This window comes from Hemibagrus wyckioides, linkage group LG13 (genome assembly GCF_019097595.1).
Source record: "Hemibagrus wyckioides isolate EC202008001 linkage group LG13, SWU_Hwy_1.0, whole genome shotgun sequence".
Lineage (NCBI taxonomy): Eukaryota > Metazoa > Chordata > Actinopteri > Siluriformes > Bagridae > Hemibagrus > Hemibagrus wyckioides.
The window spans coordinates 16,291,241-16,422,153 of record NC_080722.1 but is presented as its reverse complement, the minus strand read 5'-3'; the positions used below and the strand labels follow the sequence as shown (position 1 = coordinate 16,422,153).

General features: G+C 40.9%; 7 protein-coding genes across 11 annotated transcripts in view; 2 read left to right on the top strand and 5 right to left on the bottom strand.

Moving 5' to 3' along the window:
• Positions 1-14,099: 14,099 nt before the first annotated feature.
• Positions 14,100-18,463, bottom strand: foxj1b (forkhead box J1b). Its single transcript, XM_058406638.1, has 3 exons — positions 17,459-18,463; positions 16,699-17,283; positions 14,100-15,630 (listed from the first exon to the last, which is right to left on the bottom strand). The coding sequence occupies exons 2-3, from the start codon at positions 17,233-17,235 to the stop codon at positions 14,821-14,823; spliced, it is 1,347 nt and encodes a 448-aa protein (XP_058262621.1). The 5' UTR covers positions 17,236-17,283; positions 17,459-18,463; the 3' UTR covers positions 14,100-14,820.
• A 390-nt stretch (positions 18,464-18,853) lies between these two features.
• Positions 18,854-29,909, bottom strand: mgrn1a (mahogunin, ring finger 1a). 2 transcript variants are annotated; one of them, XM_058406636.1, is made up of 17 exons: positions 29,479-29,909; positions 28,300-28,418; positions 28,128-28,216; positions 27,899-28,045; positions 27,359-27,476; positions 26,024-26,090; positions 25,895-25,938; positions 25,404-25,451; positions 24,722-24,790; positions 24,404-24,563; positions 23,638-23,750; positions 23,203-23,429; positions 22,263-22,377; positions 21,010-21,055; positions 20,782-20,898; positions 19,920-19,962; positions 18,854-19,750 (listed from the first exon to the last, which is right to left on the bottom strand). In XM_058406636.1, the coding sequence occupies exons 1-16, from the start codon at positions 29,564-29,566 to the stop codon at positions 19,922-19,924; spliced, it is 1,608 nt and encodes a 535-aa protein (XP_058262619.1). In that variant the 5' UTR covers positions 29,567-29,909; the 3' UTR covers positions 18,854-19,750; positions 19,920-19,921. The 2 variants fall into 2 exon arrangements, with proteins under 2 accessions (XP_058262619.1, XP_058262618.1); XM_058406635.1 differs by lacking the exon at positions 19,920-19,962 and having other exon boundaries at positions 29,479-29,908.
• Positions 29,910-31,020: 1,111 nt separating this feature from the next.
• ubald1a (UBA-like domain containing 1a) lies at positions 31,021-40,923 on the top strand. The gene is made up of 3 exons (XM_058405431.1): positions 31,021-31,456; positions 32,101-32,160; positions 39,044-40,923. Exons 1-3 carry the CDS (start codon positions 31,349-31,351, stop codon positions 39,350-39,352), a joined length of 477 nt encoding a protein of 158 aa, XP_058261414.1. The 5' UTR covers positions 31,021-31,348; the 3' UTR covers positions 39,353-40,923.
• Positions 40,924-59,201: 18,278 nt separating this feature from the next.
• Positions 59,202-91,081, bottom strand: mrtfba (myocardin related transcription factor Ba). 4 transcript variants are annotated; one of them, XR_009206284.1, is made up of 18 exons: positions 90,732-91,081; positions 78,009-78,250; positions 75,668-75,733; positions 75,127-75,182; positions 74,833-74,908; positions 74,584-74,741; positions 73,542-73,718; positions 73,320-73,457; positions 72,990-73,240; positions 72,254-72,422; positions 71,133-71,915; positions 70,858-70,977; positions 69,760-69,927; positions 69,545-69,679; positions 69,377-69,437; positions 67,310-67,830; positions 62,770-62,938; positions 59,202-60,178 (listed from the first exon to the last, which is right to left on the bottom strand). XR_009206284.1 is itself a non-coding variant. In XM_058405427.1 (17 exons), the coding sequence occupies exons 2-16, from the start codon at positions 78,142-78,144 to the stop codon at positions 67,337-67,339; spliced, it is 2,988 nt and encodes a 995-aa protein (XP_058261410.1). In that variant the 5' UTR covers positions 78,145-78,250; positions 90,732-91,081; the 3' UTR covers positions 59,202-60,178; positions 67,310-67,336. The 4 variants fall into 4 exon arrangements, 3 of the variants coding, with proteins under 3 accessions (XP_058261410.1, XP_058261412.1, XP_058261411.1); XM_058405427.1 differs by lacking the exon at positions 62,770-62,938; XM_058405428.1 differs by lacking the exons at positions 59,202-60,178; positions 62,770-62,938 and having other exon boundaries at positions 63,578-67,830; positions 73,542-73,705; positions 74,580-74,741; positions 90,732-91,078.
• Positions 60,053-62,922, top strand: LOC131363154 (uncharacterized). Its single transcript, XM_058405430.1, has 5 exons — positions 60,053-60,203; positions 60,983-61,144; positions 62,363-62,410; positions 62,491-62,629; positions 62,791-62,922. Exons 1-5 carry the CDS (start codon positions 60,053-60,055, stop codon positions 62,897-62,899), a joined length of 609 nt encoding a protein of 202 aa, XP_058261413.1. The 3' UTR covers positions 62,900-62,922.
• Positions 91,082-91,307: 226 nt separating the features above from the next.
• ercc4 (excision repair cross-complementation group 4) lies at positions 91,308-100,359 on the bottom strand. The gene is made up of 11 exons (XM_058407229.1): positions 99,245-100,359; positions 98,967-99,147; positions 96,562-96,757; positions 96,230-96,437; positions 95,784-95,964; positions 95,566-95,688; positions 94,363-94,470; positions 93,709-94,276; positions 93,528-93,620; positions 93,324-93,436; positions 91,308-92,376 (listed from the first exon to the last, which is right to left on the bottom strand). Exons 1-11 carry the CDS (start codon positions 99,419-99,421, stop codon positions 91,637-91,639), a joined length of 2,688 nt encoding a protein of 895 aa, XP_058263212.1. The 5' UTR covers positions 99,422-100,359; the 3' UTR covers positions 91,308-91,636.
• Positions 100,360-115,230: 14,871 nt separating this feature from the next.
• The window catches only part of cpped1 (calcineurin-like phosphoesterase domain containing 1), a 26,573-nt gene continuing 10,890 nt past the window's right edge, over positions 115,231-130,913 (bottom strand). The window contains exons 3-4 of the mRNA XM_058407147.1: positions 126,870-127,292; positions 115,231-116,688 (exon numbers count right to left, since the gene is read on the bottom strand). Coding sequence (XP_058263130.1) covers positions 116,465-116,688; positions 126,870-127,292 — 647 coding nt within the window. The 3' untranslated portion in view covers positions 115,231-116,464. The remainder of the gene's footprint in view (positions 116,689-126,869; positions 127,293-130,913) is intronic.

The following is a 130,913-nucleotide window of genomic DNA, read 5'->3' as shown; positions in this document are numbered from 1 at the left end:
AGTGCTCTTCTGCTGATGATTACAGGTCTGCAAACAATGCCTCTGTGATGGTGAAGGCTCAGATCCCTCCTCAGGAACAAGTTACCACATTTTCCATCATTTCTTGTCTCGCACCGCTTTTACTCTCTGTCCCCCTCTCCCTTCTTTCCCGCTACTGCTCCATCGTCTCCTTCCCTCTCTCCCAGTTAAGGACAATGGAACAGCTGAGAGAGGCAGCCCGTGCAATCACAGCTTTTTAGCAGCTCTATACATCAAACCCACCCCAGCACTACAGAGGAAATTAGCCTGTCTTTTCCCCAGCCCCCATGCTCTCCATGTTCTGCCCTATAGAGATGGTAATTTTAGGGTAAGAGGTCCATATCGCAAATCATTGATCAGCATCAAATCAGTGTGTGGCGAGAGCTTCTCAAATCCCCACCACTTCAGGACGACACAACAGCCATTCGTTGATTAGCGACAGCACTTTGCCGAGGTAGAGATCGCTCGAGGCACGGGGCTGGCCTGTGTCTTTTTTGACACTGCCCTCCTCACTGACTCCCATTCTTCTTCTTCTTCTTCTTTATCCTCATTTTTGGATTTTTTTTTTCCTTAATACATTGTGTCACTAATGAGATGTGTTACAGCGAGAATAGCTCTTATTGAGCCTCTTGATAAAATGCAGTTAATGAATATCAGAGAATGACCAAAAGAACCTAAACAATTTTCTGTTAGTTAACAAATAATAGCTGTAAAGGGTTGGATTATCATGAACTGGTTATGAGTTTAACAGTTCACCTGCTTGGTCGCACACAGGGCATTTTTGTCTTCCAAGCAATCATAGATTAACCAGAATTCCCCTCTCTAGGTCACTGGATTGAAACATCCAGCATTCTTTGCTGAACACCAAATCTCTGGTGTTACTGCCCTCTTTTGGGGAAAACTAGACATTAAATATCAACCTCGTTGAAATATAGTATATAGCAACTATTCATAGGTGTGCTCAAAAGTTAAAACAGCCTCATATGGAGCTTTTAGATATAGGATGCTTCAAGTAGATCTAACATGTCAAAGAAGCTCACCTGGTTCTCAGCCTAGGCACCAGTTCATAGCTGAAGATTACAAACATGGAAGTGTATGTTCTGGACACTGAGGGCTAAGGGACAAATGGGGGAAGGCAGATGAAAGCTGACCCTGAAACTGGACCCAGGCAGCTGCACAGCAGGTGGTTAGTGGCGGGCTGTCTCCCCTCATTGTCCCTTAGAGTAGTACGTAGGACATAGCAAGCTACCCCAGAGCAGCACCAGGCCTGGGGCTTGCAGGTAAACCAATGGGGGTGTACATGGTCTGTGTTTGTGTGTGTGTGTATGTGTGACAGGGGGGCTGTCAACTGTGCACCTGATCTAGCCAGCACAGTCATGCCCCAGTGGAGAGAGAGAGGAGCCTCAGTCCTAACAAGTGACCTACTGTATCTGCCACCTGTGCACTGGCTGCCTGTCATATTGAGGGGCAAAGCACATCAGATAGATCATTAGACATTAGTCAAAGCACACTGCATGTCATTCCATGATGGCAACATCAACACTTTAGGTAGGCTATTAGTGGTGTTCATCTGTCTTACTTCACACAGGTTAATGAGGGATGCATTTGTTTTTTTCTCGTTGACAGTATTGTGATAAATTACTGAAACTCATCAGGAATGGCTGTGGGATGGTGCACATAAAAATGGCTTGATAATCAAGACCTCCACCAACCAGTTCTAACCCTACAATTTTAAACCATTGTTTTTTAAAAGTAGGGCACGCTGTCATAACTTTCCTGTGGGTGTTTGGAGAGCTAACGGCCACATTCTGGCCCACGGCTCTTTCATTGCACTACTCAGCTGTCAGCTCCAGGCCTCGGGCTGCTGGAAACTGTCTTCCCCAGCAGTAGTGATCCTCAGCCCTCTCGTTGTCTCCCTGAGCTCCCTACTCTTGCTCCTTCATGGCCAGTAGTCTGCTAATTACATCCCCGAACATGTTTGCTCATTACACATGAGCTTAACAAGATCCTTCACAATGCCCACACAATGCCCACACTCCTCTCAGAGATGAGAGTGACCCTAATGCAGTGGAGGAGTCTGCCATACTAAAGCATTAGTATTGAAATGGGGGATGATAATTGTGCTGCCCATTAATGTCTTAATATATTCTTTTGATTTGCTTTGGTTGATATATTTGGCTAATGTTCAGCTAATGTGACTGCAGCAGAGAATGGTAGCAATATTTTTTTTAGCAGATGTTCCTGAATGACAGAAGGTTGCTTGAAATAAGAATATGGTGAGTACTTGTGATAATCTAAGACCTTGCCAGCCATGTAACAAATGCAAGAAGTAGCTTTCACTGTCTGTGTAGCCTGGACTAATGTATTAACCACAAAGTCTGAAATTGTTGCTAATGCCACAGTAGAGATAACGGTAGTTAGAATAGAATGGACAATATCTATATGGGCAAGTGAGAGGAGCCAGTTCCTTCTTGTCATAGGCTTGAACAAGATCCCCAAAGAAAGGTTTAAATGTTAACTTCACTGTGCTGGATTGGCTATCATCATTTCTGCAGTTTTAATTGTGGTCATTTTCAGCTCTGCTTTTGTCCCCATGAAAAAAACTGTTATGTTTTTATGGTTCCTTTTAGTTACATTAAGGCATTCTGTTATTTGTCAGCTACCTTTAAATACAATCCTAGTTAATGCTCTTCTTCATTGCTATGATCAGTGAATTTTATATATAAGGTTCATATGTCTGTTGTATTTAAAAGTGATTAAATAATCAGTTAAAGCGTTCAGCTTACAAAACTACCCTGATGCTATATTATAACTGTGAATAGTTCACAAAGAGCCAATTAAAGTAAAGAAATTTATAATTAAAATGAAAAATTTATGTACAATATCCTGAACAGTCAAAATAAATAAATAAATAAATAAATAAATAAATAAAAATACCACAACCATAATCAATTGACAGTTTGGGTGCCTTGAAAAATATAGTATAAAAGATTATACTATAATCTTTTATATATAAAAATATATATATATATTAAATATATTCAATATATAAAAAAATTCATACTTGATTCTTAAAGGAAACGTTGGTCCATAAACCTGAAGGCTTCAGGAACTGACACTTGAACAAAAAAAATACCAGTTTTACTGCTTTTCAGCTTTAGACACACAATAGCACTATAATGATAGACATGAAAAATAATCCACTTCTGGTGCAATGCTTTTCAACAACCGGAAAAGTCAAGTACCCATTAAAGTGTGGACCTCCCCAACTCTGTCGTACAGCATACATAGCATTGTTTTAGAGATGGACCATTGTTCCTGCACACAAATTACATGTCTAATCAGTAAACAGGGCGAGTGTAGACTTGCCCTGGGTTTGAGGTATGGTCTCAGGTTAGCCAATGTTTCCTCAAGATTATGAAATAGCACACTGCTACACAATTTTTTTTAGAGAAATTAGAATCACTATGCTTCAGGGGGTCGATTTGGATGAAAGCCGCAAACTTTTACTTTCATTAACGTTGAATTTTTCTACAGCACTTAATTTTAGAGAACAGCTTGTATAACAATGTCCTTTTTAAAAGATGGCACAATATACAGTGATGTCCATCTGATTTACATTTAGATTAAGAATACTCATTAAGGAACATCCTGAAGAGCTTCATTAAAGCTAATCAACCATGATAAAAAAGGAGATTAGAAGGAAGTACCTGAGGATTAATATTACGATTAACAATTGCATGAACATGCCAGCTACATGCCTACTCTAAATGTCTCCAAGGTGTAGATGAGGGTGCGAATGTGTGTATGCTAAGTGCCCTTCAGTGTATTGACGTATATATTCCCACCTTGAGCTGTTGTGACCCTGGCTAGGATAACATGCTCACTGTAGATATTACGTTTATACCCTTTATATTACTCTTATACTCTCTGTTATGTGAGATCTAATATGTTCAGGGTTGGTGCATTTGAAGATTTAAGAATCTGGGTGAACTATGGGTGTCTTTAACTGCTGTAATGTCAGTAATGGGTTATGTCCAGTTGTTGTGATTTGGAAGAAAAAGATCCTATTGAGGCTGCAGGTCTGTTGTAGTCTCAAACTGTGATACAGACCTTATTCAGAATTTAAATATCTAAATGTTTGAAATAAGGTGCCAGATGTTTAGATATTAGATCATTTTATGAATGATCTAATATCTAAACATCTGGCACATTATTGCAAACACTTAGATTGCTAAATGTATATACACTTTACTTCCTAAAGTAACAAATGCAAGAAATTAAGCAAATAATTTTACAATATATCTCCTATTGGCATGGTTGGCTCTGTTTGTTTCAACCTTGGCATCAGGCATCAAGTTTAAACTTAAGAAATCACTGGTTTGTAGTCATTCATTCCAGATCCAGTGTTAGGTAAATGCCAGAATCAATAAGCTGTTTGTCCATATATCCACTTAACTGTAATGGCCCTCTACTGCGTTCATGACAACAGATTATCTTAGTACGATTGTGTTGTCGGTAACCTTTGAATTGGAGGCTCTTTCAGTGTAGAGATAAGATGGAAAATGCTCTTCCTTCAGCCCTGGGTAAGATGGTATTTATGAGAACTGTAGTGCGTAAATCAAATTCTCTTCCACAGTCATTGTTATGTACATAGTGTTTTGTGCCTTGGTTGTACACTGACCATCCAGTGAGATCTGTTCTCTGGTTAGACGCCTGGCGCTGGCATGAACTCACAAAGGCAAGCTCAGACATGCCCGTGGCGCACCCCTAGGACCTGGGCCGAGAGCACGTCTCTCTTTGAGAAGCTCTTACCCAATCATGACCAAGCACTTTCAATGCCCTGCCAGTGAAATTACAGCTTTGCTGATTTTCATTAGAGTGCCACTCTAAACAGGGCAATCATGTGTTTGTCAGCAAGGGTGCTCTATCAGCATGTAACCAAGTTCAAATACCTGTTCAACTGACCTCCAGAGATTTTCACATTCCTGCCAGAAGCCTTTGAAAAACTTGTCAGTAACGTTACCAAGAAATGATCACACACTTAATGTCTGTCACAGAGCTAAGAAGCATGTCACAGGTCAAGTTGTGGGGAAATAAATTTTTGTTCACCTCAAAGTTGTAGGACGTTAAGATACCACATTGTTGCATACACAAGGGCATGTTCTAGAACCTTCTTCTTAATGGTATTTCACCAACAAGTAACAAGTGTCCTGTGCTTTTACAAAGCCAACACAAGTCTGGATTGTCACATAAAATTAACGGGTGTGCTATCTGCCGCACCACTATATGGTAAAGTAGGCATGCATTGTCTCCACTTTAAAATTAGGCTTTTCCAGCCTGCCTAGACTCTTAACAACAGCTTTACAATGCAGCGGGAGCTGCGCCAGTAAATGAGGCTACCGGTGGACCAAACTCGGTCTTGGGAGGTAACACAGCAGGCCTTCTTTGTCATGCTAAGAGAAGCTAAAGGAGGTCTGAGGAGCCAGGATACACATAAAAAGATCTAGGGATAGTGGACAGGCTGGGAGGCCCAAAAGTACAAGGCCAGGGACAGACAGCACCTCCTGTGTCATCATGGTATTCATTATCTGGAGACAGGCAAAGATTGGAGGAATTTGTAACATCAATTTTTGGGCCATAAGAAAAGAACTGTAGAACACTGCCCCAAGATATGAATGAGTGTGTGCATGGTGCCCAATGAGGGGCTGGCATCTCATCCATGCCGGATTCTCAACTTATGTACAGTGATCCTGGTATAAGCTCTAAATCCACCACAACCCTGGTCAAAGCAGTTAGTGAAAATTAATGAACGAACGAACAAATGAACTGATTTTTACTAATCGCTATGTATTTAAACAAAGTGCTGGGACTTCCGTATAAATTACACAACCAGTTCAAAGCAAATTTATTTCAAGCCTGATGACAATAACTTAACTGTTGCCTATTACAAGAACAAATGAACTATCCTAACCAACATAGCATTGATCTGTCTGGCTTTTTGTTTCTCCCTTTTGGTCAGTCAGTTGGAAAAAAGAGTGCAGTCTGGCCATATGCAGCACAGACCTGTCACAATTCCCAATGGGGCACAATTCCACAAACAACAGACAGAGTTAAAATTCCCCAGACATCTACTCCACTGTATACACCATGCCAAATGGACAAAGACAATGATGTGAGTACATGCAGACAAGAGACAAGGCATTCACTGCAGAAACACAGGAGTCTGCTCATCCATCAACTTCAGCAAATTAAATAAGTGGTTCCTCTAATTCCTGTCCAAATACAGGTTAAACTTCATAAAGGCTTACCATTTAGATTTTCTTTGACAACCTTTCAGTCCTTTTACAAACTATTGTTTATTGTGTCATCCATCACACATCACATTGACCTGTGGCTAAACTACTATGTGATATATTTGGCATGTGAACTATACATTGTATCATTTGTTCTTTGCAAAAGCCCAGTCCTATTGAGGTTCTGCATAATTGGCACTACAAGGAGAGAGTGCAGATCTGGACTGAGTGTAATCTGGCATAGGATCAGCGCGGCTCATTAAGAAGAACAGAACTTTCTCCTTAGCCAGACCCAACTGGCTTGTGTGTGAATTCAAACAGGAGTTGCAAAAGGCTTGGGATGATCAGAAAGTGAAATAGGATTTTTTTTTTTTTTTTTCCATCCTTTGCTTTTAGTGAAACAAGTGGGACAGTGGGACAAACCCTCATGACAGAGCAACAAAAGAACATCTCAGCCATCGGCCTTTCAGCACATCTTGCTTTTTGTATCAGATATTCAAATACATCCAAATGTCCCAAACATTTTGAGGCACCTTTTCACATTTTTATAATGTAGAAAACAGCTACTCTCATGCTGTTTTTCTAAAGACAGCTTTCGTTTGGTCTCTAATCAAAATCTTAAAAGCAACTGTTCACTTTTTTTTCACTGTCTTTCACTGACACTGTGAGTATAGCTTTATGGATATATCTGTTGTGACAAACTAAGCACTGTATTACTAAGTGGACAACATTAGATGAATAAGAAGAGCAGCAAACAGGAGCAAAAATGGCTATGTTTTAATAACTCTTTCTATCAACCCCTACAGTTTCATTGTCTCCTAACCTTTGCCCATCACCCCCTGTCCCTGATCCTATCATTAAGCACCTGTCCAAAGGACCACAGCCTCCAGAGGGACACTGTAGCATCTCAGGACAAACATAAAATAGGCACAGGTAAGGTCTGTGCCAGAGCCCTGGAGATGTAGCAGATCATACCTTTACCCCACCACTGGCTTCCACGGGGGTAATTAAGAGACCATTTAGGTGAATATATTTTTTAATTAAATACCAGAATGGTCTTACTCTCTATTAACAGACATGACAAAGAAGATTTTTTTATTCAGATATGAACATATAAACTAAATGACCTATTTTGTATGCCAGCTGCAGATTCTGCAGTCTGACTGTCACGGTGTTTTCCTACCATACGAAGTGCAGATGAGACACTACAGATTAAGGCATGGCCTTACATTATATATCCTTGAGTACACTTGTGATGTGTTGTGTTGTCAAACACTATCGATTTAATTATAAACAGTAAAATGTTTAACACATGGCTACACACAAAGACATTCTTTTTAAACAGCACTTCCCAACTCTGTGCTGTTGTTCTCAGTAGAGAGCTATTACTCGCTTCAGGCCTCATGTGTCCAATTAGCAGGCTTCAGCTCGTCAGTGGTTTGCCCTACTGCTCTGCCATGCAACTATACTGACTGTACTATGCATTAGGTCTCTCTCTCTCTCTCTCTCTCTCTCTCTCTCTGTCTCTCTCTCTCTCTCTCTCTCTTTCTGTGTATGTATGTGTGTGTGTGTGCACATGATTCAATGTTCTCACAGGAGCATTTCTAGAATCTAGAACACTGGAATTGCAAATGTACACATTTAGTATGTCTTCAGAGACAACATTGCACCCTACCAATGACAGATTCTAGTGAAAGTTTTAGATGAAATGTTCTCTCTATGCATGGTAATGTCAGGCATGAATCTGTGGTCAGGAAGCAGGAAGCAGACTCATCAAGGGAAATATTGAAATGTTCCACACAGTAAAGCCTCCAGAGAGACGTGCTTGTTCGTAGAGTCCATTGCAGTCATGTAGTCCTGATCTGTATTTGTAGGACATTAACCTTGCTTCTCTTGATGATTGAGGCACTGCGCATGTGTGCATGACTGATTCCCAACCTGCCAGGAACAGGTGTGATCCCTGTGGGCCCAATCAGTTTTAATGAAGCCCTGGTGGTGGTGTTTGCTCTCCCCCTTCTCTCAGGTATCAGCAGGTATACCTCCACCTCCGATCTACAGTCTCTCTGATTCAGCCTTCACACTGACGATAATGGCAAGTGCGTAGTCTAATATGACGATCGGCTTACTTTGGGAATGTTTCAATGAGAAAATTTAAATGTCTGTGGTTAAAATATGCATATAGTTTTAGAATAAAAAAATGACTGTTGTGTCTCGTTAGATCTGACATTTCCCTGCTGATTCTTTTAGCTTAATGTGATCTTTTAGATATTGATAGAGTCTCTGACTTTTCTCTCAAACTGAAGCTTCCCAGATCCCCTGTGGACTCTGTGCCATGGGGCTTGACCAGGCTCATGAAAATGGGAGCCCTCCAGAGAGAGCCTCATGTACTACTGATGAAAGGGATGACATCTTTCCATTCAACAAGCAAAACAACAAATCCTTCTCCCCGGAGTGAAATGGGAACAAGGAAGCAACAGACCTCCAGGAAGAACATGCGCTGCACATTTTCATCAAAGTGTCCAAACAAGTATCCTGCCGCAGCACAGACACACAAGACAACCAAAGGCAGGTTATTTAGTCCTTCATTACACACTGCTTCGTAATCATTGCTTGAGGATGTCATAGACAGAAATTTGATCAGACTAAAAACACAATGTTGTATATAAGGTGTTAAGTCAGGTCTCTGTGTGTCTAGCCTCATAATGGCTTTGTCACCACCTTGTCCATGGACGTAGTACTCAGGTGAGTGATGAATAATGAAGGACAGAAGGGAGCCACTCGAATGGAAGCCATGTCTCACGTTTCCCCTGAGCAGAGTCATGTTTATGCAACCATGTGGTAATTCTGCTGCCAGTTAGGGTGAGCGCTAAAGCTAATGAGCTTTCCCTCAGCCTGTGTAGGCGGTGGACAGACTGGAAGGCAGGTGACAGAGTCTGAGCAGGATCTGATTCAAGAGAGCCAAGCTAACACGCCACTGCCTTTAACGAGGAGAGATGGAGCTCCGGCTTACAGAGAGGGTGTTGAATTGCCCTTCACAAGCACTAAATGCGAGGCAGCACACAAAGCCAAAGCATGGCTAATCAAATAAGAGGCAAGAGAAAAGCAAAGGAGTGGAGGGGGAATGAGTTAAAGGGCTGTGGATGTGCACACAGCAGGATAAAGGTGTTCACACATAAATGTGTAGTCTACAAAATGCAGATTTTTCCACTCGCCTGAAATGGCAGTCTGAAAAGATTTCCAAATGTTGTTCTTTTAGTTTTTAAAAGCTATTAAAAAAAGAACAGGAAATAAGCATAAATCTGCCTATTATCAAATGGAATAAACTGACAGTGTATGATATACATATATTTAGCAAATTATTTAAATGTGTACATTTATGCCAGAGAGGTTTCCTGAATTTCCCAGCCATAGAACCATTTTGAACCATCACAAAGTGTTAGTAGGTTATGGTTTCTGTCATGGTAATAAATAACTAACTAGTTTCTTACTTGTTGGCTACATTATCTTTGTACTGCCTTTGATATAGTGTGAATTGAAATTTTCCACCCTTTAAAATAGCTCTTGTCCTTCAATGATTCATAATGCTTAAATGGCAGAAAATAGGAGGTTTCTGTGGCATGAAAGCAATTGTTACAAATACTTTGGATGGTAAAAGAAACAGAAAGGAGTTGAAATAGTTTTTTTCCCCCTCATCTGCGTGGCATGGGGCACAGTGTGTGGCCAAGCTCCAGGATGGTGCCTCTTGTCCTGCACACCCCAACATGCTGGCCTCTGGCTTCTGTCTCTCTCTCTCTCTCTCTCTCTCTCTCTCTCTCTTTCTCCTCCTCCTCTCATACTCACTCCCCACCCACCCCCCCTTCAGCCCCAGAGACCTGAGAGACCCCGGAGGAATGCTTTTGAGTAGCCAGCTTGCCAGCCAGCACCCTAGTCTGCAGCCCACTTTATGGCACGCAGAGGAGATGAAAGAGGCGGGAAGGAGTGACATTTAGAAGAACTCTGAGCTCATTCTAAATTCCAATCACTGCTCAATCTTTTTCTACACAGCAAAATACTCAGTGTTGATCTGACACTTTCAGTATTCATTTAACCATCCCATAGACACCGCTGAAGACTGAGAGTTAATTTAACAATACATGTGCTAAATCAACATTTAGTGGAAATGAAGCATATAGCATGGTTCTCTAAAGCTAATATTCTCTTTTCTGCATGAAAGTAATCTAAACTTTTACGTTTTATAGTACTGCATCATCAAAGCATGAAGTACAATATATATACAAGTATGCATTAGTATAATAATAATAATAATAATGATAGAGCTGCAAAATTACAGTTGATTGCTAAACAGTGCTAAACAATCTTTATTCATAGAAAAAACATACTGCCCACATGCAGCATATTTTAAATACTCCTTTAGCTAAGGAGAGATGGGTAAGCAGAGGCTGTTGTCTGTGCTGGAGGAAGCATTTCAAAAGGTTCTGCATGTCTATGCGCTCAGGCCCTGCTATAGAGACTTTGTCACAGAGGCGTAAACAGCTGCCCAAATTTACGAGCTTGTATATGTATTTGTATTTGGACAGTTTCAGCACAATAGATATAATTAGCATATTAAAAACGCATAAAACACAGACTCTGCATTTTAAATGTTGTGCCAACAAAGGGTGGTTTTGTGAAAGGGAATGTCTTGTGTGAGCACAACCTTTTTACGGCAGTACAGACAAAATGACAAGCTTTCTGCTCGGATCAAGGTCCTGAATTATTTCTCCCAAAAAATCTGTATCTGAATTATTTAGAAAAGAATTAATACAGCGGTTGAATTAAACAAAAGATGTGTTGGTTTGAATGTTGACAACAGTTTTGGAAAAGTATCTTAAATTTGAAACTCAGGTCAATTCTTCTTTAGAGAATGATTTCTATAGTCTCTGATTCAAGGACAATTAATAAAAGACACTCAAACAGTATTTAATTTTATTTGCATAATTGCTATATATATTAAAAAAAAAAACTAGAAAATCGTTATATGAAATTAAATCTTCTTTCCAATTTTGTCTATGTGATTCAACTGTTTTAGATTATAATAAAACACTTTTTAATAGACTGTAAAGTTTTGGTAATAATTTCATTTCATTATCAGTGACAAATTAAGCAGAAGTGTTTAGAGTATCTTTTTGGCTTTTAGAACATCTGCTAATCCTGCATCAAAATCAGTTTTTTGAAATTATGGAATAAATCTTTACGACTCTGAAGCCTCATTTTGATAAGCCCCAAAACCATTTTGCTGGTTATATTTAATATTGGTTGTTTAAAATACAATAATTTGATAATGATAAATGATTCAACTTTAGTTTCTTCCAAAATCACAGCATTCATGGTGTATAAGGCAAGACAAGATCTACTGGAGTAACATTAACAGCCTTATATATTGCGAGAGATTTGTCAAAGGGATACTTGCACTAAGTGCAGCGGTCTAACCCAATAAATATGAACAAATGGTGCAGGAGACATAAACGTTTTATCTCGCATGCACTAAATGTCATCATCCCATCACAGCTCTCTAAAGAAGTGTTTCCAAAATTACCTTTGCCCTTTAACCTAGTCCTGTGGGTGCCATCCCCCCCCAATCCAGACCAGAATAAAAGGGTTTGTGTGGTTTAGTCAAGCTCTCTAAATGAGATAAGGACAGTGTCTTAAAATGAAAACTCTTCACAGTCTGACAAACTTCATATTATTTCCTTTGTATGAAAAAAAAACAGGAAAATGTGTTTTGCTTTGTATGAGAATAACAGAAATAAATTGCCTTTAAATGTATAAATCTACATACACCATTTTTGCATCATTGTTGACATGTAAGAGTGTAAGAAAAGAAAATAACCTTTTTTAAAATTTATTTTCATCCAGTTCCTTATCTTAACCGAAAATAGATCCTGTTTTACACATTTTACCCAAGATATCAATGAAAAGTGACTTTACATTCCTAATCATAAAGCTGATGCTGAGTGCAGTGGATTTTGCAATCTGTACAGCAAAGCCACCTTGTCTCTCTGTGTGAAATCTGGCTGGCATCCCTACATAACACCTGTAATCAGAGGCTGCCAGCCGCGCCCAGGGGGAAATAAAGCAGTGCTGGGCAGCCCTGCCGTGACAGCAGCCCTTGTTCCTGCTGACAGGTCCGCTTGCTGGGCCTGAGTAGAGACTGTGGCCCATATAAATACAGCGCTGAGGCTGTGCCACTAGGGAGATAATGTTATCTGTACTGCCAAGGAGCTCTTCCAGCCCACCTCCACATAAAAATGTCTCCCGTGGGACGTGCTCATCACCTCCTCCGCTTTCTTAGCCTCTCCACCCACACCATCATGAAGGCTCTAACTCATTTGTGCTACGTCACCTCCACCAAGTCAGAGGGATACACATCAGGTTAGTGTGCTTTATCCTCAAACTGCTCACGGCTCTGCAGAGAGCCACATGGTGATCCACGGTGAATGCAAACATGAGTACTGAGGAAATGCTTCACATGTTGACCATTGCTTTGTTTAGCTTAACCATAGGGAGCTGGAATTAGCATCCCTGCTTCTCCCTGAAGTTCTAGGAATGTGAATTATCCCACAGACCCGGAGGGGTCCCTATAGTGACCTCAAGCAGAAGGAGGCAGTGCCAACGTGATTGTATAATCCTTTCCTTTTTATCCCTTTTCATTAAAAAGAGATTTTAAAATGTGAAAGTATTACTTTTTGCCCTAAATGCACTGGAATTTCACTGCTAATGTTTTCCAGTGTAGGATCTGGAAACTAAAACAAAAGCATACACAAAAATAAGTAAATAAAATACTTGCTTCTATTTATATTCCTCCTGTTGAGTTATATATTTTAAAGTTCACTATCAGATCCTAAACCAGAGCCCAATGTAGATGTTCATGAAGACGTTCTGTTTTTTTCCTGGACTTTGAAATTGTTCATGAATGTAATTTGTGAAAAGGTTATCAGTGTCTGAGCTCGCCCAGCCATACTCTCACTTTATGTACCATAATGGATGAAGTTCAGCACAGTAGAAGTCTGAGAGTGGCACAATGTGCATTACAGTTATTTACTCAGTGCAACTAAGAGTCTTTTAAAGGAGATGGGCCAGTCCAGACATGTCTGAAACATATTTGCACTGTCCATGTTGATAAGTAAATTGGTCTGTCAGTAAAACACAAGAACAGCTACAGAGCAGGGAAACTGGTATAGAGTGATGACCTGTGTGTGGCATCATGTTCAGCTGGAGCGACTTACTCAGGTTCTGTGATCAATATCCAAACAATTAAAATATAATGAGCTGGTTTTGTGAACAATGGAAATTCACAAATTATAATAATGTAATGTTTAAAATTCACTTCAGAGGTCAGAGGACATACCCCAGAAAGCTGAAACACAACCATAAAAGCATAAAAAGAAGACACCGGTATCACCCACACACAAAGCTGATACTTTATTTATTTAAATGTCCCCTAAAAGATGCTGGGGTGGAAGAAACATGAGGAGGCCACTGGTAATTGAACCTACAACCTTCTAGTAAAGTAGTAACTGGTGGACGTCCCAGCTTTACAACAAGGGGTTTGGGCTGACTTGTATTATAAGACTCCTATATTATAATATTATATTGATGGAGACTTATAATAATCCCAGGGACTTACCTTTTAACCAGCTGTGGTCAGTTTTGCAGTATATAAATTTTTATAATGAGCAACAAGGTTGAACGGCACTAGGATGGAGAGGTCTGATATAATTACACAACAACTTGAAGAGATGGTTGATCCTTTTATTCAAGTACAGGATATAATTAGATTCAAGTTGCATGTTAGGTAACTTGATACAAATACAAATCTAAAACAGTCCTTGCCTTAACATGATATTGCTCCTAAGAATTAATAAAAAAAATCAGGACAATGGCATTTAAAACAGCTTATGTAAAAAAAGAGGAAGGAATTATAAAAAAAGAAGGAAAAAACAAACAAAGAAACTGCATTTTCTCACATTTTATCAAATAAATTACAAGGGTGATAATATAGGAATGAAACTAAACACTGCCTCAAAGTGCTTGTGCTGTTTTTCTGAAAATCTCTGAAAATATTTCTGCAAAGCACTTTGGCTTGTTGCATCCCCTTCCCATCCAATATCTGATTTTTTTTTTTTTAAAGATGTAAAAATATCACATTCATATTATGACCATATCTAAAATATCGAGTGAACTAAAAATTAATATAGACTTAAGTTGATTTTATCTACACAAAATTTGCCTCTACTTTGATATGCTCCATAGTAGTCATTAGCGTGTTACTGAATCCAACCATGATTTAAAAAATATTCAAAAAAGAATAAGGATAATGATCAATGTTTTAGCATAGATTCTCAGGGAAAAAAATCCAAAGCAAGTAAAAAGAATAATTACACAGGTCTCTTGAAACATTCAGTATGCTAATGTAGCAAAACAAAAGTCAGCAGGCCAGATGAACCAGCAATGACAGTGCATGTGTTCAAAGAAACACCTCTCCCTTCTCCCACATAGGCATCTCAGAGAAAAATCCTTCGCACAGACCGTAGCCCTGATCCAGAGACAGAGGAATGGCCTGTGCCTCCTCTTTAATCTCCCAGGTTTGCTGCTGCTGAGGCAGATCTGAAAACAGTGCCAATCCCTCATAATATTGCTGATGGGTCTGTATCTGCAGTTGCTGCGGCTGCTGCTGGCGCTGAAAGTCTTCCATGCTACATCCCATCATGCTGTTCATTTCTAAATAAGCACAAGCCTGCTCATCCTCACTGCTGTACCATTTGGACACTGTGGACCCATGCTGGTTCTGAGAGGACACCTCCATCTCACAGCCGAGGGAACTCAGAGCAGTGTTGATGTCCAGGTCCTCAAACGTACTGCCATTTCCACTGAGGACATCATCAAACACTGAGGCCAGGTCGAAATCTCCCCGGAGCACATCTGATGTTTTGATCTCACTCGCTAACAGCGGGGACTGGGACATTCTCCCCAGCTTGCCCCCTCGTTTGGGACAGGCCTGTTTGCGCTTGCTTCCTGCTACAGGCTCTTGGTAGTGACCCAATCCAGTTTGTGGGTTGCGCTGAGGGCTGTAAGGGGAGCAAGAGGACAGAATTCTGTTTTGTCTCTGGGTGCTGAAATTTGTGGCAGGCATTCGCCTACGTTTGAAGACCCCATTCACAAACATGTCTGCATATTGAGGATCGATTTGCCAGAAGCCTCCCTTTCCTGGCTCGTCCTTCTGCCTGGGGACCTTCATAAAGCACTTGTTCAGAGACAGATTGTGGCGAATTGAGTTCTGGAAGAGATTGGGATGATTGTGATTAGTTAATTAATGAGACATGTACCTTTGTTCTTGTGTGACCCATTTCTTAGAAACCATTTAAACACAAGTGGCTATACACAAACGCTCAGGCGCTACCAGAACGTACCGTATTTCCTTCATAATTACAATGTGCAGTACAATTTTGAAAAATATGTTTATTTATAATAGTGTCGTGCTTCCTACATAATGACCCCTGTAAGGTCTCATTGTACAGCAGGTTGTGGTGTCCTGTTTCCCTGGCCCACTGTGCGCAGTGGGTGGTGCTGGTGGAGATGAACACTGGGGGAGGGGAATGTTGTGTGTACAGGAGAGCAAATGCTCCTAATGAGGCTCTCTTGTAATGCAGCACTGCATGTTTCTTATGATCAGCTGTGCCACACTGCCAGCATCTTGCCCCAAGGGGTCAATCATTAAAGAGACAGGCCCCAGGATACACTATGGCTCTTGGGTTTAGTGAGTTCAGTTTCCAGGTATAGCCCCCAGCTAAGGCTTTACTCTACCTGAGCATCTTAACACATATCACACTAACCACTGCACAGTCTGAAAGGATGGACTTGGACTGGTGGTCTGAGTTTGTCATTGTTCATGTAAATGTTTCATGTAGGTTTTATTTTATTATTCCATATATAGGCTGTATAGTGATAAGAAATTCATAGTTGGCATAGTTTGTGTACTACACAAAAACTGAAAATAAATAATGGCTTATATTTCAATTCATTTTTAGATCATTACTTAAAGATTAAAGCACTATCCTAATAAGACACATAGCCCTGAGATAAATTAGAATAGAAAGCAATTACACTGTCTGAATGTATACAATCTTTATACTTTATACTAAGAAGTAATGGAATATAAATAATATTAGTATCAAACCGGAAATGTACAAGAAAACATCTGTATATTTGTCAACTTCTGACTAATATTTTGGATAGTGCATTAAAAGTAACTACAGGTGTTCATCTGTCAATCCCTTGAACGATGAACCACTTTGTAAAGAGCTTTTCAACTTTTTAAAAGCAGCACAGTATATAAGGTCTGTACCTGCCAGCTGGGCTCGGCATGTCTGTAATAGCAGAAGTTTTCGGTGATCCAGCTGTAGATGGCGGACAGGGTGATTTTGGTCTTCTTGCTGGCTTGCATGGCCATGCAGATGAGCGTGGCGTACGAGTATGGCGGTTTCACATGCGGGTTGGTTTTATAATCGACCTCCTCATGCGGCTGAGCTCCGCTGTGCCCGTACATCGGCGTGTAGGCGCTCGCTCCGGCCAGTTTGCTGCAGGAGGCACCGGGATTTCCGGGAGTGTGTGCAGTGCCCGAGGCGGCTGTGTCACCGGCAGTAGGGCTGGAGGGAGACTCAGTGCCACCCGCCGTGTGCAGAAGCTGCTGCGGTCTCCAGCCGAAACCGGGCGCTCTGTCCGGAGCCGCGCTCACTATGGAGAAGTTCTGTAGCCAGTGCAGGCTCGTTAGACTGTCATCAAAGCTCACAGCTCCGCCCGCGTCCTCCTGATCCTCCGGATGCAGCAGCATCCATTTCTCCTTGAACTTCTTGGCGATCTCTGGACTCGTCAACACGGGCATCGTGATCGGGACACGATCGCCTTTTCTTTAAACACGTACTCGGATTTCCTAGAGGGAAAAAAAACTATACACATTATACCTTGGCTTTCAAAATGAACTTTGCATTTTTATTAATGGACTATTAATTTATTTGCTTTGAAATGTCTCTTGACGACACGTTTATTTGTGTGGCAATAAAAAAAAAATACTAAAAGCCATTAAAACAGCCATTAGGCTTATTTACCTCGGCAATGTGAACCTGTTGCGAAGCCCCTGCTCTGGATGGATGAGTGCTAGTCCGTTAGATGGAGGCGGAGGAAGCGCAACAAGTGCATTCACTCTGAAGGAGAGGAGCAGCAAAGCCGGAGTCGTGATGCTTGAAATTCAGTCACTCCATTCTTCTTCGAAAGAAATTAGATCCACCTCAAAACTAGCAGGTCCAAAGCGTCATGATCCACAATGCAGGAAACTGAGTCAGACTTTAAAACGGTCGCGTGTGCTCTTAACTGCCCTTTAAAGCGCTCGCGCTCTGATTGGCTCACCGAGCCGCGAGTGTCGCGTATCGCCGTGTTGAGAAAATACACCGAGGGGAGTGTCTTTACCAGAATACATGCACAAAAACACAAAAGAGTCCGGGATATTTGTGTCAGAATACATTAGTCTGGCGATCAATAGGTTTTAATCATTACAGAATTGCAGGTGAATTTAAGCGCATGGAGGAGAGGATGAAGCTGTGTGATGACGAAGCACATGTGGCAGCGGTTCTGATCTTTTAACATGATGTACCACATTGACGCACTTTAATTCAGTGCTATAGGCATATTAAGACATACATGGCATTAAGAGCGATACCCAGTTGGAGACAAAATAACCACTTTTACAGTTAAAGACTATAACCTGTGTTAATTCAGCACTGCAAATTTTACTGTTTGTTTACAATCTACAGTTTGGTGTGTTTAATTGTTAACTGTCAGACGGCGTATTTCCATACAGTAGACCTGCTGGGGATTAGTCTTCATGTGGATGTGAATAGCTGTTAACTGACACACATACAGACTTCTCACTTTGCGGTCCATAAGATGGAGCCGTTGGTGAAGTCACGCGCCAAGCCTGAAGGAAAGGCGCTAAAAGAGCGCGCGCGCACACAGGCCGCCCGCCACACAGCCCGCCCGAGGGAGCCTTCTACTTATCACATTACACACTGCACACTCTAGCACCACCCTATTACAGTTACTCTGATTTTTCATTTCTTGATAAATGACAAAACCAATAATGAACACAAAAAGTTAATACTTGTACTTATTTAATAAACAAACGTGTTTATTTCGTGCGCGTGGAGCGTGTTACTCAAGGTGGAGTCACAGCGCCACCTTGTTGCAGTATATCGTTACTGAGCTTTTCATATTATTACTATTTCCTTATATATTTTTTCCAGGAACGATCTTTGCTTAATAACGTTAGACTTAATTTCTTATTTCTGAATAAAAGGACCGTTTTCAAGGATTTTCATTACCTGAATTTCCAAAAGGTCAATATCAGCATGCTTATTTCTAGTACCTTGTGTAATTTCTCTAAAGTTGTATAATATTGGATCAGATGTTGGGACCAGACTGCTTGAATGAGAGGACAGCAGGAAGCATTCGTGTACAGCACTTTATGATAAAATGATTTAACTACATACAAATATACAATATTCATTCTACAGGGTGTAAAAGCGGTGAATCACCATAAAGCCATGGTTCTGACAAATTACACTGGCTTTCAGTCAGAGATTAAATTTAGCCCAAGATCAAAACAATTTAGTCTAGGCTTAATATATATTCTGAACCTTTATGGAAATAAAAAGACCATTAATGTTAAGTCAATGAATAAAGCTCAATGATGTGCTTTACCGTTTCCAAATTTGAACACTTTGACCGAAGACTAACAGATATAGACTATTTTGATGGTTATTTTGCAGTCAGAGACCTGACTTAACACTCACTTAGCAATACACACAAAAAAAATGAAATAAATGGATCTACATGAAATTGATTAGACCATATATGATTGCACTATTACCATAAAAAATGTCCTAGAAATAAAAATCATCAGAACAATTAAAGATCAGAGCAGTGAGATATTTGTTCATTAGTTGGGGAACACCAGTGATATTTGCCAGCCCCCTTAGGGACTATGAGTCAAGTATCTCTGCATTCATGATTGTTTGGAAGACACTAAAACACACAAGATTCAACTGAAAATAATAATGTCAGTTAGGTGATCTGTAGTTCATAGCAGAGGGACATTAGTCTGAGCCTTTCAAATGAGCAATGGTGTTTCTTAATAGCTTTAAGAGACATTAGTGATTGTGCTATTCTTAGAAGGAGACTCTTGACTGAAGCAGAAAGGCTAATGCAGAGGCACACAGGAGTGTAGTGCTGCTAGGGGCTGAGGAGCTCGTCCTCGATGCACAGGCTGCTGGGGAGGCAGAGCAAAGGTTGGATGGAGCTGCTGGTGCTCTGACTCTTCAGACTCTCAGTAGACCCTGATGACCCTGAAAAGAGGAATGTTGCTACATGAATAAATAAAGGTAGTTATTATAATCATAACATAGTTTAATGTTTAAAAGCAGAACAATAAAAACAAAAGCCATAGGCTGTTAATGCAACAAGACTAAAGTAAAAGCAGCTGAAGTGATGGCTCAGGGTACTACTCCTACATACCATTACGAACATTCCTCAACAGCAGTAGACCAGGACTCAGATGCTGAGTAAGTTGAGAGTAAGTTCAGGTCAGATTAACAGAGAGAAGGTTAGGAGACAGAACAGCACAGAAGCACACAAGCATCAGACTGTAAAAGCAAGTCAAAGCCAAACTTAGTCAAACATCAAGGATATTATAAGCAATCCAGCAAGGACATAAAAATAGAGCTGTCAAACAACTGAACTAATGTATCGTGACTAATAGCATTATTGTTCTGAAAATTAATTTTTAAAAAACTATTTGGTTAACTTTGACTCTACGCAGCTCTGCAGTGTTTGGTGGACGGTGCTTTTAAATGCACAACGTGTGTGGTGTGAGTTTAGTGCTCTGTAAAATGCACTGGCCTGTAAAGATGATATAATGATGATAAGATGATATATATCCTTACAATATCTGATCTTTTCTTTTCAACATTTCATACTCTGATTGTTTGGATCATGTTCCAGCATGGTGTCAGCTTTTCTCATTATAATGCAAAGTAACACCAAGTAACATTATTTACCGTTACTGTTTTTTTCTCAATCATTCAGCAATAAACTGTATTTCAGAAATTCTACAAGAATATAACCATAAAAATAGAGGTGGTGTTAACTTCAACAGCTTTACTTAAAAGCTAAAAACTAATGATATGTCAGAAAACAAGAGTAAAACAGTGTCTAAAAATACTGACACGGGAAGGGAATAATGACACAAGGAGAAAATGTAAGACCAGTTTGTAGCTTGAACAGAAGCAGTGCGCTGGAGTGTTGGAAGGATGTTTAGGGGTTGGTGGTGGCCGTGTGTAAGTAGTATGAAGGTAATAATGAAGGAGAGCTCACTCACCAGGCAGTGCCAGGTCTGCCGAGGGATCACTCTCGGTGCGGCTCAGGCTGCTACGCACACTGTGGCAGTCCTGCAGGATCTCACTTACAGACACCTCAACAGACCTGCCCTCTGAACCTACACACACACGCGGCTGTTACACATCACATTTTAATCCTAACACACGTTAATTTCAATGCCAATCTACCCCTAATAAAATGATCCACTTCCTCTCCTATGCAGATTCACCTGTGTTAGGGGATCCTGGATCCGATTCTACCCCATCTACTGTCGCCTAGAGTTGGTGGGGGAAGGACAAAACAGCTTTAGAGCACTGAACAGCTGAAACAATAATGTACACAGTTACAACAATGCCTTTTGTTACCAGAGTGTTTCCTCATTTCACTGAATGAGCCAGTTATAAAAAGAACCTTCAGCCTCTTTCATTCCTTTGTTCTTATTTATATCAATGATGTCGTAGGTTTGCTTTAATTTTCTATTGTTCTGTTGTTGTTTTTTTTAATTACTACAGACGGGTGACAAAGTAAAAGAAAAACAGCGGCTCGGTCATGCTGTAGGCATTTTTTGTATGTTTTAACTCCACTTGTTCCCACGAGAGTGAAGGATCTCTAGAAACCAATAGAAATTTATTCTGACTAATCGCCAACATCTGATAATGAAACATTTCTTCATGCAGTTGAAATGTCTGGTGGGAATCTTTTACGGTCATGCTTGCCAAGAATCATTTATTTATTTTTTTTGGCTATGTACAGCTAGGTCAGGGATGTCAAACAGAAATTCTGCCAGGGCCACAGCGGCACAATTGTAAGACCCAGTCCGCAGGGCTGTGTTATCAGGCAATTAATTTTTTAACTTTTGTAACATATTCAACTGATTAACACCAATAACCTTGGCTCGGAAATGAGAATATGATGTTTTCCAGATAAAAAAGAAGAGCAAACAGAAACCATTTAATTATATGCACAGGGTTTGCGGTCTCACTGAAAGGTTTTATGAGTGTGAAATTTATGTAAATCATATACTACGGCTTTCACAGTCACCACAGCTTAACTTAATTAAACACCAAACTGTCTGATATCACCACGACACCATTTGACGGGAGAATCTTCCAGAAGATTTCATAAGCTCCTCAGACATGTAGAATTAGAAACCATGCTAATATACTCATCACTGTTTTTTTCTTTAACCTTGTCACCCATGTTTATTTAAATACTATGAAAAGTACTGTGAGGTGTATTACTTGCATGAGAATTTCTTGTGAGTCTGTTATCATTTATTCCATAGTAAAACTTTGTGAACTCCTTCTAGTGAAAGAAGTATGGGGATAAAGTCCTTACAGACAGCCAACTTTAAACAGCCTCCTTTCATGATCTAATCAATAAAGTAGTACAACAGTGTTGGTAGGTTAAAACTATGAGGTTATTAATAACACATGTGAGAGAGCAGGGATACTGAATGTGGGCGAGATGGTGCGAGCAGACCTCAGTAGGAGCTGGACTGTAGGGCCGCACAGGTCGAGGCTGAGCATCAGACAGATCAGACAGATGCTCCTCATCCTCCTCCTCCTGGATTGGAGATGTGGGGGAGCGTGTAGACCTGCAGAAAATAACAACATGTATAATGCACTCATAAAAAAGGCTGGAGGCTTCCTTGCGTCTCTGTGCAACTCTCCGAGACACTAAAAGGGCAAATGTTATTTATTTTTAGACTGTGTGTCAGTATTGCAAATTATATGTGAACAGATCTGATTAGACTGTTTAAACTTAGTATCACAAATACTCACTGGTCAGTGTTATTAGAGTAATAACAATATGCATGGCCGTTTGTTGAGTGTTTATAAGTGTGTGTGTGTGTGGGTTACATATGGAGCATAAAGCTTTACATATGGGCAATGGACAATCAGGGCACTGAAAAAAAAAAAAAAACAGCACAAACAACAACCTAAAAAAAGAACAAAAACATAGACCCAGGCCCAGTTAGTGTCCTGCCCTGGTATTTTCACACTTAGCATTACTCTTGCACATTTCCAGTGTTCCACAAACTGAACGATCAACACACAGGAAATCTGATTTCACTAGACTTCAGAAATCAGACACACTTCCAGCCTGAATCTGATTGTGGAAAAGATGACTTCCGGTGTTTTTGTCAATGAAACAGCAGAAAACATTTCTTATTTTAATATGCCAAAAAACATGCAACATACCATAGTTATTTAGAACCCATTATTAGCTGTTGACTTTTTAATATTTTTGGTTTAAGCTTTATTTATTTGTTTTGCTTATTTTTATTGTAGTTTTTTTTTTAAAAGTTGATCATTCTTGCTGTTGTGCAGTGATTTACAGCAAGACATATAATAATAAAGAAATCAGTAAAAATGACAGTAAACATGATATATTTAACAGTTGCATGATATGTAATTACCCATCTGGTGACTTGCTGAGTTTGGATTTCAGAGCTAGTGGATCTGCACTGAGCTCCACAGTGCTCTGCTGCTTCATGTTCAGGGTCAGTGGGTCACCTATTTCTCCTGAGTACTGGACCTCTTCATACAGAGGGGCTGAGGGCAGAGCAGGAGACACAGGCTGCACGCCGTTCAGGGCCTCCAGCAGGGACACGGGCTCGTAGCCGGGAGGGATGTTTTCAGAGTTCTGAAGTCCGGTGTAAGAAGTTAAAATGTAAGCAAAACACTCTCAGATTATGTTTTAATCAAAGTGTAAATACAATTCCACAAAGGTCAGTTTATTTTATTTTCTAAACACAACAGGAAAAGGAGTAGATATCTTAAAGCCATTATATACAGGATACAGGGATAATCAATTAGATAATAATAAAAAAAAACTCTCCAAAGTTGTATACCGAATTCTCTGTGTTGTCTGAGCTCTGAGACAGCACCGGACTGAAAGGGACAGATGAGAGCACTCCAGCAGCTTTCTTCCTCACCGCACGGATTTGTAGCAATGCTCTAAAGGCTAGTGAAGAAGAGAAAAAGGCCATGTAAGGACAAGAGACCAGGAACTGATGCACTACAAATAAGCAAACACAGCTGTTACATCCTCTTTACAAGGAGCCCAAATGTTACCAAATTCATTTTAGCAACAAAAGAGGTAAACATTTACAAATGTTTAATGAAAGGGCTTTGTTTCTCATCTGCTTGACTGGATTCATCACAGGGGCTTTCTATTGCTTTTTCACTTTCACTCTGAACAACTACAAACACTTAGTAACTTCTGGAATCTACAATTGTTTAAATTTTACACACATAACACTGTGAACACCTGAATAACTCGTCAAATCCAGCGTAAACATTTTCTGGCCCTATAATAATGAGTGCTGTATGTTTCTGATGGAATAAATAAGAATTCCTTTTCAAATGGTACACCCAACAATATAACTATTACTGTCCAGCAGGTGTCAGTGTGTTTCAAAACAAGTTGTACTGCACACATCAACAGCCATTTACAACCGCATCCAATTAATATAAATACAGACAATACGGAGAAAGACCCATTCAGCACTCTGCCTGACTTGACTTCTGTCTGAAATGCCTCATCACGCAAGAAAACATTACTGGGCCCGTTCCAAATATTAGCCAAGTGTATGCATTGATTAATGAGATGCTCACGCAGTCGGCAGATAGGGCAGTTGTTGGCTTGGTAACGTAGTGTGTCAGCACACGCATTGCAGAGACAAAGGTGCCTGCAGGGGAGAATGAGTGTGTCGCGCAGGTCTGACAGGCACACCACACACTCACTGCTGTTGTCACTGTTCTCATCCTCTACAGACTGATGGGAAAATAAAAATGCAGTCATATAACACAGAGATTAAGGACACACACATCACTATAATAACAGCTTGCTGTAAATTATTAGTAAAGGCTCATGGGTTATTGCTTGCTTGACATTCCTATATATCACTGGTTTGGTACAGTGGCTTGATTTACCTTTGTCTCTTGGTTGTTCTTATTCTCGATGCCATAAATCTCTTGGAGTAGGTAGCTGACGCGATCAACCTGCGTGATGGCATCAGAACAAAGAGAGCTTATGTACTGAGACAGGAGGTGCACAGTAAGTTTGTGTTTGGCCTGAAGTGTTTTGGCTGACAACAACCATACATGCAGACACAAATTTATAATATCAAATGCCTCCATGTCCTCTACTCACATGTCCCTCTAGCTCTGACTGAGCCTCCTAAATGTAGCAGTAGTTATTAATGGTCAGCACAAGCTTTATCTTTATTTACATTGTGGTAAAAGATTAAGAAGTAAACGCTACAATTCTAGTGGTGGTTCAAGTGGTTAAGGCTCTGGGTTGTTTATCAGAAGATCGGGGTTAAAGCCCCAGCACTGACAAGCTGCCACTATTGGGCAATTGAGCAAGGCCCTTAACCCTATCTGCTCTAGAGGCACTGCATCATAGCTGCCCCTGTGCTTTGACCCTAACCACCCTCAGCTGGGATATGCAAAGTCTGTGCTGTAATGTATGTGTGGCAATGATCATAATAAAGGCTAAAGAACTTAAAAAGTGAGCAAGTAAATAAGTATATTTCCAGAAACACATAAGGAATACAAATTTATAGTGACTACCATTTGTATAAAGTAAAGACAACTCTTACACCACACTTACGATTTGCTTCTGCTTCAAAGGTTTCACTGAAAAACTGCCATCGACATGCTGCACGAAAAGAAACAAAATCAAATGTGAACGAAAATCTGAAAACAAAATAGGCTTGTTTATTATCATGTTAATATTTTGAATATTTATGTAAAAATATTTTTAAATAAAATGCCTCTCGCCCCCAGAGCAAACTACAAATGGCTGCTCACATCCAGGTTTGATGCCACATTCATCTTTTGACATGCCAAACACATCCCAGTGGATAAAACCAGTAACAACAACCAAATTCCAGCTATATGCTATTTTTCATCTGAATACTTGTTTACACTTGGAAATACGTTGTATCTCTGAACATAGACAAAAATCTTTTTCTTTTCCATGTATTTAAGACATATGAAAGATCAAAGGTATCAAAGGATGAAGTATGAAGGACCAAAACGGACAGTTCTTCAATAACGCCATTTAATATTCATACATGACCACCAAAATTCATTACATACCCTTTCAAATGCTGCTAAAAGCACATGAGCGTGTCCAACGACATCTGTAACAGCAAAGAATATCAATCAAACCCGACCTGTTACAAAGAATCATGACATAAATTTTTCTGTTACCATTGTGAAACCTACCATCTCCATCATCCACAACTGCGTGAACCACCAGAGGGAAAACACCTCTGTCCAGGTCAAAGTTCAACTAAGAAAAGGAACTTTAAATATCAATATCTTTATATTATCACAAAATCTTTCAATTTCCAAAAACCGTGAGAAAAATATCTACAGAAAATCCACAGTACTAATGACAGTGGATTCTATTACTCTGGTCAGCTCTGCTGTCACAAGGGGACGACCTGGGAAGCTGCACTGGGCCTGGGTCAGGTGCCCAGGAGAGTTTAGTAGTCCAAGTTGTCTAATATCAGTGAAACTAATCAAAGTATAATGGTCAAAAATGTCAGCTAATGCATCATCTGCAACTCATTAACTTTCCACAATTTTGTAAAATGGTTTGTTCTGCTGTATTTTCGCAGAAAGAGCTTCCACTTCCAACCCCTTGTGGCTCATTAGACATTTTCTCATACGTAAACAATCTCTAGCTATTTTTACTTTCATTTGTGTTTACTAAGATGTTGCAGAAGTCAAGTGGAGAAAAAAAAAGAAAAGGCAAACAGATTGACTATATAAACTATGTGGCCAAAAGTATCTGGACACCTGACCATCAGCCCTACATGTGAGCCTTCTCTAAACTTTTACCACAAAGATCAGAAGCCTACAGTTGTCTGGAATGTCTCTGTGTGCTGTAGAAATACAAGTTTCCCTTCATCTGAGCAAAGGGTCCAAAGCGAGTCCCATAAAGACATGGTTTGCCAAGGCTGATGTTGAAGTACTTGACTGGCCTGTAGAGAGAACTGACCTCAACCCCGCTCAACAAGTTGGGGATAAACTGGAATATGGACTGTGCACCAAGCCTTCTCACCCAACATCAGTGCCTGACTTCACTAATGCTCTTGTAGCTGAATGCAAATAAACACAAATTCACACATCCAGACTTCAAAATTTAGCAGAAAGAGTAAAGGTTATATTATAACTGCAAAGAAGGACCAGTTCCATAGTAATGGTTTTGGAATGGGATGTTCAACACATGCGATGGCCTGGTGTTCACATACTTTTGACCATGTAGTGAATTTTAGCAAATCTGTACACAAAGTGTGTGTATGTGTGTGTGTGTGTGCTTCTTGGGGCCCTTTTTAAATGGCTTGTCCAAGGCTCAGGGAATTTACATGATAAACCTATGGTTTAACTGATAAAAAAAATACAGTTATTGCATTAAAATATCTAATAAGGCTGTTTTTTTTTAAAAACATTACAAGAAACAATGCATAACTTATGAGGGTAATTTGTGAAAATTAGTTTTAGAAATACAGAGCTATTAGCAAAGCTGACATATTCAATATTTATGATCCTCACCTCCTCTGGTTTCCATTTAGTGAAATCAATCTTGAAAGACGGCAGAGAAAACTGCTGGTTTATCCCTCTCTTATAGCAGACTGTCTCAGATGCCATGGCTGGTGTTTTTGGAGTATAGCTTACAAACAAACATGATCATTATTAAAAATGTTACAGTTACCCAGGCCTGATGTTACAGCAAGGCGATATTCTACAGTTAAATGTACATAGGGTGCATTTAACATATAATATATTATATCTAAATCTGATGGGTTTTATGACTGTTAAGAGTTATGTATGAGCTCAGAAGTATTTGTTTGTGCTACAGTTTTCATGGCATTGCTGAAGCCGACTAAAGTAGGGTTGTATTTCTCTGGGATCAGGTAACAAAGGCAGGACTTTGAGATTACTGTATGTTGTGCATAATCACATGACCTACATGCTTCCTTTGACCTGTAGCAATCCTATGATCACCTTCACCTGCAGCATCTGGACATTATCTCGAATGCATTTACGGTGTAGAAAACACTATTTGTATGGTTTACTCTAAAGTGTACTTACACTGCAACTCCATTAGAAAACTCCTCAAAAGCCTGGCAGTATAGTGTGATGGCCACCCTGGCATCAGTGTCAAAGTAAAACTCCACTCCATACAAAACTCCTGCATTTCCAGCTTCTTCTGCAGTGCTTTCAGTTTCAGCTTTGTACCTGGGTACAAGGTACAAAGATAACATCTAAAGCTTTATTTTTTTAGAGTCGATAAATGGTCTCAAGATGCCAATGAGACTACCTAACAAGCCGTAAAGAGTCTTTCCTGATGTTTACTAGACTCCTCAGAGTCTTGACAGGCTCGTGAGGTGCAGGGGTCACATAGGGAAACTGGGACAATGAGAAAGGAAATATTTTAGTTTCAGGATATTTACAAGTCTCAAGGAGCATCTGAAATCATTCGGTTGTCTTACCTGGACAGGTCTGTTGCCTAAAAAATTCAAATCCATGTTTTCTCCAAACAGATATCCCTCTGGATGAGGGGTGTCAAATTTCTGGCCTCCCATAAAAAAGTGACTGGTGAAATAATTTCCTGCAACAAGAAATTGAAATGTTGAGCATGAATTTGGGCTTAATGACATGACACAAAATTCACTGTCAGGTTTAAGCAGGTAAATCACAGAACTGTGCTGCACTCCAGCTGCCACTGGTGAAACCAGAATGAATGGTAGGCAATGCATAAATCAGTGGATTTCACAGTGGGGTCAAGTCATCCAGAGTTTAATGATGTACAGCCAGGGATCTGTGATCACATTATCACTGTGATTGCGATAGAGTTTACTATTAACACTACTATTGTCATGGTTTAACAATTAGTACTTTGCTATGATTAATAATGACCTAAATATAATTAGAAACCTAATTACCAGCTCAATTATCTACTAGTCACACAGGCAAGTGGTACCTCTGTGGTTAAGGTGTCGGACTATTGATCGGAGGGTTGTGAGTTCGAATCTCAGGACCAACAAGCTGCTGCTGTGCCCCTGAGCAAAGCCCATAATCACATTAATTGATGAGATAACTGTAAGTTGCTGTGGATAAGGGCAAATGCCAGACATGTAATGTAAGGCAACAGGCACTAAGTCTGAAGGATATGGAAGCTTAGTGTTTAAGGTGTTGCACTACTGATGGGAAGGGTGTGAGTTTGAACCCCAGGTCCACCAAGCTGCCACTGCTAGGCCCCTGAGCAAGGCCAGGGGCCCTTTATACTCAAATGTATAAAATGAGTTGATAAAGGTGCCTGATAAATGTACTCACAGAAATATTTTCTATCTTTACTTAAAAAATTTAATGAATCTACATTTTAAAACAAGATCATTACTTTTTGGTTATATGCTTCACTAATTAAAAAAACAACTAATAAAGAAAGAAACATACTCCATTTAAAAGTCTTTGAATTTGTATTACTGAAAGAGATTACTGACATACAGTATGTGAGGAATCTGATGCCTAAAATCATGTCCTTCGTATATGTAAAGATCCACACATCTTAATCCATAATCAGTGCTAATCTGTTAGTCAGGTCGGAGTGTTTAGACACACTTTGCATGTCATTTACATGGCGTTAGATGTAATGTACAATAAAGTCTTACCGGATTTGGGAGGATATCTGTAAGCGGAGTTGGCCTGAATATCGATGTCTTCAACTCCAGCAATTCTTCGACTAAGTATTGACCCCATGTTTCACCAGTAATGTCCAGCTGGAAAGCCTGGAACTATAAGGAAGCAGGAAGGAGACGGGTTTTTGGCAGGCAGCTTCACGCTTATTTGGTTTATGTTTCTTTCCACCGTTAGAGATGCATTCCCATCTTTCCTGGGAAATATGTTGCGTTCATCGCTGATCCCACAACACTGCTATCCTACATGGGGTAAAAATTAAATATGTTGAACACCCACTCCAACCGACAGACAAATAAAATATAAATTACAAAAAAATGATATATATATATGTCCAATATAAACAACACTCCAACATTGATCCAGACCCGACACTGGAAACAACACGAGCAACCCCGCGAGACGTGAGTTCATGGCGCTGAGCATTGTGGGATATGTAGTCAATAACGAGACCGAGCTGTGCAGCTCCAACACATTCTGATAAATTATATTGAAGCAGCGTTTAAATGCATAGGCATTTTTAATAACGTGATGTATTATGTGGATTGTTTAACAGTAACAGCCTGACTAGACGTGTTTATTCCACAGTAATCCTTCAAGTATTCATTTTAAATGTATTAATGTAAACAGTTAATAGTTTAAATAGTTAATAGTTAAATTTAACATGATCAAACCATCCACCAGATAATATCCTGTTTACATTTCTGTTAAAACAGTCACTCTTTGACCAGACCCTATGTTTTCTCATTCTTTGAGTTAATAAGAAAAAAATGCAGCTTGTCTTGTTACTAAGAAACCGGAAAACCAAAGTCCTCTGCCCTGAAGTCTTTCGGTAAATTTACTGAGTATTACCATGTGCGGTTACCTGACAATCCTCCCTTAAATATTACAGAAATATACGTGAGGAGACGTCTCTTAGAGAAAACATGGCCATTAATGAGCGCAGGGTTTTCTTTGTTGATCTGTTTCTTTGTCGTTTAATCTGTTTATTATTAGATTGTTGATATATATAATGTGTGTGTGCATATGATGCTGTGATACCATGCTGTTATAGATGATAATTCTATAGATCAGTATTTTATTTTCCCCATTTTTTTAGAAACTAAACAACGATTGTTGCAATAAGTCACTTCCCGACTGCGGAGCCGGCGTGATTAAATATCTGTATATGTTTGGTGTGATGTAGTAATATAACGTAAATATTGACCGGACTGCGCAAATGTGGTGGAAGACAGTCACCGCTAAAACACTTTCCGTGGTGCCTTTGTACTTTTTATGTCACTCCACGCAATTCAATTGGTCTTGGAAGATTTGTTTACCATATTTGGCAAGGTAGTGGCAGAACTCGGATGGGAATTGGACGGGAGCAGCCGTCATTCACAAATTTCAGCCTTACAGGATTTTACAAACAAAGCGTGGCCTCATGGGAAATGAAGTCCGCAAGACAACAATGTGGACACGAAACTTGCCCGTGTATGCCTGCTGGAAATCGAAAATGGCTAACGTAAACAATGATCTTGTTGTTTCGGAGTAATATATTAAACTACGCGTCTGTGTTTAATGTGTTGGTTTAGCGTAACTCCGTTTCGACGACGGCGAAACGAAAAAAATGGGATTACGTTAGCCTACAATTCCCACCTTCTTAACTGAACTCCGATTGGCTGCGTGGCGCTGTCAGTCAGGGGGCAGGCTCTTACCCCAGCGCTCCTACAGTAAATATTTGTGTTTGCTCAGCCGGCTGTAATGGTGGACGACTGAGAAAGGAAAGGGGAGAAACATAATCGGAAAAATTGAATCCCAGACCAAACACTACCGTCCGCGGCTCGGAAATACACTCCGGCGAACATGGATGAACTAAAACATCAAGTGATGATAAACCAGTTCGTCCTGACAGCTGGATGCGCCGCAGATCAGGCCAAACAGCTTCTGCAAGCGGCACACTGGCAGTTTGAGGTAAGAGGGTAACTACGCTAACGACATTGTTTATTATGTGTGCTTATGTGGCGACGGCTTCCGCGCTCGCGCTTCACGCTGCCCGTGTCGCATGATCACCATACACACACACACACACACACACTTTCACAGCCTCCGGTGTGTAAGCACAGCCAGCTTAATAAATTGACGCTTTGTAAATACACATTTGTTTTTGTTTGGTTTGTTTGGTTTTTCTCATCACACGGGTTTTTTATAAGGGTATATGTATATGATTATGTATATATCACAAAAACAATGGGGGAATATACTATAGTGGCTACTATCCCTTTATCTTTTACTCCAGATTAAACACAATAATCTCCTCGTGGCTCTCTGTTCCTGCTCGCTGTGGCATTATGCAATGGAGATGAGCAGTGCTCTGGACTCATTACTGATTACATGCATGCCAACAAACAGCCTTTTAAAACCCTACATTTACAACCTCTGTTTTTTTTTAATTGTTATTATTATTATATATGTATATAGTCTTCTTTGTACACCATCAACGAAGAGCATGGGTCTGAAATCGAAAACATTGATGTATAGAATGAAGCAAAACCGCGATGAAATTGTTATTATAATGTCCTACAAAACGTGTTCATTCGTGTCCTCTCTCTTTACAGACAGCCCTCAGTGCCTTTTTTCAAGAGACTAATATCCCATACGGTCATCATCATCAGATGGTAAGGACTAAATGCGGCTTATTCGTGTTACACGATTATATTTATTAAGTAGACCTAGTTTTTTTTGGTGAAAGTGTTGAAAATAGTGCGTGTTATCGTATCAAGGTGTCCATGTGTTGGGTCTACAGAGGAGAAAGAGGCATAGCGAGCTAACAATAACAATGTAGGCTGTGTGTGTGTGTGTGTGTGTGTGTGTGTGTGTGTGTGTGTCGGCCATGTTGCGGAGACACGGAGCTTCCAGAAATAAACACACTCAGCCACGCTCGGCTTTGCGCTGACGGAGAGGAGCTGAACACAGCCGCCTTTATATCTCTATACACCAACATTCAACAAACAATAACGAGGCAGGAGTTACAGCTATATGTGTTGCCAAATCAGTTAATGTTAATAGCCAAGCTGTTGAATGTGCTTGAGTAATCGGCAGTTTCGGTTTACATTTTAATAAGCATGAAAATCGCACCCTGTGCACTGTTTACGTTTACTGTAGAGGGTCATGTTTCCGGCCGTACATTCGTTTCCCGCATGTTGGTCGCTCTCTCTCTTACTCACACTCTCTCACACTCTCTCACACACTCTCACACACACACACACACACACACACAGACTAACACAGCTATTGTTTAGAGTCACTGTATCAGTCATCAGTATTCATCCCCTCTCTCTCTCACACACTCACACACACACACACACACACACACACACACACAAGGACCTGTTTTACATGCTAGTGCCTTTTGTAAGTGGCCGTTGCAGCGAACTGCTTCCGGTATTGCGTTTAACAGGAACTGGCCCTTTTCCCCTCTTTACTTAATTGCGAACAATGAAATTGTTGTTGAAGCTCTACACTTATTTTTCTAAATTGTATCACAACTGGTGTATCACAACAAACAAAACAAAGCTAGTAAAATATGTCTGTACAGAAAGCAGAACAAATTCTTGTGATTATGGTTTCCTGTGGTCACCAGGACAGTTTTCAGATACGCCGTGTACTTTAGTTCATTTTTAAGAGATAGCACTGTGTTATACAGTGTACGTGTTTACTAAACATCTCCACATGTGTAAAAGGATGGAGTGATTTTGATTAGTGGCAATAAGCGGATTTGTTAAGTCATTTTGTTGCACCAAAAAAAAAAAGAAGGAAAATTTGTATACCTCTCATGCTGATTGTCTTTGTGCTTAAGGAAGTGTAAGATGTCACGCACAACCCAGTCGAGCATGTGTTATGTTTGTGTTAGACCATTCCCCTCCAGCTTATGACCACTGGTTTAGCGATATTTCCCTAATCCACCTTGCTCCAGAATTTCCCCAGCCTGACACACTTATTCTGATCGACAGAACTGAGGCTTTCTGATGTCCCTTTGGCCTTAAGGACAAAAGACAGAATATGCAATACAGTAAATATTTGCTGTGTTCTTTGCCATGCATACTTTTGCACTGTATTTGTAAAAAAAAAAAAAAAAAGGTTGTTACTGTTGTGTGTTAAACAGAATGTAATAAATTCTTACTTTTATGCACCACTATGCATATCTTCTAGCATACTTTAAGCACTGGCGCATTGGAAATAACATATTTGCGGTGTTATGTATAAAATGTTGATTGTGTAACTAGATTCCCTTAACATGTTCTCGATTATCATACTGTCACCTCTAGGCCTGTTGAATAGTCAATCACATACAAATTGTTAGACAAAATGGCTGCTGGTGTTCATCTTAAAACACAGTTTTTCATGATCAGATAATGAGATCATTCATGTGTGCAAAGAAAAAACACACACAAACAGAGACCTACCCAAGCTTAATACCTCAGTCACTGCTTTTATTGTTATCCATGGGATAATCAGTCAACTATGCATTGTAGATTTATATTAATCGTGAACCAAAATGAAAATTTATGGCTGAAAGCAGAAATGAAATTTATTGTGCCCTGGACCAAAAACCAAAACTAAAAATCAGCGCTGTTCCTATTCCACAAACCAGAATTATTATTATTATTATTATTGTTGTTGTTGTTGAAATATGTTCAGTAATATTGAATTGAACCAATTGAAATACAATTAAACCTTAAATGATTGATATTTTGGAATTACAGTTGCATAGCAAAGGATGATCAGTACATACTGCAGACACAAACATGACATGCTCACTGTGGTCAAGTCACAACACACTCCCCCTCTCCCTCACACATACACTGCCTCAAACAGGAAGTAAGCCTGTGACCATAAAAAAAAAGCTTCCTTCGAGTTGAGCTTTAAATGATACGTTTTTTTAAGAAGTGGTCTGGAGACGTGTACTGAAAAAGCTTTCTTGATAAATGTAATGACTTCCTGACTGCTTAGTTCCATTATTAATAGTCCTTTAAAATGTGTACTTATGAGTGCACGAATTTGTTTTTGCTTTATTTTGCTCGTGTTTTAATGTAAGTTAACATTACACGTGTATTTCCTCTAGTAGTAATGTATCAGTTACATGTTATAGTAGTAAATAGTAATGATGTACAAATGTTAAATACATAGAAGCTTTTTTTTTTTTTTAAGAAATATGACCTTGCAGGCAGAAAAATAAAATAATGTTATCATTTTTAACTCGGAATGATGTTTCCAATAAAGTTTACCCCACGTCAGATTGCAGTAAAGCTAACAAAGATAATTGAGTTAATTAAAAAACAACCTGAAACCACAAACACTTGGGGTTAACAAACTCTGTTCCAAGCAAGCTGAGTCATAACATTGGGAGTGTCAAAAAAGGGTGTGATGGTTCTGGTAACTTTAACCATGCGGTTCATTTCTGGGTGTGACTAAGGAAGAGCTGTAGCTTTTAGGAGCAGCAGCCACAAACAGACAGGATAAGGTATGTCCAGCTGGAATACACAAAGCCCAAAGAATGACCTGGAGACAGGATCTGAAGTGGCAACGTAACCACAGATATGCTCATTTATTAATGAATGGGAGAGAGAGTAGACTCGACTCGTGGTCTTCTACAGGCTGGGAATTGGGGAAGTGGAACAGCTAGAGTGTAAGATGCATTAGTGTAAGATGATGTCATTATTACAGCTAGTAGTGGTGGGTGATATTGACAAGTATATTAGATCATAAAACTTTTCAGACATTTCAAAGTATTGTATATAATATAATGAGAGGACTGCTAAACTGCCAGCAAAGAGGGAGTGTTGCATAAAATAAAAAAAATAAATAAAAAATTAAATTATTCACAAAAACAAAAAGGGGAAATTATGAATGAATTAAAAAATTATGAATAAATTCTGTACAAAATGTTATTATATTTTAGTAGTAGTTTTTTCACAAGGTGTCTCAGGTTTTTATATATATATATATATATATATATATATATATATATATATATATATATACATATATTATATATATACATATATATTATATATATATACATACATATATACATACACACACGTATACATACATATATAAAATCAGAGACACATATCAAACTTCAGAATGGATCTTCAACTGTATCCAGAGCCTGTGCTCACTGGAGCCTTGATGAAACCTTGGCTCTTCTTGGCTGAGGAGTGAAACCTGCTGTAGTCTTCTGCAGTTTTAGCACGTCCACTTTGAGATGATGATATTTTTTTTTTTTTAATTCTGTGTAAACTATAGAGAGTAGAGTGGTTGGTGTGTGTATGTGTGTGTGTCTCCATATGTGCAAATCTCAGGAGATCAGCAGTTTGTGAAATAAAGACACCAGTCCATCTGGTACCATGATCAAAGTCTCTGATATCACACACCCCCATTCTGATGTTTGATGTGGAGAGTACCTGAAACCCTGGCCCTGTATCTGCAGGATTTCATGCATTGTGCAGGTGTTCCTAATATAGTGGATGGTGGAAGTTTCGTTCAAACAGAAAGTTTTGAATTTTTTGACAAATTGCATGATTGAAAGCTAAATCCATGTCCTTTGAAATGTATATGGTCTTATTATAGCCCATGCAGCATGTTGCAGGATTGTGTGCACGTTTCTAGTAACGCGGCTTCCTGGAACACGGGAGTTTGGTGGATGGTTCAGCTGGCTGAGTGTGTGAAGAGCAGATGTGTGAACACGTCCATACACACACATGCACACCCCACACGTCTGCCGCATGCTTGCGTGACCTCAAGCAGAGATTTCTTTTTATAGGCTGCTCACAATGGCATGTGTGTATTATTCTGTTAGACATAAAATCAGCCATTCCATCTCATTTCAGTCTGCTGTGCATGTGGCCCTTGCTCATGTCTGTTCTTTGCTTTAACCTTGGGGATTTTCCAACCTTCTTTTCCTGATCATTGCACAATGATGGCTTCTCATGGCTTGCTAATGCCCCAGTTAGCGTTTCCTAATAACATCATGTTCCTCCTTCAGACGTGAGCAGTGAATGATTATTCTTCCAGCCATGTATTTAGAAAAATAAACCAGTACACCGAGACAATAACTGCCTATTGTTTTGTTCTGAAATCCCTCTGTGGTGTGTCAACAGCCAGGTTAATAATCAAACGCTGCACCAAGAAATCATTTATCCACATGTATGCAAGCACATACACGCACACAAACCGATGTGGAACGGTTCCTTCCAGATTTTCTTTTTAAAGTACTGCTTTTCATGTGAGCAAGTGATCATTTTGCAGGCAGGAATAATGAATTAGCAGATCTGAGACATCCACTCGTCACTTCACTGCGCTATTCTGGTCTCTCTGCACTGTGTTCTTGTCGGCTTCTCACTGACTGACATACACACACACACACACACACACACACCGTTCCCTCTAACAGAACTGCGGCTCAGTGGCCTTCGATTGTGCTTTTGGACTTGAGTCTGTTGTCTTGTGATGGAATGCTGCAGTGCACCATCAATTATTCTATTACAAACCTCATCATTATATTAACTGCAAGGCTCCTGTGGTATTCACACTCTATACTCTACCTATCCCTCAGGCATTGAGAGAGAGAGAGAGAGAAACAGAGAAAAAGAGCAGCACCAACAGTGAACATAATCAGTGATTCAGCCGGCCATGCTTACACGGTGTCAATAACCCGAGCCCTCCTCTGAGTGGTGAAGGAATCTGAAAGCAGTCGGCTTGTTCTTTTGTTGTTATTAAGAGCGAACAATAACAGAGAGGGAGAGGAACATTTTCAAAAACATGTGTAAAAGCTATAAATCCTAGTAACCCTCCTTTATGGAGTCAAGTACTCATGTAGCGCTCGCTAGTGGAATTGTAAAGAGAAACGGGGATGAGTGTGCCGCTCGCTCTCAGACGCCTGTGGGATTCTCATCTCTGTGCAAGTGTGAACATGAGAGATTTCAGCGAAGGGAAGGTGAAAGCTCTGATCCCACACAGCTGCCTTTACTTGCCCGTGCTGAAATAGTTGAGAATTTTCTGCTTTTGGTTTGGAAGCGGTGTATCGCCTCCAGCTGTAAAACCCCATCCTCACTGACGTAATAATAATACAGCATTTGTTTACACATTCACCGTCCACTCAGACCCTTGTCCAGAAGAGCTCGTAGTCTAATGTTAAAACCACTCAGGGGTGTGTTTGGGTATGGATACCACGGTCTTCCACTGAGGTGGAGACGAGAGGAGATGGATTTTCGAAAAAGTTGGATTCATGTTTCCAAATGTGATTAATAAAGCAGAATGGGTTGTCTTAATTCAACCTCGTTTCTTGGCAAGGCATCTGTGCTCGCAACCAAAATATTTCCATAGCAACACAGCTGTGGGTTGCTGCATGTTTGTTATGTACACTGCACTTGTGAACACCAGTTTGTCGTGCTATTAGAATAATGGAGGTTCCACAGATGCTTGTGTTTTGCTTTAGAGGCTGTTTATATGTAGCTGTTGACCTTCACCTCTGTGCTGCAGCAGTAACTAAATACAGTATGTTACCATTTCAGCACTTCTCAAATGATGCCATCTTGTCCCGTGGGTAGTGTTTATAGCTTGACTCAGAATTTCATGATTTTTTTTTTTCCCCCAAATTTCATGAATTCCTGCCTCCCCAGCAAATTGACAGCGGTGATAGAGAGCGCAGATCATTCGAGACTTTTGACCGTTGATAAAGGGGCAGTTGTGGCCATTTCACGGCGATACTCTTTCAGATGGGTCGATAAGCAGCACGGACAAAGGGAATCGAGTTTGCTGACAGAACAGAGCAGAGTATCCTGGCTGTGAGCTCGGCAAACGTGGCCTCAGCAGTAAGATAATCTGGAGACGTTTCACATACCTATCCATGGCCTGCGGAAGGGGACACCAGGAAGTGTATGATGCACTGTCACAAACACCCTTAGCAGCGCAGGCACACGCAGAACCTTGAGCACAAAAGTGCTGCATCACACAACGTGTCTCTTTGGTTCCTTGTTCTGTTTTTGTCTGGAGAGAACATGAGGAGAGCAAATGGATTGTTTGTCTGCACATTGACACTGATAAACAGCGCAGCAGACGTTCACAGTGACCGGATGATAACGATGTTTTGAAGATAGTGATGTTCTGCAGCGTAACACACTCCCATGAGGGCTGTTGTGTACCTCTGTATGGGAGGGATCTGTGCTGAAAAAAGCGGTCTAGTACAAAGAGGACAATGGAGACATTGCGTGAGGTCACAGCAGGGCAGAAAAGTGTGTGTGTGTGTGTGTGTAGGGTGCAGAGTGTGCAGTGCCAGCACGGAGATCAGAAACAGGAAGTAGTACCGTTAACAAACAGAGGGAACTGTCGGAATGTCGGAATGCTCTTCAGGGACAGTGTAGCTTGGTGTTGCTGTGTACTCTCAGCTTATTAAATGCCACTTGTTCTTTGCCCCATAAGATGGAAATTTTTGTCCTGCTTGTGTAATATTAATTGGCCTCTAGTGTCTAATTCCTTGTGTGTTTGACCCTCCAGATGTGTACACCAGCAAACACGCCGGCGACTCCACCGAACTTCCCGGACGCTCTCACCATGTTCTCCCGCCTCAAGGCATCGGAAAGCTTCAGCAGCAGCAGCAGCCCCAGTATGGCGTCCATGGCCACCTCTCCCCCTCCACCCCCGGTCAGCTGGGGCATGACTCCACCCGTGGCCAGCCAGCAGGGATTATGGACTCAGGGCCCTCCTGGCACACAGGCCCACCCTCCCCCGGGCTGGCCGTCCACCGTCAACCAGCAAGCAGCCGCTGAACAGAAGGCCAGCGTGGCCATGGAGGCTGAGAGATGAGGAGCAGGACTGCACAGCCCCTCTCCCCACTCTCACTGGGGTGGTAGAAAAGGGGAGGAGTAAAGCGAAAGGTGGGGGTACGATTATAGAGAGGAGGGAGGGTGGGACAAGGGGCACTCGCTTTGTCCTCTCACCTTAAGAAGAGGTGAGAAGGAGAAAGTGATACAAGCAAGAATCCACCAAGCAACATGGACAATTAAGGGGAGGGGTGAAGTAGAGAACAGCCAATGCAAAGATAATAAGAAAAAAAAAATAGAGACGCACATTGTATTACTGAGAAGCAACTGAATTTTCCTAGGTTTTTTTTTTTCTTCTTCTTCTTCATTAAAAATAGATGAGTATGAATGGGACTATGATCGCCATGCCCAAGGATTATTTCTGGTATTTTCTGAAAGATGGACATATATGTACTCTAAGGCAGCAACTTTTGTCACGTTTTCTTTTCAAGCTTTCATCTGGTGTCCTTTTCTGTACTCGAAACATTACACAAGTTGACATTGCATGAGGAGTGGAGCTGTTATTGCATTTTTTTATTGAATAGTATTCATCACACGCGTTCATGTGTTCAGTGTGTGTGGTGCTCACACACAAGCAGCAGCAAGTCGATAGGACAGTTTCCTTTCTACCGTCAATACTGGGACTCTGGACTTTGCTTACCTCACTGGTCACCTGACTTTCCTCAGCCAATCAGGGAATCACACTAGTTGAATGAAAACGTTTTTTTAAAAAGCCGGATTTTACATAGGGTATCAGCCCTGCTTCTCTTCCTAATGCAGTAACGCAGTGATGTTCTCAAAAGGTGTTAGGCTTGCTAAAAAACATCTGGACTCTTTTTTGTCCCCTGCAATGACCAACAGCTCTTTTGAAATCATGGTTGAATATTTTATTGAAAGCTTTTTCAGGTGTTTGGAGTGGATCAGACTGTTTCTTAGCTGGGAAGGGGCTCAAACTTAAACTGATTAAAACTACATACAACCAGACTACTATGACATGTTTGTAAGCCGACTTGCCACTTTGCATGATGTCTTCATATATAAATATATATCATATTTTGTAGTTTCTTGCTTTTTTGGGGGAATTCTACATGATCTCCTTGTTTTTGCAAAATGATTTATTTTTTTGAGACTCTTCTCTCATTCCCTCCTCTGTTTTCATCAGAGAGGGGAGGGTGTAAAGAAGGGCATTGGACAAACGTCTCAGTTCAAGTTCAGGGTAGGACTCATCCACGTTTCTACAGTCTGTTTATTTAAAAAAGACAAAATGAGAATGCATTTTTTTAAAAATGTTGATTTGATTGTTTCTCTTAGAAGAAAAAAATGAAATAACCATCATGAACTTACTGTCAATAACCCATTTTAAAATTTGTGCTTGGGTTTATTTTCCGTTTCTTTTGTTTGTTTTTTCCACCAGTTTTCTAATCAGAATTGTCTTTTGGGATCACATGTTCCTAAGCGGATTTTCATGTACGTTTTCCCCTTTATGACTGTATTGATACCATTCCCACAATATTTGTGGACTACCTGATAATTAACTTATCATTGTTTGTGTTCCTAAATAAATATTGTATGTCACATGGTAGTGGGCTGTTATTTTCTCTTGAAAAATGTTTTGTGGAGCTCTTTGTGTTAATCTTTAGGCACATTCGAGTAACCTTTTGACTCTTGGCTCAAAGTATACACTATATTGCCAAAAGTATTCGCTCACCCATCCAAATAATCAGAATCAGGTGTTCCAATCACTTCCATGGCCACAGGTGTATAAAAACAAGCACCTAGGCATGCAGACTGTTTTTACAAACATTTGTGAAAGAATGGGTCGCTCTCAGGAGCTCAGTGAATTCCAGCGTGGAACTGTGATAGGATGCCACCTGTGCAACAAATCCAGTCGTGAAATTTCCTCGCTCCTAAATATTCCACAGTCAACTGTCAGCTGTATTATAAGAACGTGGAAGTGTTTGGGAACGACAGCAACTCAGCCACGAAGTGGTAGGCCACGTAAACTGACGGAGCGGGGTCAGCGGATGCTGAGGCACATAGTGCGAAGAGGTCGCCAACTTTCTGCAGAGTCAATCGCTACAGACCTCCAAACTTCATGTGGCCTTCAGATTAGCTCAAGAACAGTGCGCAGAGAGCTTCATGGAATGGGTTTCCATGGCCGAGCAGCTGCATCCGAGCCATACATCACCAAGTGCAATGCAAAGCGTCGGATGCAGTGGTGTAAAGCACGCCGCCACTGGACTCTAGAGCAGTGGAGACGCGTTCTCTGGAGTGACGAATCGCGCTTCTCCATCTGGCAATCTGATGGACGAGTCTGGGTTTGGCGGTTGCCAGGAGAACGGTACTTGTCTGACTGCATTGTGCCAAGTGTAAAGTTTGGTGGAGGGGGGATTATGGTGTGGGGTTGTTTTTCAGGAGCTGGGCTTGGCCCCTTAGTTCCAGTGAAAGGAACTCTGAATGCTTCAGCATACCAAGACATTTTGGACAATTCCATGCTCCCAACTTTGTGGGAACAGTTTGGAGCTGGCCCCTTCCTCTTCCAACATGACTGTGCACCAGTGCACAAAGCAAGGTCCATAAAGACATGGATGACAGAGTCTGGTGTGGAGGAAATTGACTGGCCTGCACAGAGTCCTGACCTCAACCCGATAGAACACCATTGGGATGAATTAGAGTGGAGACTGAGAGCCAGGCCTTCTCGTCCAACATCAGTGTGTGACCTCACAAATGCGCTTCTGGAAGAATGGTCAAAAATTCCCATAAATACACTCCTAAACCTTGTGGACAGCCTTCCCAGAAGAGTTGAAGCTGTTACAGCTGCAAAGGGTGGACCGACATCATATTGAACCCTATGGATTAGGAATGGGATGTCACTTAAGTTCAAATGCGAGTCAAGGCAGGTGAGCGAATACTTTTAGCAATATAGTGTAGTTACAGGGTAGAGAACTGCAAGATTATGAATGTTCAATCGAGTCATGCAAAAAGGGTCAAAAACCTTTCAGTTCTATGTACTGAGCACCACTGCTTTCTGAATGCATACATGTCTTGTCATATACGTTCTGCTCAAATCTGCCTGCACCTTAATGCTTTAGGTCAACAAGAGGAGCCGTTATACCCCGGTGCTTATAAGTGAAGTTTTCACAGCCCTGCATCCCTTCAAATGAGAGTTAAATATGAGCAAACATAAAATACAGATGTTTCCACAGAAAGCAACACACAGACGCCTCACACTGGGCGATCTGAGCTGGTCAGTGCAGGGGTCAGTGAGTTCTCACCCTGGGTGTCCTTACTTCACTTTTTCACCACACACCAACAGAGAGAGAGAGAGAGAGAGAGTCTTTGATTTACTGAGCCGCTGCATGCCTCTGTCCACACCTCTACAGTCTGAGCTGAGTGTACTGTGTGTTGCTGTGTTTGTTTTCTTAGGGCATGACTTGGAACCCGGGATGGTGCCAAGTTGATAAGTGTGGCTCCACCAGGCTGCATGAACAGGCATGTCTATGCCAGCTGAACCCTGGCCTGGGCATTCACCGGAAACACGTTTCTGCAAGACACACATTCATACACGTCAGAACTTCCCTGTAACATACACTATATGACCAAAAGTATGTGGACATCTGACCATGATCATCTTAGACATCCTGCTCAAAACTATGGGCATTAATATGGAGTCGATCCCTTCCTTTGCAGCTAGAACAGGCTCCACTCAGGACAAAAGGCTTTTGGAGTGTGTCTATGGAAATTTGTGCTCATTCAGTCAAAAGACCATACATTAAGTCAAGCGCTGGTGTTGGATGAAAAGACCTGGCTCAAGGATAAGGTTTAGGTCAGGACTCTGTTCAGGCCATTGGAGTTCCAGCACACCGAACTTTCCAAATCATTTCTTTGTGGATTAATCATTTCTTTAAGGAGCACAGTTATGCTGGAATTAGACTTACCCAAACTGGTGCCACAGTGTTGGAAGCATACGATTGTGTAAAATGAAATGTTTTTGTATGCTGTAGCATTAACCTTCACTGAAACTAAATGGTCAAGTCCAAACCCTGGAAAAACAGCCCCAGATCATTATCCCTTCTTCACAAATCTTCAGTGTTGGCACAGTGTTTTTCTGTAGTTCTCCTGGCATCCAGCTTCATCCATCAGACTGCCAGATTCATGATTGTCAGTGATTCATCACTCTAAAGAACACGTTTCCACTGCTCCACAATCCAGTGGCAGCGGTCTTTACACCACACCAGCCAACGCCTACCATTGAACATATTGATCCTAGGCTTGTGTGCAGCTGCTCAGGCATGGAAAGCCATTTTATAAAGCTCCCAGTGCACAGGTCTTGTGCTGATCTTGCTTCCAGAGGCAGTTTGTGACACAACAGAGAGTAGTTGATGTTTGATGTTTTCAGCTCTGCTCTGTGAGTGTGTGAGGTCTACCCCTTAGCGGTGTGGCTGAGCTGTTGTTGCTCCATAATAACACTTACAGTTTCCTGGGGCAGATGTAGCAAGGCAGAAATTTTACAAACTGACTTGTGGCAAAGGAGAAATTGGGAGAAAATTAGATAAAAGCATGCAAAATCAAATCAAGATGAATACAGAATTCATTCATAATTCATTCATTCATTTTCAGTAAACGCTTTATTCTAGTCAGGGTGGAGAAGCCTATCACAGGAAACACTGGAACTGTTACAGTGCAACATTTCTCCTGCCAGTGTTTGTCTATGATGATGGCTACGTGCTTGCATCTGTTACCCGAAGATTTCACTGAAAGTCTTTCATCTGAACTCAGTATCATTTATGATAGCAAAATAAAATCATAAGGCTTTTATCATGACTTTTAGGAAGGGTAAATGAAAACAAACCTTAACATCACTGATATTTATCTCAACTTTACATTTCTTAGGCATCAACCCCACCCTCTTCCACTGGAGAAGTCCAAATCCCCACATCCCAAAACACTGACACCCAATTCGCAAAAATCCTTACATAAAGCTTAAATAATCTTCTAACAGAAAACATTCCCAACTCAACTGTCATACATTTTTCTTTGTTAAATATCATTTATTATTAGTGTTACATTATTTGGAGTTCCTCCTCTAGCTGTATAACCTGTGAATGAGCCGTTTGCTATAGAAACAATAAAGTATTAGAACCAGCACATTAATATAAACCTGTGATTTGAATAAAAAAAAAAACACTAGTGTCAGAGCTCCTGTGCTGACCAATACTGTAACAGTCACGATTTCAACAACTCTGTTAGAAATAAATCTAATCTCTATTCATATCAATGAACAAAGGGCTCTGAATCTTCTGTTTATCACTTTTAGGACATACTTTATTATTTTCTTTACTTATTTATTTAATTTGAAAAATATAGATAATTTAAAATGTGCCTATAAAAGGCATGCAGGTTTTAACACGCTTTTGCTACATGCAGTAATCCTATCATTAAACCTGTTTTTTGAACATTATGCAAATAAAAGCCGAACCCCCGGATCTTAAAGATTTCCCTTTCATGCTTTTGAATGCAAAAATAATTCTAACCATGACGTTTTCTGGCATCAGATTATCTAGAATCATGTGTTAGCTTAAATCTTTCATGGTTGGTAGCAGTTAGGAAAAATTACTAAATGACCTACATAGACATGAAGTGAATTTGAAACTCCACAAAGGGGTCAGGATTGAACCAGGGACCAGGTAGCAACACTACCTGCGCACCACCAGGCTGCCCTCGATTCATAATCACATTGAGACTAGAAATTGCATTGAATCGTGAGGTCCATAGAGATTCCCACCCCCTAGTGTTTTAATGCAGGGTGTTGTTATGTAAGCAGCCAGCCACACAGCCACTCATCCTTTCACTTCCTGTTTGGCTGTGGGATGAATCTACAGCATGGGCACAGCACTCTACGTTGCCAGGGGGACAAGGCCAAGTGCGAGTCTCTGTTCACTGTTCCTGTGTCAGCATGAGGCTAGTGTGTGTGTAAAAGAAAAATAACACTGTGCTGCGTATCATAATGAATGGAGCAAGGAGAGGGGAAGTAAGTCTAGGATGAATCAGAAACATTGTGTGTCGATACCTGATGTCAAAACCGTACTGAGTGAAGCAGCAACTGAATGAATGGCTGTGAGTCAGCAGGAAGTGAAGGAAGTGTGCTATGATCACTCTGCTCTGTCATATGAGAGGCAGAGGGAGAGAGTGTAGATTATAAATGAGCTAGTTTAAGCCCTGGACTCTAACACTAGGGAAATTCTAGCCTTTATCCTAACACAATCCTATCTCCCATTGCACTCCAGTCCTACAGGTAAACAGATACTTTTGGCTCAAAAGCTGGAGTCGATGTGGGATCAACTCAGGATCAGCAGAAAGAAACACAGGCCCAGTTTCTCATCATGTTCATGGTGGCATTGTGCAGGTGCAGCCTGTAGATCTCCCTGTGCTACTGTAAATACATACTGTCAATACACTCATGGTGCACTTTACCTTATACTACAAATGGGTAGGGTTTCCCTTTGCTCTCAAAACAGCCTCAATTCATTGTAGCATGGATTCCATGGCAGATTCTTCTGCATGTTGTTGTGACTGCATCACGTAATTCCTGCAGGTTTTTCAGGTGCACATTCATGCTGTCAATCTCCTGTTCTACCACATCCCAAAGGTCTTCTACTGGAGTCAGATCTGGTGACTGAAGACCAATAAAGATCACTGAACTCATTGCCATTCTTATGAAACCAGTTTGAGACGACTTTGTGAGGCTGTGGCTCAACAGCCCTAAATGTGCCATAAAAACATTCCCCACAACATTACACCACTTCCATCAGCCTGGACTGTAGTGACAAGTCAGGGTGAGTATGTGGATTTGTACTGTTGCCAAATTCTGAAATCATTTTAAACCTCTCTTTTTTCTCTCTCTTGAAGTGAACATGTTGCCAGTTCATCTGACTGCACGTTTTGGGGAGCTGGAAGGAAACTGAAGAAATCAGAAGAAAACATGAGGAGAAGCTTCACAAACAGTGACCTGCGATCAGGATACAGCAGTTACTGAAAATGACTGAAATGAATGAATGACCCTAACCTTAACCCTAGACTCCTTTCATATGTGTTAAACATTCTCCTTATAGTTCTACCTTACAGGTCTACCTATTTCATCACATTATTACATCACTTCATTAAAAATGTTTATGGTGAGGCTTAAATGATGGGAGTTTGCCTTTAATTAAATTTATGCTTTAATTTAACTGTCCTTATAGAAAAAATAATCAGAAAGAGTACATTCATAAAACACCTTCTGACCAATCCCAATCAAGAGTTCAATAGCTCTGGGGTATAGATTTATGTAAGCCTTTAACAAACAAAATTAAGGTATTAAATTAATGTCAATGCTGCACATAAGTTTCAAATAAAAGTCCATCAAGCTGTGTGTAATAATGTTTCTGTTAAGCGGTTTTAATCGAAATCCATATTTTGGCGTGATTTATACACATGGGTTTGTCCATTATGAATTTTGGAGGCTTTATTATGTCCATTTTATGATAAAACAGGCAAAGACTTTAAAATTCATCTGTCATTTTATATAAACAAATATCAACTGATATAAACTGATATCTACTGGTTTTCAGTTAGCTAGGTTTAGCAGGCTCAGCAGTATCACTTTCAATTATGATCAGTCAATTAAATAAAAAATTCATTAGGCAACAGAGCCAGCATCCAAGCACACCTCCTTTAATGCATCAGTTGCATTTCTGGGTTTAAAATGTGAGTTAAAGCAGGAAAATCACCAAACTGAGTTTGTACCTACGGATTAGTTTATAATCAGGGTCCATCTGCTGTGTGACAGACATGTCATGTTTTAAATGTGGGGTTGGTTGTCTGTATTGAACCAGGGCAAGAAGACACACAGTAAGGAGTGTGTGTGTGAGAGAGTGTGTATGCATGAGAGAGTGACGCAGAGAGCAGTATGTCATCCTTTGCTTATACTGTATCTGCATGTAGACGTACAGTGGGGTCTGATTGGTCCTTTCCTTCCCTCCCCACGCACAGTCCCTGCTCCTCCCTTCAGCAGCTACAGACAACCAGATCACAATCCTACTACATCACAGACAAACCAGCACACACACTCACATACACACACACACATTTTTAGTTATAAGGAGATTATCACTACCTTGTTTGTGGGACTGCTGAGTGAGAATCATTCCAAGAACATTTACTTTTGTACCCTTACAGTCTAACACTATAAGGGGAATAAAACATTTCAGGTTGTGCCATCATACCACCATGTCTATTTTCCTATGAAGTCTTTTATTCTCACATTCTTACATCTTACATTCTCTGATGTCTGACAGCTGGGTCTAAGTTCAGCATAGCTTGGAGTTGCTTCATTCTCTTCATTCGTAGTAAGTCATTTTGCATAAAAGCAACAGCAAATCCACTAGTGAATGCTGCTAGAAAAATGACCGTGATCCGAAACACACCAGCAAGTCCACCTCTGAATGGCTAAAAAAAAATAATGTTTTGGAGTTAGCTACCTAGTCAAAGTCCAGACTTAAATCCGATTGAGATTCTGTGGCATCACTTTAAACAGACCGTTCATGCTAGAAACCCTCCAATGTGGCTGAATTAAAACAATTTAAAACAATTCTGCAAAGAAGAGTGAAGCAAATTTCCGAAGGGGCCACAAACAGGTTATTAGGTTTTGGGGGCAATTACTTTTTCACATAGGGCCAGGCAGGTTTGGACAGTTTTTTACCCTTAATAAATGATATCATAATTTAAAAACTGCATTTTGTATTTACTCGCATAATTATCTTTGTATAATAAAATTGATGATCTGAACCATTTAAGTGAAAAAAAACTTCTATTTTCTAAAAAAACTTTAATTTTTACATATATTTTTACATATTTTATATATATATATATATAATATATAGTGCTGTGAAAAAGTATTTGCTGATTTTATATAGAATAATATTGAATAAGAAATAAAGCTCAGGTATTTAGAGATAGACGGCCATGTATTTTTTTTTAGAGGGGGGGGGATCACTGCGCATGGGCACTGCGCAGCGTCACAGAACACTTTACGTAATGTTTGTGTTTAAACTGTGTTTCCTTTTAAACATTAAGGTGTTGTGGTTGTGAAGCAAGACTTGGATTATCCTTTGTGATTTTTCTACACTCCTGATTTCTTCTTACTCCGCGACTGGACCTGACTCTTACACCGACTCTACAGCAGTGATGATGAACTTCGGAGGAGGAGCCGCGCTTCAGCAGCACCAGGATGTGGAGCCCGAGCCCGGATGGAGCGGACTGGACGACCCCTGGAACGGTCAGTTACTGACTTTTCTCTTTTTGTCTTAAGTATAAAGTCTTTTAAACACCGCGGTATTACAAAAAAAAACGCAATCGGGAATATCGTTTTATTTGGTTAGATGATTTGGAGAAAATCTGTTCGGCTAATCGATATTTTGCTAATCGCTTTACGGACACGATCATTATGCTAAAGCTAGCGGACAAAGCGGCAGACTCCAGTGAAACGAGCAGGGAAGAAATCAACAGTGTTAATGTTTTCAGATATGTTCAAATCAGCTTTTTATAAAAGTCGGAATGTTAATTTAATGCTTATTAAAGTTTACTAAGACAAGCCGAGGAGTATTAGCAAAGATTAGCTAGACGGCTAGTTAGCATGTAGCTAAGCAATTGTTTTTCAGTGTTCCTAGTTTTTTTAAAGAGTGAATAAAACAAGTTAAAATGTTTACAATAACATGATCTATTTTATTATTTGAACGATTTTTCATTGTCCGTGTTTGTGGAGTTGTTAAAGCGGAGAGAGGAAGGGGCTGTGATGAAGGGCAGCTAGCTGAACAAAACCAATCGCTAGAAATAAATGGAGCTAGTGTGGCAATGTAGAGTGCAGCTTAGGGAAAAATATCAAGCTGTTTGTTTCACTTCTGTTCAGCAAGGATTTGTTCATAGCTGTAATGAATAAAATAGTTATGAGTAGTGTCATTTACGATAAAGGGCAAATTTTTGACAAGAGACACAAATGGACTCAAAGGGGATGTAAAGCATTGGAGTAAGGAACTGATAAAGAAACACACTGTCATAGAAATGTAGTTTAATCTGCATTGTTCTTGGGAAGATACTTTTGAGCATCGAGAAGTGACCAGTGTGAGTAACAGTGAAGCCGTGATAGCGTAAGTAACTCCTGTAAATGCAGAATATAAATACTGAGTTTTTCTGCACTGTTATAGGAAGATTACAGTAATATAACTTGTGTAAATATGTCTTGTTTTGATAGGGAGGTTTTCCTGCTTTACAAAATATACACAGTGCTATTAAAAAGGGGTTTCTGCTTCTTTTTATGAGATGTTTTTCAATGTGCCGCATTGTCTGTTTTTCTTCTTTGACACAGGGACACAGAGGGAGACGTTTGTGTTTCCACAGGATGAGGACGATGACAACTGGCCTGTGCTATGCCTCTCTCCTGTTTGGATGCCAACACCTGTGAGGAGCCCATCCCCACCTATGAGAGGCCTCTCTCCTTTATGTACCCCACCACCTGTGAGGAGCCCATCCCCACCTATGAGAGGTCTCTCTCCTTTATGTACCCCACCACCTGTGAGGAGCCCATCCCCACCTATGAGAGGTCTCTCTCCTTTATGTACCCCACCACCTGTGGGGAGCCCATCCCCACCTATGAGAGGCCTCTCTCCTTTATGTACCCCACCACCTGTGAGGAGCCCATCCCCACCTATGAGAGGCCTCTCTCCTTTATGTACCCCACCACCTGTGAGGAGCCCATCCCCACCTAGGAGAGGCCTCTCTCCTTTATTGACCCCACCACCTGTGAGGATCCCATCCCCACCTATGAGAGGTCTCTCCCCTTTATGGACCCCACCACCTGTGAGGATCCCATCCCCACCTATGAGAGGTCTCTCCCCTTTATTGACCCCACCACCTGTGAGGAGCCCATCCCCACCTATGAGAGGCCTCTTTCCTGTATTGATCCCACCACCTGTGGAGAGCCTCTTTCCTGTATTGATCCCACCACCTGTGGAGAGGTGGTGATCATGGATAAGAGGTGATCCATATAGGCCTCTCTCCTATATGGATTACCTCTTATCCATGATGTAGGGTAAGTATCTGTGGTAAGTATCTGTGGTAAGTATTTCATCCCTAGATTTCAGCATTAGTCTTTTTTAATAATTATGTATTTCAGCCTTTTAAACACTTGGGGTGGTGAGAATCCGCTTGATACCTTCTCGTCTGTTGTGTTGGAAAAAAAAAAAAAAAACATTTTGGAGCTAACTATGTAACCTGTTCCCAAAATTTTCAGTAGACCCAAGAGCCCAGTGTTCATGCTCAGGCCTCTTCTGTAGTTTTTTTAAGAACAGCTCTTACGAGCTCATAGCCCATAGTTCATAGCTATATCATTCGGTCACTTTATGAATCTCGGTGTAATTGCGCAGGCATCCAGAGGATTCTTACCACCGTCTCTAGCATAATCTCTAAATGTAAATCATTTTAATGATAGAATTGTGGTAAGATTAAAGTAGTTATGGCATTTAGTTAAAAATGTGATTCTGTTGTTTCTTGTGTATTTTGCATTTGCATTTAGTTTGTCTCATTCGGGTACTCAAACCCCTCCACCACAATAAGGTGGCCCCTGGTAGGGTCTCCCAAGGCAAACAGGTCCTAGGTGACGGGTCAGACTAAGAGCGGTTCAAATCCCCCTTATGAAGAAAAAGAAAGCAAGGACCATTACGTCGCCCGGATTGGCGTTACCGGGGCCCCAACCTGGAGCCAGGCCTGGGGCTGGGGCATGCAGGCGACCGCAGGAAGGAGCATAAGGGGCTGGTGCAATGTGTTTTGGGTAGCAGTCAGGGGCAGGGGCCTAGACGACCCAAACCCTGGTTAAAGAATCTGGCTCTTGGGACATGGAATGTCACTTCACTGGGGGGGAAGGAGCCTGAGCTGGTGGGGGAGGCTGAGCGGTACCGGCTAGAGATAGTCGGGCTCGCCTCCATGCACAGCCTGGGCTCTGGAACCCAACTCCTGGAGAGAGGTTGGACCCTCTACTATTCTGGAGTACCTCATGGTGAGAGGCGGTGGGCTGGGATGGGCTTGCTTATAGCCCCCGAGCTCAGCTGCCATGTGTTGGAGTTTTCCCCAGTAAATGAGAGGGTGGTTTCCCTGCGCCTTCGGGTGGGGGATAGGGGCCTCACTGTTGTTTCGGCTTACGGGCCGAACAGCAGTGTGGAGTACCCAACCTTCTTGGAGACCCTACGAGGGGTGCTGGAAGGTGCCCCGACTGGGGACTCCATAGTTATACTGGGGGACTTCAACGCCCATGTGGGTAACGACAGTGTTACCTGGAGGGGCGTGATTGGGAGGAACGGCCCCCCTGATCTGAACTCAAGTGGTGTTCCGTTATTGGACTTCTGTGCTAGTCACAGTCTGTCCATAACGAACACCATGTTCAAGCATAAGGGTGCCCATCAGTACACATGGTACCAGGACACCTTAGGCCGGAGGTCAATGATCGACTTTGTGGTCGTGTCATCTGACCTTCGGCCATATGTCTTAGACACTAGGGTGAAGAGAGGGGCTGAGCTGTCAACTGATCACCACCTGGTGGTGAGTTGGATCCGCTTGCAGAGGAGGATGCCGGACAGACTTGGCAGACCCAAACGTATTGTGGGGTTCTGTTGGGAACGTCTGGCTGAACCCTCTGTTAGGGAGGTCTTCAACTCCCACCTCCGGGAGAGTTTCGACAAGATTCCGAGGGAGGATGGGGACATTGAGTCTGAGTGGACCATGTTCTCCTCCTCCATTGTTGACGCAGCTACCAGGAGCTATGGCCGTAAGGTCTCTGGTGCCTGTTGTGGCGGCAATCCCCGAACCCAGTGGTGGACACTGGAAGTAAGGGATGCTGTCAAGCTGGAGAAAGAGACTTCGGACTCCGGAGGCAGCTGATGAGTACCGGCAGGCCAAGCGAGCTGCAGCCCGGGTGGTTGTGGAAGCAAAAACTCGGGTCTGGGAGGAGTTCGGGGAGGCCATGGAGAAGGACTATCGGTCGGCCTCGGGGAAATTCTGGCAGACCGTCCGGCACCTCAGAAGGGGTAAGCAGCTCTCTGCCAGCACTGTGTATGGTGCTGGTGGAGAGTTGTTGACCTTGACTGGGGATATTGTCGGAAGGTTGAAGGAATACTTCGAGGATCTCCTCAATCCTACTGACACACCTTCCGTAGAGGAAGCAGAGGCTGAGGACTCAGAGGTAGATTCATCCATTACCCAAGCTGATGTCACTGAGGTAGTCCAGCAGCTCCTTGGTGGCAAGGCGCCGGGAGTGGATGAGATTCGCCCCGAGTACCTTAAGTCTCTGGATGTTGTGGGGCTGTCTTGGCTGACACGTCTCTGCAACATAGCGTGGCAGTCAGGGACAGTGCCTCTGGACTGGGCGACTGGGGTGGTGGTCCCTCTTTTTAAGAAGGGGGATCGGAGGGTGTGTTCCAACTATAGGGGGATCACACTCCTCAGCCTCCCAGGGAAAGTCTATTCCAGGGTACTGGAGAGTCCATCCTTTAGTCGAACCACGGATTCAGGAGGAACAATGCGGGTTTCGTCCTAGTCGTGGGACACTGGACCAGCTCTATATCCTTCACAGGGTGCTTGAGAGTTCATGGGAGTTTGCCCAATCAGTCCACATGTGTTTTGTGGACTTGGAGAAGGCATTTGACCGAGTCCCTTGTGGCATCCTGTGGGAGGTGCTCTGGGAGTATGGGGTCCGTGGCCCTCTGTTAAGGGCTGTTCGGTCTCTGTATGACCGGAGCAGGAGCTCGGTTCGCATTGCCGGCTGTAATTCAGATCTGTTCCCAGTGCATGTTGGACTCTGGCAGGGTTGTCCTTTGTCACCGGTTCTGTTCATTATTTTTATGGACAGAATTTCTAGGTGCAGCCAGGTGGTGGAGGGAGTCCGGTTTGGGGATCATAGGATTTCGTCTCTGCTTTTTGCAGATGACGTTGTCCTGTTGGCTCCTTCGAGCCAGGACTTACAGCATGCGCTGGGGCAGTTCGCAGCCGAGTGCGAAGCGGCTGGGATGAGGATCAGCACCTCCAAATCCGTGGCCATGATTCTCGACTGGAAAAAGGTGGTTTGTCCCCTCCAGGTTGGAGGGGTGTTCCTTCCTCAAGTGGAGGAGTTTAAGTATCTCGGGGTTTTGTTTACAAGTGAGGGAAGGATGGAGCGTGAGATTGACAGATGGATTGGTGCAGCGGCAGCAGCAATGCGGTCTATGTACTGGTCTGTTGTGGTGAAGAAGGAGCTGAGCCGAAAGGCGAAACTCTCAATTTACCAGTCAATCTACGTTCCTACTCTTACTTATGGTCATGACCGAAAGGACAAGATCCCGGACACAGGCGGCCGAAATGAGTTTTCTTCGTAAGGTGGCCGGGCGTTCCCTTAGAGATAGGGTAAGGAGCTCTGTCACCCAGGAGGAGCTCGGAGTAGAGCCGCTGCTCCTCTACATTGAAAAGGGCCAGTTGAGGTGGCTTGGGCATCTGTTTCAGATGCCTCCTGGACGTCTCCCAGGGGAGGTGTTCCGGGCATGCCCAACCGGGAAGAGACCCTGGGGAAGACCCAGGACATGCTGGAGGGACTATGTCTCTCGGCTGACCTGGGAACGCCTTGGAATTCCCCCGGAAGAGCTGGAGGAAGTGGCTAGGGAGAAGGAAGTCTGGGCATCCCTGCTTAGACTGCTGCCCCCGCGACCCGGCTACGGATAAGCGGGAGACAATGAATGAATGAATGAATTTAGTTTGTGTTAAATGTATAGGATTTTTATAATATTAATGTTATTTATGTGTATTAGCTTAATTTATATTAATAAATAAATATAATTTGTATTGTTGTAGAATCATGCATTGTTGTAAATATGTAAATATTACATTTTTAAGATTTAGATTTTAATATTAAGTTTTACAAATGTAGTGTTATGTTATAAAATGTTAAAATATTACATAAAATATTAATATCTGTAATAAGTGTACAGTTTGTCATTGCTTGTAAATAGTTAATACGTTATTTTTTGGTTTAATACACACATGTCTCAAGTGTCTTTTTTTATAACAAACATTTCTCATTTGTTTCTCATATAATTACACAGTAAAAAGAGTACAGTATTGCTGTATTACATATCAGTATTTTTCTAAAACAACAGCCATGTTACTGTGTAAAATGTTGTCAGAGAGAGAGAGAGAGAGAGAGCGCGAGAGAGAGCGAGAGTGTGTGTGTGTGTGTGTGTGTGTGTGTGTACTGAGATGAAATCACTGAAAGCTAAATAAAATCAGAAGGTTGTGAGTTCCAATCCCAGATCCACCAAGCTGCCACTGCTGGGCCCTCAACCCTCAATTACTCAGTTGTATAAAATAAGATAAAAAGTATCTCTGGATAAGAGCATCTGCTAAATGCCAGAAAAATAAATGGAAATGTCTGATATCTGCCTCTTGTCTCCTCAGTTCTGGTCAAACCTATGAGAGTGTCACACTTATTCAAAACACATGTCACTAAGACCTGTTATAAACATATTCTGTCTAATTTAACTCTGAATGAAATAAAACCTCATAAACCTTCTGATATTAATTATACTATTTTCCTTCCACCCTCATCGTCCTGACTCCTGACCCTGAGGCTGACCAGTGTGCCTGCACACCAGGGGATAGTAGATAGTAAAACTGCTTTATCTTCTTCATATCTGTCTGTTGGTTTTTAATAAATTTTGGACTTGTTTCATTTTGGACTGCAGTTGTTGTGTCTGTTATCCAGTGTGACAGTGCTGTTAAAGATTCATATAATTTGGTACAACTTACAAATCGACTTAAAACAGTTTTTACTTGTACTAAAGATTTTAGGAGCACTTCTACTTTTACCCTCCTTAGAGAATTATTGGAAAGTAACAGTTCTTTTACATTCCTTTTTGTATTTTTCTTAAAGAAAAAAAAGCTAATATCAGCTTCATTGTGAGAGAAGTTCACACTCTGTAGCCACTGCAGAATATGGTTCCTGTATTTATGTCTGATGTAAATGGAGTACACAGATATATATACCAGATATACCAGTAGTGTCTCAGGTGTCTGATGCGACTGATTTATTATTCAGTGATTCATCAGAAACTTGTTGCCAAATCATTTCACTGTCAGTCCACTTTGTGTTTGGAAGTCAGGGAATTCAAGTGGACTTTCCTTTCCTTTTAATGACCTTTCACAGAAAAAAAAAACTTTTGACAATCAAACAGGCTCAGTCTGGCATCTGATTATTGACTTATTATTATTAGTTTATAGCATCCAATGAGGTTCATTATAGTATTAAAAAAATCATGTTGATCTAACATCAGCTGTGATATTGTCAGGATACACAACAGTTAGCATTCTAGCTATGGGTGTGTGTCTGAATATGGACTGCAGTGTGGATCTTGAGGATGAACATCCCTGGTCCTGTAATGTGTAATGTGTAGTATAATGTTTCTATACACTGGAGTACACAGAAAATGAGACTCCTTTGCCAGCCTAGAAGACATGAACTCTATCTAATTTGAAAAGGCATGTTCGAGACAAGTTCACTAACATTAACTAGCTACATTTAAACTAATTAGCATGCTAATGCAACTTGCAGTAGCTAACAGATTTGGCTACTGGATAACTTTGTGGATTGGTGCACTAGGAATTACCTGCTCCTAAATGTGATGAAGACCAAGGAGATGGTGGTGGACTTTAGGAGGACTAAAACTTTGAATGAGCCCATAACCATCATGGGCAAGGAGGTTGGAATTGTTTACAACTACAAGTATCTGGGTGTACACTTAAACAGCAGACTGGACTGGAGGAGCCACATTGACCCTGTATATAAGAAGAGGATAAGCAGACTCTATTTCCTGAGGAAGTCTTTAACAAGATGCTGGAGCTCTTTTACCAGTCTGTGATGGTGAGTGCTATTTACTGTGTTGTGGACTGCTGTAGCATTAGCACCAGGGTTGCAAGCAGGATCAACAAGTCTACAACAAATCTATCTATCTACCTGTCTGTCTGTCTGTCTGTCTGTCTATCTATCTATCTATCCGTCCGTCCGTCCGTCCGTCCATCTATCTATCTACATTTTTAAAGTTTACTTTAAATGATAGTTTTTCTTTCTGACCACGTCCTACATATTCTTCAGACTGTACCACTGTATCCACTGATGCTGACTGGACACTTCAAGGCTCCCAGGCTGAGACCCTCCCATTGTGACATCACCAAGGGTCACGTTTGGCAAATGTGTCTACTGTTGAGAAAAGAGTTGTGTGTGTGTGTGTAGACACAAGCTGAGAGACAAAAGAGGGGGAGGGTTTAAAAAAAAGAGAGACACTAAAAACAGCACAAGGGTATTTCCACAGCTTTTTTGGTTACTCTGTTTTAACCTTGATACTTACTACTGACTTTCTTTAAGTGTTCTTCTATTGATTTGAACTGTCTCCTTTTCTTCATGTTTTATGATAAAACAAAGTGCTGCTGATCAGGACAGCAGTAGTAGTTAGAAACAGAGTCAGGAGTGAAGGGGCTGAGGAGAGGAGAGGGAGAGGGAGACATTTCTGGCTTGTGTGCGTCAGGCTTTTCGTTCCCCTCCCATTACTCATAGTGAACAACCAGCTGCTTCAACAGGAAGTGACTCTCAATGTTTTCATTCATTCTCTCTCTCTCTCTCTCTCTCTCTCTCTCACACACACACACACACACACACACACACACAGTATATACATTCCTGCCTAAGTCTGACCAAATACAGCTGGACTGCGATCATCTTTACCAGCTGGTAATTACTGCTGCTAATGGTGCACTGTACATTTCAACATGGTAATTAATATATTCTCCATCATGAACTGGTCAGTTTTTCAGCTTTATCAATACCTTACCAGCTACATAGTGTCCACCAGTGTGTGTAGCGATGTAACCAGTCAGACCAAGCTGGATTTTTCAGCAGGGATATTTTATTTCAATCACTAAAATATCTCTTGCAGTTCCACAAACCGCACACTTACATGAGCCTTTTAAAAGGCTGGCTCTGTGTGTGTGTGTGTGTGTGTAGCTGGTGCTGGTTAATATTTCAGTGTTCTGGAAGCGCAGTGTATTCCAGCACAGCCTGGCCACGTGCTGCTCTCCGCATCCTCACACTCACTCACCTCCATGAACAACACTGACCTCTAGAGCCCAGGGCTAGGAAAGACTCGAAGACTGTGTGTTTTCGTCCCCTTTCTTTTTTTTCTTTCCTTACCTTCATTCCTTCCTTTCTTTCTTTTTTTCTTTCATTTTTTCCTTCCTGCCTCCCTTTCTTCCCCACTTTTTTCTTTTTCTTTCTTTCTTTCTTTCTTTCTTTCTTTCTTTCTTTCTTTCTTTCTTTCTTTCTTTTTCTTCCCTCCCCCCCTTCCTTTCTCCCCCCCTTCTTTCTTTCTTTCTTTCTTTCTTTCTCAGCCCCCCTCCCTTCTTTCCTTCCTTCATTCCTTCGACTTGGTCTTAATCCAACATATCGAGCTTGCATATACATGACAGCCAGACTTTGACCTGAAAATAATAAAAAAAAAAGCAAAAACATTTGACTGAATTTTGCATGCTCTGACATGTAAATAGAACAAGGAAATAAATGGTTTCTTTACCATGAGCTATTGAAAGGTTACCTCAGGTCACAGATAAAATAAATAATCTGCTGTGGGAAAGTGGCTCCTCATGAGCACGATTCTTCCTGAACTTAGCTTAAACAAGAGAGTGCAGTAACCTGAAACTCAAGGAATAAGAAACACATATATCTGAATTTCTGACCATTGGAATTGTGGAAAAAGTCATCAGAATGATCAGTTCAAGAAATAAACTACATTACATGCTGTCTAAAGAAACATTTATGATGTAAATAGTGATCTATACAATACAATGACAATAGTGAATTAATTTGACCTTCTCTACACTTTTGAATGCACATGTCCAACTGTTCAGTGTTTCAGTACTTTTTGCATAACTTGCTGTTCTCTAACAAGGTGCTTAACGGCAAAATTCACAACTGGTGTTTGATCCATGAATCGACCAATAAATTTTCTGGTTCGATTAGAATTGGTATTTAAACAGTCCTCTTCATCATGCTGTTCACATTTTGACATCATGAGACCAAGATGACACCTAACAATTGATCAGCAGTACCTCGCAATTGTGAGGCTTCAAACAGGATGTTCTCAGAGAGAAGAGGCCACTGAGCTTAGAGTGTCAGAGTGTCATCAGCAGGTTGCAACAGAGATACAGAGAGACTGGAAGAGTCACAGAAAGGCATAGAAGTGGACGTCCTTTGGCCACATCCCACGTTGATGACCGCTTCATTGTGAACAGTGCCCTGTGGAACCGGGTGATGAATGCCACTCAACTCCAGGCACATTTAAGGGAGGTGAGAGGCACCGAAGTGTCAGGTCAGACCATTCGAAACTGTTTACATCAGCGTGGTCTGCGTGCTAGACGACCTGCAAGGGTACAATGAGATTCTGGCCCTTCAAGAAGAGTGGAATGCCATGCCTCAGCAGACAATAAGTCGACTCGTGAACGTCGTTGTCAAGCTGTAATTGATGGTCAAGGGCACATGACAAATTATTGAGACATTGACATTCTTTGTTGTGGTATACCCACCATTGTTGTTGGCTTTTGTTTCAATAAATTGTTTGAGATAAGGAAATCTCCATTGCAAATCACCTACTTTCATAATATCACTGTAGCGTGAACTTTTTACATTTTCCATAAATTTCACCCAAAAGCCAAATAACCTTAACTTTTTGTGAGTAGTGTATATATAAGCTTTCTTAAGACACTTTTTGAGCAAAATTCTTATCTAGAGAAAGTTAAGAATAACAGTCCCCTCCTCTTTCGGGTAGCTCTGCTCATCTTTCCCATTTCATGTACACAATTTGACTATGGAAACACATTCAAATGAATAAGGTACATGTACTCCACCTCACACTGGCACCATTACACATCACAACAAACGCAAACAAATGCCAACACTCAAACTAGACCACTGGGTGTCACATTTCTTGTCATTTGTGTGACCTGGCACAGTGTTTTGTACCTGTTAACCACAGGAATATTACCAATATCAGGAAGTCAATTCAGGAAAATGGAAATAACTGACTTCATCCAGTAAACAGGTTAGATCAGATATTACCTCAGGCCATCAGTGTGAAATAATGAAAAACAAAATTTGTTTATTAAAATGCTGAGAAGTAAGGGGAGTCATGTGGATACGGTATATAGAAATATGTACCTCTATACAGACCAGCTTAATCTGGAGTGACTCGCCGTGGCCATCTTACCATCATCTGGTAAAGCTTCTGTTTGTTATTTACTTTGGCTAATGTTTTCACACATTAACAAGAAAGCAATCCTGTGGGTAATATATTTAAAGCAGGCTGGGTCAGTGTAATAAATGTAAAGTTAGCGAGGTAGATTGATCTATATTCATTTGCATGCTTGATCTCGGATACAAGTTACACAGAAACCATCTGAATAAGCCATCATTAGGACGGTTTTAAAACAGCCCTCAGGTTACCTTCTGTCCAGATGATCAAGACTCAGCAAGGTTTGGTGATCAATGTCACAGATAGGTGATCTATAGGATAATCGTTTCAGGATTTGGTCTGGCAGCGCAGCGAGAGGAATGACGACACTTGGGGTACATGAGGAGGATCAAATGGAGATGGACTCCACAGAGATGTGGTACATCATGACTAGAAAGCAGCAGCTCTACGGTCGGCGCACCCTCCTCCTGGGGCTGCAGGAGTTCCTGAAAAGAAACAACTTTTGTGAAGGTAACCTGTCTCTGCATGAGCTAAACATGTATGAATTACATCCATGTAAACGTATCTGAATACTTTAACCTACTTATGAGGGTGAATAAGCGTTTATTTGTGAACCCTCCATTTTATTTTTATTTATTGATCCAGTGCATATGAGTGTCTGGATTCCTCTATAAAAAAATTGATTGAGTTCTAATTGATGCTGTACTTTTAATGTTTTCATTTGACTCAGCCATGTTTAACAAGCTTTACTGATAGCTTGTGTCATTAATATATTTAACGCAGTTAAATGGTACTGTAGCTAGCAGGCGGGACAGTAAGTAGCATTTCCACCTAAAATGAGGTCCCTTATTTCATCTGGAGCTCAGTTTACTGTGTTACATTTAATATCTTCTATCCATGTTTGTGTGGCTTTCCTCTGGGCTTGTGGGGATTTTTCTTCTCCAACCTCTGCATCCCAGTAGTTGGAGATTGATGATACTAAATTGCCCTTAGCTTTGAATAAGCGTGTGAACGTGGAGCTCTGCGTCAGACCGGCAGATCATCAGGGCGTATTCCTGCCTCACTCCTAGTCTTCCTAGGACACTCTGAATCCAAATGTGACCCTAAACAGTTAGGAATGAATAAAATGGTGCTGTATATGTTCCAGGTGAAATAAAACAGCAGGTTTGTGTTTAATAAATAAAAATATTACAACGAACAAGGCTACAGTAATCTGGTTATGCTGCACATCTGCGACAATCAGCTCTGGTGCTGTGTTTTATTTCCACATGAATGCTGCTTACTTTTAGGAAGTTTCAACAAGAACGAGGACCAAGGACTGTGTGAGCTGGAGCAAATAGAAAAAGAGCTGCATAGCCTATCCGAGAGAGAGAGGGAGCTGAAGAATGGAATGAGTTTACAGGAAAAAGAATCCACCGTCACAAAAATTACAGAGGAGTCATCTGCCACTGGTATGTTTCCACAGCTACTGTTTAAGGGCTCGGTTTGGGTGTATTTAGATCCAAATAATCATATAATATATACTATAATTTAAATATCCTGATCCCTGACCAGGATAAAGTGCTCACCCAAGGTACAAATTCAGGGAATAACTACAGCACAAGTTTTTCCAGTCCTCAGACTGCTTTCATTGCTGGAGAAAAACATATATGATACGTTCATTTTCTGTTTCATTTTTACTCAATCATTAACTATTTTTTGAGGGGTGGAGTATCTATCTGTATGTCTACATCACATGACATGCTGTAACAATAACAAAAGACTTCTAGTTAGGAAGCACATGTTCATCCTCGACCTACAGGCATCCTATTAACTAAAGCTTTAAAAAAGAAATGTTACGTCCTTAGAGATCGATTTCCAAGTGAAATGCTGAAGGATTTGTGGGGCGTGGCTGGACAGAAGGGAAAGGCTTGTCTTTGTTTTTAGTGCAGATGAAATTTGCCTGGCAGATAGCAGCAGGTAATAAAACTTAGAAATTGTTCCTTTAAGAAGTTAATCACAGCTGTTTTTCCTGCATCACCTCCAGAAATAAAAGCCCAAATACTACAATATATATAAACATTCACGCAAAGGGGGAAAAGATCCAATTACTTCTATACGTCTATGTCCATCTGAACTATAGGATTGTAATCATTAAAAGATACACCGATCAGGTATAACCTTATGAGCACTGAGTGGTGAAGTGAATAAGACTGATTATCTCCTCATCATGGCACCTGTTAGTGGGTGGGATATATTAGACATCAAGTGAACATTTTGTCCTCAAAGTTGATGTGTTAGAAGCAGGAAAAATGGACAAGCGTAAGGATTTGAGTGAGTTTGACAAGGGCCAGATTGTGATGGCTAGACGACTGGATCAGAGCATCTCCAAAACTGCAGCTCTTGTGGGGTGTTCCTGGTCTGCAGTGGTCAGTATCTATCAAAAGTATCCTTTAAGTCCTGTAAGTTGCATGGAAACCCCATGTTGCAACTTACATGATGTAAAGGATCTGCTGCTTACATCTTGGTACCAGATACCACGGCACACCTTCAGGGATCTAGTGGAGTCCATGTGTCGACGAGTCAGGGCTATTTTAGCGCTAAAAGGGGGACCAACACGGTATTAGGCAGGTGGTCATAATGTTATGCCTGATCAGTGTAATATAATAATCCTGCATGTCACATTTCAGTCCAGAGCCCATCTGAGGAAGAGCTGAGCTCCACTACACCTGCTCCAGGTACTGCAGTATCACCTAACAGGTCAAATACTTAAAAAATGTGAGTAACACAGAGACTCAACAGTGATTTCCTGCCTCAGAGGTGGTAGAGGTGAAGGACCTGTCCTTTTCTCCAGCCTTGGTGCAGTGTCCCACCTGCCAGCAGCAAGTTACCACCGAGATTCAGCACAAAATCGGCAAAACTTCCTTTCTCCTCTGCTATCTCTCCGCATTGCTGGGGTGAGTCTCTATGTCACATTACATCAACCAAAAGTCAGACTACTGCGCTGATCACTTACATAGAAATATCAGCAGCACCGTAACATTGTATTAAAACACTTCTGGTGTATGTACTAGCAGTAGTGCTTCACAGTATTTACCCTGCCACTCAACACTTGCAGCTGTGTAGGTGGATGCTGTCTGTTGCCCTTCTTTCTGAACTACTTTAAAGACACCTGCCACTTTTGTCCCTCCTGTCAAACTGAAATCCAGATCGTCCCCCGGATCTAAAGATTCCACTGGAATTCCAGCTGTTCCCAAAGCACTGACCTGTAACAAAGATAAGACGGTTTCACAATACTGGACTTTGAACAAATGTGGACTGATAATCTCACTGAAGCTTTTTTTTTTTTTTTTTACTGTACAGATCTACATTAAAACACTAGAGATTTGGTGGTCAGAAGATCTCATATCCAAACTTCAAATCAATTTTATTATTCAAATTATAGCTCAGTATTATTGATATGTTTTGATATCAATTCAGCATTCAGAAATAAGATTTTACTAGCAGATGAATTTTGTGGGAACTCGACACTGCTGTTCTATTATTAGATCAGTAGCTTTAACAACGTAATCTTAATAAAAATAAAAGGTTCTTCCTCCAAGACTAGAACATTTGCTTAAATCTAGTGTGTGGATTTTTAAGGTCAGTTTATTGTACTCACCCAAATTCCGTAGAGGATATATACAGATATACAGATGACAGGAAAGGCAAATAAGCAAGCAAATGAGTTGGTTAATCAGTGGTCAATTCACAACAATATATTGTGTACGCAGCATCTCTGCACTGGATCAAATTGACCACACATCCAGAACAATTAGGATTAGACCTAACTACCAAATGTGAATACTGGAGAATATGAAACTTTTGCTTTAAGCTGTAAATAGATACATGTTAAATAAAAGAAATAAAACCCACGGAAAGCCTTTTTTTTTGGTACTTCATTCCTCAGGTATATTTAAGAGATTCTGAAACATTCTCTACAACAGTATGTTCACAATACAGCAAAGTGAATCGACACATAACAGCGTATGTATACTCATATCTTTTAAAACTATTCACAAAATAGAGCTCATGGATGCGCTAAACATGTATAAAAATATGTATTACATCCATTCAATATGTACACAAATGTGCAAAACATATGGCATACAAATGATGAGTGCTCCTCCGTTTTGGAGGATGTAGAGAAGTGGTAGTCATCAGGTTTATCACCCAGTGTAGTCACCACTGATACTTTACACATTAACAATGTCGATAAAAAGTATTACATTTGAAAATAAAGTCCAGCATTAGAAAATGGGACCAGCCGAACGGTCAAATAAAAATGACTAACAATTGCGCAAAAAATAAAAAGCAGTGAATAACGGGTTGGCTCCACAAGACCACTGATTTTTTTTTAAAAAAAGAAAAGAGAAACTGGGAGTCTGCTTAAAAAGCGTAGGGAAAAAAAAAAAAAAAGAAAAAAAAAAGGCCAGCTGCCTAGTTCACGGAGTCACCGAGACTAAATTTTATCATCTGTGCAGAGCTTTAGGATCCTCACACAGACTAATGCATTAATGCAAACAGTAACTTAATAACCCAAGGCAATGTGCTGAGACATACTGCATACATTACAGTACTCTCATATCAAATTTAAAAAAAATCATGAAGTTATTGCTTTGTCGAAGTTGAACTGACCGGAACCTCGAGTTTTCCCCACAGACACGCTTTCAAAGCAAACTTCTTTAACTTGAGCCTACAATTTGAGTCACCTCAGTAAATACATTTCCAAAACAAATTCCGAAACCACTCACATTAAATGGCATTATGCATTATTTATTTGGCCTCTTTGGTAATGATTTCATAAATTTACGTTTCAGTATCAGCCCCAAACATCACATCAGGCATCAGCGAACTGAAAATCAGGCCATTATCAATAAAATGGCAACGTGTCACTGAAACATCTAACACTTAACTAATCCATTCCCAGATCTACAGCCTGCAGTTACAACCTACAAGAAGAGACTCGTGTTTTGGCATCATTTGTTTACTGAAGAGGCCACAACTTGGTCAAGGTGTGGATTGAACAGTACGAAGCCATGATGCAGGAGCCTTCGGTATGTCCCGCCTTGATCAGACGCATCTAAGCGAACAGCAAAAACTCGAACGGCTGATAAAAATCATACTTCTAAAAAAAAACAAAAAAACAAAAACAAAAACAAAAAAAAAACCCCATCTGTATCTGTAAAGGTGCTCTGATGCAAAATGATTGTTTAATCAGGATGAAACATTCATCACTGCAGGTAAAAGTGCCATATAGCCTGTATCTAAAAAAAAATTCCACAAACCTACATTTTTAAAGCAAATTAGGATCAGATGTACTGTTACTGGCTTCAGACACATGGTTGAGTCAGTTATTGCCTCGAACTGAGGTTAACATGGAGTCACTGATCCAGACAAGATGTACAAAAAAAAAAGGCAACATTTCTCTCAGAGCTGCTGAAAACATCAAACTATAAGCTAACATTCCTATACAAGTGAGGCCACTCTAGATGAACACAACTCAACAAACAGAGTTTGGTCTCAGAGATTAACCCGGCTAACTGCTTGAGAAGCGAGTGCGATTTGTAACTGAACTGAATTCAGAACAAGAATTGTACAGAAAGTGTTTTAGCTGATTAAAATCACATAGGTCACAGAATCACTTGTAGTTGCATGCTGCCGAGGTATTTCTTCTTTTCTTTAAAATCACATACATATTTTTATTTAGGCTGCCATGTTTGTTTTGTCTTTTTTTTTTCCTTTTTTCTTTTCTATTTTTTTTTTTTTTTTTTTTACTGTGCGCAGAGCAGAGCAGTATTAGAATGGCGGCACAGTAATATGTTAACGAACAGTGAAACACGGACACGTCGACGCACACCCACACATGCACACGCGCATACACATGCACACAGGCGAAGACAATAACGTGGCACAGACAAAAGGACGGACAGACTTCATCGAAAAAGTGCAGACGAAACGGAGGGCCTGACAGGATACAATTATGGTCAGTGAGGGGATGGGGGTTGGTGAAACCACTACTGCAAAGGAAACCAGAATGTGTCCTTTTCTGTCCTATTAAACTGCTAGTAAGCTGCCAGAAATGTTTACCATGCAGTGTCTAAAATAGCAAAAAAATATGGTGCATGAATATCTTAAACATTAATGGCTTCAAAAAAAGGAGATCTGGTCCTCTGCCTCTAACAGTTTGACGCAGGCTCCTGCCGACTGACTGAAAGGAGTGATCTCTGCAGGGGCATTCAAACAAACAGCAAATAGCATTCAACGAAAAGCACAAACGCTTATCCAGGCCCAGGTGCATCTGAAAGCTCAAAAAGAAGGAAATCAGAGGCACAAAGAGTTGCACAAAGAGTCTACGTTTACTAAACCTCGTGTAAATAAGAACAAGAAGTCTATAAGTTATAGTATTAGTCTGCATGAATGCCCACTGCTCTTAGTGGCAGCTGTCATTTCCTATAGCACAACCGACACACTCCTGTCCTAATGTGCAAAAGCACTAAAGAGTTTAGCGTCTACCGCATTCAACACCCGCTTCACCTCATCAGATAATTAGCAGATTAGGGCCTTTATGAGCTGAATTTGGTCTGAAGAGAGAAAATATGAATCTCTGTAGGGCTGTGACCCCACCAGAACTAGTGTCTGACAGGACTAGTGTCATTAAAAGAGCACTGTGTCTTACTCCTTCAGTTTTGTTTCATACCCAAAACAAATATATACATCATCCTGCATGATATACATTATAGTTGTAATCTTCACTATATGATACATACAAGCTCTGCGGTTGTTAGAGCACTGGCGTGTCCCATCAGGCGACATTCCTTATATGTTCTTATTGACGTCAAGTGCCTTATACACTCATTCACTCACACACACACACCCCCTCCTGTGCATACGCACAAAGGAATACTTGCACACAAGAATGGCCTGACACAACGGAAGAGTTTTCTGAGTAACTGGCTGATCAGACTGATCATGATAGATACAGATATCTGTGTTACCCAGTGGAAATAAACAGGGGCTCTAATAAACAGGTGAACTTGTGTTTCTAGGTGAAGTGATCCCTTTTTTTCTTCTAAGAATAATAGTGTAATGGTGCATGAATCTGACTAAGGTTGACCAATCATCTAATGTGGTGTCAAAACATCCGGAATAGGATTCTGTCCTGATTCAAAATTGTCTAAAATGGTCATAAAGGTATGTCTAGATTGTGCAGAGGGCGAGTGAATCAATGGCACACGACTAGAAAGAGAATAAAATATAGAATCCTGCTGTTAAAGGTGTGCTCCCGCTTTAGATGGCACCAAAAAGAGAACATAGCCTTCACCAGAAGAAGCTCAAGGAAGGCTCTTTGTTCCCATAGTGCCATATTAGGACATGAGTCTAAATGATGAATGACACAAACTGCAGTGCACTACAGCACATGAGCAGAGGAAACCTCTCACATCTTCAAAACGTGATTTTGTTAAAAGAGAGACATAATCCTGCTCAAAACCTTGCTCAGTCACACACTAATGAATAATGAATAATCGAATCCTTTCTCTCTCTTTTGCAAAAGCCCAATCATACGAGTGTGTGTTTGTGTGTGTGTGTAGGCTCACAAGAGAGAATGAGTGTGTACTGTGGTCTCAGTCCCAGTGCAGCTGCAGATCATGCGCGTCAAGGAAATCGGAGCCGATCCCCAGTGGGTCGAGGGGTCCGTTGGGCCTTGGCATGGTTATGTCCAGCCACTCCATGCTATCCATGCCTGTGTCCTGCAGGCTGAAGGAGGAGGAGGAGGACAGGTGTCCAGTGGGCTCGGTGAAGCTCAACTCGGATGTGTCCATAGGGGAGTGGGGTTGATCCAGCAGCTGGCTTTGCAGCTCTTCTAGCAGCCCTAGAGTCCTGTGCTCTCTCTCAGCTTCTCCCCCCAACGTGCCCTCCAGCAGTGCCTCCAGCTGGTTGTCTGAGGCCAGAGAGGCCAGGCTGGGCATGGGCTCCACCAGCAGCGCCGGAGGCGGCGCCATCTGCACCTGAGCCGGGGGCCGAGATAGGGCAGTGTTGACAGGTAAAGTGGTAATGCTGGCAGTGACGGGCATCAGCTTAGGCACCGAAGGCTCCTGCTGACTGAAAGGGGTGATCTCTGTAGGGGCAAAGAAAATTCCACAAAAAGCACAAGGTTGAAAATCGAAAAATGACATGGACACTGTACTTTCACAACTGAACACATTGGCACTATATTAAAATTTGTTCCCAACCTGCATTTCAATCTGATCTCTACCTGTAGCAGAGATCTGATAACCGCACACAAGAACTGACATTTTAAAGCATAGTATGGAGTTATATTTGGACTCGGTGACAGGTTTTAACCAGTCAGGGTTTTTCCAGTTCCCTAGCAACTTCTCCATTTCACCAAACGTGAACAAATAAGACACTGTGTACAGTGGGTTAAACAAGGGCGTGCACACAATTATCACACTTTTTGAGTTCTTGAATTAATAATACATTAATGAATAATGTTTTGTTAATTCAGAGTGCTGTCCTGTAAAAAAGGGTATTCATAGTTTACAAGGTAGACAGTGGTTACAGCGGTTTATGCTAAGTATGTGTAGTTCACCATTTTAATCCATATAAAATGTGTTCTTTGAGATCTCAGATTAACATGTCCTTCTGATTTTATTTATGACTTTACATGGCTGATACAATAATTAATGGTGTCATACACTATAGGGTCAAAAATGTATAGCCACCAGACCATTACACCCATGTGCCCCTTTATCTATAAGAGCATTAATGAGGTCAGGCATTTATGTTGGACAGGAAAGCTTGGTGTGCAGCAGTATCTCTCAAAGGTGTTCAGTAGGGTTGTGGTCAGGGTTTTGGAGTTCTTCGACTCAGAGGCACTGTCATGCTGGAACAGGTTTGTGTCTCTTTGTTACAGTGAAGGGAAATTATAATGCTGCAGCATACAAAGATATCCTATAAAACTGCATGCTTCAACTTTGTGACAAAAGTTTTCAGAAGACCCAAATATGGGTGTGATGGTCAGGTGTTCAATTTCTGGCCAGTCTATTTATGTATTTAATATCGACCTCAAAGATTTTTTTTAGTGTATTTATATTCTAAATCATTTCAGCATGAAATATTTTGGTTATATCAAACTGTCAGGCAGTGTTGCTGGATTTAACACGACTTCTTGCTCCTGAAAAACTGGTTTAAACAAAAGGTCATCTAACCCTGTCCTTGTGTGTGCAACTCCCATGCAACTGTATGAATTACTACACAAGTAGTTGTTTAGTTATATACTGATGTGTGTAATTTAGCTATTAACTCCAGACTATGTGCACGTGACTCAATTCCCAATCACTTTTGACATTATTGTGTGTTTGTATGTATTGTGAGTGTGAAGCAGCAGCTTTGGTAGGACACTCTCTTTCTGTCTCATTCATAAAACTTAGGTGTTTTAGTGCAACATTTGTAATTGTTAATGTGGGTCACAAAGATACATATGTTAAACATTTATTGCCAGAATATAACAACACTGTAAGTTACTTTGGAGTAAAGTGGTCTTCTGTTCTTTTCACAGTACAGACAACAGTATAGAATACTAGAGGGGAATCACACATACACAAAGAAATCATTTTTGGAAAACAAATGATGGCCTAATTCTTTCAGCCAAGAGAACATACCTCCACTTTCAATGAGAATATCAAAAAGATCATCCATCTGCTGACTGGTTGCTGTCGAAAGCTGAATCACAATAAAACCACAACAGAAACAGTGTTGGTGTTAGTAACAGCAGCAGATGGACTCTGTGGTGTGTTTGCATAGAGGTGTACATAAATGTGAGTTAAGACCTGTGTGATGGCAGCTGCTTGCAGGCTGCGTGTCTGTTTAACAGCATCTTCATAGGGAGGTGGCTCTCGACTCTTGGGGGGATGACAGAATGCAGGAGATGGCAGGATGAAGGCAGGCGAGACCTGAGAGGGAGACTAACACAACACAGCTACTTACACACAACACAAAAAAACTGTGCACCGACATAACACATTAATAGTGACATTTCTCTTACCTTATTTAGGGGGCCGTTGGTGAGGGAGGGAGCAACTGGGGAAGTCTGAGCAGACAGAGTATTCTCTGGGGAGCTGCTCAGGAAACAGCGAGGCATCTCCAGACCTGCCTGCTTCTCACTGGCACCAAAGTGAAACTCAGACCCTCCAGTGCTGCACATGGGCAGGGCCTGCGTAAAATTACAGCAAATACAATTCATGAGACCTTGACAAACCATATATTGCTAACACACAGAGTATCAGTTAAGCAGTTACATATATGCTTCACGCTAACCACTCCAACATGCTCTGTAAACAGGGCTCATTCAAGGGCATGTGGTAGTACATGGTGGAGTGCATCATTTTGCCAGAGCGGTCAGTGAAAGCACTATCAGCTCTTCCTTCTTTTCTTGAGATCTAATTACACACAAGGCTGACAAACAAACTGAGGCCAGGACCACAGGCATGCTCACTCACTGTGCGTCTGGCACCAGCGATTATCTTCTGATATTACTCGGGTAACCCTAGAACAGCTACACCAGACACCAAGCAGTGTGTGGAATAAGACCACTGTCTGCCATCTTATTGACAGATTAATCCTCACTCCTATAGCCCGATCCTAAGGCCACCATTTAATATCCATTTCCTTGATTACTCTCTCTGACACTGATCTACTTTCCTTTCCACATTCTTTTCAATTGGTTAATCATTATTAAAAGTTTCAGTCCACTCTATTGTAGAAGAAAATCAGAACAGGACATCAGTGAATAAATAACAGCTGAACCTGATGCTTAATTTATGGTTGTTGGGTTTGCACTGGCATGAAAAGATAACACGTTTGTTGTGGTGCTTCAGTGATGCAAGGCTGTTGGTCACCACATCAAAATTCATGTCAATTCTTTCAGACGATACAGACCACACAATCCTTCTGTAGTCTTCACCATAGCCCTTAATGCCAAAAAATAAACTCTTCTTAAAAGCAGTGGGATGACCCACATGCTACAATTTCCCACCAGTTTCCATATATCCAGAACACCACCCACCACTATACACATGAAGCTTTAATCTTGATTAAGTAATCAACATGTGGAATTTACACTGTCTGCTAAATAGATAGTCACCTGCACTATATTGTTGTGATTGACTGGCTGTGGCGAGTTGTTCTCTGTTTTGGCAGGATGTAGCTGAGTGGTTTGGATCAGTCCTTGGCCTTGAGGAGAGACAGCTGCTTGGAGGACTGGCTGTCAAACAGAACGCAGATATTTTAAACATGCACACTAACAAAACAGACTAGAAATGTAAACAGTACAACAGCTTTAACACAGGTGTTTTTTTCTACTTTCATATGGTTATAACAAGGTAAGCACACCAAAAGCTTGTCTGATATTTAGAATACCTGTAGTTTGACATTAGTATTAGTGAGCTGGATTGTAGTGGTGTTGTTGGGTAGAGAGACAGGCAGCAGGATCTGGGTACCCGTGTGCTGCGCGGTGAGCAGGGTCTGGGGCTGCCCGATGACCTGCGACATGCCCTGATGACTGATGAAGAACTGTGGTAAAGGGGTGGCTGTCACTGGGGCAGTGTGGCTTTTCTCCAGTTTCACTACAGATGGAGTGTTATGTGGGGTCAGCGTACAATTCGGGATAACTGGGCTTTCAGTCTTTACTGTGACCAGTGAAGCGGCTTGATTGATGTTGTTGTTACTTTCTATGGAGACAGAGTTTTGAGCACTCCTCTTCTCCACCTCTAGCTGCATTTTCAGTTCCTCCACCAGCCTCTGTTCCTGTTCCAGCTTTCTTAGCAGCTCCTCAATCTGACGCTCTTTCTCGTGCAGCCTTCTGTCCTGCTCCTCAGGAATGGCTGCTGGGTGGCCACTACCGCTGCTTTGGCAGTTGGTCTCCGGCTGACCCTCCATAGCGTCCTCTTTATTGTGCACTTCCGAAGATACAGGGGATACAGGCGGTGTGTGGCTCTGGTTCTCAGGGGGCTGCTGTGCAGGTGACAAGCATGTGGTGGTGCTGGAAACCTCCATGGATGTATTGCAGGTCTGTGTGTTAGGATTGGTGTTGGGAACAGACATAGAGCTCTCCTGGTATGGCTTTAACCGCTCTATCAGGTCTGTTTTGGTTCCAGAAACAGGCAGACCACGCAGCTTTAATTCCATTTTTAGTTCAGCAACCTAAAGGAAAGAACAAATGATGACCTGGCAAACAAATATCTATCTATGTATTGTTTCCACAAATGTCTATAATATTGTCCACAACTTTTCAACCCTGGTCCATGAGTTGTCACTGTTTAGTACATTTTAGTGTTTACCCTACTCTACTGGCATCCTCTGTACCTCAGGGAGAGCTCTTAATTAGCGAATTAGTTAAATTAGATTTGTTAAAAAACAGGGTTGGGATACATCAGATTTGATATAGTCAATTAATTATCATATTATTTAGATTATCATCATTCAAAATACTGGAGGCAAAAAATTCATCATGATAAACACTAGGCGATGTAGATCATCACCTTCATCTCCTCCAGGTTGGCTGGCAGTGTGCCAGCCTTGCGGTTTGACAGAGTGTTATTCGGGCGCACTGGTGCAGCTGGAGGCAGTGACACCACAATGGAGGCAGGAAGACTTTGGGCACTGTTAATGGCAACAGTAGCACTGCTGTTCTGCCCCTCAATCACAGGCCTGCAGAGGAAGTGGGGTGGAGGTAGGGAGAGGCAGGAGAAGGAAATCTGTTAACAACATGGCGGAAACAATTTCCTCTGTCCTCCTCTCTCACAATAAACAAACTTGGGTTGTGAACAATGCACATCAAGCAGGATAAAACGCTCACGTTAAATAAATCTTGCACATGTTCAGATAGAAATGGAAAAGTTAGGTAGGGAAAAATCTCACTGACTTCCTGCCATTAATAAAGATCAACCGACTTGTTATTGGAAACTAGGTAATGGGCCTGAGGCCTGCTGGCAACAATAATATCAGTGTTCCAAGACATTTTCCAGCTACACATGCATTTATAATTGCGCACACAACCCCACTTGTTGACAAATAGCATCCTAATAGATATACACAAAAGCTTCACGAGACAAAAGGTGACCTTTACTAAATTAAAATCTGACAGAGACAGTCAGCAGATGTTAAACAGTGCACACAAGTACGTTTATTATAAAGAGTAAAGCTACATAACAGTAAAACAACAGTGTATGAACAAAGAGAGAGGATGAAATGAAATTGAAGAGGGGTTAAACTTACTTGAGGGGAGCGGGCAGGATGGTCTGGTAGTTGTAGTGCTGTTGTTGTTGCTGACTGAGAATTTGTAGCTGCAAGAAGAGCTGCTGTTGCTGCAGTAAACGAGCATAAGCCGAATCCATAGGGGCTTCACTGGGCTCTTGTTTCTGATCCGGGGGAATGTACTGATGATACTTTAGCTTTTTCACTCGTGGTTTGGCCTCTTTGTTTTTCTTGCTACGACTCTTGTCACCAGCAGTCTTGGGCTGACTTTGCTATAGGACAAAGAGCAAAAAAAAATAAGTTGATTTAGAAAGAATAAACTTTTAAAAAGTCAATTGTAGGATGACTGACCTTGATAAGAGGAAGCACAGATTTGGAGGGAGGTGTAGTGACTGGTTGAGGCTGTGGAACTGGAGGACTGACTGCCTGCTCACTAGTGGAATAAGGCTTGAGAAAGTCTCCTGTAACATGTAGGATAGGAGTGCAGTGCTACACAAGGAGACAAAGGAAGGATCTATTAAATTCATACAATTAAAGTCTTCACAATGATTCAAAGCAGGAATTAAAAATCACCTGAATTAAATGATTTGGTAGTGGTGAGGAAGCCTCTATGAGCTTTGACTCCCCAGGTGAAGGTATAGATCCATGTGACTCCTGACTGCCTGGCTGTTCTGGAGAGAAAGCATCACCGCTGTCCTCATCAAACTCCTGTGTTTTGGGGTAATGCATCTGGCCATCTGCAAAGTCAATACCAGCAAAAAAAAAAGGACCCCTTTATACAAAATCTGTACATTTAGAGATTTTGAGATTTAGAGATATACTCATACCTCATTTAGAGATACACTCATACCTTGCTCATGGAAAAAAAATAAAAATAAATAAATAAATAAAAAAAAAGCTCTATGAACATCTATCACATGATAGTATGTGACTTCAGCCTAGCGTGTGTTGTGCAAATGAACAGGGATTATGAAATGGCAGTGACCTGGACGTCTTTCAATATTAATGATTAAAGCAAAAAAAACTTTGGAAAAACTTCACATTCTTCCTTAAATACAAGTGGCAGTGATGATTACCCAATAAAACATCTTAAACCTAAAACTAAGCATGAGGAATTCACATAGCAGCCCACCACAACCATCAACACTGCAGCAACAGTTACCCATGTGAAAAAAAATTGTCCCTAAACAACTCTAGGTGATGCTTGTCCAATAGTTTGCTCTTGATACTTTATTATTTTGGCCATTGACAACAAATGATTTAGATACGATGCAAACAAAAATAATACATAAATTTCCAAAGAGAAAAAAATATCTCCAGTGCAACCCTACTAAATCCAAATGTAGAATAAGGAACGATCCTAACAGCCTAGCACACGTGTGCTATTTTTAATGACCACTATGTAAACTGGAGAAAAAAACTGAGCTAAATAAAAGGACGGGCCATGGCCCTAACTGATTAACAATAAATAGATTATCAGCCATCTGTATCAACAGAGTACCAAAAACAGTTCTGATGTATCCCACTATAATATATATAACGATAATAGAGCCTCAAAGTATACGAAGAACTGTGAGCCCTCCTCAATACAAGTGTTTCAAATTCATTTACCAATGATAGCCTCTTTGACACTGGATGCCACAGGCAGGATATTTTTCTCCACCAGCTCCATGGGGCCAGGCCTCTGTGCAATCTTCTCATTGAGATCATCAGCCAGTCGAGCTCTCTTCAGCTTCAGCTGTGTAGCCTGCAGTGATGGCTCTGCCACCGTCTCTGCCAAATCAGCAGCGATATTCAATACACAAATCAAAAATACTGCCATCAACAGTTAGTAAGCATGCAGTGTGAGTGAATGCAGCGATACCTTGCAAGATGTGCATGCGGACCAGCTCAGCCCTTTCTGGACGACTCCGAATCTTGTGCTTTAGGAAATTCTCTGTCTATAAGAGAAATTAAGTGAAGGTTAAAGTTATCCTCCCATCTCCAACTTGTTATTAATACAAAAGAAAAAGAACAGAATTGTACAATCTTTAAACAGAAGGTCAGGCTATTTAAATATCTGAGTGGCCCATATAGATCCCCTTTACACTTGGACAGATAAAGATCCTGACTTTTGGTGTTGATGAGGATTGGCAAAAAATAATGCCCATGCACTTACCCTGGCTCTCTCCAGACTGCGGATCTGTTCATGGAACGCCGCTGGGCTCTTGAGAGCTGCAAACACAGAGCCAGTGAGCTTCTGCACATACTTCAAACACATGGTACATGCTACAGCTGGTGTGACTGCATGTTCGGTTGCAGTAAAAACCACACTCAGGACAAACAGACATATCTTTATCTGTGGAAACCTGAGCTTAAGTGGAATCTTGTCCATCTAAAAGCTGGGCATTAGTTCAGAGAAGACTCAGAGGACAAAAGTGTGTGTTTTAGGGCTTTCGGTCTCGGCAGTGGTGAGAGCAGTTATGAGTAACAGTGGAGTAAACCCTGCTGTGCAGCTTTTAAAATAACGTGGGCCAAGTTCAGCTGTAATATGATAACACCGAGTGAGGAAAAATTAAAAACACAATTTATATTCAATCAGTCATTCCTTTAAAAAAAACAAAAAAAACAAAGGTGAGTTTTTAACAATGACTAAATCTTACATAATCTACTGAAGCACAGCAGCACATTTTCCAGTATAAGGTACAGGAGGTACTCACGTGGCATGATGCCCTGGTCAACGAGCTGTTCCCGAGTGCGTCGCTGCTGCAGCCGCAACTGAAGGACTGTTAGAAACAACAGGGTCACTTTCATCATGCGATTACAAAGCAGACAGGATGGGATATCAAACGGTCACTCAGAGCCGTGCATGCACACAAACACACACACAAACACACACACCCACTTACAAAAAAATCCGACACACTTCCTTACTTTTTATAAACATGCTGTGCATTCTTCCTGTAGCTATTTTCACCACATTCACCGATTACAATTTACAAGATTAACAATTTTTGAAAATAAAAAGTACAATAAAAAAAGGGTATACACTTGAAATATATAATATATAAACAACATATATGCAACACATAAGCATAGTAAAAGAAAAAACAAAAAACAGTGTACTGAAATGCTACAAAATATGATTTTGCTAGATTCTCATGTGAAGACTACTGACATGTTCACAGGAATTGATAAATGAATGTAGACCATGGCTCTGTCGTGATCTGAAATTAAGGCTCTGTGTTTTGCTGAAAAGGGTGACTTGTGCTTCTCGTTTCACAATTACTTGAAAAATAATTGCAAAACAGGCATCTGTCTTATGCGTACATAGCACAAAAGCTAAAGCTGCTGCCACACCTTGGTGATGCCAACCCACAACAACTCTCGAGCATCGCTTCTTAGTAAACAAGCACTGAGTGATGCTACTCTCCCATGCATGGAGGCTGACCCAGTGACTCATTTGTCTGGATTTAAACAGCTGACTCTGTTTGTTTCCCTGCAGGGGGGAAAATATCCATAATCACAATAACTCGTGTTCAGAATAACCACAATCTTTCTAATGTTGCAGTTACTAAATGACATCTGGAGCCAGTTCCTTCGCTGTGGGGTCAGCTCGGCTGGATAGCAAAGTATAACCGAACCAGAAAGGCAGCTGAGAAGAAACCGAACAAAGTAGGAAAAAATAAAAACACCGAAATTCATTTGTTGATATCCGTCAGATAATGAGGCAGAAGAAAGGGCAGCACCTGAGCTGAAGGCATTCCTGCAGGCAGCATGGCGCTCTACTCCCAGACACGCCATGATTCCTCAGGCGAGCTGCTGAGCACTGAGGCTTAGAGAAGAACCTCAGAGCTTTACATTCCAAATGCTCTTTCCAAATCCACCGCTTGTGTCTTCCCTCATAGTCCAGAGCAGATCACGCTGACTGACTGACTGACTGCCTGCCTGTGCACGCCGTTATGAGGGTGAAGAGGCGGGAGCTGTACCTTGAACACTCCCACCCACTGCATCATCGGCTCTCTATCGAACCTCTCCCGTGATTGCAATGCCCTTCTGAGGAGCTGGACTTTTCGCTGCATTTGGAAAATTTACAGGCAAAAGAAAACCTTTTTCTGGCATTGGCATTTGTTATTTGATCAAACCTGCTTTCAGTCTAACAACAAAAAACATCTGGAGAGCTATCTTTGTTTGAAGAGCCTGGATTTCATTTCTGATGCGTACAGCATACCTACCTCAAGCTGTAAGATTCTAAAGAAAGAAAGGGCAGTGAATGTACAAGCCTGTGGCTGAATGATTGACATAATCAGTGTCCTGGGAGAAATCTGTACACTTCCCCTCCAGGACACAGTGACCTCAGCAGAGTGAGTGGCTAACAGCTTGAGCCAGATGCTGACGTGCGAACAGCCAACCACATAGAGCTGTGAACTACTCCCTGTGCATGCAACAATGCTGTAAGTTTTCACATGTCAATCAAAAGCCCAAAAAACAAGGCACTAAAGCAATGTTGGCCACTCTACCAGTCTCATAGCGGGGATGGTGAGGCATTCCGTATACCTGGCAGTGGTTATAGCGTGAAATACATGCCAAACGTGTGTCAGGAAAATTTAAATAATCTCTTAGTTGATGACACATTTATCTATGTTTATCATACTTATAACTATGCAATAAATAAATGAACAAACACACAGTACTGACAGCAAGTACCCAAAGGCACGGAAGATTATTCAGTGTTCTGTAATATGTCTGAGTCCACCACATGACAAAGAATATCTGACTAATAAACTATGCACATTTTTATTTGTCAGTTCCACAGCTGAAACAAGTTTCTACCTGGTAGCCTTGCAGTGTAACATTATCCAGACTGAACTTCCTGTCAACAGACTTCCCATGATTGTTACTGACAACTGACAGTATCATTCCAAAATATCCTAAGTTATTATTCATAGATTATCAGTATCGGAATGGATGAACGTTGGAGCCAATTTTTGTTCCTCTGTAATGAGAATGTGCGTGGACGTTCTCGCCTGCACCTGGGCAGCGCGTGTGGAGTGGACTCACCGTTCTTGCGCTCATTAAGAGGTGGTAGGTTCTGGCTGGGCTGCAGGGACAGTTCCTCCATCTCATGGGTCACCGCCTCGCTCTGAGGGCTGGCTGCCAACAGCCCCCCTGCGCCAGCTTCTCCCTGGGCATTCATTTCTCCTCCGGGAGGAGTCGAGAGACTCCCTGGAGATCCGCACAAAATGGCAAGCTCACAGCCAAACCCCTGCTGTCTCTGATTAACACAGAGAACTCTGGGATTTCTGCAGGTACAGAGAACAAAGAGAAGGGAAATAGATAAGACAGATGAAATAAATGTAAAAATGTAATAGTATTAGGAGTGTATGGATCCGACAATACTATAGTAATAATGCTAACATTAAGACTGGTATTAGTCCTGACTGATCACATTCTTCATCCTGATCTGATGTACAACGATGCATGTAATCCTGTGAAACCTGACACAGATCTTGCCTATAGGCACAAATCGCTTTAGAGCATGTCACCTGATATCACTCTGATGTTTCGCATAATAAAGCTGTAAGAGTCTGTTTGCCTACTGTGGGGAAGTCAGTATCAGATCACAGGGGTGCATGAATTAAATTCTCCAGTGTGCTACCAATCCCATGTGTGTTACCAGGAAACCAAGTGACACGGCTTAAAATTGGTAGCTAAGATATGACACGTCAATTAAGTGTATTAATATGGGCTAAAGCTGACTAAATGAAGTATGCATCATGCAGTTGCACTCTATTGCAAGGTTTTCTCATCCAGCGTTAGCACCTGGTAGCCCCGCCCCTCTTCCACTATGTAAAGCAAAGCTGCGTGCATGAAGTGTCCAACATTCCACACTCGGATGAATACGTGCATCATCCGGATACCTGAAGTGCACTTCTTGTTGGAATTTTCAGTGTGAACACAATAAACGCACTAACTACTATAAATTAGTGTACAAGTACGTGACTCGGGATGCATCTTAAGAAAATAAATACATAACATACATGCAGTACGTCATGTTTATACCCTCGACAAAAGAAAATCAGCAAGGTGATTGACGAACAGTCTGGATATTAGCTTAGGTGTTCTCTCTTCCCCTTGCATTATTTTTACATAACTATACAATAAAAGCTTATGTTTCATGTCAATATGGAGTAGCTTTTTTTTTCCCTGGTTGTTCCTCCCACTAGTCCATCAGGCAACTATAAATAAAACACTAAGAGTCCAGACACGAAACCTGCCTGTCCCAGGAGACTGATGTGTCCACTATCAGATTCAACGATCAGCTCATACTGCAAGCTCCGCTATCATAAATCCAACAAATGTGCCTGTTGTGAGTCTAAATAGCAACAGTAACACAACATGCCATTATACAGAGACCAGTGCAATTTCTAAAAAGCAGCAGCAGCCAGAGAAAGTGAGGGTTTGGTGTTTCCTTCATTTCTGGATTTGCCTTGCCAATGAAAAGGATGCGGTGAAGTCTGTAATATCACTTCAGCCATACAGCAGAACCTTAAACATTGAGTCATGACCATCAAAATGAACCACACACTCATTTCTACTGGTGTTCAAGCCTCAGAAAAATGAATCAGCTAGGAGTTAGTCAGTGTACCATTGCTTCAAGTTTCTGACATCATGCTGTTTTAAGAGCTGGACATAAAATACTCTGGGTAGACACACAAAACCTTCATTCATCAAAGAAATGTAACAAAATAAAACCCTAGAACTGCCTTTGGTGACACAAAATAGCCTAACCACATTCCTTCATTCAAACGGAAGAGATTATTACAGTAAAAACATTGTGGCCTGATGATTCTCACTGCAAATTAATAATGAGTAATTTTCCTCTTTTTATTTTTTCTTCAGTTCAGTAACACTTTCCAACACATTACATCATATGAAGTTATAAAAACCTGATGAAATCCCGCCGTCACTCCATTAGCAGTAAGCATATCAATGATATCAGTGGTCATGATGAGTCTGTATGTCTATATATAAATACCCTCATCAAAAAAAAAAAAAAACATCTTAAAAATATGGTAGAAAAACAGACCCACTTCCCCAAAATATATTAAAAAAAAAAACAACAGTTCTAATTTTGGCAAATTCTGACACCAATAAAGTAAACTTTACAGGTAACTTGGGGCAGTAAAAATAAATTATATTAATAAAATAGAAACAAAGGTGGCTAGTATACAAACTATTTTATTCCAGTTTAGCTTCGAGGGAGCAGGGACACACATCTTAGCTTTTCTGTTTGTTTTTTCTTCCTTTGTTTGCTACTAACTTTTATTATTTTTGAGCTAATTAGGAGTGTAGAGCTATATTCTGGCTACAACTCTATTCACGACACTGACCCCCTATTTAAATTTCTGAATCATAAACAATGAAAAAATAAATTAATAAAAAAAAAAAAAAAAAACACTGAACAGGCATAACATTATGCCAAATATTGTGTCCCCCTTTTGCTGCCAAAACAGCCCTGACCTGTCATGCACTGTGTATTCTGATACCTTTCTATCAGAACCAGCATTAACTTCTTCAGCAGTTTGAGCAACAGTAGCTCATATGTTGGATTGGATCACACGGGCCAGCCTTCACTCCACACGTGCATCAGTGAGCCTTGGCCGCCCATGACCCTGTGACCGCTTCACCACTGTTCGCTCCTTGGACCACTTTTGATAGATACTGACCACTGCAGACCGGGACCACCCCACAAGAGCTGCAGAGCATCTCCAAAACTGATCCACTCATCTAGCCATCAAAATCTGGCCCTTCGTCAAACTCGCTCAAATCCTTACGATTGTCCATTTTTAACACATTAACTTGTGCCATGATGAGGAGATAATCAGAGTTATTCACTTCACCTCTCAGTGCTCATAATGTTATGGCTGATCAGTGTATACTATAGGCTCACTATATCTTAAAAAAAAAAAACCCAAACAAGTTAAGCTATTTAAAACGGTTTTCTCATAAATAGAGCACTGAGCAGGTTTTTTTTTTTGCTTATAACATTGTTGTATAATCATAAAACCTATAGGGCACTTAGGTCAGTTCATAATTGCAGATAATCATGAGGTGCTGATGCACCAATCCAAAGAAAACATCCAGATGCTATTAATAACAGCAATTATTAATCGAATTAAATTCACATATAATATAATTGTGCTATCTAGCTACTAAAAGGGGTGTACAGGGCACAAAAGGGCGTCCAATCCTATCCACGAGGGCTGGGGTGGCTGCAGGTTGCCAAGATTAACTGATTAAACAGGGGGAATTACTTGTGGCTCCTGCTTGATTAGAATGAAAACCTGTATTCATACCGGATAACACTCTAGCAGAATGATATCATTTTTCCACCAATCAGAATGTGTGTCTGGATCTAAAAAAAAACAAAACAAAAACAAATCTACATCCATGTAGGAAAAAAAACCCAACAACATATCTAACAATCTTGTCATCCTCCTGCAAGATGCCATTTCTTACCTCTCCAGTGAATACCACTAGTTTTTTTCAGAATAAGTTTCCAGAATATGCTTCCTTAGCTTAAATGCCCAACACATAGTGAAATCCAGATGTTTAGGACTGGTAAATAAACCAGAATGCCAGCTGGGTTTGCAAGCGAATCAGTCATTAGAGGCACTCTCCAAACCACACGTTTACTAAATCATTGTGGTCATTGATCTAATCAAGATAACAAGAGCTGAACTGGTGCTGGTTAAGAGCTTTCATCAGCAGCAGACAGAAAAGTGTACTGACCTGAAACTGAAGTGGAAAAAAAGAAAAAGAAAAAAAGAGTGAAGTCATACACAGCAGAAATAACACCCGATGGCTGTGGTTGATGACCACACGGTCTCGTACTGTTCTGCACAGAAACCTACACGGTTCTATACTTTGGGAGCTTTAACAGCCATTACGCCTAATGGAGATAGAAGAAGAAGAACAACAACAAGAAGAAGAAGAAGTAGTAGTAGAAGAAGAAGAAGAAGAAGAAGAAGAAGAAGTAGTAGTAGAAGAAGAAGAAGAAGAAGAAGAAGTAGTAGAAGAAGAAGAAGAAGAAGTAGTAGTAGAAGAAGAAGAAGAAGAAGAAGAAGAAGTAGTAGTAGAAGAAGAAGAAGAAGAAGAAGAAGAAGAAGAAGTAGTAGTAGAAGAAGAAGAAGAAGAAGAAGAAGTAGTAGAAGAAGAAGAAGAAGAAGAAGAAGAACAAGAAGAAGAACAAGAAGAAGAAGAAGAACTTTAAGGTCACTGGTAAGTTTAGGTTCTTGCCCAAATCCAGTAGGTAGGAGGGCTGGTGATGACAAAATTATCATGTCAGTATGATCAAAGACACGGTGCATCATGATATATGGGCTTGCAAAAAAAAAAATTCCCAGCAAAAAAAATAAAAAAAATAAATAAATATTTATTTTATATATATATATATATATATACACACACTTTATAATAATAAAAAAATCCATTCATTTTTTTATATTTAAAAATGTCCATTTTATTTTTAAAAATGAAAAGAAAATACTTAAGACTGAAAGCAGAAAATAATTTCTACCAGATTTTCAGTCAATTTATTTTACATTTTAAAGATTAAGTGCACATTTTTAATATCAGCTATTTCTTTTATTTCTATAAGTTTCTATTTTTCCCCCTGATCTTCACAACACAGCCACCAACCAGAGATGGTGAACGCTGTCAGATGCTTCCTCCATCCATGCCAGCAGTCAAACTGCTGCATGAGCACTGTCCAGGGGTGGAGTAACACTCTGGGAGGAAAGTGTGATGCATCTACTTCCGCATACACGAGCTCAGGGACGCCTACAGATGTGTGCTGCTAGTGTTGCTGTGATTGAAGAAGTCGAGAAAGAGAGAGAAAATTTCACCTCTCCCTCCCAGAAAGAATAATAATATTACTCTCTAGTACTCAAGGCCATGGTGCCACGGCTGTGGAGATTCTAACTCTCTTGGATGATACTGTGAACGCCCTTTCTGTTAACATTAATTAAAATGATGTATTGTGATATACTTTCCTTTCATCAAGTGTGTACAAAAGCACTACATGGCAATTCCAGTGAAATGGCTGCGACAAATTGACTTGCAAAGTGTCTCCTGGCCTGTATGAGCTCAGCATCAGGGACACGGTGTGCAGGACTGCTCATGTGACCTGTGACTGTTTAAGGAGGAACGCTGAGTGACATTAAAATGTAAAATGTTTTAATGAGATCAGAGCTTTGTGTGAGAATCACAGGGGAAAAAAAACTGTGTGAGAAGCTTAAAGCAAACACAAAGTATTATTACTGAACTCTGCTGTGATGGATGTCTTAAAGGTGACAGAAATTCCAGGTCAGCTTGATTAATTGCTGCACGCAACAACTAAAAGAGGAATCATGAATAAAACAAGAATGCAGGAAGAATCTGCTCCACCCTCAGCCTTACTTCAGGCACTAAAATAAATTCTATTGACTGAAACATGCGGCTCTTTTCAGATCACATGCATAAATGATGCGATGTGCCTTTTTTTTTCTTACAGGACAAATACAGTGTAAATGAAAAAGCATATGCTAATATGCTATCAGTGATGATGACTGGATCACGCTGTTATTTATGAAATCCAGCATAGCTGCTGCTTGAGGAAGAGTGTGCTTCTCAAAATGCTGACAGCAGTGAGGGGAAAAACTGATTGCACAAGTAAGAGAAGTAAGACTGCGGCTAGCGTTTCGGTTTGGGAAAAACATCTTGCGTTTCTTCTCCACAAAAGTGGCTGGTCTTCTGGCAGAACGCTAGCTTGTGAAATGCACGAGCTTCGCATCCTTCTACACCATAATCCTCGTGTGGAGATTGCATCTTTTTTCACTCTGGCGCCTCCTCGTCATCACCTGCATTGCTGTGGTCTGTGAGCATATGGAACTTTTCTGTATGTTTTTCCCTCCACACACTGGTGCAGTAGCGGAGCGAGGAAGCTGAGATGTTAATGCCTGGGATCAACAGCAGTGGCGAGTACAGCCTGTGCTTTCTCGGAGCCAGCTGGAGCCATCTGTCTGCACAGAGATTCTGCCACTGTGACACTCTGACCGCGTCACCATCTTTAGGACTGAAGTGCTGATTTAAGACGGAGCCGGCCGCAGCACATGCAAACGTTCTACACAAAGCAGTGCTGCTGCCTTTCCAGCTGACGTCAGAGGTTCAAGTCGAAATTTGGCAAAGAAACCTTCCGATGTCAGCAGCTGCTCCGGAGGCATTTTAACCAACCAGTGCGTGTGTTTTGTGGGTGTGTCTTTGTGACAACAATGAAGGAACACTCTGTATTTGTTTGGAGAATGAGTTTCAATACAGACAGCTTCGCTTGACGTCCTCCACGAGCTTCACTGTCCTCATTCTTCTGCCGATTATCATCGGTCAGCTCCGGTATTCTGGTCGTTTTTTCTCTCGGAATCACTGGGACTCTTGTTTTGTGCTCTGGGACAATCTGTGGGTTGCTGTTTTTCTTTCAGTGTAACAGTCGCTATGCTGCTATAATGGAAGCAGCTCAGGGAATTGCTGGAGCTCCAGACGCCTCGTCCTAGCGGCCTGGAATCCATCATTAGTAACGACCTGAAGAATGCAGGCAAAACACAGCAGTGTGTTTACTAAAACCTGGCTTTATTGTCCACACGCCATCACTTTTCCTCATGCCCCATGCATCAGTGTTGTAAAATCAGTGTTCCGTTCCTCCGACAATATCATCCAGTGCATCAGTGCAGGACTTTGTTATACAGGCAGACCAGGTGTGTGGGGCGAGCGCCATAAGATCTGTGGTAACATGTTTCTTAGAAGCAGCTTTGTGATGGATTTTTGGGCTCATCGTCTCATTAGATCTTGAAATCCATTACGTTTGTGGGCAACAAATCTCTCGCTGTCATTTTTGCAATCTGTTATTTTTGCAGTACGCTGTCACGCGTGACTAAATCGGATCTTGTTCCTGACTTTTGATGCAGTGTGTGTTGTCATGCTGATGGCTGAAGTGATCGTGCATCATGTTTTAACCTTAAGTGATTCAGCATTGACTCGCCTTAAGCATGTTACATAACAAACACATCATACACCAATATAATCACTACTGAACCAGCCAAAGAGTGCACAAAAAGCCACAAATCTGTTATAACAAAAAGAGCAAAAAATAAGGCTTTATGTTTAGAATATTTTATATAATACTGCATTTTCAATAAAAAAGCAGAATACAGGTCCATGCATGTTTGTAATACAGCTGATTTTTCATTCATTTATCTTCAGTAAGAGTTTTATCCTGCTCTTAGCAGTGGATCCAGGGATAATCCCAGGAACACAGGAATACACCCTGAATGTGAAACCATAAGGAGCATGTAGACACACTCCAACATCCACTAACTCGAGTTTAGGACCAAACCCACGCTGCTGGAGCTGTGAGCTGATAACCGTACCATGAGTCGCTGATCATAATGATCAAATCTCAATTTATTAACACCACTTTCACCAACCTGGACAACATTTATTCATATAAACTCCCTGTAACATCCAGCTAAAGACTGACACACACTAGGGGAAAAAAAGACTGAAGAGCTTATTAGGAGAAGCCTCTGCTGATGTTGGAGGTGATGTGAAGTTTATGTATACATGAAGCTGTGAGTCGCTTGCACTGGAATGTATGTAGTGAAGAATGAGAGAAGGTTTTGAACAGCCTCCAAGCAGTTTACATCGGTAGCACCTCCACGTTAACAGGCTTTCTGGGAATGCTGACAGTATGGAGGGTCTGAGATCAGCTCAGAATCTGATTGGCTGAAATCTTCCATTTGAAAAATAAATAAATAAATCACGGAAAAGTGAGGCTAAAAATAAAAAGCACCAAATGAAGACAATCAACTGAGACATGTTTGTTTGATTTATAGACTTGCTCCATGATACTGCCCATGCGAACAGGTTTACTGGTAATGCTGACAGTATGGAGTGCTGGAGCTGAGCTCAGGATCTGATTGGCTGAAATCTTCCATTTAAAAATAAAACTTTAACCAGTGGCTCACACTGCGGAGAAACGCCGGTTTTTATTTTCCAGGCCAGTTTGAAGCACTGGATAAATCTCATTCCTTTGGATAAAAAGACCGATCTGTTTTACTTATTTTTTTATTCAGTTATAAAAAGATGATCAGTGTGTTCTGTTTCCTTGTAGTAATAATAATCAGAAATAAATCAGCACACACTACGCTAATATCACCAGCCAGGGCACAGTTGTGGTTCTCACTTCTCATTTCTCTTTAACACCATCGAACAAACTGAACTCCACGAACTGGAGAGTATAAAAAGTTTGGAAAGCAGAACAACCACAGACAGAGTCGTTTTGTCAAATCTAACCTGGAAAAAGAAAAAACCCAGCCTCTTTGTCAGGACGAGCATGGCCCTGCGCAGAAGGCAGGCAAATATGAGGCATGACTAATCACCCTGGTAATATCAAAATTGCTCTGAATAATCTGAACAGACCAAGTCCAGATGGCAAACCTATTTTTTTTTTTTGCTGTTCTGCAAGAAACACAAGCAACAACTACCATGTGTTCATCAAAGAGAAAGTAACAAAGAGGCCCAGCACAAGCTAAATGGTTGAGATAGGACTTTTTAATGCTTCTACAACACGCATGCTCACGTTGTTCAGACATTTCCACTACAGTTTTTTGTATTTAGTGCTGCAGGTTGGTAAGGGCCAGTACGTGCAAAAAATATTAGTGAAGAAGAAGAAGACAACGAAGAAGAAGAAGAAGACGAAGACCCACATTCCAGCACATTGAAACTCTTTTCTTGTTAGGAAGTTAGGGTCAGAGTTCAGGGTCAGCCATAATACAGAGCCTCTGGAGCAGAGAGGGATAAGGGCCTTGCTCAAGGACCCGGCAGTGGCTGTTTGGCTGAAGACACATTTTTCAGTCTGGCTTGAAGCCCAATCTCTAAGCCACGACTGCCAGTGATGCTTAGATTGTACGTGAATTCTACAGATCTATGTGTTTTTGGCTTTACACGTGCTGTGAGAGAGTGAAACCTGCTCTCTGATTTTAATCGGAGAAGATCAACATGCATGCTGATCCAGAACACCACAAGCAGCACCAACGCTGCACACTGTCCAAATGAAAAAGAGTGCCTTTGCTATAGACACACTAGACAGACAGACAGAAAGACAGACAGACAGACAGAAAAAGAAATTGATAGACAGACAGACAGATATATAAAAAGACAGACAGAATGACAGAGACAGACAGACAGACAGACAGACAGACAGATAGACAGATAGATAGATAGACAGATGATCTACAGTCGTGATCTTACGAGTCATCAGTATTTTGCTCTTCATCACATTATCCTGAAGGCAGAGTGGAAATAAGAGTCGAGACAAAATCAGCAGGAGGAAACGAGTGTGAATGATTCCGCGTTTATTCCACACCGTATTCACTGTCGCATGCAACCAGCAGAAAAACGGCATACTTCCCCGTGTTGTTCAGTTTTTCTCTCCGTCACATGGCGTTCTGTGAGGAGGACGAGTAATGTGTTGTTTTCTGTGTAAAAGGGTTTGACACCAGCAGAGAGAGAAGCTTTACATGAAGATGCTTTAAACCAGATCATCCACCACTCCTCCTTTTACTACTGTAAGATCCTGCAGTACAGCCGGGTCCGAAGGTCTGAGACCGAACATCTTTTTTTTCTTTCTTTTTTTTTATTACAACTGGAAATAAATGAGTTTTAGAATGTAGAAAATTCATAAAAAGAAAACAGGGAACTTTTGCAAGGAAGTGTTGACTATTTAAGATATGAAATTCAAGATGCTGCACAATTTCTAGGTCGTTATGTAAATGTAAGCAAATGTGTGTTATTGACCACGTTATCTCCTTCATACAAACTCTCAGATTGCCCGTGATTCGCATTCCTCCTACTGAAGCACGTGTTCATGCGACACGTCGGTGATTAGGCTTCAACGTGGATCATCAGATTTGACACAAATTTGTGGAGTGTGTGTCAGCTTGAGCACACGGTCATTAAAGCAAAAAAAAAGAAGAAAACGCTGAGAAATTCTGAAATTCATACAAATATTATTAAGATTCTACTTTTCACTCACATTACTGCTGATGATATTATTATTAGCTAATAATCTCCTTATAATATGATCCCGTCTCTAGCAAGCATATGTACAGCATCATTCTGCTCTTCACCTGAACACTGCTAGTTTTTTACTAAATAGTTTTCGTGTCAAGTGTGACATTTAAAACTCCAGAATCAGGCCGACATCCTGAACTGTGTCACTGTGTTCACGCTTTTCTCCAGAAGTGGGCCACAATCCCAGAGGACGCGCTTCAATAAACAGCCAAGAAGCTGAAACTTGTGTAGAATGCAGAAATCCAGGCTACAAGACAACAAGAGCCGGAATTAATCGTTCATTTTTATCTGAATTTTTATCTAGATGAATGATATTACTGGTTAATATCCGCTTAACCCTGCAGTGTGTGATTGTGTGTGTATGGTGTTGTCCTATATCCACAGCTAGACGAATGGAATTGTGGGTAAACTAACCAAAGACAGATAAAATGATCAGTTCATATGTATATGCTGTATACTCATTATCTTGTAAATGTCTGCAAAGCTGCTATGTTCATTATAAACAGCACTACAGAACTAAAGTGAATTGAACTGAAGCTATAAGATAAATGTTCAATGCCACTAGTGATTAGATGTTAAATATAAAGATTAATGTACACCGATCAGGCATAACATTATGACCTAATACCGTGCTGGTCCCCCTTTTGCTGCTACAACAGCCCTGACCCATCATGCACTGTGTATTCTAACACCTTTCTATCAGAACCAGCATTAACTTCTTCAGCAATTTGAGCAACAGTAGCTCGTCCGTTGGATCGGATCACACGGGCCAGCCTTCACTCCCCACGTGCATCAATGAGCCTTGGCCGCCCATGACCCTGTCGCCGGTTCACCACTGTTCCTTCCATGCACCACTTTTGATAGATACTGACCACTGCAGACCGGGAACGCCCCACAAGACCTGCAGTTTTGGAGATGCTCTGATCCAGTGGTCTAGCCATCACAATTTGACCCTTCGTCAAACTCGCTCAAATCCTTCCGCTTGCCCATTTTTCCTGCTTCTAACACATCAACTTTGAGGACAAAATGTTCACTTGCTGCCTAATATATCCCACCCACTAACAGGAGATATCAGTGTTACTCAATTCACCTCTCAGTGCTCATAATGTTAAGCCTGATCAGTGTACAAGATGGTCAATGAGAATTTTTCTTTTAATTACTCCCCCAATATCTAATAACCAATTGCTCCTTACACTGACATTACAGCGTGACAAATTTCAAGCCTTATCCCATGACAATAAGGTGACTCGGTAAAACACAAAAGTGCTCAGAACTAAATGAACAGACGCTAGACGTGCTGCGTGAGAGCCGATACGACTCGTGCAGGCGTGCAGCAGCGACACACCCACGTGATGCCACACTTCATAAGGGAAGTAAACACGATGTACTGAAGCTGAACCGATCCGCGAGGAGATCCAATGGGGTAAACGAGTCGTCCTTCTCCATCCTGCAGAGGACACCGAATCCCCCGTGGCAGAGGTGTGGAATTTCAGTTGCGGTGCTCTAATCAGACTCACCGACACTGGATCACTCCCTGCTTCTTAATCATGACTCGAGGCCACGTCTGTAATCAAATCTAAACTTACACACCTGGCCATGAGTCACATGCAGCATCCTGATCTGAACACTTCCAAAGCTCTGGACATCCAATACAGGCACGCATACAAAATGAACAAACAGAGCTCTCTACATTGTTTCTGTCCTGTATTTCTCTGGGTGTGTCTGTTTCGTTTCATGACTCTGCTCTTATGTAGATGATGAGTGTGGAGGATTAGGGATCAGAAGAGTTCAGGATGATGTGTATGACTCACAGCCAGATGTATAAGGTCATATTTACACTAGACAATGGGGTCCTGCTGTTTTGTGTGGATGTGTGTTGTATATACAGCTGTGGAAATCACACCCCACCATTTTTCCTAGTTATTCTATTAAACATGACTACAAATAATATGGGTCAATCTGGGTAAAATGGGATCTGTTCAGCCGAAACAAAGATCTATGGATCCTTTAAATAACCAGAATATTACATGTCTGAAGTCTAGTATTTGAAGAAAGAAAATTAAAGAAAATCTGGACTATGTGGGGATTTTTGTTAAAGAGGTCCGTGATCCTGGTATAAGGTTTCATAGCCATTGATCTACATTGTAATAGACTTGATCATGGCTCGAATCAGACACATCCTGAGGAAAAGAGGACAAAACAATACCTACAGAAAGCTCAGCTCTTTTCTCGCGTGTGTGTGTGTGTGTGTGTGTGTGTGTGTACACTGAAACAGCGCAGTGTTAATTAGCTACAAGTTCAGGAAACACGCCAGCTTCTGAAATTCCTCTTATTAAAAACAGCCAGCTGCATTAATAATTAGTGAATTAAAACAGCACCACATCATGAAGACAGTCCACTGCACCTATGTGTTTAAGTCTCATGTGTTTAGACACTCGTCCACTCAAGAAACTGTAAGCTGGCCAAGTAAGAGAGGCCAACACGCCTAATGTTTATCAATACACAGCCCGGTAGCTGAGCTAAGCTAACTCCTCAGCAGAGTAAAGCAGCAGGCTAAGCTAGCGCTAAAGGATGAAATTGAAACAAAATCACCAAGAAACACGAGCACAGCCTTACCCTGTTCTTTGGAGCTGAAGCGGAAGTGCCTGCCTGGATATGAAGTTTTAATGGTCCATCGTTGTCCACTCTAGGAGCATTCGGCGTGCTGGGAAATGAGTAGCTAGTGTTTTTCTCTAGTGCTGAAGTTTTGCTGGAAATAAGATGGCCGCTGCTAGACTGCTCGTCTGAACTCAGTGACGCAATCGGGAGTCTGGCAAATCTCCTCCGGCTCCGTCCAAATCCGCATACTAGCGCACTATGGAGTATGCAGGAATTCTGCGCCGCCTACTGTGTCTACGCCGATCGATTCCTGCTTATTATCTTCATACTGTTTAGTACTGTAGTATGCGATTTTTGATGGAACTTCTAATGCGACTTGATGTTTATTCACCTTTGCGGCGGTAGGGGGCGCCAAAAAAACACCGGCAGGGGTGATAAACAAAAACAGAACCTTTCAATGTAAAGGAGTGTATTAAGACAATGTCCTGCTTTTCTTTCTACACATCTCTTATTTATGGCAAAGGAGTCAGATAAGAAAACACACGGTGTGGTGAGAAATATCCGACTAGTTCATTGTGAAACTTAAATCACTGCTTCAGACAAGTTTATTTATCCGTTGCACAGGATGCTTATTGTGAGTCGAACAAACAACGACAACAAAAACACCCACACACAAACACATGCACACAAACACACCTTTTCCTTTCAAATTCCATGAATGCAGGCTAAAGTTTAAAAAAAGTCATTTTAATTTATAAACTCCTTAAATATTCAGATATAAACGGTTGAAAATTCATAGACTGTACATTATTGTTTGGCGTTAAAAAAATAAATCCCACTTCAATATAAACGAGGAACATTTTAGATCATGTGAATGCGTTACATATTAGATGTCCGATTTTGCCAGGTTTGTTTGAATACTATTACTTCCTTTGTTTGTTCTTCTGAACTGAAGCCACATCCATGGTATTGTGGAGGAATTCATGGAGCTGCCTGGCATTATTCACACTGCCCAAAATCTCACTCAGCTTTTCCTGGCTCAGAGTGAGCAGCTCAGCCAGGCTGGCAGCATGTTTAATGAGTCCCCTTACATTTTTAACGTTCACTCCAGGCATACGGAGCAGGAAGTCATAAGGCCCGGGGTTGTACAGGTCTGCTGAATCTTCCACCATCTCTGACTCTGCCGTAATGGCCTGGGCAGTGAGGGCATCAGGTTCAGGCCGAGCTTGCTTGAGTTCCTGAAAGAGCTGTGCGGTGGCATGGGGTGAAGGGCACCAGAGCAGCCTCAGCCGGGGGAAATGGAGAGTCAGCAGGGTCAGTTTGGAGGTGATGTCATTGGCTGAGATCTCCTGACGCAGCTCGGTACGGCCTACTAGCGAGAACGACTTGGCCGGGTCGAATTCGATGAGCAGCACTGGCCGGCGGTAGAAGCGGTTCATGGCGAGGCACTGAGTGTACAAACGGCCGCTCTGCAGCGAGCCGATCAGGTCGCTCACGCTCTTGCGCTCCACACAGATTTCAGGAGTCAGGATGTAGTCTCCCACCTCCAGAGTGACGGGCTCGATGTCGAGCCCACGCCGGTGCAGGAGGGAAGGAAGCTCGCTACGAAACTCCCGCATGTCTACAATGACTCGGGACGGCTCTTTGACTACCTCCTGTCCACCTGAGAGAAACATTAGCACGTTAAAATCATTAAAACCGTATGAAAAATTCATGTTATAGACGAAACAACTGAATGTCACTGTTTCCGAACATCAGGATTATTGGTTTAGAGCACACTAAAAGAAGGACGGGATTAAATGACATACCACTGCAGCAATCGTGCAAGTACTGGATTTTGGTTGGGAAACAGAGAATTCCAGCCAGTTTGACGTCACAACTAATAAGTCCATCTGAAGACTAAGATTAAGCGAAATCAGGAATTTGGATGGAACGAAAACCTGCAGGCACACACTGGCCCTTTATGGATATGATTGAAGACCCCGGTTTGAGGAGGACAACTCTGAGCCTTCAATAGTTTATTGAAACATTTTGCTCCGATTTTCACTTGATATGATTTGAACGTCATTAAAAAATCTTGTATGATTTTAAGGAAAGTATTGCAGTTGGAAACCTTGCTTTTAGATGTCACAAAAGAAAAAAAATGCTACAGCCTGTATTTAGAAGGTTGTTGTGGGCTTTGGTAGAGCTGGACCAGTCCAACAATGAATCATCTTTCATTAAAAAAAGATTTAAACTAGGGTTGGAACTGCATGAAAAATCCATGGAATGCTAAGTCTGTAACTCAATATTGCTGTTTAAATCAAAGTTGATGTTAAATCTCTTTGTCAGGCAGACTGCTAGGAATTTTTTTTTAAATAGATCTATTAAAGGATCACTTACCCTTTATTAATTTATCAACATGGTGCAACAATTCAGTGTTCTTTTGTACTGGAAATTAAAGTACTGACTCTGGCCTGGTACTGCATGTTCTTCAAATGACGAGCACACTGAAAATATATTTTTCCATGGCACGCATCTTGCATATTTTCATAACCAATATCTTGCATTAGAAGGGTAAAGCACATCACACCCGATCACATTAAACTGAAGTCGGAGATGATGGCTTGCCTGCTTTGCGAGTGTCTGTAGCAGCGTGAGCAGGTTCCTGAATACGATCCAGGTCCAGGTTTGTGTCTCCTCTGCCTTCTCTTTCTTCTGGAACAACCATGCTGGCCTTGTCTCTGTATTCAACATACAGTACAGAAACTGTATCAAACTAACCTGCATTCAAATTTATCAGAAAATTTCAAATTATAATGGGAAGGGTTGAACCTTATCAGCTGTTCAAATGCTTGCTTCTCTTTACGCAGGGCAGTGAGATACCTCTGCTCCTCTGTGGAACCACCGTAAATTAGAAAATACACCCTAGAACAGGTAAATAAAAACAGGCAAAAAAATCTTAGACTAAGAATATGCCATTGCTGTTAAAAGTCATGTAAGAACAATATGATACCTGAGAGGTTTTCCTGGCCTGGTGGCTTTGTAAACCTCCAGTTGGCGCACAAAGCTGAGCTCAGCATCATACAGCACCACAAACATGGGCTCAACCTCTTTTAACACTCTCGTTAGACTGTACGGATCCGAGCATCCTTTGAGCGGATGAATGACCGTCATGGGTTCTTGGAAAACGCCGTAGTAGGAGTCTGAAGTAAGATTAAAAACAAAATCTTCATCCTTCACTTCCTGATTTTCCACCTGTTCTCTCTCATCTCCACTGCTGCCCATCTGTTCCACCTCGGCTTCTTTCTGCTGCTCCACCATTTGGGTGAGTGTCAGTGAGCCTCGCTGTTTCTTTGGGCCGACTTTGGTGTTTTTGGCTCGGGGCTTCTTGCCCTTGGGCACCTTTCCATCTTTTCTGGGCCAGCTGTTACCTTGTTTAGTTTTGTCAGGCACCGGTACACACTCATCTTTACCGATAGTGCGTGAATAAAGGCGGTGGAGCAGAGACTCAGCACCTTTCTGGATGTACTCCTTCAGCTGAGCACAGGTCCTGTCGTCACTGGCGCATATCAACACTCGGCCTGGATCACAGACATTCAGAGATGTTCAAGTCTCAAAATCAGTGCGATTGTAAAAGCGTGAAATGTTGCAAGTGCTGTAACATCACCTGGTTCGTGCTCAGAGCTGCTCATTTCCTTTTCAATCTCCTGCAGCACCTCAGTCAGGGCCACCCACTTTGGATTCTTTTCAAGCACAAGCTCTCTTTTTAAAGGTACTATGCACACACACACAATACATATTATAAATGACATTCTCTACACCTATACCATCATTTATTGAATAAATACAGTAAACTCCTATATACTCCGAGGAAACCTCCGAACCCCTGCAAACTCCTCAAACAGAGCAAAGGCAATACTCAAACCCCCAACCCAAGCAGTTTGAGACAAATTTGCTACCCATTAAGCCGCTGTGCCCCCTTCAATATAAGAAACCTTAAATATATTAAATCAGAGCAATCTGGAACCGCTTTTCTTTATTTTTTAACCTTGCATTAGTCTTTATTGTGCAAAGTGGTAAACACAGTGACTCTGCATGAACACTGATGATCTCCTCATCATGGCACCTGTTAGTGGGTGGGATATATTAGGCAGCAAGTGAACATTTTGTCCTCAAAGTTGATGTGTTAGAAGCAGGAAAAATGGGCAAGCGGAAGGATTTAAGCGAGTTTGACAAGGACCAAATTGTGATGGCTAGACTCCTAGATCAGAGCATCCCCAAAACTGCAGCTCTTGTGGGGCGTTCCCGGTCTGCAGTGGTCAGTATCTATCAAAAGTATCCTTTAAGTACTTGTAAGTCCTTTAAGTCCTGTAAGTTGCAACTTACAGGATTAAAGGATCTGCTGCTAACATCATGCTGCCAGATACCACAGCACCCCTTCAGGGATCTACTGGAGTCCATGCCTTGACATGTCAGGGCTGTTTTGGCAGCAAACGGGGGACCAACACAATATTACGGAAGTGGTCATAAAGTTATGCCTGATCGTTGTATTTCACACCTTCATGATTAATTATATTATTATTTTTATAATTACATGTCATGCTTTGATCAAGCCATTGGATATTCACACATCTGAAAATATCCAGACATACACTAGCCTTAAATTTTAGCTTGTGCATGTTGTAGTGAAACAGACACAAGCCTAAATCAATTCAGTTCAGAATGAGATATGCAGATAGATGTCAAAACTTGGTATAAAATGTTAGATTTAGAATTAGATTTAAAACTGTAAGAGAATTTTATTTAAGTGAAGGAAAGCCTGTAGCTCTCAGTAATGTATAGCTGTCAAAATGTGCAGAAATGTACGTACCAGAGGCACTTGGTTTTTCTTCCATTTCACCAACCTTGAGTTTCTTTTTTGACTCAGAAACACGATACACACGACTACGAGCATTCATGAACATCGACGTGCTGGAGTCCAGAAACAGCCATCCTGGGGAGAAGGAAAAGACAACACTTTGCTCATAACTTTTACTTCTGTTATTGACCGAATAGTCTGCTGCATCACAGCTCCATGGTTAATCTTACCTGTATTGCTGCCAAAGTTTTTCTGGCTGGAACGCAGAGACTCCAGCAGGTTGAGGAAAGTGACGCAGTCGTACTGCGTGAGGTAGAGCAACAGAGTCTGTAAGATCTTCAGGTCCTGCACTAGAGATTTGGTCTTAGCGCCCAGCTGATGCCACAAGGGATCGAGGTAATGGCGAATGGTCTACAGAAGCAGATATCACAAACACGCAATGTGTTTCATTAATGTGTGGACAACCAACCAACCCAAATCAGCCCCCCCCCCACACACACACTCCTACTCCTCCATACACACACATACTTTAAAGAACCAATCCACTTAGTAGAAAGTTTTGTATTGTGTATTGCCCCTGCACAAACACCTTTACACACACCCTTACACACACACAATTCAAAGAGCCAATTAACGTTAATGTATTAATGTTAATGTATAATAAGAATTCTCTCACTTTCTCAAAAGCACTGCCCAGCGTATTCTCCAGCGAGAGGTCCTCTGCCTCCAGACTCGGGTTGTAACGCTTGAGCTCCTTCAAACAGGCGTTCATGATGTCCAGAATGGAGCTCTGGATGGCCCTCATCGCTGGAGTCAAATGCACATGCAGCTCCACCACATCAGGCTTGTGTCTGTCCAGTACACCATTCACTGAGGCTTGGAACCTGTAATTATCCAAGATAGACACACACACACACACACACATATATATATATATATACATATGCAGAGCTTAAAATATTAAGACATATAATTAACCACAACTACGTCTAAAGTGATTGCTCATACCTAGGCCAGAGAAAGAGCTTCTTCACGAAGAGATTCCTCATAACTCGTTCAACTTGACAGAAACCAGTAGAGAAAGCCGTGGCCTTGTCAGTGAAAGCTTTGATGAAGCCGGTCTTGTTCTTCTGCCTGTACAGTCTCAGGATAAAGGCCTCCTGACACGACTCAATGATCTTATGGGCACGGTAGACGAGGATTCCTGCAGGCGACAGTTCCAACTGTTTCACGTTTCACTAACATTAATACCACTGCTATGTTTTTCATATGGAGCAACAAATCTGTTACAGGTTTCAGTTACACATTAAGAGTGCTGTGTAGAGTAAGCCTAGGCCAAATGATTTGTATTACAATATGTACAAATTTTTCAATTACTTACTAAGAGAGCCTACAATACCACATACATAACTTTATATACATCTATAATAATAACAACGAAAACAATAATCATCTCCTTTATAATAATAAGAATACAATAGTGCACACATGCCAAACTTTGTTTCATAAAGGAGTCTAGTGACAGATATTATAATGTTTTGAGTAGAAGTATATGACTGTCCTGCACTCAGTGCAGCTCTTCAGCTCACATCTCACCTTTTATGAGCAGGTTTAGTCACCTCACCACTCTTCAGTGTGTAAAGCCCAAGAGAGTTGCATTTGTGAGAGCCTCAGCATGTTCCTGACGGTCAATCAGTGTACACCATTGTCTCCTAATGACCAACCTCTGATCAGCACTCTCTATCTCATCCATGGCATAATTTAGAGGTTCCAAAAACCATTTCACTGATGTCTATTTCCCAGCTTCTCACTGCCTTTCCCCCCCTGTGTTCTTGGTAGAAATTATAATATTTTATAAATACGTAAATTGTTTAATTACACGATAGTTTGTGAATACATAAATAGTTTGTGGACCTCCTCTTTGGTGATCATGAAGATTTTGTGAATATGCAAATTGACATCATTGGGTGACTTTTAGAGCACACATTAGCTACATTCCTTTGGAAATAGTTGGCACAAAAGATTAAAAAATGCTGGAGTATTCCTTGAAATACCTTTAAAAAATCTCTTTACCCTCCTGCCATCTGGTATAAGGTACCAAATCATTCAGACCACACAACCAGACTAACAGTTTCTTCCTCAAAATTTTACATTCCTTAATTCGCAGACACAAACACACACACACTTATATTCAACTATACATCCCTCATTACATGGAAATGTGTTAACGTACATGATTCTTAGTTCTGTGTGGTTTTATGTAACATCAACTTCCTGGAGGAACATTGTACATTGTTTCATTTCACTGTGGGCAAGTGTAAGGATTTGAGCGAGTTTGACAAAGGCCCAAATTGTGATGGCTAGACGACTGGATCAGACCATCTCCAAAACTGCAGCTCTTGTGGGGTGTTTCCGGTCTGCAGTGGTCATTATCTATCAAAAGTGGTCAAAGGAAGGAACAGTGGTGAACCGGCGATAGAGTCATGGGCGGTCAAAGCGCATTGATGCACATGGGGAGTGAAGGCTGGCCCGTGTGATCCGATCCAACAGACAAGCTACTGTTGCTCAAATTGCTGAAGAAGTTAATGCTGGTTCTGATAGAAAGGTGTCAGAATACAGTTTGTTATGTATGGGGCTGTATGGCTGCAGACCAGTCAGGGTGCCCATGCTGACCCTTGTGCACCACTGAAAGCACCAACAATGGGCATGTCAGCATTATAACTGGACCATAGAGCAATGGAAGAAGGTGTCCTGGTCTGACTAATCATGTTTTCTTTTACATCACATGGATGGCCGTTTTGCGTCGCTTACCTGGGAAACACTTAGCACCAGGATGCACTATCGAAAAAAGGCAAGCCAGCAGAGGCAGTGTCATGCTTTGGGCAATGTTCTACTGGGAAACCTTGGGTCCTGCCATCCATGTGGATGTTACTTTGACACATACCACCTACCTAAGCATTGTTGCAGACCATGTACACCCTTACATGGAAACGCTATTCCCTGATGGCTGTGGCCTCTTTCAGCAAGAAAATGGTTCAGGAATGGTTTGATGAGCACAACAACGAGTTTGAGGTGTTGACTTGGCCTCCAAATTCCCCAGATCTCAATCCAATCGAGTATCTGTGGGATGTGCTGGACAAACAAGTCTGATCCATGGATCCCACCTCACAACTTACAGGACTTAAAGGATCTGCTGCTAACATCTTGGTGCCAGATACCACAGCACACCTTCAGGGATCTAGTGGAGTCCATGCCTCGATGGCTCAGAGCTGTTTTGGCAGCAAAAGGGGGACCAACACAATATTAAGGTCATAATGTTATGCCTGCTCGGTGCATAATATAAAATCCACTTGGCTGAACAATCTGATGGGGGCATGAGCATGACGGTGTAATAAAGCATTTATAAACAGTACCTGAGATGAGGTGAGCAGGAATTCTGTCGGTGAGGAAATCCACCACCAGGATGCGGCTGGTCACAAACAACACTCCCCCCTGTGTGTACACATGATAGCGGTCAGTGCTCTGTATATCACTGTTTATGGTCTGGGGAAGATGAGCCACTCCTTCAGCTCTCAGCTGCTCTGTGAAGAACTCCTGTAACATTAACATCACATTAACATTTTACACCAGCTATCAGACTTACAGTAGTAAACTCCTGCCCCAGTCGAGGCTGTATCTGTTGAAGTGTTACCTGTTCAGGGGTCGTTGTGTTCAGCAGCAGCACCAGACTGCCTTCCTCTGAATAAATCTTCATAAAGTGTAACAAAATGCGGTCAATACCAAGTCCTTCAGCCGCGACCAGTAAGCCATCTGTACTGAAGAGGCTCAGAAACATTTCAGTTTCATACTCCACCAGCGGTCCCGCCATTCTCTCCTTCAAACCTTACTTTCTCGTTAACTTACCCCAAGCTGCTCAATACTAAATCACTCCCTGATCCCTAGACAAGTGCACTACACAGGATATGAAATAATGACTTCATAGTGAACTTCATGTACAATAGCGCGCCATTCAGGATCCAGCCGTTGTGTTAATTTAGATGGAATAACTAGTGAAAAAAACACGCTAACCTGCTAAAAGCTGTGCCTATATACATATAGACAACGTGTTGTTTATTTACTTAAAAGTGACAAACAATAAGGTGTATATTATAATCCAAACATTGTATTCCAGAGACAGACACCGCTGTTAAACTGTCCATCCGGAGTCACGTGACAGATCAAGCTGAGAAAATACACATTCACGCGCCCTCTTGTGCACAGGAGGCTACAAGACTATTTCTTATTAATCATATTGGTGGGTAATGAGAATACCAACATGAAAAATAAAATCAGAGATTTTTAGAATAGCATTGGAAAATAATGTAACATGCCAGTGAACTGACTGGATTAGTAAACAGTCTGATCTGTAACTCAGCATCATTCATAATCAAGACCGTCTCCGGAGATGTGCCTTACTCCAGGATTCAGTCCAGCTCTAGTCCAGAAATCTGATTCGGCTAATCATGTAGCCTGATTATCTGGAGCAGGTGTGATGGATTAGGGCTGGAACTGAACCCTTGAGGAAGGCACATGTCCAAGAACTGGGCTGATGATTAATCACTGCAGTTAATTACAGGTTTGAGATAGTTAGAGATATTATACAGATCCTTTAAAAAGCTACTACAGGTCTACTACTTAACCAAAACTAAAGGAAGTGAATGCCAGATGCCATGCTACAGAGACTGTATAATGCATCATGTTTCATTCGATTCGATTCGATTCGATTTATTTGTATAGCGCTTTTAACAATGGACATTGCCTCAAAGCAGCTTTACAGAAGTGTAGAAACATAGAGGAAAAAAATTATAAAGCTTAGAATTAAGATACTATTTTATCCCTATTTCATGCGTAATGAGGAAAACCTGAGGCGATGGATGCAAGGAAAAACTCCCTGAGATGATATGAGGAAGAAAGCTTGAGAGAAACCAGACTCAGAAGGGAACCATTTTGGTGACACTGGACAGTAAATAATGTAAATGTGAATAATGTCCTTTCTGCAACAGCAACCAAGATCTCTTGAGGAACTAATAGATCAGTGTAGTTTCTGAGTTCATTATAGGCTTAACACTAATTCCTTGCTGTCGCCAGCTGACCGATGCGATGGCAGTTCAGTGACGGTGTGATAGTCCAAGTGTTCTATCCATAGCAGTCCCATGGGTCAAAGGCTGACCACGCAGATCTATCCACAGCAGCAGTGAGTACCGACAAATGACAAGACTCCAACCAGGGGTAGAGCGTCTGGATGGATCAGATGGGTCCAGAAAGAAGAAGTGGTCACATTGGAAACTCAGAACACTGGGAGCTCGAGAGTGGGACGTATATCTCATTTAACTCTGTGTGTTTTTGGAAACTGTCCATGAGACCCGTTCTAATCTACAATCTTCTGTATAGCAAATAGGAAAAAGACATGTATTTGTAGCCCTGAGTAATAAACACTTGGGAATCGATGTGGTAGGTAGAAGGTTGATGCTATCAGCTTGTTTTGACAGTGAATGAACATCGCAAGATTTTGCCAACAAGATGAAATCAGTAGGAGAGCAAATGTGAATCAGCATCACACAATTCACCATGTGTTTTTGAGCCCTCCATCTGTGTTTGTGTGCTCTCTGTCCATTTATGGTCTTCTGTCCTGCCTACACAGCAGGGATCTGCATTTTATTAAGCTTTGCTGTTGAAAATGTAGCACAAGGACAGAATTAACATTGTGCTTATCCAAATCATGTATATTTAAGATGCTAGACACAAGAAAATTGAAGTAAATGTGTGAATGTTGTAAGTTGCCAGCTGAACACAGTAGGAGCTTGGTTATATAACATGGAGTCTATCCCAGGGGACAGGGTTCAAACCCATCACATAGAATAAACACACTACAAGATGCCAGTCAGCTTACATCACTGTCTTTGGACTGAGGGAGGAAACCAGAGTAACCAGATTACTCAAGAACCTTCAACTTCACAACAAAACAACAATTCATGAATAGCATGAACAATCACAAATTAGTTGTTGTATGCATGTTCACTCTGATCTAATCACTGACCCTCTTTTTCCATCCGCTTATTCTAGACACAGTTAGAGCTGCAGGATCATTTTAGTTTATAATGAATTGCACTGTTGAATTTGAAACCAAGTGTCTTGGTTATTTCTATAAAACCATGAATGCTATACATCATCAGTGTAAAGCAAATCTCCGATAAGTCCTAGCTGACCTTATTATTAATAGAAACTTATTAATAATGATCCCTTTTTACCAGTGCACTGGCGTTCCCTTCCACCGGCGGAATGGGACATTTTCAATCAGTATACACAAATAAATTATTTTGTCTGATATATAATGAGTCAGGACACTGTCGGCTTTCGGCATGAGTTGTTTGTTTTTCCCTCTGTTGGATAGCCTGCACAGAATTTTAGTAGTTGAAGATAACACCTCATAATTTTAGATGCGTTTGAAAAAGCACTTGGGGCATCTCAGAAAGCAGAAATGGGTTTGATATCACCATTTACTTTGGAGATGGAAACATTTGTGTTGGGGAAAAATAAACAAACTGTTCAAACTTTTCTATGAATAAATTGCCCCTAGTAAGCTAGGTAAGAAAAAAAACAGAAACACTTTTGATAAAAAAAACTACAAATTCTTAAAGCATTGAGTCTACTTTTATGTGAGCCATTAAGCACAACTGTGGAGGCAGATATGAAAAAAGAGAGTCAATGCGGCAAATGTGGCCTGTGGTATAAAGAGTTAAGCTGCTTATTACTACATCAAACACCTGCTGGTCCCATGAGCAATATTTTTTTTCCATTTCATTGTCTGTACCGCTTATCCGATCTACATCAGATCAGTACATCAGAGGGACAGCTCATGTTGGATGTTTAGGGGACAAAGTTAGGGAGGCCACATTAAGATGGCTTGGAAATGTTCAGAGGAGGGAGAGTGAGTATATTGGTAGGAGAATGTTGGACATGGAGCTGCCAGGAAGGAGGCAAAGGGGAAGGCCAAAGAGGAGGTATATGGATGTAATAAATGAGGATATGAAGCTAGTGGGTGTAAGAGTTGAGGATGCAGAAGATAGGGATTGGTGGAGAGAGATGATTCGCTGTGGCAACCCCTGAAGGGAAAAGCCAAAAGAAGAAGAAGAAGACTGCTTATCCGATCTATACTCGGGTCATGGGGAGCCCGTACTCAAGGCAGGATACACCCTGGACAGAGTGCCAACCTATCACAGGATACACACACACACTACAGGCAATTTAGAGACTCCAATCAGCCTAGAAGTATGTCTTTGGACTGCGGGAGGAAACCCACCAAGCACGGGGAGAACATGCAAACTCTACACACACAGTGAGCGGGAGCGAGACTCAAACCCAGGACGCTGGAAGCGTAAGGCGAACGTGCGAACCACTAAGCCACCATGCCGCCAACCCCTGAGCAATATAATACCTACAATATTCACTGGCATTTCACACCAGTAGATGGTTGATGATGTTGGGAATAGATGCACTACCACAAAAACACCTTTAGAGGACAGTAGAGCATTGCTTTAAGTATGAAACCAACCAAAGTCTTTCTTGAGCTAAATGGAGTACACAAACACATGCAGGTCTCCGGTCTCAGCCGTGGTGCAGCTACAGACTGTAATGACTTAAATCCCTTATTAGACTGTATGGTATAATTACACCTACTGTATATTACACTGTGCAGTCTAAATGCCCATTCAGTGTACAGGTCAAATAAACATTTCAATAAGAAGAAGGAGAGAAATAAAAATGCATTCTTCTTAGACCATAGCAGCATGTAAATGAGATGAAGATAACTGGATCTAGACAGACATCTTAAGAGGAAAGAAGCGTTAGGGAAGAGCCAGAAAAGCAGGTAGACAAAATACTGTATTCTTGAGGAGAAGTGAGTCAGCAAATATGGAATGTATAAGAAATAAGAAACATGTTCCTTTATATTTGCACTTCAGAGAGAGAGAGAGAGAGAGAGAGAGAGAGAGAGAGAGAGAGAGAGAGAGATGTGGTAAAGAGGCAGGATGGGAGATGGTGCATATAGTGTGCTAAAATGTATTCCTTACTTGGTCTTTGACTCCTTTTATACATTTATTCACCTTATTTTTTCACTGCCTGCTGAAATATGAATGAAATTCAATAGCACCTACAATAGGTTTCTTAGGCAACGACTTTCTCTCTCTCTCTCTCTGTCTTTCTCTCTCGCTAGTTCACTCACTCTCCCAATCTCTCTCTCTCTCTCTCTGGGTAGTTCTTGTTCACTCACTCACTCACTAACTCACTCACTCTCCCAATCATTTCTCTCTCTCTCTCTCTCTCTCTCTCTCGCTAGTTCTAATTCACCCACACTCTCTCTCTCTCTCTCTCGCTAGTTCTAATTCACCCACTCTCTCTCTCTCTCTCTCTCTCTCTCTCTGTCACTAGTTCTAGTTCACTCACTCACTCTCCCAATCATTCTTTCTCTCTCTCGCTCTCTCTCTCTCTCTCTCTCTCTCTCTCACTCACTCACTCACTCTTCCAGGCATTCTCTCTCTCTCTCAGCCCCCTCTCTCTCTTTCACTCTCTCAGTCACTCACACTCTTCCTCTCACTCACTGACTGACTTACTCCCTCACTCACCCCCTCATTCCCCCCCTCCCTCCATCACTGAATGACTGATTCACTTGCTCCCTCCATCTCTCAAACACTCCTTTACTCAGTCACTAACTGACTTATTCTCAATCAATCATCTATACTCACTCACTCACTCATTTGAGCTCTTGTCCTTCAAATCTATTTATTTAGAATACAGTGATGTGATACTCAACACTTAAACAAGATCATACTCAGTTTCTAAAGCTCCAGACTAAACTATAGTTGTTGTGAGGTGATTTCCTTGAATCTCTGTAAAATAGTTATCATGACTCTATCATAACTCTATCAGTAATGTTAATACAGTTCCCGAGGGTGATGTTGTTGTGTTGTGAGGCAGCAGAGAATAAAGATACCTCATTTTACTTTTTTCTTTGTATATGAATGTGAGCACCTGGGTACCATAAGATAGATGTGTTATGGTAAAAGGGGGAAAATGTTAAGGGAACCGACACACGGCCAAAAGCACTCTTTCCAGCCGAGTTGTGAAGTCCCTCTGGGCTGTCAGATCCATTTTAGCAAACCGCAGGTGACAGGGTGCTTGTGATGAAAGAAAAAAATCAGCAAGGAAGAAGAGAGAAAGGCAGGTGAGAAGCAAACACAGCCCTGGTCCTGAGCACACGGCTGTGGAGCAGTCCCTAGTGTGCAATTGTCAGAAAGTACATGAATGAGTAATGTGGTAAGGAGCGCCTGCTCGGTGCTCAGGTGCAGTTTGGAGACTGTTGTCAGAGGTGCAGGATGGGAGCTGATATCAAACACTCACAAAGAGAAAAAAAACAGACCAATATTGAGAAAAAAAAAGAGATGTGGATATTTATATAAGACAAAAGGTCATCTTATGCAGATGTGTCTGGAAGACCTGCTTCAGCAGCTACATCCTCCATGTGTCCACGTGCAGCATCAGCAGTGTGGCTAGAACAATCAGAGTGTCAGGACTCGACACACTTAAAATTCAGAATCACCGCATGTCCAACAGAAACAAAGGCCCGAGGCCAAAACCTAGAGCTGGAGGCTGAGGTGACCAAGATAAAAACAAGTGAAGCAAGTCATTTAATCCTCCTGGGCTTCATAGTTACTGCTGTATGACTCTTCAACTGTCTCAATATGGAAATAAGTGTCTTTAGTAAGAACAGTATTAGAAATGTGTTCTTATAAAAAAACAAACCTAAACCAGCCCAAAGTATAAGAACAGCACAGGAACTCAATGATTAAGCACACGCTCTTTCAAAAAAGCATTCTTCGAAAATCCTCTGGAGAATTACCTAAAGGGATTTCTAGCTGAAACCCTCTCTGATAGAGTTGTGTAAGGGTTTATCCCAAAGTGACAAACCAAAGAGCCATAAGGGATCTAGATTTAACCTTCTTCTTGAACAGTTACACCTCAGCTGAACATGATATAAGTGCCACAGCATGACGCACACACATACAGTGTAGAGGAAAATACTTCTGTCTATCTTCTAAAGGTCTTCTGTTTGTCTCATGGGGGTAAGGTAGAATATTTTCAGTAGAATATTATGGAAATGGAGGAAGGAGAAGGAACCTTTTTTTTTTGAAAAGATTCTGTGTTCAACTACTAAAAAAAGTGTAGTGAGTGTACCGAACAGGCAGAAAGACAGACAGCTGTCACGGGTTCCAAAAAGCCAAGTGGGAAGCCAATACAAACCCGTCATGATTTAGAAAAAAGAAAAAAAAAAACTCCTTCCAGCAGCAAAGAATTTGAATCTTTCATTGGGTTCTTCTACAAGAAATGGTTTTAATTATTAATGAGCCAAAGAATACTTTTGGAAAGAAGTCTGAACAAGTCCTGCGACGTCTGAGAGTACACCTTTCGATTTGTGACGCCAGTAAAATCATAGGAAAAAGGGTTCTCCAGAAGAGTTCAGTTTCCTCAGCTGTGTAAACAAATAAAGGGTTTTATATAAAATCTTCAACAGAGAGCAAAGTAGAGCATTCCAAGCTAAAAACCCTTAACTAAACATCCGTCCATCCATCCATCCACCCACCCACCCATCCACCTACCTACCTACCTACCTACCTATCTATCTATCTATCTATCTATCTATCTATCTATCTATCTATCTATCTATCTATCTATCTATCTATCTATCTATCTATCTATCTATCTATCTACCTACCTATCTATCTATCTATCTATCTATCTATCTATCTATCTATCTATCTATCTATCGTGTTCTTGAGTTGAACAGACAATCTGCAACTCAGAAAAAAACAAAGAAAACAATTTCCTCAGCCTAGGATTCCTTCTCTGGATGTCAAGAAGATCTCACCAGCCCTGAGTTCATGGAAACATGAATGATGTCCAGATGATGTAATGGAAACATGACCGCTCTTGAAATAAGCTTATAGATGTATTTATTTTAGATAAACCAACATAAACACCTTAGTTGGTGAAATCTATACATGTGACCATTCAGCTCTCTGTTTTGCAAAAGTAAATGCATCATGAAACATATTATGATGTTAGCTATAATAGTATCTGTCTAGCTAGCTGCTAACAAAGCACACGCTTTCCTGGAAGTGAAATTCCATGTTTATTTTTCACTTCGGGACAGGAACGTACCGAACTTAAATCGTGTCCATTCATTCGGCTTGTCTTAACACTACTATCAGCTTCTAACCAGATTTACATTTACATTTCTGGCATTTGGCAGATGCTCTTATCCAGAGTGATGCACAAGAGTATTCTAAAGTCTCTGTCACTGAATACATTAACACTGGTTCAATAGGTCACAGACTTAGGATACCATCAGCCTAAAAACTGTGTTGGGAGTTTTTTAATTTTTAATGTAATCAACATACAACATACAAGAATAAATAAAACATACAAGAAGCTAGTTTAAGTGTTTCAGGAAGAGATAGGTACCACCTCAGTGCCAGAACAGAGAAGAGTCTAGATGTATACCTACCTCTTACCCTGAGAGATGGTGGGAGCAGTCGAGCAGTGCTAGTGGATCAGAGGGGTCGAGGTGAAGTGCGAGGAGTAATAAGAGCTTTGAGGTAAGGTCCATTCTTGATTTTGTAGGCAAGCATCAGTGTTTTGAACCTGATGTGTGCAGATACAGGAAGCCAGTGGAGGAAACACAGCAGCAGGTGGTGTGAGAGAACTTAGGCAGGTTGAAAACAAGTAACGCAGCTGCATTCTAGATCATTTGCAGAGGACGAATGGCATTCAGAGGTAGACCTGCCAGAGTAGTCCGGTCTCAAAATGACCAGAGACTAAACAAACACCTGAGCAGCCTGTGTGGATAAAAATGGCCAAATCCTTCTGATGATGTACTGAAGAAACCGACATGAGCGTGTCACAGTAGTAATATGGGAGGAAAAGGACAGATGACTATCCATGGTTACCCCAAGGTCACGAGCAGTAGCCGAAGATCAGACAGCTGTTCAGAGATAACGCAAGATCCTGGGCTGGGAATGAATCACCTGGGATGACCAGTAGTTCAGTTTTGTTGGGATTGAGTTTTAACTGATGAGCTGTCATCCACGATGAGGTGTCCGCCAGACATGCTGAGATCCGAGCAGAAGCCGTGGTATCTGAGGGAGGGAAGGAGAGGGTAAGTTGAATGGCATCGGCATAGCAGTGGTAAGAGAACCCATGATCAGATTGATCAGGCTTGCTCATTAGGGATAAATGTTAGGGATAAAGAGTAACTTAACTTGAAACTTTATAGTAATGATTATTTTATGTTTCTATACTTCTGTAAAGCTGATTTGAGACAATGTCCATTGTTAAAAGCACTATTCAAATGAATTGAATTGAATAACCAGATTGCTAACCCTATCACGTTTGCCTTTTAAAACCCCAAGCAGCTGGGTTTTATGGTTACAGACTAAAAACTTCGGTGACAATAAATTGAATGAATGCTGTTTCCTTTGTTACATTTTTGTACCAAACAACATTGCCTTTAGCATGCTGTAAAGAACGGGCTCAGAAAAGCAAAATGCAGGATCTTTCACAAAACCTACAACCTAGCAGGTTAACAAAGCAAACGAGGAACTCAGCCCAAAAAGTCTATAATTTGTCACAAAGAAGGCAGGAACTCTGGGTTTGTAAGAACACCAGCAACACCGATCACTGCAGGGTTCGAGGAGGACCGACCAGAGGAGTGACTCATAACCCTGAGCACATGCTGACAATACAAACAGAACATTTCAGAAAGAAAATACACAAACAAAACTCAATTGAATCCACAGTACTCTGTGGTGATGTCAGATAAAAATGAACATTACTAATTATTTAAAATATATACAGTATATATATATATTTGAAGATTTTGCTTTAAAGCAAAGAACTTGGAATGAATAGGCATGAAATGAAAATTACAAGCACAAACATAACGTCTAGTCTAGATAATAATAAAAAAACAGCTTCCAGTGATCTCAGTATGGCTCTGATGAGGAGAGATCTCAACCCCTTTAGGAAACAGTAATAAAATTTGAATGAGAAGCAGAAGCTGTCAGTGCATGTGCACTTAATATGCGGCGGCTTAGTTACTAACTAAAATGTGGATTTCTTTTCGTTCTGGGGGGAAAAAAAAAAGTTTTGGGATACAACATGAAGTAATTGTCAGTTACATAACAATACATTCATAACATACAAGCCTGAGGCTTTTTCTTCTATAACTATAGATGGAGTTTAAGCCGTTAAACCGTTGCAAAGTTGTTGCTAATTCTAAAATAAATAGATTATTACAGATTACAAATAGATTATTACATCAGTTATACAATTCAATCTAGTTATTAATTAATATTAATATTCAGTGATCTGAGGAAGTGATGAAAAAAATCAGCCCTGGTTTATGGTTCTGGGTTAATATACAGCAGCGATGTGCTTGTGTTTATGAATCATATACCTGAGTGGTATTTATTTATTTATTTATTTTACAGATTTGCAGTTGAAATATAAGGTTGGTTTGTAACAGTTGACAGTTGTTTTTGTTGGATTTCCTCTTTACAATATTCCAGATATCCTGATATTCTACACTGTACTGTACGATACAGGAGTCAGTGGAGACCTCTTCCTCTGCACTGTGTTCATTTCTCTTCTCTGCACATTTTGTATCCTGAACACGACTCTGAGCTTCATTGTACAGACACGTGTCGAGCAATCGTTCCCAAAAAGGTGCCTGAGTGTGATGTAAACTGAACAAACTGACAAAGTGAAATCACTGACCACTGATTGGACGGTATTCACTAAAACGTTGGCTTAAGGAGTCGAAGTAAGCAGTCAGGCTTTTTTTTTTTTTGTTGCACCTATTAAGTAGAAAGGCTAACCTGTGTCATGCATTTCAGCATCAACAGCAGAGACAAAGACAGTTTTGGCTGTGAAGCAGGCGGTTGTTATGAGTGATTTGGAAGTCGGGCTCTGATTTTCAGAGTGTGGGAGTTCATTCTGCTGTGCGAGGAATTGCAACCTGCTAAATGTCAAACGCCCTTCTGTTCCAATGCAGACTTCATCATGCCAAGCTCTCCATCCAGGAACCGAGCCAATGGAAAAAAAAAAAGATCATACGAAGTCACCTTTACAAAGTGAACTGTTGTATAACGCCGACTACGGGGCATTGATGTTGAACTGTGAAACATTACACGCTGTACAGTGCCTCTGAGATTTGACCAGCAGGATCACTATAGTCTTTGGAGACTTTCAGGCTGGCAGTTTAGTCTGAAACAGAGCAGCGTTTGCATGAAGAATTGTTAATGTGAGAGCGCTCATGTGGCGCGGGAAGCACAGCGAGGTACCGAACCCGAGACTACCTGCAGGAGGTGCTCTGAGTTCGGCTGCGTTGGAATTCTCCTGTGATTCCTGTGAACGTGAACGCAGCCTGCACTTGTTCAGTAACCTGTGCGTGTGCTTTAGCCGATGATGACATCATTCGTTTCTACAACACACGTGTACCATGAGCGCCAAGGGAACGTTGTGGGACACAGAAGACGTGAGATGCCTTACTGCACATAATGGCACTAAAATAATAATAATAATAATAAAAAAGCAGAAACAATGTAGAGTGGTGTTGTGTTCTCCATGCACGTTTGTGGTGATATAAGATGCACCAGGGTCCAATAGAATTGAGTGTCTCTAAACCAGATCAACACTGCAGTGGGCCAGGAACAATCACACTCAGATTTGGAAAGCAGTAAACATGCCCAGTATCTACTCTAATGAAGTTCTTTAAATATATACTTATCGTCACTTCACATTTTAAAATACACCTTCTAGACTATAATCTGGAATAATGGCACACTGGAGGGCAGTTAAGAGAATATAAAAACATTTCAGTGCACATGTGCTCCCTGCTAATGCAGTGTATTAAATCTGGCAAGGACACAATGAGGCCTACTGAACAAGCAATATAACCCGTGACTGGCTGCTGTGATACGTTTATTATTTTACTATAAAGCACATCCTGTGGTGTTTTTTTTTTTTTATTATACCACCACAGTTATAATAGTTAAAAATAATACATACTTTTATCTGAATAGTTACCAGTCAGAAACTTTACCTGTAACAGTGGACACAAAAAATACTGAATAAACATCTCACAGAAAACATTTTCTAAAAATGAAAGACATTTTTAATCAGCTTATGTAGAGCATCTGTTGGTGCATTCATTTCTAAGTCATTTCCGAAAGATGTTGGACGCCAAAACAAAGTCGGAAATTCAGGATTCTCTCTGAGAGAGGAGTTTCCCAGTTGGGGCGTGTCTGTCATAAAACGTCAATGAATGAAATGGTAAATGTTTTGAAGTTGAATGTTTAGGGGATAATTACAATACAATACGTAACAATGACGTTTACAGTAGTTTCTAGAAGTAAAGTTAAAAACCCTTGCTGTAATTTTTGTAGTTGATTAAGAGAAGGTACACCTCCATCTCACTCCAACCATACTGACTTGAACATACGTCATGTTGTAATTATGTATTATTGGACTTCCAAACTCGCAATTACGACTTCCCAGGAGGACATGAACACACCGTGTGATACATCTACCTGTGTGGGTTGTTACTATGGAAACGGGTGTAGTACTATAGGAAAGTGCACTAATATAAACCTGTGATTTGTCTTGTAGTCTGAACTCCTGTCAGAGCTGCTGTTATCAACACCATCTGACCAGTCAGGATCGAGAATTCATCAGCACTGAGGTATATATATAAAAATAAATCAACACCATCTGACGAATCAGGATCGAGAATTCATCAGCACTGAGGTATATATATAAAAATAAATATACACCATCTGACGAATCAGGATCGAGAATTCATCAGCGCTGAGGTATATATATAAAAATAAATCAACACCATCTGACCAATCAGGATCGAGAATTCATCAGCGCTGAGGTATATATATAAAAATAAATCAACACCATCTGACGAATCAGGATCGAGAATTCATCAGCGCTGTGGTATATATATAAAAATAAATCAACACCATCTGACGAATTAGGATGGAGAATTCATCAGCGCTGAGGTATATAAAAAAAAAAATCAACACCATCTGACCAATCAGAATTGAGAATTCATCAGCGCTGTGGTATATATAAAAAAAAATCAACACCATCTGACCAATCAGAATTGAGAATTCATCAGTGCTGTGGTAAATAAAAAAATCAACGCCATCTGACCAATCAGGATTGAGAATTCATCAGCGCTGTGGTATATATAAAAAAAATCAACACCATCTGACGAATCAGGATTGAGAATTCATCAGCGCTGTGGTAAATAAAAAAATCAACGCCATCTGACCAATCAGGATTGAGAATTCATCAGTTCTGTGGTAAATAAAAAAATCAACGCCATCTGACCAATCAGGATTGAGAATTCATCAGCGCTGTGGTATATATAAAAAAAAATCAACACCATCTGACCAATCAGGATTGAGAATTCATCAGCGCTGTGGTAAATAAAAAAATCAACGCCATCTGACCAATCAGGATTGAGAATTCATCAGTTCTGTGGTAAATAAAAAAATCAACGCCATCTGACCAATCAGGATTGAGAATTCATCAGTGCTGTGGTAAATAAAAAAATCAACGCCATCTGACCAATCAGGATTGAGAATTCATCAGTGCTGTGGTATATATAAAAAAATCAACGCCATCTGACCAATCAGGATTGAGAATTCATCAGTGCTGTGGTATATATAAAAAAATCAACGCCATCTGACCAATCAGGATTGAGAATTCATCAGTGCTGTGGTAAATAAAAAAATCAACGCCATCTGACCAATCAGGATTGAGAATTCATCAGTGCTGTGGTAAATAAAAAAATCAATGCCATCTGACCAATCAGGATTGAGAATTCATCAGTGCTGTGGTAAATAAAAAAATCAACGCCATCTGACCAATCAGGATTGAGAATTCATCAGTTCTGTGGTAAATAAAAAAATCAACGCCATCTGACCAATCAGGATTGAGAATTCATCAGTGCTGTGGTATATAAAAAAAAAACACCATCTGACCAATCAGAATCGAGAATTCATCAGTGCTGTGGTATATAAAAAATCAACACCATCTGACCAATCAGGATCGAGAATTCATCAGTGCTGTGGTATATAAAAAATCAACACCATCTGACCAATCAGGATGGAGAATTCATCAGTGCTGTGGTATATATATAAAAAAATCAACACCATCTGACCAATCAGGATGGAGAATTCATCAGTGCTGTGGTATATAAAAAAAAATCAACACCATCTGACCAATCAGGATTGAGAATTCATCAGTGCTGTGGTATATATAAAAAAATCAACGCCATCTGACCAATCAGGATTGAGAATTCATCAGTGCTGTGGTATATAAAAAAAAAAATCAACACCATCTGACCAATCAGAATCGAGAATTCATCAGCGCTGTGGTATATAAAAAAATCAACGCCATCTGACCAATCAGGATTGAGAATTCATCAGTGCTGTGGTATATAAAAAAAAATCAACACCATCTGACCAATCAGGATTGAGAATTCATCAGTGCTGTGGTATATAAAAAAAAATCAACACCATCTGACCAATCAGGATTGAGAATTCATCAGTGCTGTGGTATATATAAAAAAATCAACACCATCTGACCAATCAGGATTGAGAATTCATCAGTGCTGTGGTATATAAAAAATCAACACCATCTGACCAATCAGGATCGAGAATTCATCAGTGCTGTGGTATATATATAAAAAAATCAACACCATCTGACCAATCAGGATTGAGAATTCATCAGTGCTGTGGTATATAAAAAATCAACACCATCTGACCAATCAGGATTGAGAATTCATCAGTGCTGTGGTATATATAAAAAAATCAACGCCATCTGACCAATCAGGATTGAGAATTCATCAGTGCTGTGGTATATAAAAAAAAAATCAACACCATCTGACCAATCAGGATTGAGAATTCATCAGCGCTGTGGTATATAAAAAAAAAATCAACACCATCTGACCAATCAGGATTGAGAATTCATCAGTGCTGTGGTAAATAAAAAAAAATCAACACCATCTGACCAATCAGGATCGAGAATTCATCAGTGCTGTGGTATATATATAAAAAAATCAACACCATCTGACCAATCAGGATTGAGAATTCATCAGTGCTGTGGTATATAAAAAAAATCAACACCATCTGACCAATCAGGATTGAGAATTCATCAGTGCTGTGGTATATATAAAAAAATCAACACCATCTGACCAATCAGGATGGAGAATTCATCAGTGCTGTGGTATATAAAAAAAAAAATCAACACCATCTGACCAATCAGGATTGAGAATTCATCAGCGCTGTGGTATATAAAAAAAAAAATCAACACCATCTGACCAATCAGGATTGAGAATTCATCAGTGCTGTGGTAAATAAAAAAAAATCAACACCATCTGACAAATCAGAATCGAGAATTCATCAGTGCTGTGGTATATATAAAAAAATCAACGCCATCTGACCAATCAGGATTGAGAATTCATCAGTGCTGTGGTATATAAAAAAAAATCAACACCATCTGACCAATCAGGATTGAGAATTCATCAGTGCTGTGGTATATAAAAAAAAATCAACACCATCTGACAAATCAGAATCGAGAATTCATCAGTGCTGTGGTATATATAAAAAAATCAACGCCATCTGACCAATCAGGATTGAGAATTCATCAGTGCTGTGGTATATAAAAAAAAATCAACACCATCTGACCAATCAGGATTGAGAATTCATCAGTGCTGTGGTATATAAAAAAAAATCAACACCATCTGACCAATCAGGATTGAGAATTCATCAGTGCTGTGGTATATATAAAAAAATCAACACCATCTGACCAATCAGGATTGAGAATTCATCAGTGCTGTGGTATATAAAAAATCAACGCCATCTGACCAATCAGGATTGAGAATTCATCAGTGCTGTGGTATATAAAAAAAAATCAACACCATCTGACCAATCAGGATTGAGAATTCATCAGTGCTGTGGTATATAAAAAATCAACACCGTCTGACCAATCAGGATTGAGAATTCATCAGTGCTGTGGTATATAAAAAATCAACACCATCTGACCAATCAGGATTGAGAATTCATCAGTGCTGTGGTATATAAAAAATCAACACTATCTGACCAATCAGGATTGAGAATTCATCAGTGCTGTGGTATATAAAAAATCAACACCATCTGACCAATCAGGATCGAGAATTCATCAGTGCTGTGGTATATATATAAAAAAATCAACACCATCTGACCAATCAGGATTGAGAATTCGTCAGTGCTGTGGTATATATAAAAAAAAATCAACACTATCTGACCAGTCAGGATCAAGAATTCATCAGCATTGTGGTGTATATAAAAAATCAACACTATCTGACCAATCAGGATCAAGAATTCATCAGCATTGTGGTGTATATAAAAAATCAACACTATCTGACCAATCAGGATCAAGAATTCATCAGCCTTGATATAAGACTTAAGATATTCTGAGTTCACAAAAACATTTATTGCAAATGTTGAAGTCCAGTGACATAAAAATATCACAATACAATGAGTTCAAAATTTGAAAAACTAGTGGAAATGTAGTTAAACATAACAGGGAACATAATCTCAAACATATTCTCTTAATCTATATTAAAATCGTCTATTTTAACTTCATATCAAAAAGAATTAAAAAAATGATATGTAAGATTTCCATATAATCTGTTCTTCTTGGCTCTGTTTTTTAACTAAAGATGACGAAAAATACACTGTTTAGAAATTATTATTCTGGAGAACACATTAAAAAGTGGAAGAACCGTGTTAACAGTGTAAATGAGACAAACTGTTGCTTTTAATCCCCGTGACATTCCCTTTATGCACAGATCTGCCAACACCGAGGATTCCCAAAGCTGCTTCAATAAACAAGGTTTCTATTCCTGATCATTAGGATCATGTATTTTTAAACAAAATGTTACAAAAACAATGGCCTAGGTCGATGCAGTGCATTAATCCCTCGTGATGCTCCCCTTCTTAACTGGCAGGGTTAGATTTGTGCATTACAAAGGCAGAAGGGGCTGAATGAGTACACGCTCCCTGGGTTCGACAAAGAATTCAGCTCCCCCCTTGCATCAAATCATCAAATTGGATTCTGAACCTGAGAGATAAAACCACAAGTGTGAGATGGAAATCAGCAACGGTTTCTGATGACTGAATGAGTCTCTGTAAGTTACAGTCTTAACTGTCATGTCTTTCAATGGTTGCCATGGAGATTGCCTCTTCTCACCTCTTGGAGTTTGGAGAGTGTAATGGGCTTGGACACAGAGGCTGAAATCACCGAACGACCGGCTCCAGCTCTACTTCTACTTGCTTATTAGTGTGATTAGGTGATGTGGGTTTAAAGGAATAGGAGAAGCTCGAGTATATTTTTCTGATTCAAATGTCAAGATGTTTGATTAAGGTATGGAAGAGTTATATTATTAATGCTTGAAATTACATCCCCAAACCCCTCATTTGTGACAGGAAAGACCCAAACGTTACAGCGAATAAGGAATTTAAAAAACGCAGAAAGGCAACAGCACTCTGATGACACCTTAAGATATAGTTAGTTTTCTCTGCCTCCTCCTGCTGTGTGCAGAAGCTTATTATTCAGATGCCTTCTGGATATTGACACAGAATGGCTGCTTTTGTTCAGAGGCGGTGCTGGGTTGAAAGCAGACTTTGTTCTTTGCTACTGATCTAGAACCAACAAATCTACTCCAAAAAAAGACCCGCAAAAGGTCAAACAGTTTCATTTAAGATAAGAGTTTCTTCAGGTCTACATCTATGCCTTTCTCAATCAGCTGGTCCAGCGTGTGGTAGCGATGGATGATCTTATCAGCGGTCACCACCACCACCCGGACCCCGTGCGCGTCCTCGCCCAGCTGGCAGCCGATAGCCGAGCTCACCACCATGTCCAGTCCTGCATGGCAGCCGCCCGCGTTGCGATGGTAGTGACCCGAGAACACGGCTTTGACACCTGAAACAGAGGGGGGGGGGGATCTATTAATATTCTGCTAAGCTTCACTCAAGAGAGGAGGGATAGGTCAGGTCCAATTATACTAATTGATTAGCACCGATGTGCATATTAAACAGCACTGCCCAATTAATACTTCAGGGGAATTATCTTGACGTTAGAACTGAGTCACTGATTTCTGCTGGCTGATGAAGCGGCGAGAAGTGACGGACGTTTCAAAGGACGTCGGCCATGTTGGAGACCTCTCGAGAAATCTATTTTCTGTGTTGGTCTGCATAATCATGGGGAAGGTTTTCATCTCGCCTCTTCCTTTCACCAGCCAACACAGTTCTGCTGTTACAGAATGCAAAGTAGTGGACTGATCACCACAGAGAAGGCCACACAGAACGGGAGGCACTAATCTCTCTCCATTTTGAAGGAACGCAGGTTGAGTGATTTATAATAAAATCGACTTTGGCTTGCCTACTATACTAACAGACGTATTAAGGTATGCAAACTGTACACATAGGCACTTGAAATAAAATTTTTATTCTATGTTTCTATATTTCTGTAAAGCTGCTTCGAGACAAATGTCCCTTGTTAAAAGCGCTATACAAATGAACGGAATTGAATTGAATTAATAGCAACATTAAGATTTCAGGAAGTCTCTTATGTGCCATAATGAGTTCCCCCAACAGACATGCACAAAGGTATTTTGTGTTAAAAATATCAACAACAATGCATCTGCCTTTACTGCTGGTAAGCTTATCAATTGTGATTCCTGCATGACAAGTGCTCCAGACAAAAAAAAAAAAAAAAATCTGTTTCTTTCTTTTCTTTACTCTTCACAATGTGAAAGATGCCTGATAAAGAAGCCAGGGATTCCCACCCGCAGCTACCCATCAATCAAGACTTTTACCTGGATTATTCAGATTCATTAAACGTTAGCATGAAGTACAGAAAACGCCACAATCAAACGCCCTTTAGACATTTTTAGACAAGCTTCTAAAACATTAGCGTCTGGAGGAAAAACTAAATTGAGGGATGCAGCTAATTATGCAGTGAGCTACAACGGCAGACACCCACATTTACACATAAAACATGTGAAACATTTACACATCCATGTTGCAATACAACAGAAATAACTCGATGTTTTTATTTATTTATTTTTTTTATTAAATCAAAAGGAAAGAATCAATTTTTTTTTTCCAAAGGGGAAGCTGTTTAATTATGCAAACTTGTCTGTAATGATTGGTTATGATTCAGGCCTTGAAATAAGTATACTGTAAACAGAGGAAACATGGCATAAGCAGAGAGAAAACAGCATAATTATCTTGAGGTGTAAGATGTAAAACTGGACTGGGCGTGGGAGTGTGTTGAGGTGATCAAAACACTATTTAAACAAGCTTTTTACTCAGTGGACCAGCAGTGTGGTGAAACAGTAGAAGATGTGCATATGGTGTGTATTAAATGTGCCAGAGAGTGTGCTCTTCAGACAAGAATCTCCTGGAAAATCTCTACTATCATACTGCAGCGTAATGATGCATGAAAAACCACTGCTTTATTACTGAGCAAGCTAAGAAACTAGCTCAGACGTCGAGCTTGTGTGTATGTGATGGGAATATCGGGAATATGGTCACACTTCACTGTGGTGGAAGAGAACGTTCGGGTGAAACAGTAGGTGTTAGTGGGTGTGTAAGGAGCATTATTATTATGTGTAAGGAAAATTCCTCTGGTCTTATATATGCTGACCTCTCATTAGATGGTGTCTGGGTTTTGAGTTTTAGACTGAAACGGGAAGTGTATGTTCTCCGCAGTTCACTAATGGAAAACCGAATTAACAAGCTGTGATCGTTTCACTACAAAGCGAATTGTGGGGATCGATTTTTCTCTGTGGCTGCCCTAAAATTATGAGGCGCAGAAATAACAATCGGAGCAAACTGCCTAGCGGCAGCACTATTGTGCAAACTTGTAACTACCATTTCTGCTCAGAGACTACCAGCTGCCCATAGAATAGAAAGAAAAAAAAATCAAAAAAATCAAACAATCATCCATTAGGGAAAACCGCCTGAGAAAAAGGGGAAATAAAGCCTTGAACACAGAACAGATTCACAAAGCCGACCGCGTTTCAGTGCTTCCACATATATTCCCATAAGTAATCCTTACACTTCCCTTGTGCGGCTAATAATTTTACAATTTACATACAATCTCATTTAACTGTGAGCTTCTTCAACGTGGTGAACAGCATTACATCAGAAATACCACCACCTGGGGACCGCTGTGCATTTTAGCTGAGCTAGCCAAAGTATGTCAAAGGCCTGAGAAAACAGTAAGTAACACATTCTGGAAATAAACTGTCACACGAAATGAAATTAAGTTCTAATGAACAGGGAAGTACACCAGCGGTCTGGTTTCTGTTCCCCTGAGACACTGTGCCGCCGATGACTCTATTCATAGGCAGACGGATTTTGCGGCTGCCTGCCAGATATGGATGATATGTAAATTCGGCTGCTGTCTTCTATCCAAACAAGTCGGAAAGAATTTATTTCTTAGTTAGAGAGGCTATATGTGTGCGCGCACGTGTTATCATTAGGCCGCTGGGAATTAATCACCTAACTATGCCCATATATAATTTGCATGACAGAAGGAAAGACAGAATGATCTGCGGGGAGACCATTACTTATGCTGCTCATATATCTCAGTCATTTATCCCCACGAGTGCCTTTATGAAATGCTCAATGAGGGACGGCCTGTGCATTGTGTGTGATGTAAGTAATTAAGATCCCATCCGAATGTACACTGATGCAGAACAGGAAATCGGGGTGGTTTGAAATTGCTCTCACAAAAGGATCTGCAGCTTTACATAAAAATAGAGACAGAGGCATTTGGACGGTTTTCCTCTTGCTGAGGGACCGAGATCACAGATGGCTGTGGAGCTTTGACTGAACAGGCTTTGACAGAGCATTAAAAAAAGAAAACGCATGTAATGACTAATCTCGCTCACCAAAATCAAAATGGCTATTAAGTAAGGAACACGATGTGGCGTGCTATTATGAGAAGAAAAAAAAAATCCACTACGTGAAGCAGAGCTTTAATATTACTACTATGCAGCAAACTGACAACAATTGCAATGCGTAATTTATTAATGAACACCACCAAATCATGCTTTTTAACCATTTTTAGTTATATTTAATGCCTGTGGAACATCTGTGACAACTTCCTGTTATTACTTCCGGCATCATGTTGGAAAACTTACTGTTAATATGTTAAATAAATATATAATCAGTTTACTATTAGGTGTAGATTTGTGGAACATTTATACATTTGTTGTTCCAGTTTAAATGATAATGTAGAGAATAAGTGCATTAATACAAACCTATGAGCTCATTCAGATCTGAGAAGTCAACAACACTGTGGTACAACACTAAACTAAAACAATAATCTACTGCAGTTTTATTATTACTCATAACAGAGTACTGTATCTCTGAATGTAAACACGTTCTCCACTCTGAGACACTTTATCAGAAGTTAGGATCGTAATTACCATCTACATCGACCACATATCCATAATGGAAGCCCATAAAGAGCAATATGGAGCTGGGGGTTGAGCTCGTCAATGGAAAGTCATCCCATAATATAGCAAATCTTTGCGTTCTACCTGTTATTATCTCCATTATATCCCTGAGCTCAGCCCATTCTTCATCATCTGACCAAAACAGACTGGTTTCTAATTTATCTCCAATTTTCCAGTGATGACAAATACTCCCATGGTTTACTCACACTCATACTAATTAACATCGGCTTGCCTTAAGCCAAGCGAGATCGCAAAGGAAACAGTTGGTTTATTAGCTCAGTACAAGTCAGCACCAGCATCTGAATCGTTACGTCTAAATAAACAGTCAGACACAAAAACATGAGTTATTATACAGAGAGCCATATTCTCTCTTATTGTTTTGGACAGAGAGCAACAATTCTGGTGAACAGGCCTTGACAGAGCATTTTAAAAAAAACCCAAAATGCTTGCAATAACTAATCTTGCTAAGCAGAAATCAAAACGTCTATTAAGTAAGGAACACGATGTGAAGTGGAGCGGACTCAAATGGATTGTTTTTATTCCTTTTACACTACAGCACAATTGCAATACGCAATTTATTAATGAACGTCATGCTTTTTAACCATTTATAGTTACATTCAATGCCGTGGAACATCTCTGAAACAACTGGGATCCTATCATCACTTATATTAGAGAAGTCTCTAGCCTCTGTTTTCTATCCTCTTCACTAGCCTCTATTTTTCTCTCACTTGAAGTTATTTAGACAAAAAAAGCAGCATGTTATTTATATATATATATATATATATATATATATATATATATATATATATATATATATATATATATATATATATATATATATGTCCAGAAAACTTTTGCATGTCGGAAAAACCTAGTGTTAAAATGTTTAATTTATTTATTATTAGACACAGATTATGTGATACAAGTCCTTATGAATGAGTTGTCAGTGTAAAGTTTGATCTCTACACAGGCACCTCAAGAATTTTACAAAAGTACTTAATTTAGAGGGAGGTCCAGAGGCATGCACTTGGAAGAAATTTATTGCAAAAACAGCACCAAAGCATGCAATTCTGGTGACTTTGGGAGGAGTATTTATGCATACATGTATGTACGTATGTATGCCTTCTTTCAGCAGTTAACAAGCTAACGTTATCAATCAAATCTGTGCCAATTTGATCTGGAAAACAGAATGCCCTCATTCAACTAAATACAAATACACATGCTACTCATTACCACAGCGATAAGTGTTAGCCTGCTGGTTACCTCTCCTCAGTCCTCAGCTACAGTGTTGTATTATGAATTATCGTCTGACCTTGTCTGAAGTCGAGGTTTCCACAGAGAGGGGGTTGGGCGTGCGATTGAACAGGATGTGCAGAATATTTTCGTTCAAACAATAAGAATGGCTGATTTTAGATGGAACTGCTGTAATCTACAGACAATGGATGAGGCAATGATTTACCAAGAAAATTTCACAGGGGCTCATGCCTCTAGCGATGCTTCTGGTAAGAATGATGATGTATTAGAATAAGTGCATTAATACACACTTATCATCTGAATTACAGCTGGAACTATTTTCAGAGACAGAAAATGGATCAACGGGTTCAGATCTGAGAATTCAGCAACACTGTGGTATGACATTAAACGAACACCATAATCTACTGCAGTAGGTTTTATCAGTATTGAGAACTGAATCTCTAAGTGTAAATATGTTCTCCACTCTGAGACACTTTCTGTCATTACAATCTACATCGACCACATATCCATAATGGAAGCCCATAAAGAGCAACATAGAGCTTGGGGTCGAGCTCGTCAATGGTAAGTCATCCTATAATATAGCAAATCTTTGCGTTCTACCTGTTATTATCTCCATTATATCCCTGAGCTCAGCCCATTCTTCATCATCTGACCAAAACAGACCAATTTTCCAGTGATGACAAATACTCCCATGGTTTACTCACACTCGTACTAATTAACATCGGCTTGCTTCAAGCCAAGGGAGATAACAAAGGAAACAGTTGGTTTATTAGCTCAGTACAAGTCAGCACCAGCATCTGAATCGTTACGTCTAAATAAACAGTCAGCTATTCAAAAACATGATTTATTCTACAGAGAACCATATTCTTTATTATGGGTTTGGACAGAGAGCTACGTTTCTGGTGTAGGGGGACTTTAAAGATAAGAAGGAATTCAGCCGAGTCTCATTCCATGATGATATTTATCTTGAAAGCGCAGGAATAAAACCTTCACATTAAATAAACTTTCAAAACAAAGTGAGGTTTTATGTTTGTTCTCATCACATGATGCCTATAAAGAAGGGGAGCATGAGAGCTGACATTTTCCCTCTGAGGGATTCACAAAGAACAATGTTTAGATTCTCCAGAGCTGCTGCAGATCGAGCGCAGAAGAGACATTAAGCCCGGCTGTGGTTCATGAGCACCTCTGAGTACTGAGCCGGAAATCTTGCAGTGAGTCACGGTGACAATAATAGATGGAGCAGTCTGCCACCGAGTTCAGAAGGTACACTGCTTCCAATTAGGCCAGCACGAGGGGCCTGAAACATTCACAAATATATTCATGAGATCCATCAGAATGTAAAATAAATTAAAGGTGTCCTCCGCTGGCCGAATGATATACTAAACTAGATTAAAAAAAGAACTGAGTGATTTTTGCAGTGAGGGAGAGGTATTTGGATGGAACGTCCGTCTCCTCTGCTAGCTATTTTTACCTGACGCATTTAGCCCCTGAGGTAAGACTGTGTGCATCATACATGTAGACATGCTATCAGAATACACTGTCTGAGATGATTCTGACTCTACAGTCCCGAATGTTCCATGACAAGATGATGACGCACAATCACTGTCATACCATAATCCTAAAGACTGGAAGATCGTTAAACATGATAGTTAATAGTTAAAAACTACAGTAGTCCCATATTTTACAAAGATCTGCTTTCCTCAGGGTGCAGGTCTCAAAATAGAAAATCTTCCTACAGTCTTACTGCCTCATACCAAACATGGATTAAATCATTAAAAGCAGCATTTTATCACATCTCTAAAGCCTGAGACAGCATAAGGGGATTGATTATTGGCAGTGGCCTTCTGTAAGCCATGAACAAATGTTTTCTTATATCCCCCATTTTGTGGAACTTTTGATGATCAGCAACAAAACAGAAAACGAAAAAGTCTTTAAAAAAGTGGGGAGAAAAGGGCATCTTGCTTTTGGGCATCTGCTATGAAAAGTTACCCTGAAAAATGTTCCAAATGTTTTCTATATGTGTATATCACACATTTAACTGTGCTGCACTAAATGGTCAAAAATTCCTGGACACCTAACTGTCACAGTGGGTCTTTCTCATACTTTTGCCACAAACTTGGAGGCACACAATGATGCATGAAATAAACTTGGTTCTGCCCACCACCAGCAAATATGTTTTCGATCATGCATCACTAACTTCAAAACATTATGCTATGTGCCCATAAAATACGACTTTCACGTGTATTGCTTTGAAATGGTAAAAATAAGTATCCATAAAGAAGTACAAACAAATCCTATATACTCTGGGTTCATACACCAAACAGGCATAACATTATGACCACCTGGAGAAATATTGTGTCAGTCGCCTTTTTGCTGCCAAAACAGCCCTGACCTACCGAGGCATGGACTCCGATAGATCCCTAAAGGTGTGCTGTGGTATCCGGCACCAAGATGTTAGCAGCAGATCCTTTAAGTCCTGCCCCACCTCACAACTTACAGGACTTAAAGGACACTTTTGATAGATATTGACCACTGCAGACTGGGAACACCCCACAAGAGCTGCAGTTTTGTAGATGCTCAGATCCAGCTGTCTGGCCATTACAATTTGGCCTTTATAACACATCAACTTTGAGGACAAAATGTCTACTTGCTGCATAATATATCCCACCCACTAACAGGTGCCATGATGAGGAGATAATCAGACTTATTCACTTCACCTCTCAGTGCTCATAATGTTATGCCTGATCAGTGTATATCATGTTTTTAGAGAGCTACCTTTTTTTTTGAGAGTTAAAGATTTTAATCTGCACCATATAACAGCAGACTGATGCACAAAAGATACACGACCTTAATGCTGGAGCTACCTGGCCATATAGAGCAGAAGGTTACACAACTCTGCTCTGCAAAACACATCTTTGTTTTCAAAGCTGATTATAATACAGCCAGGGTTCCTAAGTGTATCATGCATTTTCAGCAGCATCGCCCCTCCCTTCCCTTTCACATCTACACTACAAAAACACACAATTTTTAAGTCCTCTCCTCTAACTCTGCTGATTTTAAATAATGAATAAAACCTATTGCTGAGCTGGACTGTGTGTATCAGCAGGTTGTTCTCAGTATCAGTTTGTGCTGCATTCACACGTCCTCTGGCAGTGCACTCATCTGGGAAAGTCAACCTCTGTTTCGGGGTAGAGGAGCATAAACAAACCTGAATGAAAAGGCCAGGAAATACAATCATAAAATTACACCAGGCTGAGTCTGTGGCAGAAAGACAGTAATTTTGTTAAATAAATGATGATGTACGGGGTAGTAAGTCATTCCTTTTCTTCCCAACATTTCTGGGTAACAAAATGTTTTTTTGTTTGTTTAATGTATTCTGCATTGCTTGCTAAAGAAAACATGTTTAATATTGAATAGATGTTATTTCAAATATAATGGATTTCGTTTTTACCTGTCATGTAAGCAAAAAGTTCAACAAAAAGTTGTACCTACTGCATATGATGTAGAGAGAAACTGTTTACCATTCTCTATACAAAACCTTTCTTCAGATAAACATTGCTTAGCTCCAGTGTCTGAGCACTTTTATGTTATAAGTATGCTTTTGTACAACAGTTCTATGCACAAGAAATTAATTTCAAGTAACCGACCTTTCGGAATCAATAAAGTCTAATCTTTTTTTTATATTTTATCTCCCTCAACTAAAATTTACATTTAAGTTTCTGGTGTTTGGCAGACACCCATATCCAGAGTGACTTACAATTCATCTCATTTTATACAACTGAGTAATAGAGGGTTAAGGGCTTTGCTCAGGGTCCCAGCAGTGGCAGCTTGCTGGTGCTGGGATTTGAGCTCACAGCCTTCAGATCAGTAGTCCAACCCCTTAACCACTAAGCTACCACTAAGCTTCCCAACAAAGCCACAGCTGGATAGAGCACAGTCTGTTGCCATGCAACAGGCTGAGTGACCCCCTGTAGTAAGTGTTAGAACAGTTACAATGGTAACAGCGTTGGAATTTAGCGTTGGAATTTAGAAAACACATACTAGTGATACAGTGGAATGTAGAAGTGCTGTTAGTAGTTAAATTCTAACAGCACTCCCGGTCTGTAGTGGTCAGTATCTATCAAAAGTGGTCCAAAGGAAGGAACAGTGGTGAACCGGTGACAGGGTCATGGGCGGTCAAGGTTCACTGATGCATTGATCGTGGGGAGTGAAGGCTGGCCCGTGTGATCCGATCCAACAGACAAGCTACTGTTGCTCAAATTGCTGAAGAAGTTAATGCTGGTTCTGATAGAAAGGTGTCAGAATACACAGTGCATCGCAGTTTGTTGTGTATGGGGCTGCTATGACCAGTTAGGTTGCCCATGCTGACCCGTGTGCACAGCCAGAAGTGCAAAGAATGGGCACGTGAGCATCATAGCTGGACCACGGAGCAATGGAAGAAAGTCTGGCCTGGTCTGATGAATCACATTTTCTTTTAGATCACTTGGATGGCTGGGTGCGTGTGCGTCGCTTACCTGGGGAACACATGGCACCAGAATGCACTATGTGAAAAAGGCAAGCTGGCGGAGGCAGTCAGGCTTTGGGCAATGTTCTGCTGGGAATCCTTTTGGTTTGCCATCCATGTGGCTGTTACTTTGACACGTACCACCTACCTAAGCATTGTTGCAGACCATGTACACCCTTTCATGGAAACGGTATTCCCTGATGGCTGTGGCCTCTTTCAGCAGGATAATGTGCAGTACCACAAAGCAAAAATGGTTCAGGAATGGTTTGATGAGCACAACAACGAGTTTGAGGTGTTGACTTGGCCTCCAAATTCCCCAGATCTCAATCCAATCAAGCATCTGTGGGATGTGCTGGACAAACAAGTCTGATCCATGGAGGATCTGCTGCCAGATACCACAGCACACCTTCAGGGATCTAGTGGAGTCTATGCCTCGATGGGTCAGGGCTGTTTTGGCAGCAAAAGGTGGACCAACACAATATTAGGCAGGCAATCATAATGTTATGGCTGGAATTTAGTGTTATATTATCATAATGCTAAATAACAGAGTTTCTGGTTTGCGTTGCTGATTTGGTTAAAACTCCAGCTAATGTGACTCTAGTTACTATCACACAAATTTCCTAGATCTTATCAATTATAATAATAAATTTTCTAATTTCACACCACATTAACTTTAATCACATCAGCCTTGCCAAACGTGTAGTTTTTAAGTAGCTTAGTTACTATAACAGTTTGCAGTCAGCCTGTGCATTGGGCTTCTGCATGGTCACATCATTAGAGACAATAACATTATAATTAAACTGACAGACACAACATGGATGTGTGTGTCCATTCAGTCTGAATTTAGCCAGCTGATGCTGCTCAGAACCGTACCTGCTTGGCAGAATCTGTGTATCAGATTCTCTCTCTTTACTCTCTGCAGATTGAAGTAGTCGTCCTCCTCGTCTGGAGATTTCAGGTAGAGTGGAATGTGCTGGAAGATAATGACATGCCGTGCTGAGCTCTTGGCTGCTTTCTGTAGCTGTTTCTCTAGCCAGACCTCATGTGCTTCCTCTAGCTGAGGGCAGCCTGATGCGTCAAAGAACAGTTGGGAGTTCAACACCAGGCACAGCACTCCACCAACCCAGAAACTGAAGTAGTCGTCACCCCAGGCACGGCAGTACTGCTCCACTGTGTCTGGAGTGGGAGTGTTGCCCAGGTCATGGTTACCGCTGACAAACACGAGCGGAATGTCTGGATCAGTGGCCCGCAGGATATCCTTCAGGTCCCTCTCTTGCTCCTCTCTGAATTGGCAACCTTATGAACACATAGATTAAAAAAACAAAACAAAAAAAAAACATATTACCTGTTGGAAATGATGAATGTGTTTCTGTTACCTCATTAGCTAAGGGTTAAATGCAGAAGTTTTCTGAAGAAAAACTGTCTATATCAATATTATAAAAATAAGTTGTCTTAATTTGTCACATATACATTACTGCACAGTGAAATTCTTTCTTTGTATATCCCATCTCTATAAGAGCACAAGGTCAGCCATGATGCAGGAGCAGGGTGGGTTGTGGGCCTTGCTCAAGGGTCCAACGGTGGCAGCTCGGCAGTGCTGGGGCTTGAACCCCGATCTTCCGGTCAACGACCCAGAGCCTTAACCACTTGAGCTACCACCGCCCCTAGAAGCAATCATTAAGGCAAAGCCAGCAAAGCTGTCCACCTTGTGTTTCTATACATATAGGTGATATCTGGGTAATCCACCTAGGCAAACTGATGACTGCCAAGCATTGTATTATTATATTATTATTATTATTATCTCTTGCACCAAGGCTCATATTTTGCATTGACACGAACAAAGGTCAGGGTTGAGTTAAGGGGGAGAAAGAGATATAGAAGGCAGAGGATGAGGGAAAGGAGACAAAGCACCGTTCTGCATATAGTAGAAGCAACATAACCGCTCACACTTTCATCTGCATTCAGTAAACTGGCACTAGAGCAATTGTTCCACTGGTAACATAAATATAACATGTAAACATCTGTACTGTACATTCATCACAGTTCATCAAGTTCATTAATTTTGTGAGATTTACACTCATATTCTAAATGCTCTGAGGCAGTTACAACTTCCCCAAGATTTGGATCTTAATCAGAGTCTGAAGCAGAGCTGCTGCAGTAGGGTTAGCTACAGCTCCCTGTGGAGCGGAGTCACGCAACACATTTCAAGCAGATGAATGCAACTAATAGATAAAGGTAATTCAAATCAATATTTCATGCAGCCATGAGTTGGCACTTTGAGGTTACTGATGAATTTTGCAATTTTGTTGCTATTAGTGGTGTTTACTCTTGCATGGGAGCTGGAATTTCTTCCGACCGCACACACATTTATCCTTAGGATTTCATCTGGTCATGGTTGGGAGGGTTACATGATTCCAGTTTGCGCCAGTATGCTAGAAGGTCTGCTGCTGTTGTTTCGCAGATATTAACCTTGCTTAATGCTAGATTAACCTTATTAAATATATAATCAGGGACAACAATATTTGAGACAAATACTAGATTAAAGTAATCTTTGCAGGAGGTTTTTTGGAACGCTGTAGGTTTAATAAAGCTGGAACACACTGATATAACAAAAAGATCAACAAAAAGATAACATCATAAGAATAAACTTTAAGTAAATATGCAAATAGTGAATTTACAATGAGAAAACAAATATAATCCTTTTTTTATTAACTACAGCATGCACTGTACGAAAATGATCTCCAAATAATCGTGTACAACACCCCCAGCCTTCCAGCAGGGAAACACCAAGCTACCTGTACTTATCATATTTCCAAGTACAACTGTTAATGCCATCCTGCTCATTTCCCCAGGGTAGATTTAAAGCTCAGTGAGGAAAAATGAAAATTACAAAAGATAACACTTAACTAGCACCCTACTACACAAGAGAGGCTGAGTTTTAAAACATATATTCACCAGCCATGTTAAACGAAACACCGTAGCCATGTGATTGTCCGGTCATCCATTCATGTAGCAGCAGCACAATGCATATCATGTAGATACGAAGGTCAAGAGCTTCAGTTCATGTTCACTAATGACAAACCATGATGTCAGTGACTGGAGTCAGACAAGCTGGTTAGAGTATTTAAGAGTAGAGTATTTAGAGTACACACACCCCCAGACACACACACGCACGCACTCACACACACATTCTTTCCTCACACACACACACACACACTCTCACACACGCACACACATTCTCTCTCTCTCTCTCTTTCTCTCCCACACACACATTCTCTCTCTCTCGCTCACTCTCTCTCACACACACATTCTCTCTCTCTCTCACACACACACACATTCTCTCTCTCTCTCTCACTCTCTCTCACACACACATTCTCTCTCTCTCTCACACACACACACATTCTCTCTCTCTCTCTCACTCTCTCTCACACACACATTCTCTCTCTCTCGCTCACACACACACATTCTCTCTCTCTCTCACACACACACATTCTCTCTCTCTCTCTCTCTCTCTCTCTCTCTCTCTCACACACACACATTCTCTCTCTCTCGCTCACTCTCTCTCACACACACATTCTCTCTCTCTCTCACACACACACACATTCTCTCTCTCTCTCTCACTCTCTCTCACACACACATTCTCTCTCTCTCTCACACACACACACATTCTCTCTCTCTCGCTCACTCTCTCTCACACACACATTCTCTCTCTCTCTCACACACACACACATTCTCTCTCTCTCTCTCACTCTCTCTCACACACACATTCTCTCTCTCTCTCACACACACACATTCTCTCTCTCTCTCACACACACACACACACACACACATTCTCTCTCTCTCTCACACACACATTCTCTCTCTCTCTCTCACACACACACACACACACTCTCTCTCTCTCTCTCTCACTCACACACACACACACATTCTCTCTCTCTCATCCACACACTCTCTCTCTCTCTCTCTCACACACACACACATGCACACACACACACTAGTGGACAAAAAAAACCCCAAAACAAACAAAACCATCTAACGTGTGGCAGATCTGTGAGCAGAAATGTCTTGTTCATGAGAGAGCACAGAGAACAAACTGGCATGATCTGAAAGGAAGTTGATGCTAACTGAAATATCCAGTCTATACACTGATGGTAAAATCATCTCAAAATCTTAGTAAACCATCTGAGAATTAAACCTTGGGGCAGACAGGCTACAACAGAGAAAAAGACCACATCAGATTCTACTTTACAGACGAGAAATGGACTGCAGTGGGCACGGGTTTACTGACACGGGACATCTGAAGCCTGGAAAAACAGCCGTCGGCCATGTATCTTTAACAAGCCTAATAACTAAACAAATGAACTGACTTCTTCCCTCATTCTGATGTTTGAGGTGAACATCTTGACCTGTATCTGCATGATTTTATTCACTGTGCTGCTGGCTGTCTGGATAATTGTGTGAATGAGGTGGAGTACAGGTGTTCCTAATAAAGTGTCTGGGTGAGTGTACATCAGTAGATTGACCTTTTCGGCATTAATTGGTCAATATACTGTGCTGTCTATGGATACAAATAGTTTTATGGAGTTTCATAAAAAAATAAATAAATACAAAAAAGCTGGAAAAGGGGGTATTATTCAAATGCTCACTAAAGAGGTAATCTGTGCAAATAAAATAGCTGATGCTGTGTTATTATCAAGTTATTTCAGAAAATTATTTGTAGTGAGCTAATATTTTGTGGAGTTAGCGGATTTGGAGCTATTTTCCTTTCTCTAATCACAGGTACAGAGTGTTCGACTTTAACAGCTCCCCATGTCTCCAATCAGTGACAAACCCCAAAGAACCCCATTACAAGCTTTCCCAACAGAGATCTCTATCAGCCAGGCACACAGAGAGCTCGTCTCCCGCTGGTCATTCCAA

Excerpts from the sequence above, each read along its gene's own strand:
- foxj1b (XM_058406638.1), bottom strand. The coding sequence starts at position 17,235 with ATGCCCGTGTTGACGAGTCCAGAGATCGCCAAGAAGTTCAAGGAGAAA. Across the intron at positions 15,631-16,698 it reads ATGCCGAGCCCAGCTGGCAG|AACTCAATTCGCCACAATCT; the intron begins GTACAGACCTTA and ends AATCTCTTCCAG.
- mgrn1a (XM_058406635.1), bottom strand. The coding sequence starts at position 29,566 with ATGGGGTCAATACTTAGTCGAAGAATTGCTGGAGTTGAAGACATCGAT. Across the intron at positions 24,791-25,403 it reads CTTTGAAGCAGAAGCAAATC|GTTGATCGCGTCAGCTACCT; the intron begins GTAAGTGTGGTG and ends GCCATCACGCAG. Across the intron at positions 19,751-20,781 it reads GGCAGACCTGGCACTGCCTG|GGTCATCAGGGTCTACTGAG; the intron begins GTGAGTGAGCTC and ends TCCTCTTTTCAG.
- ubald1a (XM_058405431.1), top strand. The coding sequence starts at position 31,349 with ATGGATGAACTAAAACATCAAGTGATGATAAACCAGTTCGTCCTGACA. Across the intron at positions 31,457-32,100 it reads CGGCACACTGGCAGTTTGAG|ACAGCCCTCAGTGCCTTTTT; the intron begins GTAAGAGGGTAA and ends CTCTCTTTACAG. Across the intron at positions 32,161-39,043 it reads ACGGTCATCATCATCAGATG|ATGTGTACACCAGCAAACAC; the intron begins GTAAGGACTAAA and ends TTGACCCTCCAG.
- LOC131363154 (XM_058405430.1), top strand. The coding sequence starts at position 60,053 with ATGACGACACTTGGGGTACATGAGGAGGATCAAATGGAGATGGACTCC. Across the intron at positions 60,204-60,982 it reads AAGAAACAACTTTTGTGAAG|GAAGTTTCAACAAGAACGAG; the intron begins GTAACCTGTCTC and ends GCTTACTTTTAG. Across the intron at positions 62,411-62,490 it reads CTCCACTACACCTGCTCCAG|AGGTGGTAGAGGTGAAGGAC; the intron begins GTACTGCAGTAT and ends TTCCTGCCTCAG.
- mrtfba (XM_058405427.1), bottom strand. The coding sequence starts at position 78,144 with ATGAATGCCCAGGGAGAAGCTGGCGCAGGGGGGCTGTTGGCAGCCAGC. Across the intron at positions 73,719-74,583 it reads CCAGTGTCAAAGAGGCTATC|ATTGACTTTGCAGATGGCCA; the intron begins ATTGGTAAATGA and ends TTTTTTGCTGGT. Across the intron at positions 69,928-70,857 it reads ATCACAACAATATAGTGCAG|GCCCTGCCCATGTGCAGCAC; the intron begins GTGACTATCTAT and ends AATTTTACGCAG.
- ercc4 (XM_058407229.1), bottom strand. The coding sequence starts at position 99,421 with ATGGCGGGACCGCTGGTGGAGTATGAAACTGAAATGTTTCTGAGCCTC. Across the intron at positions 94,471-95,565 it reads AGAAAAACCAAGTGCCTCTG|TACCTTTAAAAAGAGAGCTT; the intron begins GTACGTACATTT and ends GTGTGTGCATAG. Across the intron at positions 93,437-93,527 it reads GCATTTGAACAGCTGATAAG|AGACAAGGCCAGCATGGTTG; the intron begins GTTCAACCCTTC and ends TGTTGAATACAG.